Source organism: Dasypus novemcinctus, chromosome 2 (assembly GCF_030445035.2).
Source record: "Dasypus novemcinctus isolate mDasNov1 chromosome 2, mDasNov1.1.hap2, whole genome shotgun sequence".
NCBI lineage: Eukaryota > Metazoa > Chordata > Mammalia > Cingulata > Dasypodidae > Dasypus > Dasypus novemcinctus.
In genome coordinates this window covers 35,400,548-35,544,726 of record NC_080674.1, presented here as the reverse complement: position 1 = coordinate 35,544,726, position 144,179 = coordinate 35,400,548, and the positions used below count along the sequence as shown (strand labels likewise).

General features: G+C 39.8%; 1 protein-coding gene and 1 long non-coding RNA gene across 3 annotated transcripts; one reads left to right on the top strand and one right to left on the bottom strand.

Annotated features, from left to right (window-relative positions):
• Nucleotides 1-27,960: 27,960 nt before the first annotated feature.
• LOC111762209 (uncharacterized) lies at nucleotides 27,961-32,036 on the bottom strand. The gene is made up of 3 exons (XR_002795379.3): nucleotides 31,687-32,036; nucleotides 28,445-28,837; nucleotides 27,961-28,297 (listed from the first exon to the last, which is right to left on the bottom strand). It is a non-coding gene; the product is annotated as an uncharacterized lncRNA (long non-coding RNA).
• Nucleotides 32,037-63,228: 31,192 nt separating this feature from the next.
• ZFR (zinc finger RNA binding protein) lies at nucleotides 63,229-143,329 on the top strand. 2 transcript variants are annotated; one of them, XM_004484635.3, is made up of 20 exons: nucleotides 63,229-63,537; nucleotides 63,828-63,927; nucleotides 84,775-85,057; nucleotides 87,622-87,766; nucleotides 89,705-89,923; nucleotides 96,754-97,001; nucleotides 99,715-99,906; nucleotides 100,878-101,169; nucleotides 104,171-104,367; nucleotides 105,895-106,014; nucleotides 106,762-106,907; nucleotides 110,165-110,327; nucleotides 111,509-111,714; nucleotides 112,418-112,568; nucleotides 114,959-115,100; nucleotides 119,798-119,895; nucleotides 120,765-120,860; nucleotides 138,004-138,115; nucleotides 138,233-138,330; nucleotides 141,816-143,329. In XM_004484635.3, the coding sequence occupies exons 1-20, from the start codon at nucleotides 63,501-63,503 to the stop codon at nucleotides 141,993-141,995; spliced, it is 3,225 nt and encodes a 1,074-aa protein (XP_004484692.1). In that variant the 5' UTR covers nucleotides 63,229-63,500; the 3' UTR covers nucleotides 141,996-143,329. The 2 variants fall into 2 exon arrangements, 1 of the variants encoding a protein (XP_004484692.1); XR_011645538.1 differs by lacking the exon at nucleotides 119,798-119,895 and having other exon boundaries at nucleotides 63,377-63,537.
• The last annotated feature ends 850 nt before the right edge of the window (nucleotides 143,330-144,179 follow it).

Sequence of the window (144,179 nt, the reverse complement as noted above, 5' to 3'; positions counted from 1 at the left end):
TAAAATTCTGATACAACAGATTTATACATATCAATTTACATTGAAGGAGATAGGTACCCAGCAGGAAATACTGTAATACTCTTCTTCATTATTCAGTTCTTTGTCCACCTTACCTCTGGCCAACACCTCAGCTAGATGCTACTTTTTGCCTTTATGGGGTGACCCAAAGCTGAATTCCTAAATGATTTTGGTCTTTCAAGTTCCTGCCAGTGAAAGGTTGAAATACTCTACTAATCATTACTCTTGGGTATGGGAATATTGGAATTTCCTGGGTTTCTTGTGTACCCCTCTGCTCTCATTTTACGGCAGCAACTTCATTTCCATTAGAGCAGTGTCAATGGCCCCAGCCAACACCATAATTTTTCTTCTTTTTTTTGTCCTGCCCATGGCTAGGTGACTGAGACAGGAAGCCATTATTGTGTCCCCTGGGAAAAGCAGTCTTCCTTTGGAAAGTAAAATCACCAAGACAGCAAAGACTAGAGCTGTATAAATGGGAAGAAAAATTTTCATAATTGGGCAATCAGGCATAACTTTGAAAGGCCCTTAACCCCAACTCCTCTACCAGTATTTCCTTCTAGGTATCAGATGCTGTGAGTTTCTAAGTACATGATAAAACTGTTAACCTCAAACTCAATAAGTAGCTTGCTGCATTTCTACTTTCATTGAGAAGGAAGTTCCTTGACTGAAGACTAATCGACCTCAGACAATTGAATCCTCATTGTATCAGCTGAGTCACAAAGGTCATTTGGTACCTCTACTTCACTGCAGTCTGGATGAGCTGGAGAGACTTTTCTTCTTCTGGACCCCAGTCAAGGCTCATAGTTCTGGGTTTCCCAGGTAAAGGAGTTGGAGCAGAGCAACCAGATGTGTTTCTTGTTACCTCCAAACTCAAGAAGCCCTATAAATTGATCAGGATATCTAACATTATTTCAGTTCACTAAGCCATTCCCCCAAATTCATTGAGGACTGAGTCCCTATATTTTCACAGAACTTTTGCTCCTCCAGCCCTCCCAACACTTGCGTAACTAATCCCCTGCATTAAATACCTTTCTGTTTGGAATATCTAGAGTGGTATATGTCTTCCTAAATTTAAGACCCATGGCTGATAGAACAGTGACAGGAGATACAATCCAGCATTCCTGACTCCTAAAGTCTTTGAATTCCTCTCTTTACATTAGTTGCTCACAACTCAGGCTAACTACTGGAATCATCTAGAAGCTTCAAAAAATACTGATACCCAGGCCACACCTTCAGAAATTCTGGTTGAATTGCTCCGGGAAGGAGCCTAGGCATCAGTACTTAAAAAATAAAAATTCCCAGGTGATTTTAATGGGCAGCCAGCTTTGAGATCCACCAGTCCCCCTAAACCATTATGCCAAGGGGTCTCTGGTTTTTCCATCAGTACCTGCACACTGCACCAAACTGTCAGCACCCTGTTCATTGTGCCAAACCAATAGTCAGAAATCAAAATATCCATTACTTCCCTCTAGGGGAGGGCTTTTACTGCATGGAGGGTAACAAAGAGCAAAACAATGTCTGCCACAAGAGCCCTAGGGTCGCCGCCCACTCCATGGTTTTCAGGCTTAGGGTTGCCAGCAAATATGCCTCACACTGGCACTGGATGGAGCAATATTTACTCACATGGAGAAGAGACAGAGCAAGGTCAGCTTCAACAGAGGGCACCAGTCCCCCATGCCAGTGGGCCCCAATCCATGGCCAGTGCAAGGACCTGGTCTACACATACCTTGTGCTTGCATCATACTGGAAGGATACCTTTCCCTCTGCACCTGGAACAGATATGCCTGCAGGGGTAAGTCAGGTGCCATAAAACTTACAGACTGTCTCCAGTGAATGTTTACCTGTGCTCAGGGCAAAAGGGGAAGGAATGTGCCAGCAGTTCACGATCTGTGAGAGGATGTGTTTTACCTCAAGGCACTCTGGAGAGAGTTCATCATCCATCCTTCATGCCAGGCTAACACATCTAGTCCTGAGCCCAGGGTTTATTTGTGGGTCATAGGGAAAGGTAGCAGGCTGTGCTTGGACCACCCCTTACCACATTTTCCCCATCATTTCAGGTGGATCACATTTGGAGCCAGGGCTACCTCAGCTGACCCAGAAAACTACCTTTACTTAATGTGGAGATAAAGCCAACTAGTAAGATAGGGAAACAAGAGATGGATCTGGAACCTGGCAAGAAGTCCACATGGACATCAATAAGCCCCAAGATGGCTGCTGGAAAACCCTTCCCAAGATTCTGCCATTCAGAAGAAGACTTCCTCCAGAAGCCAGGAGAAGCCCCGGATATTCCCCAAGGACTTTATCATCGGGCCCTCATGAGGGATTGATGGGGAGGGGTAATCAAACAAAACGGCAAACAGCTGGAACTCCTCCCCTGCCATTAGCAAAGGGGTGAAATAATTAACAGTTCAAAAAGCAGGCACAAGGCCTGAACATGCTTTCTCCCCTTTGGACCCCTGTTCCTGCCCTCTGTGCCCTGCTCTCACTGTTTTTCCTCCACCATGATGGCCATGCAAGTAAAACCCGGGCATTTATAATCTATAATGGGGAATTGCAGTCTGTAAATCAGCCCGCTTTATCACTTTACAGCCCTTCCTCTCTACCTGGGACCCATGATCTGTTATTTTCTCCTATTTCTCATACCTACCTGAATAAATTACTGGCCTAACTAACCCAACATGCTCTTGAAATTCATTTCTGAAGCTTAGTCAAGAACCTAGACAAAATCCAGTAACAATGGGATTCTAGGTGATTTTCATGTTCTTTCTTGTACTTTTCCCAATTGTTTTAACAGCATGCATTGTTCATTGTTTTAATGAGCATGCATTGTTTGTATCATTTTGAAAGCTATTTCACTGTGAAAAAAGAAAAAAGCCAAACCCTAATGTCCATGCTAGTAAAGCAGACCAGTAAGATAGGGAATTATTGGACAAATCTGGAACCTGGCAGAGTCCACATGGACATCAGTTACCCCCACGATGGCTGCTGGAAGACCCCCCAACCCCCAAGATTCTACTATCCAGAACAAAGACTTTTTCTGGATGCAAAGAAAAGCCCTGAATGTTCCCTAGGGATTTTATCATTGGGTCCTCACTGGGGGATTGATGGGTGGGGTGATTAATCAAAACAGCAAACAACTGGAACCCCTCCCCTGCCATTAGCAAAGGGGTGGAATAATTAATAGTTTATAAAGCAGACCTCGAGGCCTGAGTGTGTTCTCGCCCTGCTCTCTTGCCTCTGGACCCCTTCCTGGGCTCTGTGGGCCGCTCTCGCCATTTTCCTCTGCCACGTGCCCTCACAAGTAAACCTGGGGATTTATAATCTATAATGGGGAATTGTAGCTTGTAAATCAGCCCTCTTTATCCCTTTTCACCCCCTTCCTCACTACCTGGGACCCCTGCTCTGTTATTTTCTCCCATTTCTCTTCCCTCCCTACCTGAATAAATTACTGGCCTAACTCACCGGTGTGCTCTTGAAATTCATTTCTGCAGCATAGCCAAGAGCCTAGATAAAATCCAGTAACACTAGCCCATTGAAACCAGCCGCTCTAGTGTCTGCACCCACATCACTAAACTTGGCCCTTTCTAAAATTATATGCCACCATCCTTGTTTAAATATCCTCAATATTCATTCTCAGAAACCTCACCAGGACTTTTTTTCCTTTTAATGTAAATAAGCAACGGATTACAGAGGGGTGGAGACACTATTGCTCTCACTGTTGTAATGGTCGTGTGGGGCCTGAGAGGTTTGAGCGCCTGGACTCGTAACCCACAGCTGTGAGCAACCCCATCTTTTTAACCCCAAATGCTGTACAAATGACCACTTTCTAGTATCATTTCCTTGTTCTGGCTTTCATTTCACATCCTGCTCTGACCCACCCTGCTCCACCCCAGGCTGTGTTGTATTTAGATTTTGTTTTCTGGCCTAGCAAAGAGAGAGATAAGACCCGAAGCAAATTCCTACTCCAAGGGAGGGACCCTCATTTCCCAGCTTTGAATTCAGTGAGATAAGGAGTCTCCTGGGGCAGCGAAGGCTCAGACGGTTGCAATTCAGCAGCTTTTGAGGGTTGAGATATTTCGTGTTTTTTGGTCCACCTAACTGATCTCCTTGATCTTGCTTTCCAATTTATTTAGTCCCTAATTCAATGCTACCCATTTTTTTTCATATCATGGCCCAGTTTAACCCATACTGCCTCTAGGTCACCAGACCAAACAAGACACTCTTAACCATGTGGGTAATTTTTATTTCATATTTATTTCATATAAAAGTAATATAAAACAGGGAGAATGGAGACGTAACCTGGCAGTCTGGTGCATGGGTCACTCATGCCTGTGTTAAAAGGAAACCAGCCTAAGGCAGTACGGCAGCCAGTAAAAAGAGCTCAAAAGGACTAAAGGACTAAATTCCATTCCTTATCCGGTAAAAGAATAAATAAAAGCCAAAGCTGCTGGAATGTGATAAGGAAAACTGTTAATCAAAGACCGAAGCACTCACGCGGGAAAAGTTAGGCCTCTGGGATAAACTGGAATCTCTGAAGTATCCAATCAACAGGGAAGGGCTTGCCTGCTAGGCTTAAGGGTATAAATTGGGTCATTTTCTTTTGTTGGGCGTGCCAGCCACATGTCCTGGTTGTGCACCCCTTCTTGCAAGATTGAAAATAAATTTGTTTCTTCTCCACAATCAGGTGAGCTTGATTTTTTTTAAAGATTTATTTATTCCCCCCTCCCCCCGCCCCAGTTGTCCATTCGCTGCGTGTTCTTCTTTGTCTGCTTCTGTTGTCAGCGGCACGAGAATCTGTGTTTCTTTTTGTTGCGTCATCTTGCTGTGTCAGCTGTCTGTGTGTGCAGCACCATTCTTGGGCAGCCTGCACTTTCTTTCGCACTGGGCGGCTCTCCTTACAGGGTGCGCTCCTTTGCGCATGGGGCTCCCCTATGCGGGGGCACCCCTGCGTGGCAGAGCACTCCTTGCGCGCATTAGCGCTGCGCATGGGCCAGCTCCACATGGGTCAGCTCCATACAGGTCAAGGAGGCCCGGGGTTTGAACCACGGACCTCCCATGTGGTAGACGGAGGCCCTACCCACTGGGCCAAGTCCGCTTCCCAGCTTGATTCTTTTCAGGTCCAGATTTCTTTCTAACAGTCACCAAACTCTGTCATGCCTTTTGGGCTGCTGTGCCTGCCATTTCCTCTGGATGATGTGATCTTAAGATCAGTTAAGCCCACAAACACACAGGTAAGTACTCGACACATGCCACTGCGGTAGCCTCTACAATCATGCCCCCTTCGTCAGCTCTTGGTGGCCCAGCCCAAATGTTACATCCTCTGCAAATTTTTCCCTGACTTCACCACGAGTGGAACTAATGGTTTGTTCATTCTTTATTCCGACAGTTACTTATAATGAAATAAACCCTTGGTGTTCATAAATTTAACATTCCCAGTTGTGCCAATTCAAAAGTGACTCTTAAATGTAGTCACTTGTCATTCTGCCAAAGCACAAATTTGAACCGTTCTCCCTAAAAAGCTGGGAAAGAGAGTGAGTCAGCTCCTCTTGGAAGCCTTTCCTGTTACTCCTTCTCACCCAGGGTCAGATCAGCCTTCTGAATCAGTGAGGATACTTCCGGAACTAACAGAAAATGGGAAGGAACACCAATGTTTAGTTATTTCACACAGCAAAGAGCCTGAAGGGGGGTGGCTCTAGGGTTTGCTTAACTCAGTGTCAGGGCTGACTCAGTACTATTGCAAGTCTTTTGGCCTTGCCACCACAGTCACAAGATGATCACAGCCCCACTCGAGGTGGGAAGAAACAGCAGACCTCTCATTTCTTAACAGGAAGCAAGAATCTTTCCCCAAAATCCTCCCACAGTTTTTCCTTTTCCTTTCTTTTTTAAAGATTTTTTAAATTTCTCTCCCCTCCCCTCATTGTCTGCTCTCTGTGTCTATTTGCTGTGTGTTGTTCTGTGTCCACTTGCATTCTTGTCAGCAGCACCAGGAATCTGTCTTTGTTGCGTCATCTTGCTGTGTTAGTTCTTCACGTGTGCATCTCCACTCCTGGGCAGTCTGCACTTTTTTTTGTGCAGGGCGGCTCTCCTTGCAGGGCGCATTCCTTGTGCATGTGGCTCCCCTATGCAGGGGACACCCCTGCGTGGCACGGCACTCCTTGCCAGCATCAGCACTGCATTTGGGCCAGCTCACCACATAGGTCAGGAGACCCTGGGTTTGAACCCTGGACCTTCCATCGGCGGGCGGATGCTCCAGAACTGAGTCACATGCAAAGCACTGACCCAATCATGAAAACCTGTGGACCAGGTGACCAGGCTTGATTTAGGTTAATGGTCCAGAAAATGTGGTTCTCAGGCCAGCAGCCGCAGCGTCTTCACTCGGGAACTTGTTAGAAATACAAATTCTCTGTCCCTACCCCAGACCTACTGAATCAGAAACTCAGGTGTAGTACCTGGCAATCTGGGTTTTAGCAAGCCCTCCAGGTGATTCTGATGCAAGGAAAAATTTGATAACCATGGGTCTAGATCAATCATGGTCCATCCTAAGCCTGGGAGAGGGGCCCACCTACCTGAGCATGTTTTCTCCTAAAATAAAATCAGGACTCTACGAACTAAGGAAAACACTGTTGGGTAGACTGCACCCTCCAGCTATTCCCATTTAAAATATCACTTATTACTTTACTTAGCCACAGATTGCCCTCCCTGACCCCCTGAGCAATCGCCAAGCTTTTCGGGCACATGGTTTGCGTGGTCATTTTGATCACTCTACTGGTCTATGCAGCTCTGCTGGTTGGGATTCTTAAATCCATTTAAAAATCACTCAAAAACACTGTTATGAAACCACAGTTAATAATCTAAAGTCTCCTATTCCAGCTAAAACTCCATGTGTATAAGCCCATCAAATCATGTAATTTCACTGTCAACCATTAATGCCATTGTTTAATGCTGAATGTATAATCTTATTATTCCTTCTCTTCAGACCCCTGGAAGTGATAACCTCACAGCCCACCCTAATTTCCTAATTAATTCCTATCCTTACCACAATTTTAACTCTCATTCTCCTCCTATCAGCAGGTCCACACATCTTCCATGCAATAACTCAGTTTATCCAGACAGTCATCCAAGAAGTCACCCATAATCATCTTCTTGTCCGATTCATACACCGAATCGTACAGTCAACAACCCAGGAATACATAAATGGCGTCTTTCTGCTGCATGAGCAGTATCAACCCCTGCCTGCGGAACCTGAAACCACAGCCCACTATACGGGATGGGAACTTCTTTTCTCCGCCCCTTGACAGCAGGAAGTAGCCAGAATGGAGCTGACACCTCAAATCCCCTCACCCTTCCATCCTACCCAGTACCGTATACCCCAATACCCAGGTCACCCAGTATATATATATATATATATATATATATATATATATATATATATATATATATATAAACAAAGAGGAATGTTAGACGTTTGCATTAATTACAAGCTGTAGTTTCCCCTGATATGCACTGGGAAAAGGCTAACCCCATCCCCCATAAGCCTATGTGTCCAAGGGCACGGCACTTCCCCACAGGTTAAACAAAGAAACCACATAGAGACAGGAGTAAAGGGAAATGGAAACCTTCCCTACCTGCATATCAGAGGGAGATAAAATCCCTACAGATCAAAGAAACATCTGCTCCTGCAGCATTCCAAGAAACCATAACTCCCTAACCCACTATCTTCTAGTCACTGTCAGGGGAAATTTTCACCTCTAAGGGCTTCCTATTGGCCTCTGCACCTCACTCGGGCCCTCAAACCCATTTCCCCACCTAGGAAAGTTCTGTATAAATTCAAATCCCCCCTTCCAGGAGTGGGTTGAAGTCTGTTCTTCAGATCCCCTCCGCTGGAAGAGCTTCTCAATAAATTATTTCTCTGCCTATCGTCATATCAGTCTCCGTGTCCCAGTAAGCGCTGTTTTTCTCCAACAGTTTGTATCTTATTAGTGCTTCTATCCCTAGCACAGCAGAAGGAGCTCGATAAATGTTTGCTGGACAAATGAACAAATATTAAAATGGTCTATCCTTTCTAATTGCCCATACACTTAACAGCTGCTTCCTGCTGCGTTCCACTCAAGGAACAGTTTCACATCAGCTCATGTCAGTGAGCCAAGAGCTCTCTTCCAGAATGTCTGAGAACAATTATTCCATTGCACAAGGGTGCAAGTGGAGACTCTGGCTTCCTGAACACATGCTGGATCTGTATGCACATTCATTTTTGTTCAGGGGTGTCCTCAGAGAGCTCTGCTGTACAATAGCACAGAAGTGAACATGTTGATTGTTTAGCTGAGTTCTGGCAACTGAGTTCTGGCTGCTGAGTTCTGGCTGCTGATTCCTGGCTGGCAGTATTTCCCAGAAGCAGCTGTGTGCTCAGAGTCAAACACGACCTGGAAATAAGCCCACAAGCAGAAGGCTTCCTTTACAGCAAGAGCAGTTTGGGGATTGAATCATGTATCCTAAAAAGACATGTTCAAGTCCTAACTCCCAGTTCTGTGGGTATGAACCCATTTGTAGATAGGTTTTAAAGATGTTGTTTTTAGCTAAGGTGTGGACTCATTTGTGAATAGGATCTTCGAAGATTCTATTTAGATGAGGCCAACTTGAATCAGGCTGGGTTTTAATCCATATGGCTGAAGTCTTTATAAGCAAAGGAAATTGGACACAGAAGTAGGAGCCAAAGTCAGTGGAAACTAGAGGAACAGACACAAGAGAGAGAGAATGCAGGTGATGGATGATTGCTGGAATGCTACAGACTTTGGGAGTAGTAAGCCTGGCCAACACCTCAATGTTGAGCTTCTAGCCTCCAAAACCATGGCAATAAATTCCTGTTGTTTAATCCAGCCCATCGCATGGTATTTATCATAGCAGCACTGGCTAACCAAGACAAGGAGCATTAGAGGAAATGGCAGATATCAGCAGCATTCTTTAAAAAAAAAAAAAAAAGGTTTATTTTATTTATTTACCCACCCCACCCCCATTGTTTGAGTTCACTATCTGCTATCTGTGTCTGTTTGTCTTCTTTTTAGGAGGCACCAGGAACTGAACCCAGGACTCTCATGTGGGTGGGAGGTTCCCAATGGCTTGAACCACATCTGCTCCCCGTTTGTTGTGTCTCCTCGTTTTGTCATCTCATGGCGTCAGCTCTCTGTATTGCTCATTTTCTTTAGGAGGCACAGGGAACTGAACCTAGGACATCCCGTGTGGTAGGCAGGTGCCCAACTGGTTGAGCCCCATCCACTTGCCAGCAGCATTCATTTTGTTCTGTCCAGCACAGTGACATGCATAAGCCCCTTGGCCTTTCTGAAGCCCCCGTGTACCAGATAGGGCCCTTCTGGATGCAAGCGACAGAAACCCAAATACAAAATGGTGGAAATACTGGGGGCAGGAGGGTGGATTTAGAGGCAAATATGTCTGAAAAGCTGGGGGTAGTATCCATTTCAGCTACAGCTGGATCCAAATGCTCAGACAATGTCCTCAGGAACCTTTTTCTTCACCACTTAACTGGCTCTCCTCTAGATTGGCTTCATTCTCAGGCAAGCGTTCAGAAAGCAAGCCACAAGCAATTCCAGACCTTTCTGCCCTCCGTTTAGCACGTGCAGTAAAAAGCAAGGACCTCTTTCACAAAAACGTCAGCAAAATATCCAAGGCTGCCTCTCCCTGTCCAAAGGGAGGTCCCGTGGGCTGTCTAGTACCAATGGCTGTGATCACTGGCGGAGGCTGCGACTCAAGTGACCAGCCTGGAGTAGGGACATTGAGTTGGGTGGGGTCCATCTCACCATAACTACGTGGATTGAGGGTGGTGTCCCCCCACCTAAAATCATGGTGCTGATACCCAAGTGGCTGCTGAGGCAGCAAAATCTACAGATGTCCAGCCTACCACTAGTCCTTATTTTGAATCTCCAAGTAACACTTTATTAAAACGGCATCCACATGCATCCAGAGCTGGATATCATTTTCCAAAACAAGATATTAAAGTGCCTCTCAAAGACAAAGTGCAGACTCCCTTCCCCACGGGCTTGAAATAGCTCTCCGCCCTACTGAGCAGGGCTGGGGGGGCACCAACGACCTCCCTCTCTGTGTAATTTAATCCTTCGGAGCATCTGCGCCAAACATTCAACCCCCAAACACCCCACCCCCTCTGCTTTAGTTCTCCCAGGCCCCACTGCTCCCCACCCATGGTTTCTTGGCCAGCTTTACTGTCTTTTGTAATCATCAGTTAACATCTGCGATATTTTACTTGTGGCAGGAAAGCTTTTTTGCCTCCTTTACCCTTCTTCCTCCTGAGGTTGAATAAAAAGTGGACCAGCACAACAAAATGAGACGATACGCTTTTTAACATAATAAGGTAACATAAAATTTGGTAAAATGGGAAGAGTCAAACGTCTGGGTACTCCCCCTCTGCCACAACCCAGCAGGCCTGGCAGAGGGCTCTCCCTTCCAGGTGTCTTCCCTCTTTCCAGCACTCTCCTGGCTTAAAGCAGGACAAAACTGCCGAAGCTGAAGGACTGACAAACAGTTCAACAAGAGATGGAAAACTGAGGGCAAAGGCACAGGATTAAAAGAAGGAAGAGCCACAGAGAGGTAGAGGAGGTAGGGAATCCAAGGGATGGTAGAAAGTGACAGCAAGATGGCTCTCGGCTGTTTCCTAAAGGGTGTTTTGCTTTGTTTCATTTGGTTTGGTTTTGTATTCCATGTGCAAGTATGGGATGTAAGACTGTAAACTGATGACAAAATCCAGGCCCTAACTCCTTCACCCATCCAACTTTTATCAAAAGTTCCAGAACTAATGAAATGACTAAATGGTGGATAGCCAAGGCACACCATTGAGGAAAACTGGGGGTGGGGGTGGGGGGAAGCTGGCCAAATAGAGCAGAGACCACCCCAAAGACCACTTTAAATCTCTAGCTCCCCGTGTGGGTCCTGTAAAGGACATTTTTCCAAGACGTGGTGTGTGTGCTTTGTCAACTATCCATTTGTTACATGGAGCAGACAGCTAGCTACTTCCTTGCCAACCCTGGAGTAAACTGATGGGATTATATATTTATTTTTAAAACGTTCAACTAGTAAACTGCAAAGCATAATGCCCCATAAAAAGGATATCGCTGACTCCAAATCTCTATATTATTTCTCAAATAAAACTATTTCTTCTCCTCTATTTTACTTCTAGCCCTTCCCTACATGTATATGTGTGAATCCTTTATGGGGAACCCACTCAAGGAAGCTGGCTTCTCTATTCCTGGGTTTCTTCCTGTAGAGCCCTTCCTACTTCCCTACAGACCCCAAAGATTCATCTGGTTTTCCTACCCCCCTCCTCACTGCTGCTACCATCGCTCTCTTTTGTGTCTGTATTTATCAGAGTTGTTAGTGGTAGATAAAACACTCTCCAGGTAGTTTAAGCAGAAAGAGGTTATAGAAAGGGTCTTAGGTGGCCAAAAGTGGTTCAGAGAGGATTCGGGATCCAGTCTGGGATGCTACACAGCCACCTTATTAGAATCTTCTAACAATAACCCACTACTGCCACCATGAGCCACTTAGCATCTCTGACCAGGACGCTCTTGATAATCCCAGGGGGTACTATTAACATTGTTAACATCTTGGATTTGTTTGCTTATGATTACAATTTCCAACAGATGATGTCTTATTCTGAATATCAGTATACTAATGATAATTTTTAAAAGCTAGAATTAAGATGCTTAAGGAAGGGTTAGATATCTTTTTCTAATTAATATAGAAATGCTGTATGGGCTAGCGGCAACAATACCTACGACATCAGACATTAAACGATAGAAATTCTACCACAGCTGTTCCCAAAGAAGCAAAACCCTCCATAGTGGTGCTTGTCAGAAGGTCCAGTCTCCTCCCTTCAGTCAGAGCCTCGTTCCAACTTGAGGTCTCACGAGGTGAGTATGCCTGGAGGAATAGCAGTCATATGAGGAACCCTAGCTGCAAAGGAGCCTAATAGGCATTTTCTGTCCAGCCCCTATAAACAAGAATGTGTGGAATGGTGTTCTGTAAACCATTCTACAGAGTACATCTCTGAGACCTGCAGTAGAGCACATTATGTCTCCCAGTTCCACTTCTTTGCTGTCTGTGGAAAACAAAACAAAACTAACTGGTAGTGACCTTATCTGTAGCTTCCAAGGATGTTTTCTAGCAAGGAATTTTGAAATGATTGTCCAGAGCAAATAAAATATAGGGCAAATAAAATATGTAGAAACACCATAGAGAATTGTCTCCCTCCATTTGATAGGTATGATGGAGGCAAGATGGAGAAATGAGGTGGAAAACAAGAGAATCAGCTAAAGGTCTATACAGGAAGGGCGATATCTAACACTGCTCCAATCCATGTGTGGGTAGGTGGGTAGTCTTAAGCTGGTATCTTTTCCTTTCCTCTATTTTTGGGACCAATATCTAGAACTCAACCCAATGAGTTTTAAGACTATAGCTTCTTTGTCGTTGGGTTTACTGAAATCCCAAGATGTTATGAAGTGTAGGTTATCTATATAAGATAAGTCAAATAGGGGCTGAGCAAAGTTTGGGGGATGGACAGGAGTCATTATGTTGTAGACGTCGAGAGAGGTTCAATTATTGTGTATGGAAAGGCTAGGACTCAGTAATAATTTTGGGAAGGAAAAAAATGAATTTATTTATGACCAGCTGGGCTTGGAATCTTCTTTATCCAAAACCCAAGTCCGGAATAGAATTTCTAGGTTCCTTTTATACAGAGGATAGAAGAGTAGGGGGTCAAACGGTGCTTATATGCAAAAGGTCTTTTTGTTAGTTTCTTGAAGTGTTTTATCTGAGTATTAAATAGGTTATTTCCTTCAGGTAAGCTTGAATTAACACATATCCCCCACATTCCAGGTAAGCTTTTAACATGAACCCCACACATTCCAGGTAAGCTTTTAACGCGTTTGGTTTGCATCCTCCTTGTATTTAAAGTTTATAGAGCCTACATGGCTTAATTGCTTTTTGGGGACTGGAGTCGAAGGGCAGGGCTGCAGCTTCCACTGTCAGATACACACAGCTTAGATTATCTATAAAGAGATGCACAGCCCCCACCCATAGCCTACATCAATTAGCTTTCACGACATTGGGTGAGGGATTCTCTACTGTTGAAGAGAAGTTCTCCACGATGTCAATGGGAAGTACAGCCTGCCTAGCTCCTGGACACACGTAATGAGCAGGGAGGACCTTGAAAAAAAGTCCTTTAATGAAAAGCTCTTATTCCTGTCTAGGTGGTCCCTTCGGGTCAGGCCCTCTCTCCTGCGAACCCCCAAACTTCTTTTCCTCATTTCCCTCTTCCCCCAGAGGTTTTCACCTCTTAGAATCAAACTATACAGAAGAAGCCTGGAGGAGTAAATTATAATTACAAAATGTAAGACAAATCTTACCAGCCTTGACAGTGTGAAAGTAAAATTACAGATGTCAGGTAAAGGAAGAAGAGAGATTAAGGGAAGGCAAGATTTTTTTCCTTTTACAGGGAAGTCAAGAAGATACTGTTTAAAATAATTGGAACAAGAAATAGAGATTTAAATCCATTGCTTAATGTTACAATAGCAACCAAACAGCAGAACCAAAAATAACAAGATGAGTATGAGCAAGCTAAATCCTTATCTTTCAAAACAGGAAATCAAGAGATAATATCGAAAGTTGATAAACCAAGAAATGCTAGTATAAGCATATTATTTAGACTCACAGAGGTAATTACCAGAAGACTTAAAAACTGAAACCAAGTGACTGCTTCTGGGTAGAACACTGGGCACAGAGATAGGTGTTGTGATGGTTTGAAGATGTATGGACCCAGAAACGTATGTTCTTAAAGTTACTCCATTCCGTGGGTGTAGATCCATTTTAAGTAGGATCTTTTGGTGAGTCGATCCTAAGATGTGACCCACCTCATTCAGGGTGGGTCTTAATCCTCTTACTGGAGTCCTTTATAAGAGAATGAAATTCCAGGGGAGCAAGAAGCTGAGAGCAATGAAACCAGGAAGAAAAGAGAGAGACCAGCAGATGCCACCACGTGCCTTGCCATTTGACAGAGGAGTCCAGGATCACCAGCAGCCAGTTTTCAGTCTTCAGGGAAAAAACATTGCCTGATGATGCCTTGATTTGGGCATTTTTCTCACCCTCAAAACTGTAAGCTTGTAAACTAATAAATCCCCATTGTTAAAAGCAACCCATTTTATGGTATCTGCTTGAACAGCTTTAGCAAAGTAGAACAAGTGTACACCTCTGTACAATAGGATTTTTTAAAAATCATGTGCATTCATTGCTTTAATATGTTAATCCTAAGAAATATAAGTGGAGTTATGCTTGTCTCCCCTTTCTTCCTGTATGGTTCCATGAACAAGATGTTTCTAGACCTTCTTTTCTTTTTTTCCCAGTGAAACTCATCAAACTAACCCTCTCCTTGCCAGTTCCATGAGCACTGATTTTAAGGCCGTTCATTGTATAAACACTTTTAAGGCTGAACCCAAATGCCTGAGACTGGAGTGAAGAATTTCCATCTAATTTACTTACTCATTCATTTACACATTCAATATACATTCTGTGCCTGCTTAACATGTGCTAGGCACTGGGGCTATAATGATGAGTTTGACAGTTTATGCAACTGCCTTCAAAGAGATATTAGTCCATTAGGAGAGATGGCTGACTAATTAATCATACACATCACTTTATGATAAGAGCTATGAAGTAAACATGAAAGTGTAGGGAGCAGGAACTGGATGTGGCTCAAGCAGCTGGATGTCCACCTACCACATGGGAGGTCTCAGTTCGATTCGCAGTGCCTCCTAAAGAAGATGAGCAAGACAGTAAGCTGATGCAGCAAGCTGACACAACGAGATGATGCAACAAGATGACACAATGAAGAGACACACACGGAAACACAATGAGAGACACAAAAAGCAGCCCGGAGAGGTGGGCCAAGCAATTGGGCACCTCCTTCCCAAAAAAGAGGACAAGCAGACACAGAGAGCACACAATGAACAGACACAGAGAGTAGGTAGTAAGCACAAACAACAAAGGGTGGAGAGGAAAAATAAATAAATAAAATAAATCTTAAAAAAAAAAGAAATGTAGGGAGCCAGCAGAGCCCAGGGCAGAGAGAGCTGTTAGGTGAGAGCAGAACTTACCTTAAGTTGCTGTTTCTATATCACTGGGCACTCACAGACCAATGTTATCTATCATAACTAATACAATCATATCAGGCTCCATCTGACTAGTCACACTTTGCTTTGCGTTCTTCACTCTAGGACTTGCCACATCCCTGGGGCTGTATCTGGGTAGAAGGGCACAGTTTCCTCTGCTCACAGGGGTTTTGCTTCTCTCTCCCTTCCCGCACTCCTACCAAGCTCAGGTTCCTCTTACCTGGTTCTCCACCACCTGCTTGCCACAGGGGCATCTGCTCCAACTCCACTTACCCCAGTGGGAGGAATCTTTATGGAGTCCTGAGGGTTGGAGCATTGCCTTTACATCAGATTATTTTCTAGTCCTTTTCATTCCCTTCAGTACTGGACTGTTAAAACTCAAAAAGTGAACTGAATTTGGAAGAGGGTGGCAAAAGTGTTACAGGAAATACAGGGCAAATAGATTACTATTCTCCTACCCTAGTTTTTTTTTTTTTAGGATGTAACAGGGATTGAACCCAGGACCTTGTACATGTGAAGCAGGCACTCAACCATTGAGCTATACCCACTCCCTCCTGCCTACATTTTTAAGGATGACACCTCACAACTGATACTAAATGCTTATAACATTAAATAGTTGTTTAACTGCTCCTGTCAGTTAATGTTTTCTACCAGGTAGATATTTATTTTCTACAATAAAAAAAATTTGCTCATGATAGAAAAGAAAACCCATTAACCCTTTAGTATAATGATGGTGACCCTATAAAGGAGCCGTATGCAATCTAAGAATGCTGGGCCCCTTTCCCCTACCATACTAGACCTGCCATGCCTGGGGTCAAGGAGGTAGCTCAGACCAAAATTACAAGTTGGAAAGAACTTCACTCCCTTTTTCTCCTCTTGGAGTCCAACTCCTACTCCAGGTGCCAATCCCATTAGTACCTGTTAACATTTTTTTCTTAATGCATTTTCTTTAGGGTAGAAGAATTGATATACTTGGATGTACATTATACTATATGTAATATGATTTGATATCCCATGGGACAAGCGTTAGCAACGGAGCACACATTTCTTAGTACTTAGACTTACAAGGATACCAACGAGTTAGCAGAACAACTTAGTGTCCCTCTAGAGCAGTGGTTCTTAACGGGGTGTGGGACAATATTGTCGCCCAGGGAGTATTTGACAATGTCTGGAGACATCCTTAGTCTGTCACAGTGGGATTGGTGGTAGACTCTACTGGCATCTAGTAGGAAGAGGCTAGCATTGCTGCTAAACACCCAGCAGTGCACACAGCAGCCCCCCACACAAAGACTGAGCCAGCCCAAAATGTCAATAGTGCCAACGTTGAGAGACTGTGCTTTAGAGTTGAATTTTCTTTAAAAATTGAGAAGTAATTTACATTTGGTAAAATTCACTCCTCCGAGCATACTGTTCTATGAGTTTCTGTCATTTAAATTTGTGTACTTATGTTTAGTATGTTTAGTAGGTAAGGAACGCAGCAGTTTTTAAGCTTCTGTTTTTTTCAGTTTGGTTTGATTTGATGTCGCCACTTTGAGTCAGGGAGAGCTGGACTTCATAAGCAGAAAATCAGATTTAGAACTGAGCTTATGAGGAATGATTTAATGTGATTTTGCCAAATAAGGAGGCAGAAGGACAGAAGTACCTGAACATGCCTAACATTGCCTGACATGTGGTAGGAATTCATTACATCTTTGTTCAATATATAAATGCATGATACAATGTTCAAGCTTGAGAACATAGTCAGAAATCTAGCTTGAGATGAGAGACACCCCTTGAGATGAAAAAGACACCCCTGTCTCTTTCATCTCCCTTATTCAATCAATCACCCAAACTTGGGGAATTTCCATTTTCACTCCATCTGAGCCAACCCTTTCTTCTCTATTTCCAACACTTTTCCCTGACTCCAGCTACTACTGCTTCTAATTTGGACCCGTGGTAGCCCATGGCTGGGATTGCTGTAGGCCTAATGAGAAAAGCTTTCTCAGTCACTAGACTTACCCTGGAATGAGACCCAGGAAAGAGGAAAAGGGCAGCCAGGGAGCTGCAGAGCAAGCTGGAACTCATGACAACTGAAGAAATGAAGAAATCTGTCCTCCATGCTAGCTGTGTTGTGTAACTTCATGCTATTATCTACAACATATTTTACTTTGAAGTTAATCCAAGAATGGGTCAGTTTCATGTCAAAAACAGAAAGACATTGAGGCACTTTTGAGAAAGCTTTAATTTTATTGGATCTACAGTGTTAGTTATCAGCGGTTGGAAACAATCCATAAAAGAAAGCAGAGTGGAACCAAAATGAAATCTGAAATGGAATTTTTGAGTTTATAGTACTCAGACCTGCCAAAAAATCCTACAGCTTACAAGGATTATAGATACTCCAAAGCAGGAACCAGGCCCAGCTGAGAGGCCTAAGACCCACGTATTGCAGAGGACCTGGCACTTAGAAGGGCCCCGCACTGGGTTAACACTCTGCTGCCGCCATCTTGAAATTCTTAAACATTTTTGAACAAGGGCCTCCATATTTTCATTTTGTATTGGGCCCTGCAAATTATGTATATGGTCTTGACAAGATCAACTTAACTGTATGTAACCAGAAAAACAGAAGTTCTCAGTAGTTATTCCATGGTTTTACTTTCAAAGAAGCTGATTCCTTTCTTAAAGAAGAGACTTTTTTCCCCCCTTTCTTAAATTATCCTGATTTCACTCTGGGGACTGGATTAAAGGAGAGTCAGAGGGGACATATATGTCTTTCCTATATTCCCTGGGTCCTCACCACTGCATCCTGAAGGCTGCTTACTACAAACTCCAGAGACTCTGCTGAAAGACTTCTATGGCCACGGGAGCTTGCTTAGCCTGGACAGGGAACAATCCTAAAGTGCTGGAAAGTTAATGTGCCCAGATGCAGCCTTTGGCCGAAGGGGAAACAGGAAGTCAGTGGACATGGGCCTCAGCTTCCCAACCCCTCAGCTGGGATAATTCTGAGGCATGGTCTACACAATTTCCAGCACCTCCTCTGGGAATGTGCTCCAATTGCCATGGAAACTTGCTGGCTGACACACTCTTTCTTGGATTCCTTCCCCTCCCTCTCTCACACCTCCACACCCCCCTAGGAGTTTCATGGAATTACCACCTGAATAAACTGTTTACAATCAAATCTTTATTGCAGGATATTTTGTGGAGAACCGAAACAAAGACAAGTCATTTCATTGAAGTCCAGGGCACGTTCAAAGAATGACGTGAATGATAACTTCCACATAATTCAAGGTGGCTTTCTCTTTAGTTTGCCTCTGAACCAGCAAACAAACAGTGTAAAGGGTGTACACCAGACCAGGATTCACGCAGGTGAGTGGATGCCTTCCTGGTTCCTCTCTGAAAATGGGCAGAATTGAGCACAGGTAACATCAGGGGAGTCTAGAGCTGCAGACTCACTGCCGTTTCTAACATTAAGTCGATGAAAAGGCCTCTTCAGTACTCAAGGATCCACCTCCTGCCACATCAGGAAATTCTTGCTATGCTTCTGTTATTTCATATCCTGCAAGAATATCCTGGAATATGGCTTAAACAAGCAGGAAGTTCATTTGTCTTTCACATAGCAGTGAGTAGTGGTCGAGAGTTTTCTTGGTCCCCCTTTTGAGCTTTTTTGCTATCTGTGACCTTTATTTCCCATATCTCCTCAGTGTCCAAAATGACTGCTCACAGTCCAGCCTTCTCATCAATTGCCGGACAGCAGCAAAGAGGAAAACAGGAAGAAGGGGACAAAATCTCCCTTTAAGGATCCTTAGCAGATGTTGTAAATATACTCTTCTGCCTATATCCCAATAGCCATAATCTAGTCTCATGACTCCACCAAACCTCAAAGACTGCTGAGAAATATAGTGATTACTCTGTGTAATATGTGCCTAGCTAAAAATTTGGGTGTCTTGTTTTAATAGAAGGGGAGAACAGATATTGTAGGGACAACTGGCAGTCTCCACCACCCCAGTGTCAGAGAGCTTATGTGCCCTAGTATGGCCCAGGAAGAGTAGAATAATTCTTCTTTGCCCTAGAGAGGCACAGGTGTACTGGTCAACAAAGCCACTGGCTGTAAGGGAGCGCTGCAAACTGGAACAAGGTGGGGAGACAACTGCAGATCAGATGGATGTCTCAGGAGAGTCACCTAGAGCAGATGATTACTGAGGTCCTGGTGCCCTCACTATCGTGATGCTGTGTGATCCCTCTTACTACCATCTCAGCTGGAACCCAGACAAAGAGAGGGACCCCAATTGATTTAGAATATGCTTCTACTACCTTAGTGAAATGAGGATTGTGGTGGTCATTAGGGCAGATCACAAATTTCCTGTTCTCCTCCTTCTTGGTAGATGGTAGGACTTGCATTTCTCAGCCCCCTGGAAAGTTGGGTATGGCCATGTGATATCCTTTGGCCAGCAAGATAGGAGAAGTGAGATGTGTCCCACCCAGGCTGAAGATTAAGAGCCTAAGTACAACTTGTCACATTTTCTTGTTACCCTGCCACAGTAACCTCAGAAGCATGTGTGGAGATAAGGCCTCCAGCCTGGATCCCAGAGTGACTTTAACAAGTATAGAGTTTCCCTGGTAACCCACAGTGGACACAAAGCATAAGTAAGAAATAAGTCTCTGTTGCAATAAGCCACTGACATTTGAGGGCTGCTTCTTGTTGTAGCATAACCTAGTCTATAGTGGGGTACAGGGACTTAACATGGAATTGGGGTGATCTGTAGAAACCTAAGGAAAGTTATACATCTTCCATTCTGGAGTTTGCAGCCTAAAATTCATTCCTGCTACAAGGACTCATTATTTCTTATATCCCAGGACTTGAGGCCCTCCAGGATGAAAAACAGCTCCTGAAGTTTGTCCTGCTTACAGCGTCTCAGGATCGATGTTGAGTTCTCACTTTCCCACCCTGCAAGCTTCCCTCGCTCTAAAATGACTTTTTCCTCTCAAGTCTCAATGTTTTATTTTTCTTAGTGTGAGAGATCACACCTTTGTAATAAGAGGTAATAAGCAAATTTCCTCTAAAGTGTGTAGCAGTTTGGTATTGTTTATGAATTCCAAACATAGATATCGGATTGTGTTTATAAATTGGTCTGTTCCTCTGGGCATATTAGATTGTATTAAACTCAGAGGTTTGGGAAGCGGATTTGGCTCAACGGATAGAGCGTCCGCCTACCATATGGGAGGTCCAGGGCTCAAATCCAGGGCCTCCTGACCCGTGTGGTGAGCTGGCCCACGTGCAGGGCTGATGCGTGCCAGGAGTGCCGTGCTACTCAGGAGTGTCCCTCGCATAGAGGAGCCCCACATGCAAGGAGAGCTGCCCTGTGCAAAAAAAGCACAGCCTGCCCAGGAGTGGCGCAGCACACATGGAGAGCTGATGCAGCAAGATGACGCAACAAAAAAGAGACACAGATTCCCAGTGCCGCTGACGAGAATGCAAGTGGACACAGAAGAACACACAGCAAATAGACACAGAGAGCAGACAATGGGGGGGGGGGGGGAGTAGGCAGGAAGGAGAGAAATAAATAAAAAATAAAAATAAATAAAAACCTAAAAAAAAATTCAGAGGTTTTCACTTTTACTAAATTAAATTATGATTAAGGCTTTGATTCTGCCACACCAGTAGGACATTGAGTACCTGCTCCCTTGGTGGATAGGGACTCCCAGAGAAAATGACGGCAGAGGAGGGAGTTGGCGTTTTGATGCAGGAGCCCTGGGAAGTAAATAAACAGGAGGAGCACACAGAGGAAAAGAGACAGCAGAGGCCCCAGGAAGAGAGAGAGCCTGATAGTAGTCTATAGCTGACCTTGCAGAGAGATCAGAGCAACTGAGCCAGGAAAGAAACAAGCCCTGGGAAGAGAGCCGAGCCTTATGTCCAGCTACAGCTGAGACTGGAAGAGGAAGGCTGAGCCCTCGCAGCTCCAACACATGGCAACAGACTTGGGTGAGGGAAGTAACTCAGGCTTTATGGCCTTGTGACTGTTAGCTCCTACCCCAAATAAATACCCTTTATAAAAACCAACCGATTTCCAGTATTTTGCATCAGCATCCCTTTAGCTGACTAAAACATGTGGGAATAGAAGCTAAATTTTTCCCAAAGGGATTTGCATTTTAAAAGATTTAAGCACAAAACAGAAATCCTGGGCAAATGAATTATATTTGGTGAAATTCTAGGAAGTGTGTTTCCCCTGGTATGGGAGCTTTTGGGGCAAGCAGAGTTTTTGAGAGGTGCTCTGCAGGTACTTCTAGTAGTGTTGGATATTATGCTTAGGGTTTCTGGATATTTGTGTGACAGAGAGCAGAAAATCCTCAGGGAAGCTTCAGAAAAACTTCCTGGCTGTCCAGTAATTCCCTTTTCCCTTCTAGCTGGTCCCAAATAATGACTCACTGGGCTCCTATGGCCCCATAGCCTTTCCTGTCCATCCTCAGAACCAGCTGCCCATGGGTCACTTTGCTGTCCACAGGTCAACTCTCTAGGACGTGTGACTTCTTTTTCAGGGTAAGGTCTTTGAAGCCTAAAAAGAAATATTTTCCCTTAGTGCCACATTTCCCCTCCTTCCTCACCCCAGGAGGCTTACCTCTAGTCTCAAATGTAATGTATATTCATAAGAAATCAACTAGGACACTTGATACCAATGTAGATTCAGAAGTCCAGATTTTGATTCATTAAGCTTGGATGCAGCTCAGAAATCTGCATTTTTATTTCTTTTTTTTTTTTAGTTTTTTTTTCTCCCCTTCCCTGGCCCCCACCCCCCACCCAGAGCAGTTGTCTGCTCTCTGTGTCCATTCACTGTGTGTTCTTCTGTGTCCGCTTGTATTCTTGTCAGTGGCACCAGGAATCTGTGTTTCTTTTTGTTGCATCATCTTGCTGCATCAGCTCTCCATGTGTGCAGCGCCATTTCTGGGCAGGCTGCACTTTTTTTCGTACTGGGCGACTCTCCTTTTGAGATGCACTCCTTGCACATGGGGCTCCCCTACACAGGGGACACCCCTGCATGGCACAGCACTCCTTGCGCACATCAGCACTGCGCGTGGGCCAGCTCATCACACCGGTCAGGAGGCCCGGAGTTTGAACCTTGGACCTCCCATGTGGTAGGGCAGATGTCCCATCCATTGTACCAAATCCGCTCCCCAAGAAATCTGCATTTTTAATAGACTCTCTCCCCTAAGCGGTCAGAAGCTGGTGGTAGGCAGATCATACCTGGAGAAATAGTCCACCTTCCTGCATCTCCCTCCAGCTATTACCTTTTTTTAAAAAAAAAGATGTATTTTATTTATTTCTCTCCCCTTACTCCCCACCCCCACCCCCACCCCCCCCCCCCCGCCCCAGTTGTCTGTTCTCTGTGTCCATTTGCTGCGTATTCTTCTTTGTCCTCTTCTGTTGTTGTCAGCGGCACCAGGAATCTGTGTCTCTTTTTGTTGAGTCATCTTGCTGTGTCAGCTCTCCATGTGTGCAGCGCCATTCTCGGGCAGGCTGCACTTTCTTTCACACTGGGCGGCTCTCCTTACGGGGCACAGTCCTTGCGTGTGGGGCTCCCCTACTCGGGGGACACCCCTGCATGGCAGGGCACTCCTTGTGCGCGGGCCAGCTCCACACTAGTCAAGGAGGCCCGGGGTTTGAACCGAGGACCTCCCATGTGGTAGGGGGACGCCCTATCCACTGGGCCAAGTCCGCTTCCCACCTCCAGCTATTTTCTTGCAAGCTCTAACTTCACTTGTTATTGGTGTAGCTGGGCCATCTGCTCACAACGTTAAAATAAAACAAACAAAGCAACCCCCCAAAAAAGATGGAATGTTGCTTCTAGGACTTTCTATGCCTTTTTCTTTTCTTTCTGCTTACAAGGGAGTAGTGGTTTTTTGTGTGTATGATATGGTCTTTAATGACAATATCGAGGACAAATGGTAGTTTCCTCTCCCACTTAGTTTTTGCCGTATTTGGCGAGGACAGACGAAATGACCTAAAATTAGATACATAAGGAAGAAGCAAACAGCCAAAAGAGTTCTCAAATGAAAGCATCAATTTGGAATAATCAAGAGTTAAATGTAATGTGGTAATGCAGTGTCTTTAAAAACAAGATGTAGAACTAACAGTCAAAAAGGCATAATACATTTGGCCAATTACGGGTTAATGAATACGCCTGCGGGATGAGAAGGCAGAGTCCTGCACACCTGGGAGTAATTTACCCAGCCTGGCTCCTGGCCCGGTTTAAGCGCGTTTTGGGACCGAAATCCATCTGCCCCCTGGTGGTTCGAAAGTAAACTACAGCTTACCATAGCGAGGAGAAGAAAATCAGAAAGCGTTCTTTTACTCATTTCACCCCTCTTTCACCCAGCATTTACACAGCTTCTTCACTGACGCATCTACAGGTACAGAGTCCTCCAAAAGCTGCATCAGGACTGTTCGACAGGTGAGAATGTCAGACTTTGGCGGCGGCGCCAAACTTGCGTACGTCAACCTTTAGTTGAGTCCTTTGTAATTCCCAAATACAGACATTTTAACAAAACTTAAAAGGAAAGTTCTTGTCTGGCCCAATTCTACACATTAAATCAGACCAATCCACCAGTGTGTCTCACAGAAAGTGCTCAATAAAGATGACGCCTCAAACGCTCCAGCCCCAAATTCAGCAATTACCTTTCCAGCGACACCCATACTGCGGTCCCAGGCCTGCCTGCCCAGCAGCTCCTCTCTGTTGCATTGTCTGCTTTTCAAACCCAACATTCACCTTGTCACTGTGAAACCCAGAATCCTCTTCCAGAGACAGAGCTTGCACTATCCAAAGGCATTTCATCTTTTTATTTTTTATTTTATTTTTTTAAAGCTTTATTTATTTATTTCTCCACCACCCCCCCCCCCCCCCCCGCCTCACCCCAGTTGTCTGTCCTCTGTGTCTATTTGCTGCGTCTTCTTTGTCTGCTTCTGTTGTTGTCAGCACAGGAATCTGTGTTTCTTTTTGTTGCGTCATCTTGTTGTGTCAGTCTCTGTGTGTGCAGCGCCATTCTTGGCAGGTTGCACTTTCTTTCGCGCTCTGCGACTCTCATTATGGGGTGCACTCCTTGCGAGTGGGGCTTCCCCACGTAGGGGACACCCCTGCCTGGCATGGCACTCCTTGTGTGCATCAGCACTGTGCATGGGCCAGCACCACACGGGTCAAGGAGGCCCGGGGTTTGAACCGGTGACCTCCCATGTGGTAAACAGAAGCCCCAACCACTGGGCCAAGTCCGCCGCCTATTTTATTTTCATTTCATCTTAAGATACTATGAATGACTCTAATTTTTTTGTCCATTTGAAATATGTAAGTTGTGCTATAACAGATCATACTGTCGAGTGTAACCACTGCCCACGTAGCTGAACTTCTGGGATCAAGAAAGTAGATTTAAATTGGTTCCCATCATAACCAGCGGGGCACATCTAACTCCACTGTGAAGAGACACCTCACTTGCTGATTACATGGCCTGCGGACTCTGCCCTCTCCTCTATCCCTTCCCCACCTTCTTCCTTTGCTCCCTCCCTGCTACAGCCCTCCAGATTGGGGTGGCTTGTTAGACTAGATGGGAAGGGTTCAGATTGCAGCCTGTGGGACTACTGCCGGGTGTGTGGGGGTGATTTGCACTCCCAGTTTCTTTTATAAGTCTTAAATGACCCCCCACTTCCTAGGCATCATCCTCCCCACACACACATATAACCCTTGGCCATGGAATAGTTTGTCATCCCCCTGCTCCCCTCTGAAATTGGCCTTTGGCGAGGCATTCTTTCAGGACTTTCTCTAACTCTTCCTCCTTCCCCCCACCTTTACTGAGGGGCGCTGCTTTTTCCTTCCTCCTCCTGCAGTCCCTTCCTGCACCGTTACCACCCAACCCTTTCCACGACACTCCCTTGCTCTGCCATCGGGTAAGGTTGGAAAGAGTCTCCCTTATTTCGTTTTTGTTTTCTTTTTTTAAGATTTTATTTATTTCTCCCCGCTCCCTCGTTGTTTGCACTTGCTGTGTCTGTTCATCTTCCTTATTTCTTTAGGAGGCACTGGGAACTGAACCTGGGACCTCTGATGTGGGAGGGAGGTGCCTAAGCACTTAAGCCACCTCCGTTCCCTGCTTTTTGTTGTGTCTCCCGTCATGTTTTTCCTCCTGTGTCTCTTGTTGCAGCATCCTGTTGTGTCAGCTTGCTGCACCTGCCCATCGCACCAGTTTGCTGTCTTGTTTAGGAGGCACAGGGAACCAAACCATGGACCTTCCGTGTGGTAGGCAGGAGCCCAATCACTTGAGCCACATCCGCTTCCCTCCATCGTTTAATTTTGGAACCATATTTCTTTACTCTGCACCAGCCTGGGAAATGAAAAATTGGGTCCTCAGCCCTACCACCCTCTGCTGTCATCATCGCTGATGCATAACTCTTAGCTTAGAGCGAACATGGTGAAAAGAACAGTCACCAGGGTTACTCAGACCTGGCAGCTCTCACCAAGTCCTTGGTGCTTCAACTTGGAGAAAGGCCACATGAAGACACTTGTAAGCACACACAATCCCTCTTAATGAATTGTGTCCTTTTCTTTTAATTGCTTTTGCTTTTAAAAATTGAAGAAGTTTAATACAAACAGGGCTCTCATTTGGTCATGTTTGCAATCCATCTGGGTCTAGTTTGGAATCTGACAACTGGAACAAAAAGAACCTTAATTTCAGAACATCCTTTGGCTTTGGGGCTGCTGCCTCTCTCCATCCTCAGCGGAGATTAAGAAACAAGTCAGTGTGCACAGCAAGGCCCTGAAGTTGGGGGGCTTAACTGCCATGTTTTTCCACTTTTCTGTTCAGGACCACTAATTGCTAAAATGTGCCTGCATACCGAAATAGCAATTCATTGTTTCCTGAAAACAAAGCAAAATGAAACAAAACAAAAAAAAACCCTGAACAATCCCGCAACTTAGTCCTCTTCTCCAGGGATGAGTGAGCTGAAGAGGAGCGGGAGAGAAGAGAGGAGTGTTGCTCTCCTAAATATTTTGTAGCTTTTTGTTCTTGGTACAAATTCCACAGGGGCCTGACTGACTGCCAATCCTAACCCCTTCCCCAGGAAAAGAGATCAGGCTTTTACCAGAACGTTCTTAGCTTCTACCTTCATGAGTCCATTCTCCCAATACTAACTATTGCTGTTTTGTAGACCTGTCTCGTGGACAGTTTATATTTTGTCCTTAGAAGCCTCTATTATGGGTTAAGACCGTCCATTCATTAAATTAACACCTAGACCTTGATGTTGCCAAATAAACCACAAATAAGCCAAAAATGTGCTCCATATTCTGTTTCCTATCCCAGACATGCCCAGTCACATTGTCCAATAAAATTCACTAGAGATTATACAATTAAATCAAATGACAACAAAAAGATACTCCTTTCAAAATGCATAATCTATGCCATAGACTTGAATACACTCTCCCTGGTATTATGACTATATCAGAAAAAAATATTTATATCTAAAAATTTTAATTCTCTTGACCTTGTATGTTAAAATTCATATAGATTAAAATTGCAAAATATTTACGTATAATCCACAAATCTTCCCCTCTAATTTCCTACTTAGTTCGTTTCTTCCTGAGGCTCTCACTCTGGTGCCTGGTAGAGTCAGGGTTACTTGAGCAGATGCTGTCTGGATGGATGGAACTACCCACTGGAATGAGTAGAATTCTTTTAAGACCTCAAACATCGAATTTCTTCAACAATCAGACTCTATTGGGCCTCACTTTTAAAGAGTCCAAAGAGTACATAGGAAAAAAAAAAACAAAACCAAAGAGTACATAGGATTCACAGACTCAGGCAGCAGTCCATACCTACCACATTTTGGAAATTTCAAGGAATTCCAAATCCACTCCCACCCCATTCCATAATGTTTCTAAGAGCACAGAGCTTAATCTGGAAATTTAAGATTACCAAAGACCAAAACCACAGGATCTGAGAGAATGAGGATGCATGGAGAAATCTTTTTGTTTCCAGCCCTGCCTACAAGCTAAGCATTCCACATCAGCTGTCCAGAGAATGTGACCTGCAAACACACACTGGGAAGAATTCTCCTCCAGAGGTGAATTAGAGTACCACTTGTCTTAGTTTGCCAGGGTTGCTATGACAAATATCCCCACCTGCTGGCTTAAGCCAAATATTTATATTTTCAAAACGTTTGGGAGAAGATTGTATACATTGTGATTCTTGAATACTTACTACTGCCATGCAACTTTTCCTAAGAACAAGGATTTTTTTAATGTAACCTTAAGTACATTATCAAGTTCAGGAAATTTAACAATGATATAAAGCTTATAATTTATATTCCAAGTGGTCTAATACTTTCATAGTGTTTAAAAATAATTCCAGAACTTGTGATGAAGGAAGTCATTTTGTATATATAATTTTCCATTTGTTCCTTACTGTTTTAAAAGGCCATCTTCATCAAATATTGACTTGCCTTGTGTGTGCGGGTCTCAACATATGAGTCTATGAAACTTGATAATTCGTTTCCTTGTCCATTATAGATTACAAGCAAGAAAATAAATTGAGATTAAAAAAAAAAAAAAGAAACAAGTCAAATGATAAAAGGAAGTGAAAGATGAATACAAAAAGAACAGAGATAAATAGAGAGGAGAAACTGCTATGTAGCATAATAATAGACAAGATAAATACTATGTATGTCATTTAAAAAGATTGAACTATGTTTAGGTCCCTTTGGTTTTTAAACCAGGTAATACATTATATATATATATAGAGAGAGAGAGACCAATTTCAGTTTTTTAAAAGCGGTTAAAATAAACAGTTTTGGCACTTAAAGCACAAGTTTCCAGTAAATGGAAATACCAGGTTTGTAGAACCCTCTTTCCTCTACCAAGTTGGATAAACTAAATGTTGCTATAATTTTTAGACATGAAAAAAAAGTTCTTGTAAGCTGGTAAATGCAAGGCAAGGAAGAGTTAACCTTACCTCTAATTTTAAACAAACCTGAAAAATTCCCAGGAGCTTTTTTTCTCCTGCCAGGCCTGGTAGCTGCCTTTCACGGTGTGTGGCCCTTCCCTTTAGGAGTTACAAGCTTCATGTGCTCTAGCTCTCAGCCTTGTTAGGTCCTGCCGGAGACAGAAGTTTATCATCCACTAATCTGAGCACCCACTGGCTGAGAAGAGACTCAACTTTAAGCCTGGAGGGTAAAAATCAAAGAATATGTATCAAAGCAACAGTGACAAAGGAACACTCTTTTGGCTCCATGCTCTTACCATTGAGATTTCTCTCTTCTCATTCAAGACGTCTCCATGGTAACTCACTTGTGCCTCCAAATAGCCCTGAGGGGCCTGTGGGGGACTGTATCACTGTTCCCAATTCTTCAGTTCCTCCTTTGCCATGTGACTTTGCAGTGTCTCCCACTAGAGTAAGCAGAGTACGTTTTCATGCCCCACTGATATTGGGCATTGCTGTGTGATTCATCAATGGAATATTAATGGATGTGAGTCGATCAGAGGTTTCAAATGGGCCTGCATGGTTTGGCTTGGCTTCTTGAACCTCTGCCATCTGCTGTGAGAAGCTGCTCGTCCCAGCATGAGAGATGTGCGGGGAAAATCTGAATCGGGTCCACAGGCTAAAAGCAGAGACACCCCAGGTGACCTGAAGACCTGTTAAGTGAGAAACATAAATATGCTATTGTTGTGTTAAGCCAGTGAAATTTGGTGGTTGTTGTTGTTTGTTTTGGTTTTGGTTTTTTAACAGCCCTTACAGACAAATGGAATCATTGCAGTAAAACCTGACTGACCCAACACCCTTCTTTGGCACCTCTCCAGCCTTTACCATGTAACTCCCATGTCATTCCAGTGGTTGCTTCTCTGACCACACATGTCTGGGTCTACTGCACAAGTATGATAGGGACATCTCCTGTAGCATATCCCGTGTCTCCAGGGCTGCATTCAAACCCTCTTATCACCAACCCAAATAATGCTCATGGGCCAAGCCTAATCTTGTTTAGGTGAGATGATTTCCTTCTAGAATACCATCAGGAAGGTTAAGGTAAAGTCATTGGAGAAGCAGATTTGGCTTGACTGATGGAGCGTCCGCCTACCACGTGGGAGGTCCAGGGTTCAAACCCAGGGCCTCCTGACCCGTGTGGTGAGCTGGTGCACGTGGGGAGTGCCCTCCCACGCAGGAGTGTCCCCCCCGTGTAGGGGAGCCCCACACACAGGGGGTATGCTCCGCAGGGAGAGCCACCCCTTGTGAAAAATGCAACCTGCCCAGGAGTGGTGCGGAATGCCCCGAGAGAGGGAGGGAAGGGGAGAGAAATTTTTAAAAAAACATCTAAAGTCCTTGTTCTCCAACTGAATGTGGGTTACAGAACTGGGGGCCAGTTCTCAGTCCCAGTGCAATAGACGACAGGCTCTTTTGCAATTATCTCTGGTGACCAGTGTGCAAATTCACATGAGCTCCATAGCCAAACCTGTGCTTTGGGATTCTAACTAGGATAAGTGGCTGGTAAAAGCTATCTTCACTTTCCCGTTTGCCAGAGAAGATAGGTCTGTAAAAGGCTAGTTCTAGAAGATTCACTCATTCATTCAACAAATATTTATTAAACTACATACTAGGCATTAGGGCCATAGAGGTGAAAGAAACAAAAGTCCCTGTCCTCATAAAACTTGCATTCCTGGGAGTAGGAAGGGAGGAAACAAAATAAAACGATAAACCAAACAGAGATAATTGCACAAATATATCATTTTAAGTAGCAGTAGGTGCTGACCAAGACAGATTATCTTCCTCGTGACCAAGCTGCCAGCCTCATTCCTCATGCATCCCCACTCTCTCCCTTTCCCACACTGACTACCTGGAAACTAATCTTGCAGCTGTGGGACTACAGAGGAAAACAACTCAGACTTTTTTCTTTGTGTCTCTGCAGATTTCTCCCATTTATCTAAGTTTCCAGCAAGATGACTAAGATCCACCCTGGGTCATGTCTCACTGAAGTAATTTACGCAAAGCCCCCCAAGTGAATCCAACCCAATCAAAGGGTCCTACATTCACAGGAATGGATTAGCCCTGAGGACATGATTTTTTGCCATCCACCAGCTTCAAACTGTCACACAAGGTAAATAGTGGGAAGAGGTGGGACTATTTTACACAAGGTAGAGGAAAGACACCTCTGAAAACCTTACATTTGGGAAGCGGATTTGGCCCAGTGGTTAGGGCGTCCGTCTACCACATGGGAGGTCCGTGGTTCAAACCCTGGGCCTCCTTGACCCGTGTGGAGCTGGCCCACACGCAGTGTTGATGCACACAAGGAGTGCCCTGCCATGCAGGGGTGTCCCTGCATAGGGGAGCCCCACACACAAGGAGTGCACCCCGTAAGGAGAACCGCCCAGTGTGAAAGAAAGTCCAGCCTGCCCAAGAATGGCGCCGCACACACGGAGAGCTGACACAAAATGACACAACAAAAAGAAACACAGATTCCCGGTGCTGCTGACAACAACAGAAGCAGACAAAGAGCACACAGCAGCTAGACACAGAGAACGGACAACTGGGGTGGGAGAAGGAAGAGGGAGGGGAGAGGGGGGAGGGGAGAGAAATAAAATTTTTTAAAAACCAACCTTACATTTAAGTAAAGACCTGCATCAAGGGAGAGAATGAGGTATAAGAAATTATAATAAAGAATGATCCTGGGGAAACGGACTTTGGCCCAGTGGTTAGGGCGTCCGTCTACCACATGGGAGGTCCGCGGTTCAAACCCCGGGCCTCCTTGACCCGTGTGGAGCTGGCCATGCGCAGTGCTGATGCGCGCAAGGAGTGCCGTGCCACGCAAGGGTGTCCCCCGCGTGCGGGAGCCCCACACGCAAGGAGTGCGCCCGTGAGGAAAGCCGCCCAGCGTGAAAAGAAAGTGCAGCCTGCCCAGGAATGGCGCCACCCACACTTCCCATGCCGCTGACGACAACAGAAGCGGACAAAGAAACAAGACGCAGCAAATAGACACCAAGAACGGACAACCAGGGGAGGGGGGGAAATTAAATAAATAAATAAATCTTTAAAAAAAAAAAAAAAGAATGATCCATAATAGAAAAAGTATAAAAATCTTGAGACTGGAGCAAGCATTCAAAGACCTTAAAGAAGATGGCGGGGCAGGGGGGAGGAGTGTTGCAGAATGAGCTTAGAGGAGTGGAGGCAGGTGAGTAGGGAATGGTAGACAAGCAGGGGCCAGGCTATGGAGGAGCCTGTCAGCCATTTAAGAAATTAGACGTGTTTTCTAAGTAAGAAAGGAAGCCACTGAAGGGAGTTGAGCAGGGGAGTGGCTTTTGATCTGATTAATGTGTTTACAATCTAATCATCACTGATATAAGGAGCAAGGGAGGAAGCAGCAAGACCAGATGAAAGATTACTGCACTAGCCCAGATGACAGATAGCAGTGAGTTGGACTAAGTGGTGGTGGAAGAGGTGATAAGAAATAGTCAGATTTGGGGTATAGTCTGAAGGTACAGTCAACGGAACTTACCAAGCAATTATTGGATGTGGAGAGTGAAGAAAAAAGAAGAATTGAGGTTTACTCCTTGCAATGGAGAGACTGAGGTGGGGGTGAGTCTTGGAGAACCATCATCAGTCCTGTTTTAGACATGGTGAATCTGAGATTCCTCTTCATCATTTAGGTGAGACTATTTTGATGACGGTTGAATATTTGAGTCAGCAGTTAGTGGAGAGGCCAGAGCTGGAGGACAAACCTGGGAGTCATCAACTTTTAGAAGAATGTGGACTGTGAGGCATGGTGAATTAATTCTCTAGGGAGGAAGAGAAGGGAGCTGAGGAGCAGGCTGGGGCACTCCAGTGTACCTTGGACAGTGCTCCATTTGAGTGTAATGGTGGATCCATGTTCTTGAGGGCGGGAACCCTGTTTTTATTACCTTGGTGGCCCCCCCCCCCCACCCAGTTTTTCCACAGACCCTGGTGTCTGGCTCCTGTCTCTGTAGCAGGAAAAGTCTGAACCGCGGCTGAGCTTGAAGGAACATAGCCAAAACAAGACTGTGTTGCAGCCAGAAACTAGGAGTAAGCTGACAATTTACTTCATGTCATGCATGGTTTCACACGAGTTCTGTGGCCAGAATGTCAATTATGTTGTGTGGGAGGAGAAAAATGGGGTTGAAAATTTCTTGGCATTTGAAATGTTCAACTCTTTTTGGAGAGCGCCTCGAAAGTTTTAAAACTAAGTCACAGATGCTAAGGGAGAAATAATCACCTAGAGTCAAGATGTGCAGGCCATATCATAATTTTTTTCATCTCTATTTGTGGAGAATTTCTAACTTACACAGAGGCCCTGCCTCTGGTTCCCATCCCTGGACCAAGAGCTTTCCTGTGACAAGTCTGCCTTGTGCTTGACACCCTCCCCTACCTTCTCTGACCAAAAGGTGTTCTCTATTTTCTTCTAAAAACTGTCTTGATTTTTCCTTTCACATTTAGAGCTGCAATCCCTCTGAAATTGATCATGCCCAGATTCTGAATGATCTGTAGAGTTGAACTGAAAATGGTTGGCATTCATTCCTCAGGCAGTAATATCTTTTTCCCAGACTGTTCCAGCAGCTCCTATTTCCTCACCCTTCAGAGCTGACTTTGCTCCTGCCGAATTCGAAGCCTGATTCTCCAGCCTGTCTTCTGAGTCTGCAAGCTTTATGTAGCTTCCTCTAAAATCCCCAGTTAATTACATCAGCCAGAGTTGGCTTATAGTTAAAATGACGAATTTTTATACCCTCAGAGAAGTAGATGGCTCAGGTCTAGCTGTCTAGGGTGGAGGTGGTGGAAAAGGTCTATCAAGATTTAAGTAAAGAAATACATTGAATGCAGGGCAAAGGAGGAAGCCCACCGATAACTATTATTGGTGAAATATTGATCTGTCATATTTGCTTGCTTTACACAGGAGACCAGAATGCTCATCCCCAAATCTTGCCTAGAAACAGCATTGATGGCCATGAAGTTGTTCATGGTGGGGACAGTGGGCATAGGCAGACAAAGGTTGCATGTATGGGGCATTTAGGAAACCACCAATGGGCTACCAATAGACTCTGGACTATTTGGAATAAACCAGGCCTTGTTATGGCAGTAGAAATACCCCCATGATGACTGAGGTCATCAAAGACATCCTCTTGCACTGGGCACATTACCCAGGAGTCTTAGCTTCCTGAGATCTTTGGGGAGAATGTATGAGGGAACTTCTGGTCCTCAGGATTGGGTAGCTAGAAACACAAGATTCCATCATCAATGGGGGTACCATAAAAACATTTTTTATGTTCCTTAAAACCATCATAATCCCTCATTATTACCCAATTTGGGACCATCCAGTCATCCCACAGGGAAGGAATGGAAGATATTGTCTATTGTCTACTTGGAAGCCATCCCCTTTCTTTCCTAGTAGTACTCTGATTTTGTGGAGGGTGGAAACTTTCTGGCAACAGAACCCAAGGGGATAAATAATGATTTGTCTGATCATTATTGGTAATATCATTCCCCTTTCCCAATAACAGGTCAATCAGTTATGACCAATAAGGTACAAAAGAGAATCTTTTAGGGATAAAAAGCCATACAAAATCCTTTTTCCTCCACCTGTTCCTTTTTCTTGTGCTGTTGGAGCTGTAGCAGCCATCTTGCAGCTAGGATATAACTCATGGGGGAGAAAAGCTAATACCCTAATGATGGTGAGACTCATTTAACCAAGGCTGAAAATACCACCCAGGGTGTTTTCTTTGACACTGAATGCAACCTCACTGATACAGGAGGCCACCGTTCGTCTCCCCAGGCAGGCTGAACTCCGAAAGGCATCTAGCCAATGGTAGGCTGGACCATTTCCCTATGCTCAAGGCACAGAGTCTCCACAGAAGTGTTTTCTCCCCCATTGGATGCAGAATGCTATACTGATTAAGAGCTCCAGCTTTGGAATCAGATACCTGGGTTAAAATCCATGTGACTCCGGGAATGTTACTTCAGTTCTCTATGCCTCAGTCACCTCATCAAAATCTAGGCATAGTAATAGTACCTACTACCTACCCTATAGTGTTGTCATGAGAATTAAGTGAGATACTACACGTAAAGCATGTAGCACAAAGTTGATATATAGCTTGGTATATAATAATCATTCCAATGTTAGCTATACTCCATGACAGAAAATGAAGTACAAGGTGTGTAGTATTTAGTGGTTCAAAATGTTCAGCATGCATTCTTCCAGCCCTTGACCTGACAGGCTGAAAAATTAGTAGTGTCCTCCTCACTGGAACGTCTGAAGCGTCTTACAGATAAAGGAAATGGGGCTTTCAGGGCAGGGGTAGGGATATCATTGAAATTATGGCATAATTGTCACCAATTGGTCCAGGAACATGATGCATCTCCTACATGACTTTTTACCTTAGGCATTAAATGCAGGATACACAAATCTTCTTTAAACTGGGACTCTAGGGGGCCTACTTGGGACAGATCTACCAAAGGACAACTGGAAAAGCCTTGGAGACTGGAGAGAGTTGGTTATGCCCCTCAAACTCCTGCAATGTCTATGAGCCTCCCAGGATTTCAAAATTGACGCCTCTAATGGCTTATAGCCTGGGAGTCTTATTCTACAGTGATGGTTCCCAACCAAGGTGATACTGCCCCCTGGGGAAATGTTGGAAATTTGTGGGGGCATTTTTGGTTTTCACAATAACACCACTGGCACTTAATGGTCAAGAACCACATATGCCAGACATCCTGCAATGCACAGGACAGTCCTGCATGAGAATGGATTGTCCCACATCATGCATGCTTTTCTATATACCCCTGGATATTCAAGGATGTGTAAAGCCTCTTTTTAAAGATCTGAGCTTAATGGGTTGCTCCCAATCGGGGAGGACAGACTAGTGTGTTAAGCCCTCAGCATTGTTGCAAGTATCTAGCAATCTTGTCCTTCAAGCAGTTGCCCATGGTCATCACTATGGGCCCTGAGGGGAAGTAAGAGGAGTAGAATAGTTGGGAGAGGGAGAAACGGGGGGCAATGTAGGTGTTCTACATGATACTGTAATGATGGATACAGGTGATGTTAAACTTCACCAAAAATCTATAAAAGTGTATAGTCTAAAATGTAAACCATAATGTAACCAAAAAAATTATAAAAGTGTACAGTCTAAAATATAAAACATAATATAAACCATAATGGGACCATGATTGATAGCTATGTTTCAATATCTGTACATTACTTGCAGCAAATGTAACATCCACATGTAAAATGATCATTGCCAGGGAAGGGGGAAAAAGGTTTGATGTTGGGTATATGGTAGTCCCCTATGTTCTATATGTGACTTTACTGTGACCTAAAACTTTTTTGAAGAATAAAAAAAAAAAGAATGTAGACACTGAGGAAGAAATGGAAGATATTGACTTGCCACTGTACATACAGGGCAACCCCTACTGCAGTGATGAAAGGCAAAACATCAAACAAAAATTTATCATGATATTTTTCATTTTTTTAAAATAACCCAATTTATTTATTTATTTTGCTGGACTTATATATCCCGCCATAACCCACTGAATGTACTGGGGAAGAGTGTAAACTGCAATGTAAACTATTATCCACGCAGTGCAGCAGTGCTCCAAAATGTATTCACCAAATGCAATGAATGTGCCACATGATGAAAGAGGTTGTTGATGTGGGTGGAGTGGGGTGGGGTTGGGTGTAGGGTATATGGGAACCTCATATTTTTGAATGTAACATTTTTTGTGATCTATGTATCTTCCAAAAAATACAATTTAAAAAATGCATTATGGAAAAAATTTATTTTTTACTTTATTTTAGTTTTTCTAAATTATTATGTATTCTATTTCTAATCTTTAAACCTATCATTACTGTTTCATTTTCCTACCAATTGGATTTGGCAATATTTTAGACTTCATTTTTGAAGAAGTTTTGGATCATAGAGGGGTTCAACTATGGCAGGGGAGGAGCACTGATGGGGGGGTCATTGGTGGGGGATGTATGGGTGGGAGGGAGTTATCCAGGGCATGCATGTAGGGTATATAGATATGTTAGGATGTTTGTTGGGTATTGACATAATGGGTAGAGTTTCACACAACAACTGAGGGAGTGCTGAGTTCCCATTTCTGGGGAACTCTGTTGCACTCCCATTGGGGCAGCAACAATCCCCCAAGTGCAAGGGCAAAGACCAGTAAAGAAGGATGGTCCAATGATGGGCTCTTGATACTCATGGCTATGCTTTGGAGCTTGTGTGTTGGAAATTTCGACTAGACCTAGAGCTGCAAGCTGCCTGAGAATTACCTCCTGAGAGCTTCTGTGTTGTTCAAATGTGGCCACTCTCTAAGCTGAACTCAGCATGTAAATGCATTACCTTTCCCCCAGCATGGGATATGACTCCCAGGGATGAGTCTCCCTGGTGCCGAGGGATTTCTACCAAGCAACAGCTGGTGATGCAACTAGAAAAAGACATTGAATAAAAGGGGGAAACAGTAGAGACAAATGAGTTCATATGACTAAGAGACTTCAAAGTGAGTTGGGAGGTCATTAGAGGGTTTGCGCTTACACACATCTCAGCAGGATCTCAGAGACAGCCAAAGTAGATACAACCCCAGGTTGTGGTACTTCTGAGGGCTACGGAGACACCCAGGTCCTGGTGGTCATGACAGATGGATCTGGAGTTCAGTGCCTTGCCAGAGGCCCTGCTTTGGAATTGGTGCTCCTGAGTGTGACGGAGTTGGACTCAGATGTAACCTCTCTACACATGACTCTTCTGTCACTTTTACTGAACCTGTGGTTGGTGCTGGGGTTGGTGTATGTGTGCCCAGGAGCCTTGAATCTCTGGACTGAGTGTGTGCCGGCTGGGCCCCGAGTCTCAGTGGAGTTGCAGCACCTACTCTCCAGTTCACTGGACTTGCCCATGTCAGCTAAAAGGGAGGTGGGGATGGTCAACCACCACACCAGGGAACCGAGAGAGTCTCCAACTGCAAGCAGAATTCCATCCACCAGCCATGTGGGATCTAAGGCCCTTCTCGAGTTAGAGGCTGAGTGGGCATCACCATCCCAATGGATCCTCAGGATGGAGAAATAATATATGGATTAGAGTGGACCGACTGGTATTGTGCTATAGAATTATTGTGACTGTAGCAATGGAAATAACTGTAACATGGATGTGGAGAGAGTGGCCACGGGAGTTGCTGAGGGCAGGGAGAGGGAAGAAGAGGTGTGTTATGGGGGCATTTTCAGGACTTGGAATTGTCCTGAATGATATTGCAGGGACAGATGAAAGACATCATATATCCTGCCGTAACCCACTGAATGGACTGGGAGAGTGTAAACTACAATGTAAACTATAATCTGTGCTGTGTAGCAGTACTTCAAAATGTATTCATCAAATGCAGTGAATGTGCCACACTGATGAAAGAATTTGGTGATGGGGGTGGAGTGGAGGTGGGGTGGGGAGTGGGGGTAATAGGATCCTCTTATATTTTTTATTGTAACATTTTGTATGATCTATGTATCTTTTTAAAAAATTTTTTTAATCTGTTGTAAAAAGAAGAAAAAAAAGATCTGCACTCAGAATCTGAGTCTGCTTTCACAAAGTATTTTGCAGTTTTAGTATGCACTGGATTTAAAAGGAATACCATTACTGTGAAACTGGAAGGCTGGTTGTACTGTGTTCTGTTTAGGATTTTAGCACATGGATTGTTTACCATTTCAGGAAATCACGTTACCAGTGTCCTTGTGATTAACTAGTGCACTGCCTGCTTTGGTCTGCATTTGCAACTGTTGTATTCATGGAGATTTTTACACTAGGTGAAGGTCTCTGATGTATTCAGTGTCTTCCAAGGTAGTCATGACAAAACATTTCTGTACTGAAATACACATTCTTTTATTATAAGGTTCTTCTCTGTCATTTCTTTATATTTCAACCAAGGTACTACATTGGGTTCCCCCTGCCCCTGCCCCCCACAGATTGCTCCTGGTCTGCTCTCTGTATCCATTTGCTGTGCATTCTTATGTGTCTGTATTTATTTTTATCTATTTCCTCCCCCTTCCCCTTGCAGTTTGCTTGCGGTCTGGTCTCTGTATCCATTCGCTGAACACTCCTCTGTGAATTTGGCTTGTCTCCCTTTTTGTTGTGTCACCTTGCTGAGTCAGCTCTGTGTGGCACTTGTGGGCCAGGCAGCAATCCGCAGTGCCCGGGCCAGTGGCTCCCCACAGCATGAGGGCAAGGAGCTGCCTTCACAAGGAGGCCCCAGGATGTGAACCCAGGGCCACCCATATGGTAGACGGGAGCCCAACTGATTGAGCCACAGCCACTTCCCCCTACATGGGTTTTAAAAATTATAAAATTAATGTTTTTATTTTAAAAGGAAAACATAACAATTATATACACAGTATGTATAATTATCTATGACCATCATTTCAGGGGGTACAGGAGTGTTATAAAATATTGTTATAAAAAGGGGATATTGGGTATGAAAAAGTGAAGAACCACGGTTCTGTGAGGACCTTTTTTTTTTTTAAGATTTATTTATTTCTCCCCACCTCCTCATTGTTTTGCACTTGCTGTGTCTGTTCATCTTCCTTGTTTCTTTAGGGGGCACTGGGAAATGAACCCGGGACCTCCAATACGGGAGAGAGGTGCCTAATCTCTGAGCGACTTCTGTTCCCTGCTTTGCTGTGTCTCTCATTGAGTTTTTTCTTCTTGTGTCTCTTGTGTCAACTTGCCGTGCCTGCCTGTTGCACCAGCTCGCTGTCTTGCTACTCCTCTTTAGTAGACACTGGGAACAAGCATTCCCTGCTTTGTTTTGTCTCTTATTGTGTTTTTCTTCTTGTGTCTCTTGTTGCATCAGCTTGCTGCACCTGCCTGTCATGCTGGCTCACCATCTTCTTTAGGAGGCACAAGGAACTGAACCAGGGACCTCCCATGTGGTAGGCAGGAGCTCAATTGCCACATCTACTTCCCCTATTTTTTTTTTAAGTAAACTTTATATTGAAATCAATATACATAAAGAAAAATAGGGAAACGGACTTGGCCCAGTGGTTGGGGCGTCAGTCTACCACATGGGAGGTCCGCGGTTCAAACCCCCGGCCTCCTTGACCCATGTGGAGCTGGCCCATGCATAGTGCTAATGCGCGCAAGGAGTGCTGTGCCACGCAGGGGTGTCCCCCGCGTAGGGGAGCCCCAGGCACAAGGAGTGCGCCCCGTAAGAAAAGCTGCCCAGCACGAAAGAAAGTGCAGCCTGCCCAGGAATGGCGCCGCCCACACTTCCCGTGCCGCTGACGACAACAGAAGCGGACAAAGAAACAAGACGCAGCAAACAGACAACAGAGAACAGACCAGACAACCAGAAAGGGAATTAAATAAATAAATCTTTAAAAAAAAAAAAGAAAAATACCCAGGGAAGTCGATTTGGCCCAGTGGATAGGGCGTCCACCTACCACATGGGAGGTCTGAGGTACAAACCCTGGGTCTCCCTGACCCGTGTGGAGCTGACCCATGCACAGTGCTGATGTGCGCAAAGAGTGCCCTGCCACACAGGGGTGTCCCCCGCGTAGGGGAGCCCCACACGCAAGGAGCGTGCCCTATAAGGAGAGCCACCCAGTGCGAAAGAAAGTGCAGCCTGCCCAAGAATGGCACCACACACATGGAGAGCTGACACAACAACATGACGCATCAAAAAAAGAAACAGATTCCCAGTGCCGCTGATAAGGATAGAAGCGGTCACAGAAGAACACACAGCAGATGGACACAGAGCGCAGACAACTGGGGGGGAGGGGAGAGAAATAAATAATTAATTAATTAATTTTTTTAAAAAAAGAAAAAAAGGGAAACAGACGTGGCCCAGTGGTTAGGGCGTCCGTCTACCACATGGGAGGTCTGCGGGTTCCCTGGGCCTCCTTGACCCGTGTGGAGCTGGCCATGTGCAGTGCTGATGCCCGCAGGGAGTGCCGCGCCACGCAGGGGTGTCCCCCGCGTAGGGGAGCCCCACGCGCAAGGAGTGCACCCGTAAGGAGAGCCACCCAGCGCCCAGCGCGAAAGAAAGAGCAGCCTGCCCAGGAATGGCGCTGCCCACACTTCCCGTGCTGCTGACGACAACAGAAGCGGACAAAGAAACAAGACACAGCAAATGGACACAGAGAACAGACAACCAGGGGGAGGGGGGGAATTAAATAAATAAATAAATCTTTTTAAAAAATAAATAAATAAAAATTTAAAAAAGAAAAAAAGAAAAAAGAAAAATACCCACATCATGAGTGGACTACTCAGGGACTTTTTTATAAGCACCCAGATCAAGAAATAGAACATTACCAGCTCCACAGAAGTTCCCTCTACACCCACTTCTAGTCACTACCCACCTACCATCCTAACTTATATCACCAGAGATTCATTTTTAAAGTTTTTAAAAACTTTACGTAAATGGTATCATACAGTCTGTACTTTTCCATGCCTAGCCTTTTTTTTCTCTTTTTTTCTTTTTAACATTATATTTGCAAGAATCATCCATCATCCATATTGTTACATGTAGCATTCTCACAGCTGATAATATTCTTTGTGTGAATATGAGAGAATTTATTAATCAGTTTGATTACATGGACATTTGAGTAATTTCCCATTTAGGACTGAGATGAATAGTTGCTCCTATGAATATTCTTGTACACATCTTTTAGGGAACACATAGACACATTTCTCAAGGTGTGCCAGTAGAATTGCTGGATCATAGATAAGCATTTGTTGAACTTTAATAGATACTGCCAAACAGTTTTCCAAATTGGTTGAAACAATTTGCACTCCCATCATAGTTAGGAGAGTTCCGCTTACTCTACACTGTCCTATATAGACATTTAAATATATTCTCCTAACCCTCCTTACGCAGAATCCTGCCTGCGTGGCTTTTGAGATGTCACTATGTGAAACTGGAAAAGTGGGAAATTGGCCTCTCCAGCATAGAGTTCCTGGTCCACATCCTCTCTGAATGTACTCAAGGTTGGGGTGCTGCATTGGGGCGTTGCTGGCAGGACCTTCAAGAAAAGCTCTGGGTGAGTCACAGCCAAGCCCAGCAGTCAGCTCTGTGGCTCCCACTGTGTCTTAGCTCAAACTAAGGGGGAGGATGACTCAACTCGAAGCCTCTCCAGGCAGAGAAGTGGTTGTTCAAGTGCTCCTGGCCTCCAGCCTAGATAGGGCTGCTGGAGTAAGGTGGAGGAGTCTGGAGTAGGCAGAGGAAAGGGAAATGAGGGGCTATCTGACAGCTCTAAAGCAGACTCGAGGTAGGTGGGAGTGGGGGAAGCCAGGATACAACTGACTGTAAATCAAGATGGATGCAAATATGATGTACTCAAAACTAGATTTTTACTGAAAAACTTTCTCCATTACATGGGGAACACTGTTCTTTCAACCACCACAAAGAGCATATATTTTAAAAAAATAGTTTGTCACCCCTCAGATTCCTAGTCCTCCAAGCCCCTTCCCCAAAGGAAACCACAGCCCTTCCAGAAGCAGCTGTGCATATGCAAGCAGAGACACAGAAGGATCTTCCATAAGTTATCTTACTTCTCTGGGCTTCAGCATCCTCATCTTTAGAAAGATGGAGCCGAGCACTGTGGTTCCTAAACTTCCCTGCTGATAAGAATCACTTGGAGGCATTTATTAAGCCTATGGTTTCCCAGTACATAGGCACTGGGACTTGATTTCATAGGACTTCAAGTGGGATCCAGAAATCTATATTATTGGAAAAATTCTTAGGTGGTTCTTATCATTAGGAATTTGAATACTGATGACTATGCTTATGAACCTGTGTGCCTGAAATATGAAGTAGGCCTCGAGCTGCAGGGTGTCTAAGAGTTACCTCCTGAGGGCCTCCATGTTGCTCAAATGTGGCCACTCTCTAAGCCAAACTCAGCATGTAAATGCATTACCTTCCCTCCAGCGTGGGACAAGACTCCTGGGATGAGCCTCTCTAGTGCCGAGGGATTACTACCTATCACTAACTGGAGAAGCAACTAGAAAGAGACCTCAAATAAAAGGGTCAACTCAGACCAGCAGAATATCTCAGCCTACATGTTGGATCAAGTGTTAAAATCTGCTTTTTTACCTTGAATAAAAAGGGGAAATGGCAAAAACAAATGTGTTTATATGGCTAAGAGTCTTCCAAAAAGAGTCGGGAGGTCATCAGAGGGGTCACGCTTATGCACACCTCAGCAGGACCCCAGAGACAGCCAAAGTAGATACAACTCTAGGTGCTGGTTCTCCTGAAGGCTACAGAGATCCACAGGGTATATGGTCATGATAGATGGATTTGTAGTTCTGTGCCATGTCAGAGGGCCCTACTTTGGAATTTGTGCCCCTGAGTGTGATGGAGCTGGACTCAGATGTGACCTTCCTACACATGCCTCTTCTGTCAATTTTACTGAACCTGTGGTTGGCACTAGGGGTGGTGCATACTCAGAGGACTTGAATCTCTGGACTGCCCATGTACCAGCTGGGCCCTGAGCCTCAGCAGAGCTGTGACTCCTACTCTCTGGTTCTTTGGACTCACCCAGGTCAGCTAATAGGGAGGTGAAGATGGTCGACCACCACACCAGGGAATCAAGAGTGCCTACAAATGCAAGTAGAGGAATTGCATCCATCATCTATGTGGAATCTAAGCCCCCTCTTGATCTAGAGGTGGAGAGGACATCACCATCCCAGGGTCCACAGAATGGAGGAACAAAATATGGACTAGAGAGGATTTACTGATATTCTACTATAAAACTATTGTGACTAGTAACAGAAGAAATCATAGCGTTGAGGTGGAGAAAGTAGCTACAGTAGTTACTGAGGGTAGGGAGAGGGAAGAAATGTGATGTGGAGGCATTTTTGGAACTTTGAATTGTCTTAAATGATATTGCAGGGTCAGATGCTGGATTTTATATATCCTGCCATAACCCACTGAATGTACTGGGGGAGAGTGTGAACTACAGGGTAAACTAATATCTATGTGGTGCAGCAGTGCTCCAAAATGTGTTCACTGAGTGCAATGAGTGTGCCACAATGATGGAGGAGGTTGTTGGTGTGGGAGGAGTGGGGTGGGGGATGGAGGGTCTACGGGAACCTCTTATATTTTTTAAATATAACTTTCTTTGTGTGATGTATGTATCTTCAAAAAAATACAATTTACAAAAATGATGGGATGGAGGGGTGGGGAGTGGGGAATATGGGAACCTCTTATGTTTTTTATGTTTTTTAATGTAACATTATTTGTGATCTATTAACTTTAATTTTAAGAGTATTAAAAAAGAGGAATTTGGGGAAACATTGGAAAATTTAAAATGTTCAATGCCTAGAATAGTCTGTCCTTTGGGACTCCTAACATGACATAACTTTTTAGAGAGAAGAGGAACCGCTAAATAATGAAGAAAGAAGAAAAGTGCTTTCATGCAGTACATTAAAAATTTTTCAGAAAAACATTCTCTTGTCAGTAACACTGGGGAGTGCCAGCCCCTCTCCTTGGTCTTGATGATTTTCCATGCATGGTATCCTGTGATGGTCATTGAGTTATGCTCTGATGACTTGGTCTTATCAAGAATCCTTTCTGGGCAGCTCAGCAAAGAGCGGAGAGAGGCGTTGGCTTAGTCAGGAGGGAAATGTATGGGACTTCTTTAAAAGCAGGGAACTGCCTGAGGACTGACAAAGCAGAGGAAGCCTTCCCCAAATGAGGAGTATGACTGGGTTTCAGCCAGAATCACAGCTTGAGCGGATAACATGACCTGAGCACAAACACAGAACTGAAGGCTGGAGGTGTAGCCCTCTCAAAAGGGACTTCTTCCAGCTGAAGAATCTCTCAAGTAATGCAAACAAGATAGTTACTTCCCTACTCTACTTCTGCAGAGCTCTGCCTGACATGGAAGTGTGCTAATTTCACAGTCGATTTCTGAACATGTGTGCATCTTTACTTTGTTTTGGCCAGGAAGGGGTGAGTGTGGGGGTGCAGTATCTAAAGAGTAACCCAGCCTCACTTTTTCCTGATGTTTCTGAAATGTAAGTTTATTTTACAAAGTTGGGTTGCCTATTTTTCATACTAATCATCAATAATGAATCTATATGAGGAAATGAAACTGGCTTTGAACTTAAGTCAGCAGATCTGTGTCAAGATGTGGCACTGTTACTAAGGAGCTGTGTGATCTTGGGCAAGTCACTTACCTCTCTAGACCTGTTTCCTCATGAATAAAATGCAAGGGTAACTTAGGTATTACCTTACTTCATTGATTCTAAAGGGTACTTTTTCTCCCCACGTACTAACATCTTTGTGCTTGGAATTCATTTTATAATTGCTGGTGTCTTACAATTATTATTGATAGAGTGTTGTAGCAGGTTGATATTGATGAATTCCAAAAAGAAATATTGGATTATGTTTGCAAACTGGTCTTTTCCTCTGGGCATATTAGATTATATTGGATTCAAAGGTTTGCTTGATTAAATAATCAAGTAAACTTCTTGTGCCAGTAGGGCGTTGCAAAGGACAGAGTTGGGGGCTTTCAATGTTGGAGTTTTGATGTTGGAGTTTGATGCTGAATCTGGAGCCCCAGGGAGAGAGACAGAGCCATGTGCCTAACGAGAGGAGCTGAATCCAGAGGAACCCAGGAAGCCTGAACCCTCACAGACATCGGCAGCCATCTTGCTCCAACACATGAAAATAGACTTTGGTGAGGGAAGTAACTTATGCTTTATGGCCTGGTATCTATAAGCTCCTACCCCAAATAAATACCCTTTATAAAAACCAACCAATTTTTGGTATTTTGCATCAGCACCCCTTTGGCTAATACAAGTGTTCTTAAAATCTCTGGAATATCACGTTCAATTAAACACAATACCTAGAAATTTCCTTCAGCTTTGTGAGTGGCTGCCTAATAATGACTTACATTTGTAAGTTTACATAATACTCTATATTTTTCAAATGATGTTCACATATACTCATTTGTTTATTCCTAGAGAGCCCCAGCTCAGTGGTTTTCAACTAAGTCTTCGAGAAAAGAGGTTACCTGAGCTGAATCTTAGGGAGGAAGTAGCACTCACTTGGCAGGCAGAAGGGAATGAACGTAACAGGCAAGGGGGGAAGGGGGGAAGGGATGTGAAAGATGGAAAAATAACATGACACATTCAGAAAACATCGAATATTTGGTATGACTGAAGGACAGAGTACATGTCAAGGAGTGGCAGATAAGGCTGAGGGAGATAGAAACCAGATTGCCAAGAATGTTGAATACCATCCTAAGAAGCTTGGATTTAATCCTCAGGACTAAAGTCGGCGATAGTTTATAAACAGTGATAGCTGGATTCACATTTTGTGGTTCTGGAAAATCACTCTGTTGGTATGGTAGATTGTGGCTTAAAAGGGTGAGAACAGGAAGGTGAATTAGGAGGTTGTTGGCATATTTGGGAGAGAAATGATGAGGGCTCAGACTGAGGACCTAGGAGGAGAATGGAAGAGAAAATATCAAGATGAAGGATATTTACAATTTGTAAATTCTGCCCTACTGAGAAACTTTGTAAGTTATCTGCCAGAACACTGCATTCCTTAGAGGTCCTGCTGCCCCTCACCCCACCTGCAGGAAAACATGCATTACATCATCTCTCCTTCCCTACTGAGGAGGAGGGCCCCTAGTAAATGCTCATTTACTCAGAAAGAGAGAGAGGGAGGGAAGCAGGGAGGAATTTACAGAGTACTGCCCAAAAAGATACAGGCTATAATGGAAAGGGAGGGATCAAAGATGGTTCCCAGATTTCTGGACTAGCTGCCTAAAGGAATGACTAGAGCAACTAAAGTTGGGGTCTTGAGAGGAGAAGCAGGTTTAGAAGGCAAGATGAGTTCTGTTTTGCTGATGCTGAGCTTGAGGTAACTTATTTCATTTGAAGATGTCCAAAGTAAGTAAAAATTTGGTCTAGTTCTCAAACAAGTTTGATCCTTATAGTAACTGGTTTAGGAAGTTTTATTTGTTTGCTCCTCCAGGTCCTCTTTCACACTTCTTTGCTCTGAGCCCTGGGAGGCCAAAATGTATGGATTACAGAAGCTTCTGATTAGGATTGGCTCATTTGGATCCTGGCAGGTCAGACAGAGAGTGAGACCGGGAGATTTATTCTTCCTCCTCCCACTGCCTTCCAAGTCAAAGAAGTTGGCTGCTTTGTTGAAACAAAGGCCCCAGTTCCTGTAAGGTGGCCTTCTCCACACCACTCTCTTTCTTGGGTTCTTGTAACTACTTCTTTCCTCAATCCTTCAGGCCAAAGTAAGAGCTTTCTCTCTTCTGCTGGGGTCCTGATCAGTACTGTCACATACTAGGAATGGCCCAGGAAACAGACTCTCAAAATGGAATTGGGTTGCTCACATATTTGAGGAGCATATGGATCATCACCTCACCCAGGGAAACAGGGATGTGAATAATCCATGCAGTGTGGTAGCATCACAGTTTCTCATGTTATAACTGGTGGGTGGCATGAGATGAAGAGAGGAGGGAGGACGAGGCACTGGAAATCAAGTGACTATCCAACGAAGAAAAGAAGTTGTTCCGAAATCCTCAAGGGCAGCTTTGAGTAAGTCCCTCATCACCTGCGGGGTCACAAGGAAGAAATAGCTGAGCACCAAGCCCAGGATCTAAGGGTAGACTCCAATTAAGGACTCAATGCGGGCAGATGTTTAACTAGGTGTATTAGTCAGCCAAAGGGTGCTGAGGCAAAGTACCAGAAATCTGTTGTCTTTTATAAACTGTATTTATTTGGGGTAAAGGCTTACAGTTACAAACCTCAAAAAGTCCAACTCAACGTACCATAAGAGGTACTTTCTCACCCAAATCATTTATCACGTGTTACGGTAAGACGGCAGACCTGGTCTCTCCTCTTAAGGCTCTGTGGGCCCAGCTCTTTCTGATCTCAGCTGTAGGCTGGCATAGGGGTTGTTTCTTTCCCAGCTTCTTCAGCACAGCTGCTCTGTTCTCTTCAGCTGCAAGCTATCAGGCAAATGACTCATCTCTCTTCCCGGGGCCACAGAATCAAAGTTCTCTCCTCTGCCTTGTATATGGAGCTCTCTTTCTTTTCTGTGTGTCTTCTTGAGTGTGTGTATGTATATAGCCTACGAGGGGGTGGGGACTCAAACCAAACCACGGCCTATTGATGTGGTCAAATCAAGCCCGAATCTTAACAGAATTTAATCAAAGACATCTCAGCTGAATCTAATACAATCAAAGGGGCTCACACCCAGAGGAACAGACCAGTTTACAAACATAATCTCTCTTTTTGGAATTCATAAATAATCTCAAACTGCCACACAAGGGTAAGGACACAGGTGGGGGAGGAGTAAAACCTTGAGAAATGAGATGGGATGGATACATTTAGGAAGGTATACTTATAAGAACTCTGAACCCCAAATCACCCACGCCACCTTGGCTGCAGAGGCAGCCCTCTCCAGTCTGCGGGAACCAGCCCCCCCTGCATGAAAACCTTTCAGTGCTGCACTTAGGGCAGCTGCCTCACAAGCTAATGCCTATTCTGAAGACTCACCTCTACAACCCTATTGCCTCCAGACACAGTACCCAGTGGGCATCTTTGAGTTTTGAGGCAACATGGATCACATTTGGGCATGCTGCTCCAACACATTTACTGGGTAACCCATAAAGCTACCAGTCAGGGTTTTTTTTTCCTTATTTTTATTATGGTAACATATATACAATACAAAGCTTCCCATTTTAACGACTTTCATGTGTACAATTCATTGATATTAATTACATTTACAATATTGTGCTTTTTCCTTTTTCATCACCCCAAACCAAACTCAGTACCCATTAAACAATAACTTTCCATCACCTTCCTGCCCCCCACCCCATCCCAGTAAACTGTAATCTACTTTCTGTCTCTATCAATTTGCATATTTCAGGTATTTCATATAAGTGGAATCATACGGTGGTTGTCCTTTTGTTATTTCACTCAATGTGAGTTCTTCAAGGTCCATCCATGTAGCAGCATGTATCAGAACGTCATGCTTTTTATGGCTAAACAATATTCCATTATATGTATAGACCACATTTTGTTTATTCATTCATCTATTGATGGACACTTGGGTTGCTTCTATCTTTAGGCTATTATGAATAATGCTGCTATAAACTTAGGTATACAATACCTTTTCAAGTGCCTGTTTTCAATTATTTTGAGTATGTACATAGAAATAAAATTGCGAGTTATATAGTCATTCTATACTTAACTTTCTGAGGAATCACCAAACTGTTTTCCACAGACTGCACTGTTTTACAATACCACCAGTGCAAGGGTTGTGCAAGGGTTCCAGTGGCTCTGCATCTTAGCCGACACTTGTTTTTTTCCATTTTTTCACTAATAGGCTCCTAGTGGGTAAGAAGTAGTAGCTCATGGTGGTTTTTATTTGCATTTCCTTTGTGGCTAATCAGGTTGAGTAATATGCTACCAGTGGCTCAGTCTAGACTATGATCCCAAGAATACAGCATCCCGGAACTTTCTGTGGCAGCCAAAAATGCTGTGTGCAGCCTCTGGCAATTTCTATCAGGAAAATTAAGCACAAACACCTAGAGTTTTAGAATAGGATCATGACCTCTTCTGCTAACAATTATTCTTCATTTGAAAAGCAGTTCTTGGGATGCCTCTGGGCCTGACTATGAGATACCAAGTGACTGCCTGTTAAGAACTGGGTATTATCTGACCCATCAAAACATAAAATTAAACAGGCTTAGCAACCTTCCAAAATAAAAGTGGCATATTTATGAGACCAGATTGGAGCAACCTAGAAGGTAGAAATAAACTACCACGAGCAGGTGGCTCAGAATCCCATGGTACTTGCTCCTATGACTTCATACTCTTTTTCTACACCCATTCTTACAGCCTCATAGGGGAGTTCCCAATAACCATTTAATAAAAGAGGCAAACAAGGAAGAATAAAGGGTCTGAATCATTGACGGAGCTGCATAGTTTGCTGGTCTCAGCTGAAGTTGGACCACTGTTGTCTTATTATACGACACAGTGTGGCTCTGAAAAGCAGTGGCAAAGGTAAATCCTCCTAAAGAGCAGGGATAGGGAAGTATACTTTATTACCTACTTCATGTGGAAATAAAGATAGACTAAGGTACTGGTATCTACTTATTAATGCACTGCGTGGGTGGGTTGGCCAACTGGTCAGGGAATGGAAAAAACAATGCTAGACATTTGCAGCAAGGAGGTCTATTAGATGGACCTTTCAGAATGGCCATGGAATGTTAATATATTCATATCCCATGTAAATACCCACCAGAGGGTGTCCCCAGTAGAGGAGGTGCTCCATTAATAGGTGGATATGATGACCCATTTTATGGCTGACAGTCATCCTCTTTTTCCAGTCACACTGGTGCTTGCTGAATGGATCCATGTACAAAATGCTTATTTAGCATCAGATTTATGAGGTTAGTACTTGTATTAGTCTGCCAAAGGGGTGCAGATGTTGGCTTTTATAAAGGGTATTTATTTGGGGTAAAAGCTTACAGTTACAAGGCCATAAAGAGTCCAACTCAAGGTTGCTTTTTCACCAAAGTCAGCTGCCACATGTTAAAGTAAGATGGTCGCTACTCTCTGCCTGGTCTCTTCTTTCCCTCTGGGCTTCCAGTCCCCCTCTCTCTCTCTCCTGGTTAGGGCTCATCTCTCAGGGCTTCAGCTCTCTTCCCAAGGTCAGCTGTAATCTACCAGGCAAATGGTCCATCTCTCCCCGGGGCTCTAGTTGTTTCAGCCTTCTCCTTTCTGTCACATGGCTGGATCAAAAATGACACAGTTCTCTCTTCTGTGTGTCTTCTTGAGTGAGTGTCCATTTATATCAGCCCACCAAGGGGATAGGGACTCAACCTGAGTCAGGCCTTACTCACATGACTGAATCAAGCACTAATCTTAACATGTAGTTTAATCAAGGACCTCTCAGCCGAATCCAATATAATCAAAGGTTATCACACCCAGAAGAATAGTTTGCAAACATAATATTTCTCTTTTTGGGATTCACAAAAATAATCTCAAACTGTCACAGTACTATTATTTTTATTCCTATTTTATAGATGAAGAGACAGAGGCACAAAGAAGTTAAGTAAATTGGCCGAAAATCATAAAATTAGTAAGTAGTGGAGGCATGATTTGAACCTAAGTCATCTGATTTTAGTACTCTAGTACCCAATCTGGTAGCCACTAGCCATCTGTTGTTACATAAATTTAAGTTAAATTAAATTAAAAATTTAGTTCCTGTCACACTAGCCACATTTCAAGTGCTCAAAGCCACATAAGGCTAGTGGCTTCCACATTGGACAGAACAGATACAGAATGTTTCAATCATTAAAGGAAGTTCTATTGGACAGAGTGTGGGCTCTAAGTCAATATGTCCTTCAGCATCTCTCACTAAAGATGATTTAAACCTCTCAAGTCAAAGTGTGACTAAGATTCTTCTCAAGCCACCAAATAGTTATTGCTAGTGACTGCCTTGAATTTTGCAGGTTCTTCAGAGTTCTAAGAATGTATTATTGACACAAAGAAATCCTTTTAACACTGGTGTTGGGTGTTGAGACTTGGCAGCAAATAACATGTACTATAGTTTCAAGGGAGATGGGAAAACTAACAAAACAGAAGGTTGGCAATTGTGTCTAGTACTGTTTCTGATAGTCATTTGGGGAGAGGGAAGGAAGATACCAAAGACATATAGCCTAAGACCATTGCCCTCAAGAAATGAAGAATACACAACTAATCTCATTCATCCCAGAAGTATTTATTAAGTGCCTGCTCTGTCCCTGGCATGGTCATAAGCAGTGGAAATTCAGTGGTAGATAAAACAACCATGGTTCCTAATTCTATGGAGTCGATCTTCCCCAGCAAGGAAGAGACACATTGAGCATGAAATGACAAATCTAATGTGTATTAGGAAACGTGAAGTATGGGATGCCATGGAATGAAATAGAGAACAAGGCTATAAATGCTCCAGGGGATTAGAGATTAGAAATAGCCATGTGCATTAAAATTGGAAATACAAAAATGAATAGATTCCTAAAAATAGGAATCTTTATAAGATTTTTAGCAGGGAGGTAACTTGGTTGTTCAGACGTTTTTCAGAGAACAGTATGTCACAGAGGTTAGGAGTTCTGGAGTCAAGGTGACCTAGATTTAAATCCTACCTCGGGAAGCAGATTTCGCTCAATGGATAGAGTGTCCGCCTACCACATGGGAGGTCCAGGGTTCAAACCCAGGGCCTCCTGACCCATGTGATGAGCTGGCCCACGCTCAGTGCTGATGCGTGAAAGGAGTGCTATGCCACACAGTGGTGTCCCCTGCATAGGGGAGCCCCATGTGCAAGGAGTGAGCCCATAAGGAGAACTGCCCAGTGCGAAAAAAAGGTGCAGCCTGCCCAGGAGTGGTGCTGCACACACAGAGAGCTGATGCAGCAAGATGACACAACTAAGTGACACTGATTCCTGGTGCCCCTGACAAGAATATAAGCGAACACAGAAGAATACACAGGGAATGGACACAGAGAGCAGACAACTGGAGGGGGGCGGGAGAGTGGGGAAGGGGAGAGAGATAAACAAAAAAACAAATAAATAAAATCCCACTTCTACCACTTTTTAGTTTTGGGGACTCAGTCTTATAATTTTTTTTTTTTTTAAGATTTATTTGTTTATTTAATTCCCCCCCCTCCCCTGGTTGTCTGTTCTTGGTGTCTATTTGCTGCGTCTTGTTTCTTTGTCCGCTTCCGTTGTCGTCAGCTGCACGGGAAGTGTGGGCGGCGCCATTCCTGGGCAGGCTTCTCTTTCTTTTCACGCTGGGCAGCTTTCCTCACGGGCACACTCCTTGCGCGTGGGGCTCCCCCACGCGGGGGACACCCTTGCGTGGCACAGCACTCCTTGCGCGCATCAGCGCTGCGCATGGCCAGCTCCACACGGGTCAAGGAGGCCCGGGGTTTGAACCGCCGACCTCCCATATGGTAGACGGACGCCCTAACCACTGGGCCAAAGTCCGTTTCCCTAATTTTTTTTTTTTAAGATTGATTGATTGATTTCTACCCCTCCCCCCCCATTGTCCATTCACTGTGTGTTCTTCTGTTCTTCTGTGTCCGCTTGTATTCTCATCAGGCAGCACTAGGAATCTGTGTCTCTTTTTGTTGCTTCATGTTCTCCGTGTGTGTGGCACCACTCCTGGGTGGGCTGTGATTTCACACAGGGCAGCTCTGCTTGCACAGGGGCCACTCCTTGTGCAGGGTGGCACCCTTACACAGGGGCATCCCTGTGTGGGCCGGCACTCCTTGCACGCAGCAGCACTGTGCATGGGCCAGCTCATCACACGAGCCAGGAGGCCCTGGGTATCAAACCCTTGGACCTCCTGTACGGTAGGTGGATGCTCTGTCTATTGAGCCACATCCACTTCCCAGGCTTATCATTTCTAAATGGGATTATAACATTACTACCTACCTCATAGCTGTGTAAAAAGAATAAATGAGAGGCTGCACTGTAATGTAAGTTGTTACAATACAATCAAAGCAAACTATGGACAGTAGTATATAGTAATTATTAATAATCTTCCATTAAGGTAAAAAAAAAGAAATATATTAAGTGAAAGAAACTAGATAAAAGGTACTACATATTTTTTACTCCAACTATAAATACAAATAAATTAGAGAGATGGAAATAGAATAGCAGGTATGTATGGCAGGGTAAGGATAGAGAGATTGAGGGGTGACTATTAAGGGGTAGAGTTTTTTGTTATTTTTTGTTTATTAGTATTATTATCATTGGAATAATGAAAATGGTCTAATATTGATTGAAGCGATGAATGTACCTCTGTGATTATACCAAATACGATTACTGGTACACTTTGAATGGGTTGTATGCTTCATGAATTCGTTTCAATACAATTGATAAAAAATGCAATGGTTTTATTTTAGATGCTTTGGTAGCTATGTAGATGATACATTTGAGAGGGAGAAATCCTGAGGTAGAAAAAACAATTAGTAGGCTTTTGAAGTAGCCTCAGGCAAGAGGTGAAAAAAGGCAGTGTTTGTGAGTAGGAAGAGTTTGAGATGTTTACAAAGTTAAAAAAAAAAAAAGAGGTATAAAATCAATTCCACTCAGACGTGTCAAAAGAACTGAAAACACATATCCACACAAAAAGTATTATATGAATGTTTATAGAAGCATTAGCATTATTCATAATAGTCGAAAAGTGGGAACACCCCAAATGTCCATCAATTGATGAATGGATAAACAAAATGTTGTGTACCCATACAATGGAATATTTTTCAACCATAACAAAGAATGAAGAACTTACACATACTACAATATGTATGAGACTTGAAAACATTCAGCTAAGTAGAAGAAACCAGACACAAAGTGCCTCATATTTTATGATTCCCTATACATGAAATGGGCAAGAGTAGGCAAATCCATAAAGAGAAAGTAGATCAGTGGTTGCCAGGGCCTGGAGGAGGGGGCGGAGGGAGTAATGAGGAGCAACTGCTAACTGGTATAGGATTTCTTATTAGAGTGATAAAAATGTTCTGGAATTAGATAGTGGCTATAGTTGCAAAACTTTATAAATATTCTAAACACCACTGAACTGAACTATTTTTAAATGGTGTGTGAATTATATCTCGATTTTAAAATGTAATTGAAAAAAATAGGGTAACAGATCAGTAGCTATCTATGTCAAGAGATGCTTTACGCTCCCAAACATTGCCAATATCCATTCTCTCTTGGTGGTAATTAAAAAAGATTATGTGTGAGTAATAAGTAGACAATTGCACTTAACAGTGAGGCTTACAGAAGCTGCTCCTGAATGTGCACAGTAGGGAGGGTGGGCTGCTTTACCAAATTAACCAGCTTTTATGTGCCAGGGTAAGTCTACACTGAGAACTCAGCTTCTGATACAAGCAGATTCCCAAAGTTTATTCAGAGTATTGGGCATGGCCCAAGGTCTTTCTGGAGGACCCTCTTTGAGGAGTATACCTTCCATACACAGTCATCCATAACATATGTCAAGACAATCCCAGAAAGAACCAAAAGGCTATACTGCCCAACTACTACCCTGGAATGCCTCAGGGAAATTATCACTCAGGATTTTACAATGAGTTTTTTTTTTCCTCTCCCCCCGCCCCCACCAGTTGTCTGCTCTCTGCGTCCATTTGCTGTGTGTTCTTCTGTGACCACTTCTATCCTTATCAGCGGCACTGGGAATCTCTGTTTCTTTTTGTTGCATCATCTTGTTGTGTCAGCTCTCCGTGTGTGCAGTGCCATTCTTGGGCAGGCTGAACTTTCTTTTGTGCTGGGCAGCTCTCCTTACGGGGTGCACTCCTTGCACGTGGGGCTCTACTACACGGGGGATACCCCTGCATGGCATGGCACTCCTTGCGTGCATCAGCACTGCACATGGGCCAGCTCCACATGGGTCAAGGAGGCCCGGAGTTTGAATGGTGGACCTCCCATGTGGTAGGCAGACACCCTATCCATTGGGCCAAGTCTGCTTCCCACAATGAGATCTTATAATGTGTCTGCCCCTTTAATGACCCTGATCTTGAGGAGAGTAGAATCACAACTACTAACAACAATAATAGTACCAATGATAACAATAATTAACACTGAGAACTTGCCATGTGCCAGGCAATGTTCCAGAAACTTTACATGTATTAATTCATCTAATTCCCTCAACAAACATATAAAGTTGGTGTCATTATTTCCCCAAAAAAACTGAGGCTCAGAGAGGCTATATAACTTTTCCAAGGTTGACACAGCTAATAAGTGGTGCAGATAAGATTTGGACCCACATAGACTAGCCCCAAAAACCAAGGCATCACATTATTGAGATTAAATACATCATCTTCTGTACTAACCCCCTATTGCAGCAGTAGGTTTCATTGTGTTTATCAAGAAAGCCTTCTGGGAGGCGGACTTGGCTCAATAGATGGGGCATCCGCCTACCACATGGGAGGTCTGCGGTTCAAACCCCGGGTCTCTTTGACCTGCGTGGGGCTGGCCCACGCGAGGCGCTGATGAGGCAGGGGGTGCCCTGCGATGCAGGGGTGCCCCCCATGTGGGGGAGCCCCATGTGCAGGGGGTGTACCCCGTAAGGAAAGCTGTCCAGCGGGAAAGAGGGTTCAGCCTGCTCAGATAAGGCGCAGCGCACACGGAGGGCTGACGCGGCAAGATGACACAAACGAAAGGAAACACAGATTCCATGCCGCTGACAACAACAGGAGCAGACAGGGAAGCACGAGCAGTGGGTGGACACATAGAACAGATGGGGGGCAGGGGGAAGAGGGAGAGAAATAAATAAAATAATAATAAAATAAAATCTTAAAAAAAAAAAGAAAGCCTTCTATCTCCATTGATTACTCCACCATTTGACCTTGGACCATGGTTCCCAGTTTGTTTCTTAATTCTTTCAAAGACCTTCATGTCTCCATCCATTGATCGACCATCTACCACACACTGACCAAAGACCAAGAAAGATCTTCAGCTGAATTCAGAAGAATATTCTTCCACTACTGCACATCTAGACCACACAATTCTTTCTCCAACATTGCACCACTCTAAATTTTTCCTACTGTGCATATCATCCTATGGTAACTGTGGCTTATCCCTTATTCTTTTCTACACTGCTGACAGGATAATTCCATAGCCCTATCATAGTATGTTAACTGTAAGGAATACAGTCCCCACCTACTGACAGTCCGAAGAGCAGAGTGTTTGCTTACAGAGTAGGTGTCCAAAGAAGATTGCAACTTTCCCCTCAATAGTCTCACTGTATGTCCTTGCTAAAAACTTGAAGACTGCTTTCTAGACCTGTTCAATGTCACAGATGCTATTAATCTCTTTGCAGTTCTCTTTCATTTACTCCATTTGTGCCAATTAACTTTACCCTCCATTCTTCTTTGCTTGGATTCTGCCCTTCATTCTCCATCCTTCACCAGCTCTGCCAATCAAGATGGGGAGCCAGAGTCCACAATAGGAGGAGTTATAGATATCTCCCAGCATTGTGGCCAGTGCTCATTTCTGATCAGTGCCAAGGGTGTGACCCAGACAGGTCTTGGGAACCAGGCTACAGTGTTCCAGAAAGCACTCTCCCCTGGCAAACCTCAGATAAGTGTTTGTTAAAGGGGAAAGTAGAGGGCCAAACCCTCAGATCATGGACCCACTTATCCATACTGGTGGATGTCACAGATAATCCAAGGAACAAGGACGTCCTTCTCCTTGTTCCATCCTGCTTGCTCCATTTCTCTTATATGATCTAGCTTCTGCCACACTGGACTTGATCTACATCCTTACCTATGAGTGTTCCCTCAAGGATACAAGTCAGACCTACCCTACTAGCTCATTCTGCTTGGACTGTTCCAAGGAGACAAGCTTTTCAGGTGGTTTTGTGTGGCCTAATCCCTGATTACAGACCTCTTCTCGGGTTACCTGTTGCTATGGGAAGGGAAGAATTTAAAAGGACCCAATTCCTGGCCTTTCACTGCCAAACTCCACCAGCTGGTCCTTTGGATAAGAAGGACTTCCTGAACAAAATCTGAGCTATCCCCTTGAACCTAGTTCATTCTGCTGTTAGGAGCCAGTCAGACAGCTTGGTCGACTTCCCTTGCCTGGTCTTGTTCTCCACATGACCATTCCCTCCCACCACCAACCATCGGTGTTGATGAGGTCCCAGAATGTCTGGGAGTCTGAGCCTATTCAAGTCACAGCCAGGGCTGGAACTCCATTTCCCTTCCTTTATTTTTTAACTCCAAAGGCTGTGATAACTGCAATTATCTGCCCTAGATGTGGAACACAGCTTCCACATGAGCTTACTGGTCCCCAGCCCCTTCCTCTGAGGTCCCAGGCAAATGATGTAGCAGCAGGCTTTTGCCCCTGACCTCTCCTAGTGTGCCTCCCCATTATCCTCCAGGCTTCGCCCATCTATCCAGGCACCTACCATTTTATGTACTGGTGGGCTTGATCTTCCCCTTCCCCTATACAAAACATGCCCATCCTTTGGCACATTTGCAGATCATGATAAGAATGACAGCAGTACCCACATAGTGCTTGTGATTAGCTTTACATCTATGAAGTCATTAAGCCCTACCAACAACCCTCTGATGCAGATACTACATTTGTTATCTTTATTTACAAAGGAGAAAATAGTGAGGCACAGAGAGATTTTGGCCAAGATCCCACAGCAGTGAGTGACAGCAGTGATTTGAAGCCAGGTTAGTCCACCTTCTGAGTCCATTCTTTTAGCCACCAGGCTATACTCTTCTTGGTCCAGCATGGTATATAGGTTATCCTTTCTGATATATTCCTATTTTAATAAAGCCTTTCAGACTCAAAGATGTGATTAAACATGACTAAATAGATCTATTTTCAATGAGTTTAGGGGCAGGCCTTCTTGGGCTAGCTCCACATTGTAGCTAACAAGCTAAAGGCTCTATCAGCCCATTTTTACTCTGTTAATTGACATTTACTCATTTGCCCTCAGAATGTGTATTGAGGTTTATAATGATGATGTTGAGGTGCAGCAGGTTCCTGAACTGCTTTCTGAGTTACCAAAGACTACAATGTGCATAGCCTGACTCATTTATGAAGTACTTATTGGATGCTTACTACTGGGCACCCAAAATAATTTTTTAACAAATCAATTTTATTGATACATATTAATAAAGCATAAATCCATTCAAAGTGTATAATCAGTGGTATTTGGTAGAATTGCATAGTTTTACATTCATCACTTCAATCATTATTAGCACATTTTCATTATTCCAATAATAATAAAACAAAAAAACTCATCACCTCTCAATCTATGCTTCCCCTGCTGTACATAGCTACTATTCTGTTTCTATCTCTCTAATTTGTATTTCATATTTTGTGAAAACTCCTATATAAGCAATATTACCCATATTTGTATTTCACATGGGGTTTCACTATGTTATACAGTCCCATGTTACATTTTTCACCTGTCCTTCTAGTAATATACATGTCCTGGACTTACCCTTTCAACCACTGTCATACCAATATAATAGCTCTGCTAGTTACAGACACTATGATGTGCTTTCACCATTTTTATTCATTTCCAAAGATTTACAAACAGTCTTTTTATCAATTCTGCAGAGATTATCCCTTCATGGTCTATTCTCTGCACTCACTATTTTTTCTGGTGACCTATATTCTAATTATTAACTCCACAAATGTATACAATATATTTAGTTCATAATAGTGCAATCATATAGTATTTGTCCTTTTGTGTTTGGCTTTCTTCACTCAACATAATGTCCTCCAGATTCATCCATGTTGTCATATGTTTCGTGACTTTATTTCTTCTTACAGCTCTGTAATATTCCACTGAGTGTATACATCACATCACAGTTTGTTGGTTGATGGGCACCCTGGGTTGTTTCCATCTTTTAGCAATTATGAATAACACAGCTCTGAACATCAGTGTGAAGATATCTGTTCATACCACTGTTCTCAGTTCTTCTGGGTATATACCTATCAGTGGTATTGCTGGGTGAAAGAAAGGTAAGCTATTCTCAGCAGGGACAACATACAAAGCTGTTTTAGTTTGCTAAGCTGCCAAAATGGTGGTGGCTTTTACAAAGGAGATTTATTAGCTTACAAGCTTACAGTCTGAGGCCATAAAAATGTCCAAATCAAGGCATCATCAGGCAATGCTTTCTCCCTGAAGACCAGCTACCTATGACCCAGGACTCCTGTTACAAGGCAAGTTACATGGCAGCGTCTGCTGGGTTCTCCCTTCTTTCTGAGTTTCATTGCTTCAGCTTCTTGCTTCAGATTTTCCCTCTTTCTCTGAATTTCATTCTCTTATAAAGGATTCCAGTAAGAGGATTAACCCCATCCTGGGCCATACCCAAAATAAAGTAACCCTGTCAAAAGGTCCTACCTACAATAGGTTTATATCCACAGAAATGAATTAGCTCTAAGAACTTGATTTTCTGGGGTACATTCAGCTTCAAACTGTCACCAAAGCCCTCTAGTGGGAGGGAGCATGGTAAACAAAAGACCAAGGTGTCTGGAATGGAGGCAATAAGGACACTGAAAAGGCAGGTAGGAGCCAGATTGCTTGGAAGAGTTTGAACAGATTTGTTTTGAAACCATCATTCTGGCTGAAGTGTGGAGAACAACTGTTTTTTGTTTTTGTTTTATTTCTCTCCCCTTTCCCACTACACCCCCCCCCCCCCTGCCGGTTGTCTGCTCTCTGTGTCCATTCGCTGTGTGTTCTTGTGTCCACCTGTATTCTTGTCAGTGGCACCTGGAATCTGTGTCTCATTTTGTTGTGTCATCTTGCTGCATCAGCTCTCCATGTGTGCAGCACCATTCCTGGGCAGGATGAACTTTTATCTCACCAGGCAGCTCTTTTACAGGGCGCACTCCTTGTGCATGGGGCTCCCCTATGCAGGGGACACTCCTGTGTGGCACGGCACTCCTTGCATGTGTCAGTACTGTGCATGGGACAGCTCATCACATGGATCAGGAGGCCCTCCCTGGGTTTGAACCTTGGACCTCCCATGTGGTAGGTGGCCGCCCTATCTGTTGGGCCAAATCCGCTTCCCAAGAACAACTGTTAAGTGCAATTTTTTTTTGTATTCTGTTACCAATCCCTTCTGAATGTGAAGGATGACAGAGAGCAAAGAGTCCAACTGACTGTTTCCAGTTATGTCTCCCATTTTCATTTGATGGTTCCAAACCCTGCATTCAGCCATGCTATATAGACTGGGTGCTCTGGGACATGGTCCCTGACTTTTCGACTTTAGGTGAGTGACTGCACAGTACATTCACTTACTAGAAGGTAGATTAAAAAAAGATTCAGGGGGAGTGGATGTGGCTCAAGCTACTGGACCCCCCATCTACCATATAGGAGGTCCAGGGTTCGATTCCTGGGGCCTCCTGGTGAAGGCAAGCTGGTCCATGTGGCAAGCTGGCCCACATGGAGTGCCGGCCCACATGGAAAGCTTGTGCAGCAACATGACGCAACTGAAAGAGACACAGAGGAGAGACAATAAAAGATACAGCAGAACAGGAAGCTGAGGTGGTACAAGAGATTTAGCACCTCTCTCCCACTCCAGAAGGTCCCAGGATCAGTTCCCAGTGCTTCCTTAAAAGAGAAGACAAGCAGGCATAGAAGAACACACAGCAAATGGACACAGAAAGCAGACAGTGAGGGAAACGAACTTGGCCCAGTGGTTAGGGCGTCCGTCTACCACATGGGAGGTCCGCGGTTCAAACCCCAGGCCTCCTTGACCCGTGTGGAGCTGGCCCATGCGCAATCCTGATGCGCGCAAGGAGTGCCACGCCACGCAGGGGTGTCCCAGCGTAGGGGAGCCCCACGCGCAAGGAGTACACCTATAAGGAGAGCCGCCCAGCGCGAAAGAAAGTGCAGGAATGCCCAGGAATGGCGCCACCCACACTTCCCGTGCTGCTGACAACAGAAGCGGACAAAGATACAAGACGCAGCAAATAGACACAGAGAACAGACAACTGGGGGAGGGGGGAAATTAAATAAATAAATAAATCTTAAATTAAAAAAAAAAGAAAGCAGACAGTGAGCACAAAAACAATGGGGTGGGGGTCTAAATAAATAAATCTTGGGGGAAAAAAAGGTTCCCCACCAACCAGTATATTACTTTTTACATAAATACCCTGTACTAGGTATTGTTTTACATAAATGCTATCTCATTTAACTCCCACCACAGTCCTGAGAGGAAGATAGCACTATTCCTGTCTCATCAGTTCAGAAAGGTTGAATAACCTTTCATTCAGATACTAAGTATCAAGAAAAGAACTCGAGTCTTCTTGATTCCAAGACACCTCCAAAATCTCTTCTTTAATTAAGCCCAAAGTAATGGGCAAGTTGAGACCCTTTCTACAGGCTGAGAGAGAGCTGTTGTAAAAAATTTTCACCGCGGCCACTTACTTTGACTTTTAAGAACAGTCACCAAAGAGAAGAGCATGCCTCTCTCTTTCTAGTTATCTGCTTGCTCATTGGGGTGTACCAATGGCTCTTTCCTATCCTCGAAAGGTCTGCTAAGCAACCAAGCAAAAAATTGGCCTAAATAGAATTTGTTTAGGCAGTTGACTAACAGTTAACTTCTTTTCTCCATCAGTTTTATTCAAATAGCTATTGCAAACAGCAGGTTCATCAAAGTAGTTACAGTCAGTGCCTTGAAGACTTTGATGTCAATGAAGTTCAAGGCAAATTACCTTTAAAATGTGTTCTAATACCCTCTACGTAGGAGATATTTTTTCCTAGACATACTCTTGGAGCACAAATGACCTTCGCCTGGGGGAAACATCAGTATTCTCAAAAACAAAACAAAACAAAAACCCAAGTGACATTGGTTTTCTCAAATGTTCTACCATTTTCTCTTTTTGAAATGAATAAAGGAAAAAATCGGACAGGTCTTCAGAACACACACCATTGTAGTAGGTGTAGGAGAGCAGGGTTTGCACAATTGAGGACTGAGGCACTGTTTCTGTTCTGTCATAAGAAGGTGGAATAAAGCCTTAAATTTCATGGGTGAGTTCTGAGTCACCTTCCGCATTTCTTTTAAAGATTTATTTATTTATTATTTATTTCTCTTCCCTCCCCCCCACCCCACCCCGGTTGTCTGTTCTCTGTGTCTATTTTGCTGCATCTTGTTTCTTTGTCCGCTTCTGTTGTTGTCAGCAGCACAGGAATCTGTGTCTCTTTTTGTTGCATCATCTTGTTGTGTCAGCTCTTCATGTGGGTGGTGCCATTTTTAAGCAGGCTGCACTTTCTTTCGCTGGGTGGCTCTTCTTACCCGGAGCTCTCTGCGCATGGGGCTCCCCTATGCAGGGACACCCCTGCGTGGCAGGGCACTCGTTGCGCGCATCAGCGCTGCGCATGGGCCAGCTTCAAATGGGTCAAAGAGGCCCGGGGTTTGAACGGCGGACGTCCCATGTGGTAGACAGACACCCTAACCACTGGGCCAAGTCCATTTCCCTCGCATTTCTTTTTAATGCTCATATGCAAGTCTGAGCAGAGCTAGGAAAGAGTGGGTCTGAGGGGTGGACATGGAGAAGGTGAGGAAGAGGTGATTTGACGGATGGCACAGAAGACATAGCATGGTAAGGTGGAAGAAAATAGTTGGAAGAGAGACTGCAAGAAGAAGGAACAGTTGAAAATGAGCTGGGAAAATAAAGGAAAAACAATGAGAAACCAGGGGCAAGGAAGACATGCTTGCATGGATGAGGGTGTTTGTTGTGACCTCATCACACAAGGTCGGGCACCCGAGGATCTTTCTGATCTCCCTCCCTCTCACTCAGCTCTTGGCTGATTCGCCTCCTTGCTATAGGACCCTTCCACTTACTGTCCTTTCCTGTGTACACAGGGCTTGTTCGCTCACTTCCTTCAGGTCAATACCCAAGTGATTGTCCTAACCACACCCAACATAAAACAGCACCTCCCTCCACTGTCTATACCCTTTACCCGCTTCTTTAAAGTTCCAATCACCATCCGGCATAGTTTGTTTTCAGGTTTTTGTTTGGCCTTCATCCCCCACTCCCCACCCCTTACGCCCTATTAAAATTTAAGCTGCGCGAGAAAAAGGGACTTTGTTTGGCTCACTGCTTGGTGTATCTCCAGTACCTAGAATAGCGCCTGACATCTTGTCAGGGGCTCAATAAAGTTGAATCTGGGAGTAGGGGAGGGGAATGGCAAAAGGTGTGTTTGGGAGTGTGTTTTCAGTCCAGCAGAAGAGCATAGACTTTCCATTCTTTTTAAGAATGTGAAACTTTTACCGTCTTCTCCTCCCTTTCTCTCCTCCCCCATTTCAGGAGCTGAGGACAAGAAGCAGGAATGCGGGAAATGAGGAAGAATCTGTTAGTCCAGAGCAAATTCTGATCACACCTGAAAGGGCGAAAAGGACTGAAAAGTACAGAACAAATGTACACGCAAACGTGAAAGAAAAAGAAAAGGCTAATACGTCACTTTCTCTGGTCACTTTCCCTGATTCTCCCACGACCGGGCCAGACGCTCCTGGCACGCACCTCCACAGCTGGGGATGCGGCAAGTGGTCACTAACACTTTAGGGAAGGCGAGGCCGGCGGTCCGCTTCCCATCCCATCCCCAAGGCGTGCCTCACCCCCGCTCCCCGCCGCGGAGGCCCCAACACGCGCTCGCCAAGGCGGCGGGGACTACTGCTCCCAGGATGCCGAGCGCGCAGGGCGCCTGCGCAGTGCGGCCGGAGCCGGCGGTCTGTTCTCCGCTGAGGAGGAGCGGGGCAGAGGAGGGAGGCAGCGGGTGAGAGTTCAGAGTTCAGCAGCAGCAGCCCGAGCCCATGATTCCCATATGCCCTGTAGTTTCTTTCACCTATGGTGAGTATAATGTGCCCCGCCGTGGCCTCTGCCCGGCCCCTTCCCCCGTCCGGGGCAGCGGGAGGTGCGGGGGTTGGGGTGGCTCCGGGGAGGAGGCGGCGGCCGCCACTCGGGCGTGCGAGTGAGTGAGGGAGTGCGAGGCGGGAGGGGGGAGGCGGCGCGGCCGCGGCCCCGGCGAGGGCAGCTTCTCACGGCGCCTCTCTCTCTCTCCCCCCTTCCCTTCCTTGGCGTCTCGGCCCCTCCGTGTCTCTCCTCCCGCCATGGGACCCGAATCTCCGTGCCCGCTGCAGTGCCCAGCCGGCTGGGGGAAGATGCCAAAATGGCGACCGGCAACTACTTTGGATTCACCCACAGCGGGGCGGCGGCGGCGGCGGCTGCGGCCCAGTATAGGTAACGGCTCCCCGCTCTCTCCCTTCTCTCCCCCTGCCTGCCCCTCCGCCCGATCCCGCCGGCACGATGCCCCGGCGCCAGTCCCCGCCCGGTGGTCCAGGGTCCCGGCCCGCGGCAGGCCCCTGCGGCCTCTCCCGCCCCGCCCGCGGCGGGGAGCGGCCCCCGTGGGGGCGGGGAGGGAGAGAGCCGAGGTTTAGGGACCTGGAGGGCCGCGGGGGCCTTTGGCGGCCCCGCGGTTAAAATGGCCTCCCGCGGCCTCGGAGCCGAGCTGCATCCGCCGCCCGGGAGGCAGAGAGGAGACCGGAGGCCGAGGCCCCTTTTCTTCCAGTCCCCGCCTCCGTCTGTGCAAGCCCCCACCTCTTACCTTCCTCCCCACTTGAGCTAGAGAGGGGGCGCGTAGAGACCTCGCGAGGAGGGCCGAGTCGCACAGCCCACCGGCCCCTTCCGCGACGCCTGTCGTTCACCAGTTTTCACCCGGTGCTCCAGCCCCCAGAGCCCAGATAACGTGTCGTTTTCTCGGGGGCCTTGTACACTGTCCTGTGGCTTCTGGCCCTTCACTGCAAGTCCTGCAAATAAACTACGGGTGTCACTGCGTTCATTGAGTTCCTCCAAGTTGAGATGTAAACATATCAACCACCTGTGAATTGTGTAGTTGTTAGACTGGAAAAGATGTGCGAAGTTTCTAGTACCGCTAGTTGAGTGCACAGCCTTGTTTTAGCAATTGAATTTAGACTCCAGTTGGGGCAGTAATTCCCCTTGGTGGTCTTTTCCCTCCGGGGAAAAGAAAGTCCTAGTGAGATTGTACTCAGTCCTTGATTGCAAAACACCATATATGAAATCTCTACCTTAAGGGAAGCTTTCATTTCTGAAGTGTCTATGGTTCATTATACATCTTATCTTAGGCAAAGGAAAAAAAAAGACGTGGATTTTAGTTGCTCCTGTTATTACTTTTGAATCGGCATCAGACAGTCTCTTTACATTCAGGCCATAAACAAACTGGACTCCTAAGTGTGTAGCTTTTATTGTAGATAGTGCTTAGAGCGGATACCTATATGTATTTGGTATATTAGCTGTTGGTTAAATCCAGATAGTTTTCTTAACTCATTTGCTTCAGAAGGCAGTTTATGTCATGGAAAGGGCATCGTTGGGAGCCAAAAGATTTGGGTTCCAGTCTTGCTATTTTATGATGTCGGGGCCATCACTTAACTTTTTGGGCTTTCGTTTTTCCTCATTTGTAAAATGAGATATTGAGCTAAATTTCTTATAGCACTAAAGCTTTCAATTCTGAGAAACAAAGTTGCTGAATTTCATGAAATGCTAAGATGTCAGTGATCTTAAGAAGTACCATTGTTTTATGTTCCACTAAAAGTGAAATAATTGCTGCCAATTAAAATATAACACTACTTTAGACCCTACTATTTCAAAATGTGTAAAAATGAGCGTTTTATTAAATTTATGTTTTACTAAAGGTCTAATGCCTTAAACCCATGTGCATTGTACAGGTCTCTTATCTGGAAGTTTATATTCCAGAAAAGCACTGAGATAACAAATTATTACAGCAAATCTTGGGGCTTTTCAAACATTGAAAAATCCTTTGCTTTCAAGTTGTGATAATTAGAACAACAAAAGTTTCGTTTACTTTGATAAAAGACCCTTTAGGACTAATAATTTTCATGGAGAGAGAAAAAATTCTAGCTAGTTTGTTTATCTGGGAAATGAGATAACTAAATCAGCTTTTTTTTGCCATAAATCTGCTACCAAGTACTATGTGTTCTACAAAAGGCTGTATTTAACCATTAAAATTTTTGCATGTTTTTACAAAAGTGTTTTGCTTAAGTGGTCAGTTTGGATGTTTTAACTGAAAAAGTCGCAGTTTTTTTTGTGGCAGTTTTAATTTTTTTTTCTAATGTTTCTGTGGATAGAAATAAGGGGAGGAAATGCCAATTAAAAGATAATTGTTTTTTATTAATATTTGCATATGTCTTTTATCTCTATCATCCAGGAAATTATTACAGAACTTTTCTTGCATTGCATTTCTAAGTTTCAGTTAACTGTAACAGCAGTCCAAATTATCAGGTTGATTGAGATGAGTGTATCTAAGGAGAAAAGGCTAGATTTTTTGACATATGTATGTATCACCACAATTAATTGTTAAGAAACTCTGTCCTGTGTGTATAAGTATAGTTAAAATTATTTACATTTAGTGGCAAGAAGTCAGACTCAATAATGCTTATGTTTTGGTTCAGGGAACAAATAGCATTAATAGTAAAAGCATATGAAAAAATGCAGTTATGCTGTTAATTTTTCTTCCTGGCTGGAAGTATTTATAATGTAACTTACAGGTAGACAACCAAGACTTCCTTTGCTTTTTTTTTTTTTTTTCAGGTTCTCAAACTCAGGGACATCTTAGGCATTTAAATGTGGATGATGTGCATGCTTTGCTTCACCTATCTTTGAATACAGATACTGTAAATTAAAATAAACATCTTTAAGATCTAAATTTAATTCAGATTCTTAGTTTTCTTGGTTATAGCTGTGTAAGGTGTTTGATTAAATTTATTTTAGATTTGGACTTAAATTTGTTAATTTTTAGGGATTCATGTTGATACAGTAAAGATCAAAATTCTCTCCAACAAAGTTCTGCTACTAATAACTTTTTTAGAGTAAAGAACTTTTTCACATCATGTGTTTCAAACACTTGTGGGAAGCATTTACTCTAAATCACTGTGCTAAAAATTGTTTCAGCCTACTGAGTGTTTTCTTCTTCCCTTGTGTAATTTTTAAGATAAATAAGCCTTTTATGCCATTTGCCGCTCTTGCAAATGTAATCTTTTAATTTTCTGACCTTTATTCCCCTCAGAAATGAAGAAATCAAAATTATGGCAGTTAAAAAAATTCATTTTTATGTGTTTGTATGTATATGTTTCTGATAGAATGTTAATTTGTGGGGTTGCATGGTATGAAGCACATCTAAGGCATGGTGAAAATATAGGAATGACTTCATGGCTGAAAGGGAACTTCATTGAGTAGTCACCCTACAGCAGCATAGTGCCTTTTTTTTTTTTTTTTTTTTAGAAGATATATTTTTAGATGGATAAGTCTAATTTTACTCTAAAAAGTTTTGGAAGAAGAACTGTTAACAGTTATAAGGACTTCAGATTAGCAAAAATAATTCTCAGTGGAAAAATTAAACCTTTTTTTATGGTTAAATTATGGCTTAATTTAAAGACCTGTGCCTGCATTTACATATCCTTAGATATTATTATTAATACAGATACCTTATCTGACCCATAAATCAAGTATAAGGAACTTTCTAATTAATAGATTCCTAGGATTACCATCCCCCCCACCCCCCACACACACACTTCATGACAGTGACAGAAGTTCTCTTAGGAGTTCTTCAGTGTTTGAATATTTGGATACAGAAATATAGTATTCCCATTATATTCCACATAGAATAGGTTATAACACTTTAGGGAGGAGTTTGCAACCAGTTTCTCTTTACTCATTCTTTAGAAAAACCTTGGATACATGAAATCTTTGTTATCTCTCTGTAGTCAAGATACTTGTTCATTACCTGGATGTCAAAAAATTTAGCTTGTTCTTAATTAAATTAGATTTATTTGGCCTATATGCAACTCTTAAAATGTGTCATTTCTGTATGAATATTATTCAACCTTCAATAAAGCTGGCTATTTAAAACAATTGTTTTGCAAAGTTTTTTACCATTTCTTATCTAATACATTGAATTCAAAGACTTTAGACTAAAGATTACGTGTGAAAAATAATCACGTTACCCCCCATTTTCTTAAAGCCTTAAGAAATTTTGTTAAATGAAAAATGTGTAAGTGGATTTTTTTTTTTTTAAAGATTTATTTATTTATTTAATTTCCCCCCCTCCCCTGGTTGTCTGTTCTTGGTGTCTATTTGCTGCGTCTTGTTTCTTTGTCCGCTTCTGTTGTCGTCAGTGGCACGGGAAGTATGGGCGGTGCCATTCCTGGGCAGGCTGCTCTTTCTTTTCACGCTGGGCGGCTCTCCTTACGGGGCGCACTCCTTGCGCCCCACGCGGGGGACACCCTTGCGTGGCACGGCACTCCTTGCGCGCATCAGCACTGCGCATGGCCAGCTCCACACGGGTCAAGGAGGCCCGGGGTTTGAACCGCGGACCTCCCATATGGTAGACGGACGCCCTAACCACTGGGCCAAAGTCCGTTTCCCTGTAAGTGGATTTTGACCATAGTCTGGATATAAGTTTAAGCACCTGATAGTGAAAGCAAGGAATCTCATGTAATGATTCTTGAGTTCTCTTCAAAATAACCTATCAAAGTTATCTTAGTGATATGAAGAAGTAACTTGTGTGGGCTAATTAGCCAGTGAATTGCCTTTCTTTTTTTCCTTTCTCATTCATTTTTACTTTTTATTTGAATGTAGTGTTAAGAATATTGTGTTTTGAATGAAAGAATGAAAGTAACACTAGTAAGGTAGAAAAGGTCTAGTCAGTAAATGTGAAGGGAAAAAACCAGGTGAACAGGTTTTTGAAACCATGGTGATGGAAATTTACTGACTGTACAAAAAAAAAATTACTGCAACTGCTAATTATATCAGCTCTTGCATTGTTGAATCAGAGACCTTAGGATGCATATTGCATGAATGAGTTTGAAATAATGAAAATTTTCTTTCCAACAGGATTTTTACTGTTACATTGATACTTTCTCTGTATGTTAGCAATAAAAGTATATGTATATGTAGCTTTAAGAATAGGGTAAGTGAAAATATTCTGGTATGGCATGCATAAGGTATATCCCTGACTGTGCTTTCATAAACTGTCTTTCAGGATACTATGATATAGTATACTATATATACTCTAATGAAAAGAGCATGAATTTGGAGCTAGATAGGCTTGGCTTTAGAATCCCAGCTCCATCCCTTAAGTCACTTGACCAAGTCACTTAACCTTTGTTAGACTATCTGGTGAAGATTAAATATAAAACTTCCTAGCCTAGTGCTTGATATTCAGTAGACATTCTATCAATACTAGTTTAGTGTAAAGTTTGAATAATACTAAAAGAATTTTAAAAGAATTCTTGGTTAATGTTTGTCGTACCCTTAATATATAACCCCTCACAATCGCCAGGTAAAATTATGTTTTTGGTTTTAAAAGTAGGTGCTTGAGTATCAATTGATAGGCCTCATTTTCTGTTTCAGTTTGATAAGGGAAAGAAAGAAAATTTTGGTTGTTTGAGGCAACATTATTACAACCTTTAAACAAAATATGAGAGCTAATAAGACTTCAACAAATTTTCTGGATCTAAGATGAGGCAAAAATAAGCAGCATCTTTATTTCAGCAATATCGAATTAGATTATTTCAAGTAAATCCTGTTTTATAAAGCCATAGGACTTACTAAGGAATAAAACTAACAAGCAAAAACTTTATGGAGAAAATATAATAGGGTTTAAAGGTCACAAAAGAAGAAAAATAAAGATAGGCTGTGTTCATGGAGTGAAAAAATAAATACCGTTAAGTTACCAATTCTCTCCTAGGTAATCTATATATTAATGTCATTCCAATAAAAAAATCACAACAGGATTTTCACAGTAACTTGATAAAGGGATTCTAATGTTTATAGTGAAGAGAGTATTTGTCCAAACATACGTCATGACTATCTTGTAAAAAATAATAAGAAAGGATTTACATGATCAGATACCAAATTTATCAGTAGAAAAATGAGCTGCTCGTGCAGGAATAGACAAAAGATCACTGAATTAGAATAGAACGCCCAAAGATAGACCAGTGCTTATATGGAAAGTTGGATTCAAATGTTCAGTTGTTCAAATAAAGGTTTTTGTCCCCCCCCCCCCAAAAAAAAGACAAATTAGCTAAAATTGTTAGAGAACTAGGCCATCATGTTAGAAAGAAGTTTGTAAGTCTTTGAACTTATAAATGTAGTAATTGACAAAGTATGTTAGAATTAAGTATATCTTTAATATACTGATTAAAGGTGAGAAGTGCTCCTACTGTGCTTCTCCATCAATTGTTATTGGCACCACTCTATCAATACAGGATTAGGGTCATTGTTCTTAATGATATTTCATAGTGTTTCATAACACTTGTATCCACTGCATCTCTTAATGGATACTTAAAGAAACCAGATGAAATAAATATGATTGTCTTGTAATCTGTATATTAAACTACAATTTAGGGATTAATTCACTTGTTTAATATTTAATGAGATCCACAGTAGCATAGTCCCTACTCTGAAGGGTAGAATACCTCGGGGGATAAGAGTAAGCATATATACATCTCTACAAATAACTGCAATGATAATGGTCAAAACTGAGTTTTAATGAGAACTAAAACGGAGAATTGGAGGATTCTGACTGTGGAGCTCAAGATAGATTTTGTGTGCTCTTCCTGTAAGTCGCCCAAGGTGATCTCTGAAAATGGTTTGCTATTCCCTTGACCCAGAAAACCCCACAAAATCATGTAAGTCAAGAGGTTCAATCTTCGTGTTCCCTTTAAGAACACCTGAGAAACTGCCCAGGCCATCAAGGGTATTCATATTTGAAAAGTCAAAAAGTATCTGAAAGATGTCACTTTACAGAAGCAATATGTGCCATTCTGTCATTACAGTGGTGGTGTTGGTAGGTGTGCCCAGGCCAAAAAGTAGGGCTGGACACAGGGTTGGTGACCCATAAAGAGTCCTGAATTTTTGTTGCACATACTTAAAAATGCAGAAAGTAGTGCTGAACTTAAGGGTTTAGATTTAGATTCTCTGGTCATTGAGCACATTCTGGTGAACAAAGCCCCCAAGTTGCACCGTTATACTTAGTTTATGGTCGGATTAACCCATACATGAGCTCCCCCTTCCACATTGAGATGATGATTACTGAGAAAGAATAAATCATTCCTAAACCAGAAGAGGAGGTTGCACAAAAGAAAAAGATGTTCCACAGGAAACTGAGGAAACAAAAACTTAAAGCTCAGGAATAACCTCAACGTGCAAAAAATGCAAATGAAAGTAAAAAAATATATATAGTTTTTCATTCTGAAAATGAAAGATTTAGATAGAGTAAATGTGTCCAACCAAGCTAATAATAATGTGTGAAGTGCATGATGTAATAGTGACTATGTGGGCTTTTACTTAAGCTGATTCCCTTGCATCTCCTACGTGCCATGTGACCTTGGGCAAAGTCTTATGATTTGTCAGTTTCTTTATAAATTGGAGACATAGATCCCTACCTCATAGGATTGAGGTTTTTAAAAATTCTCTGTTCAAGTATAGTATACATACATTTATAGGAAAACTACACATATAATAAGGGTGTAACTTGATGAAATGTCACAAACTGAGCACACCTGTGTAACTAGCACCCACATCAAAATACCAGAACATTATCATCAATGTGTTGTTTTGAGGCTCCAATGAGAGAATATTTGTAAAGTGCTCAGAACAGTACTTGGCATACAGTATATTATTAAGGTTAGCTATTTTATTGAATAGATATTTGGAAATGTAACTCTTAAAAGGGGTAAGTGTTGGGAGTGTAAATCTGGATATCATCCATATGGTGGTGATTTACATTGTAGTTGTGCCTATGGATGAAACCAGAGAAAGTACAATACCTAGGGTACATCAAGCACTTAGTAAACATTTTTTTGTTGGAGAAGTTGTGGATTAATGTTTTTTAAATGAATGAAAAAAATAGGAAAAAATATAGCTGTGGTTATAAATTTGAGAACATCTATGTTTGAGGTGGGGTCAGAGGAAGAAACTAATACTGAGTGGGGGAAGAGTCAGAATATTAGTGTCATAAAAAACAAAAGAAGGGAAGTGGACTTGGCCCAATGGGTAGGGCGTCTTTCTACCACACGGGAGGTCCGCAGTTCAAACCTCAGGCCTCCTTGACCTGTGTGGAGCTGGCCCACATGCAGTGCTGATATGCACAAGGAGTGCGGTGCCATGTAGGGGTGCCCCCACACAGGGGTGTCCCCTGTGTAGGGGAGCCCCATGCTTAAGGAGAGCCGCCCAGCGCGAAAGAAAGTGCAGCCTGCCCAAGAATGGCACCGTGCACACAGAGAGCTGACACAAGATGACACAAAAAAAGAAACAGGTTCCCGATGCCACTGATAAGGGTAGAAGTGATCACAGAAGAACACACAGTGAATGGACACAAATAGCAGACAACGGTGGGGGGGGGGGGATGTTGAGGGGGAAGTGGAGAGAAATAAAAAATAAATCTTTAAAAAAAAACAAAAGAAGATAGAGATGTAGTCAGCAGTTTTAGGGCTTTAGACTGGATTAAGGATTTGATATAGTTAACAAATTATTGGTATTTTAATGGGTAGCCATTATTTAAAAAACTGAAATTTGATAATTTGGAGGTACAAAAAGACTAGCATAAAATTTTGCTTAATATAAGTTTTGGTAGTTCTTTTAGTGTTCACATAAACATTTGAGCATCCTAGGTCACATGGGATTGGGAAGCACTATGGTTGAAGATGGATCAAATGAAAATAAAATTTTGAATTCATTTTTTATTTTGGGGAAAAGATATATAAAAATACGTTAGTATGGAAGTCAGCATTAGATGAGCAAAGAATGTCCTTGAAAATAGATTTGAAGACATACGAACATTCTTGATAGAAAAAGTTGTAGTGAAAGTCCTTTAAGCACCAGTCATATTGAGGATAGCAGAGATTAAAGAATGCTGTAATTTATGAGATTGGCTTTATAGCTTCTATTGCTACCCTAGTGCTCCTCATCCCCAGTCTTTTTTTTTTTTTACTCTAAGCAGAATGGTCTTTCTAAAATGCTGATTTAATCATAACATTCTCCTGCTTGGAATCCTTAACTGGATCTCCATTGTCTTAAGAATATCCAATTATCCTAGCTTTAGCTTCAAGGGACTTTATGATCTTCTTATACAGGATATAATTCCTTATTTACATTTACAGAATCCAAAAACTTCTGAAAATACAGTAAGTTTGTCTTTTAAAAAACTCAGAAAACAGAAAACCAACTTGATAGTAAAAATTGACCTGAAGTGACAGGAGGCTATTTTAGTTCTTTTTTTCAAACTCATTTAATGTAAATATTCATATGTTTTCCTGAAGGAAAGTTAGTATGTTTAGGAAATAATAAAAAATTGCTTTTCTTGAGTGTAGAAAGTTATAGAACGCCTTCATTAACTTAGGATATTTAGGGTATTTGAGCAATTCAATTTACAACTGGTTACAAGGATTATTATTTCAGGACTTTTTTTTTTTGGAGGCACCAGGGCTGAGAATTGATCCTGGAACCTGGTATGTGGGAAGCTGGCACTCAACCACTGAGCCACATCAGCTACCCTGAGTTGATTTTTTCACTTGTTCTCTTGTTTTTTTTGTTTTTAGGAGGCACCGGTACCTCCCATGTGGGAGGCTGACTCTCAAGCACTGAGCCACATCAGCTCCCCTGAATTGTTTTTTTCATTAGTTTTCTTGTTGTTTGATTTTTTGTTTTTAGGAGGCACTGGCAATGGAACCGGGACCTCCTGTGTGGGTAGCAGGTGCTCAACCGCTTGAACCACATCCGCTTCCTAGGACTTTTCTTCTTAGAGGTTTTACAGTAAAGGGGAATAAACCTTGTCCTGTCTTGTAATTACTATATGAATCCATTGGATCTGGGATATTAGATACATTATGGGATATTAATCTTATTTTTTTCTATATCTTGAAATAGTTTGCAATTTCCTCTTATCAATTATTCCCAACTATGCTAAAAAAAAAAAAAAAAGATAAACAGGAAAAGTAAATTACCTAGAAGGGTGATGGAATAATAAAATAACTGGAAATAATGCAGTAGTGGCTATTTTACTTACTACATTGTCCAAAGCAGTGTATCTTCTTTTAAACACATAGAAAAGAATGCTAGACAAACTAACTTTGTAGTCTACCATTCGTTCCTTGAACACTGTAGAGAATTGAGAATTATTCATTCTCTGCCCAAACTGGTAAAGAGACGAATGACATAGGAAGATAATTATTATGACGAATCAGAAGATGAATTTAGAAAGATGGCACTCTCTAGATTAATGATGTTGGTGAAATTGGTAGTTTATCTTAGACTGAGTTTTCCGATGACAGTGTCCTAAATGACTCTTCTCAAATTCAAGAATTAATGAGTATACAGTAGTTCTACGGATGGAGAGGAGACATGGTATTCTCATCCAGATAGTCATTCTGTAGAAAGTCCTTTCTCATGCAGTACTCTTTGATGAGAACCAGAACATCCTATTTTGCTAAAAGGAAAGGTGACAATTCTTTGATCTTTTATGATGTTTGTGCACCAAAATTTACTTGATAAGGTTCATGGGTGAATGCTGAAAGGCAGATGTGTATATGAAGATGATTGAAAGGAAATAGTATAGAAATGAAAAGATTAATTACATTGATCATATCAGACCTAGAATTGAAAATATTTTGCATTTACGATGCAAAGAAGGTGGCCATCCTCTCTTCAACAAAATATGAGCTGTCAAACACTTCATAATTCTTTAAGTATTGTATTTTGATGATGCAAGTGCAGAAAATAGGACCAGAAGACCTACATAGAACCTATTATAGATATATTTGAAGTCTGGAATCTGCATTTACGAGATGGACATGACCCAGGCTTATACATTAAAGTTGATGAGACTTTAGTTGTGTTCACAGAACATGGACCATTTTGCATGAACCTAGTCAAAACTAGGACAATATAGGAACAAAAATTTGGGTTTGCAGTGTTTAAATTCTTTTTAAAATGTCTAATAGTTCTTTATTGTCTGTTATTCTTATGTGAACTATTAAATGACTTAAAAATATAAAGGATCCAGTAGGTTCAAATGTAAGTGATAATGACTGTTTTTCCTGGTATGGTGAGGGTTTAAGAGCACAAGAAAACTGTTAATAGCTTTCATATGACACACTGCCCTACCCCTGTGGTCCACCAGTCTGCTAGAAATTATAGGATTGGTTATTTTATGCTTTTCTCATCTTCATAGCGTTGTAAAAAGGTAATGGGAACATGACATTACAATGTCAAGTATAAGGAATAAAGGTAGTTTGTCTTTGGGGTGATTCTTTGAAGAAGTTTAATTTTACAACATTATAAAATAGTAACCCTAATTTAAAGAAGTTAAATCTTTCAGTATATTTTTAGATATATAAAGTGCCACAATTTTTCCTAGAAAAGTCCAACAGTGTTGACCATTAAGTTAGATTAATGGAAATGTCAGGTTGTGTTTTGTGTGTCAAGAAAAGAAAAGAAAAAAATATTTTTCAATCAGTTACTTTGCCATTTTATCTAAAGTGGAAACATGCATATACACAGTATGTTTTTCAGGGAAGAAAAAGTAAATCTAAGAATTTGAGTGACAGCATGTCTATTTTTCTTGATTGGGATTTTTTTCCCCTTCACTCTCTTTACAAGGTCAGAATTAGAGTATTAGCTTTTTCTAGGGAAACGAACCAAGGAGATAAATATACATATACATGTAAATTATTATGAGATTTTAAAAATAGGAATTGACTCTACACAACTGTGTGGATGGACAAGTCCAAATTCTGCAGAGCAGGCCTTAAGCTAGGAACTCCAGTGAATGAATTCCCCAGGAAAAGCTGGCTGGCTGAAGGTAGAGATAGAAATTCTCCCTTCTGACTTCTGAAATCATCACTTCTCTCTTTAAGGCCTTCAGCTGAATGGATGAGAGTTAACTCATTGTTGAAGGCAATCTCTTTAGTTGAGGATAGATTTAATCAAGGATAGATGCAATCAATTTACCAGTAATTTAAATCCATGAAATATCCTCACAGTAGCAATCAGGCCAGTGCTTGCTTCAACAACTGGACACCATAACCTGGCCAAGTGGACACATGAACTTAACCATCACAGTCTACCCTTTGTTAACTTGGCACCCATACACACCTCCTTAAACCATACTAAATCTTTAAATAAAAATAATAACTAGTATTTTCACCTGAATATTCAACTGTCCTGCATACAACCAGAAACACACTAACTTTTGCCAGAAGAGGATGCAAGTCACTCTTAAACTTGATATCCAATAACTTAAATACTGCAGTGTAGGAAGCGGATTTGGCCCAATGGACCTACCACTGGGAGGTCCAAGATTCAAACCCAGGGCCTCCTGACCCGTGTGATGAGCTGGTCCACGCGCAGTGCTGATGCGTGCAAGGAGTGCCGTGCCACACAGGGTGTCACCCGTGTAGGGGAGCCCCATGCTCAAGGAGTGTGCCCCGTAAAGTAAGCCGCCCAGCGTGAAAAAAGTGCTGCCTGCCCAGGAATGCCACCGCACACACACGGAGAGCTGATGCAGCAAGATGACGCAACAAAAAGAGACAACGATTCCCACAGAAGAACACATTGTAAATGGATACAGAGAGCAGGCAACTGGGGGGAGGTGTGGGAGAGGGAGATAAATTTTAAAAATCTTTTTTAAAAACCTGCAATGTAACTGTTTTGTCCCTGTTTTTTAGAGGGTTTTTGGGTTCTCTAGTATATATTATTCCTCAAATCAAAAATCTCCACGGTTCATTAAGACATAATAGTACTATGCTAGGTTTAAGGAACATGAAGGAATATAATTGATTACTGAATTTTATGTAGGTTTACTTAGCTGAATATTAAATTTTCATTCATTTTTCCTACTTAGAAAAATTCTGTAGCAATGTAGCATTATTTATGAATTCCTGAAATAAATATTGGATTATGTTTGTGTATTGGTCTTTTCCTCTGGGCATGTTAAATTATAATGGATTCATAGGTTTCACTTTTACTTGATTAAATAATGATTAAGGCTTTGATTGGGCCATATCAGTAAGATGTTGAGCAGGAGCTCACAGAGAAACCGTACCGTGGAGAAGTTAGGTTGGAGTTTTTGGGCTGGAGCCCTAGGAAGTAAAGACACAGGAGAAGAACACAGAGAAGCCGATATGTGAGGAAACAGAGAAGGCTCCAAGAAACACGGCAAAGGTCCCAGGAAGAGAGAAAAGCTATTCGTCTGATGGTTTGCAGCTTCAGTAGACCACAGGCCTTGAGCAGCTGAGCCCAGAAGAAATGAACCCCAGGAGAGGGATAGACTTACTACCAGCCTACAGCTGTTATTGGAAGAAGCTGGGACCACAGAACCTTCAGAGGAAGAGGGAACCTGAACCCTTACAGATATCGGCAGCAATCTTGCTCTAACATGTGGCAACGAACATTGGTGAGGGAAATAACTTATGCTTTCTGACCTGGTAATTTTAAGCTTCTACCCCAAATAAATACCCTTTATAAAAGCTAACAAATTTCTGGTATTTTGCATTAGCACCCCTTTGGCTGACTAATACAGATGTCTAAGTATCATAATTAAGTTGGAATGGAGTGGCGCTCTATTCAGATTTGACACCATGTTTTAAACTATTTAAGAACATGACTGTTTGAGAGAGTAGATGAGATGGTTGAGTCTGGACACTTGGCCACATTGTCCACGTTTAAACTTCGGCTCTGCCATTACTGGTATCTTGAGTTTGCTTAAAGGGGAATAACTAGAGAGCAGAAAAATGAATAGTGCATACCATTACAGACTTGACAAATTCATGCTATGTCATAAAATGGTGCTTTTCAATTGGTTTCTGGACCCTTCCAACACATAATTATTGAGGACCCCAAAGAGAGTTTATGTGGATTATATCTATTTACATAAACATATATAATACATATCATAATGTGTACTATAGTATAGCTATAAATGTGTAATACAAAAATAGTTGTACTGTATATATCTACTGTATTAGAAATTAAAATTGAAGTTTTAAAAGTATTAATTCATTTTATGAGCATAATGAAGCCATTACATGTTAATCAAAAATAGTTGTATTTAAAAATAAATTTTCCAAAGCAAAAAAAAAATGAGATAAATGACATTGTTTTAGTTTTGAAAATCTTAGTATCTAAGGAGAGATGGATTCTCAGATCTGCTTCTTCATTCACTCTGTTGTGATACGTTATTTGTATTGAAATATATATTGACAATTGGGCCTCACACAGATGTATAATTAAAAGGGGAGGGCCTTGTGAGTCCTCTGAGAGGTCTTGGGGGATCCCTGGGGTCCTTGGACCACATTGTGAGAACCACTGTTGTACAGAGACTAAAGAAGGATTAGTAAAATGTGTTCCTTGCTGTCAGATGCCACTTATGGACCAACCAGTTATTTATATACTTAAGTTAATTTCTGTGGTGAATGTAAATAGAATGTAATGTAAGACCAGGGCATATTAATGGATTTGGAATTACTAAAAATGGGGCCAGAGTTGGGAGATAGGCTAAGACTGAAGTCAGAAGTGTAGATATTAGATGAAATTGGAAAAAGTAGAAAAAAGTATTGAAATTTGTGGTGGTTTTGCTACTGATTGAGATTATCAGTTTGAGAATTTTATTCCAATAGCTTTATGCATTTTTTTTCCAGTCAAGAATAATGCCTGATATAATTAAAATCAAATCATATAGAATGGCTTATTATGAAAATGACATTCACATTTCCTCCTCTTCCCTGCTGCCCAATTCCACTTCCCAGAGGCCCCCATCTTTAATACATTCCGATTTTATTTCTTCTGGTGTTGACTTCTTTATTAGTCAGCCAAAAGGGGTGCTGACACAAAATACCAGAAGCCTGTTGGCTTTCATAAAGGGTGTTTATTTGGGGTAGGAGCATACAGTTAGCAGGCCATAGCATAAGTTACTTCCCTCACCAAAGTCTATTTCCATGTGTTGGAACAAGATGGCTGCTGATGTCTGTGAGGTTCAGGCTTCCTGGGTTCCTCTGGGCTTAGCTCCTCTCTTTTCTCCATAAGGTCAGCTGTGGGCTATCAGGTGAACGGCTCTTTTTCTCTTCCTGGGGTTTCTGCAGTGTCTAAGGAGCTGTCTCTATTCCTCTGTTCTTTTCCTGGCTCAAGTTCTCTCTTCCTGGGGCTTGCTTCTGTTTTTCTCTGTGTGCTGACTTCCTGGGGCTCCAGCTTAAGACTTCAGCATCAGACTCCAACATCATAACTCCAACATTAGAAACCCTCAACTCTGTCCTTTGCCATGCCTTTTAGTTGTGAATCCCTACCCACCAAGGGGTGGGCACTAAACGCCCTAATGATGTAGCCCAGTTAAAGCCCTAATCATAACTTTAACATGCCCAGGTACAGACTAGATTCCAAACATAATCTAATATCTATTTTTGGAATTCATAACCATATCAAATTGCTAAAACTTCCATATCACTAAATAATATGTTTGGGTTTTTTTGCTATTTATTAATTTATCTACTTAAAATTTTTATATTTTGATTCCCATCTCTTGCTTCTGATTTCTCCTCTTCCCAAACAAGGTATATTTCTGTTGCTTCAAATAGTACATTTCATTTCTGGTTCCATCAAAGATAGATAGTATCTTCCTATTCTATTTAGAGAAAAGGATCTTGGAACTCATGCCCTTTTTCCCACTTCAGCTCCACCCCCAACATAAGCTATGCTTTTCTTTATTTTTTTATGAGGTATGGGCAATTGAACTCAGGACCTGTAAGATGGGAAGCAGGTGCTCAACCACTGAGCTATACCCACTTTCCAATGAGATTTGATTTCTCGTTTGTTTTTGTGTTTGGGTGGTACTGGGGATTGAACCCAGGACCCTGTCTTTGGGAAGCAGGCCCTCAACCCCTTGAGCTACATCTGCTCCCCTATACTTGTGATAACTTTTATGTTCTTTGGTTGTAGTTGGTTTTCAGTAATTTTGGTTGATTCTGAAACTTTAAAGCAGGAAATTTTCATTACTATGATTATAAATAATATTTACTATGGGACCAGTTACTCTTCTATGATTGGAATTCCTAATGTTTTGCAGTTATACAGCTTTGTGCCACTTAGAAACTTCTTAGGCTCAAGAACAAATGGATTTTATTCCTTTTTTACTTCCTATTAATTGCTCAACTATGACTTTTTTTTACTAAGAATTATGCCTTTCTTGAGTAGTTTAACATTTCCTGAAGTCTTTTATTACCTGTTTTTCTCTTTCCATTTTAAGTCTTTTCAGTGCCTTGATCATTTCTTAAGGTTTTCCCAGGCTCCTTGTCACCTTGTCATATGGTCCCGCCTTAATTTTCCTGGACATTTTTCTCACAGAGGCTTCTGTTCTTCCCCTGATTCCAATCTAGACTCATTGTTTTCTGGGCCTATTACATGGCTGCTGACCTGGACTTTTCTCTTCTTCTGTCTCCTAAGTTTGTATCCACTGCAGAATCCTATGCATTGTTTCCTGTGTTACTTTTTTGTTTTGCTTAAAGTACCTCTTTGTTTCCCTTCCTAAGAAAAGGAATATAAGAGGTAAACTCTGAAGTCCTGGAAGATCTAAAAAAAATCTTATTTTGCTTTCATAATTTCTTTGGAGTTAACACATTCATAATCCTTTTCCCTTGCCTTTTTAGGACATTTCCCTATTGTCTTTTAGCCTAGTGTAATATTAAGAAATTGAATTTTCATTTAGTTGTTGTAGGTGACCTGTTTTGTTTTGTTTTGTTTTTTTCCTCTCCAGAGACTTGAAGGATATTTTTATCCTGAGGTGTTGTGAAATGCTATTTGTCTCTAGCTACGGTTCTTTTCATTCTGTTTTGTGCTCTTAGACCCTTTGAATTTGAAAATGTGTGCCTCCCTTCCACACTGAGGAATTTTATTTCTTTAATTTCTTCCATCTATGTTTTTTCTCTCTAGAATTCCTTCTCGTTGGATATTGGACCTCCTGGATTTATCCTGTTATCTTTTCTTTTATAGTTTTCATATCTTTATCTTGTCTGTTTTGCTCAACTATGTGTTGTGACTTTGAGTTAGTTTTTCAAAACTCTTAACCACTGTCTTGAGATACCCATTTCCCACAAGGTCATTTTTGTTTCCTTTGTTGTTAGTAGACTTTCTTCAAATATCTGGTGATTCTTGGTTGTCTCTTCATTTTTTTAAGAAAAACGGCAGTAAGGCTCCCTGAAAGCTGTCTCAGTAAAACTTTGGCTGGACAGACCATTAACCTCCAGGGGAAGTGTAAATTTTTACTCTTTAGTATTAAAATTCCCTAGATATGGGAAGCAGACTTGGCCCAGTGGATAGGGCGTCCATCTACCACATGGGAGGTCTGCAGTTCAAACCCCGGGCCTCCTTGACCCGTGTGGAGCTGGCCCATGCGCAGTGCTGATGTGCGCAAGGAGTGCCCTGCCACGCAGGGGTGTCCCCCGCGTAGGGGAGCCCCATGCGCAAGGAGTGCTCCTATAAGGAGAGCCACCCAGCTTGAAAGAAAAGTGCAGCCTGCCCAGGAATGGCCTTATTGTTCTGACTCTCCCATTTCCCTGGTTAATAATAATTAGAGTTAAGATAGTTTTGTTAGTTTCCAAGTCTTTTAAAAATATAAGAAGCTTATATGATTATCAAGAGCTTTAGGATTGGAGCATTTACGTTCTGTGATAGAGGTCCTTTTTCCAAATCCACTCTGAAAATTATATAGGGGAAAGGTATTTTTCATGTCAATTTTCAATGTATAATTTGAGGAAGTCTTGTAACCACCATTGTTATGAAGACACGCATATTTTCCTTAAATAAAATGCATACTTTTTGAAAGAATTCTAATTTGAGCAATGAAAAATGCGATAACTGCTCTTTTCCAACATCAGAAATTGTTACTATGTATTTTCTTATATAGGGAGATAATTTAAAGCCTTTAGTCCTAACACTACAAAAAACTAGGCAGAAACCTTGATTTGAACTATTTTGACTTAAGACTAATTTTTTTTCTCTCTCTCCCCTTCCACCCCCCACCCTGGTTGTCTGTTCTCTGTGTCTGTTTGCTGCGTCGTCTTTGTCCGCGTCTGTTGTTGTCAGTGGCACAGGACTCTGTGTTTCTTTTTGTTGCGTCATCATGTTGTGTCAGTTCTCCGTGTGTGTGGCACCATTCCTGGGCAGGCTGCACTTTCTTTCACGCTGGGCGGCTCTCCTTACGGGGTGCACTCCTTGTGTGTGGGGCTCCCCTCTGCGGGGGACACCCCTGCGTGGCATAGCACTCCTTGCGGGCATCAGCACTGCGCATGGGCCAGCTCTACATGGGTCAAGGAGGCCCAGGGTTTGAACCGGGGACCTCCCATGTGGTAGACCGACGCCCTAACCACTGGGCCAAGTCCGCCACCCATGACTAATTTTATTTAAACTATTTTGAATTGGATTTGACATGAGGGGTAAAAAGAAGAATTCATTTATTTAGACTTAGCCACTGGATGTTTACCTGAATTGGTGTATTCCCATCTGGTCATCTACATCTTATAAAAGATAGTTTTCCTAACAATATTTGAAATTGGAAGAGAATTTCCCAGGTGGATCTAGAATAATAAATAGAGAATCTTTATTCTAATAACATAAAGTTGTTCTAGGCCTGTGGCCCACTGATAATTGGAGATAGGTTATCATTCTTCTTGTTGCATTTAGTGCAGGATTCCAGTACAGATGATGGCTGGGAACCTGACTGTACAAGGGAGTGTTAGGCTAGGCAGCTCTTGGGGTGTGTACATGGTAATTACTAACCATGCTGGGATCTTTTTTATATGGTTCCTGGGAATAGTGACTATATAATTTATTGTTCAAACTTAGACACTTAGGAGAGTGAGATTGCTTTCAATAATTACATTGGGACAGTAGGCCTTAGTTGGAGCATATGGTCATTCCTTCCTGGCTTGCATGGACTTTGAAGATTAGGACCAGAAATAGTTTAAGTGCCTGCCTAGTTTGCTTGACTTTCTCACTCTGTTCTCATCCTGTTTTTTATCTCATAGGTCAAGTTTTGTGACCAGAAGTGTGTACAGATAATGGATAAGGAGTGGCAGGAATGTAAACAGTGTAGGAATCTAAAATTTAGATTGTTTGGATTTTCACATAACTAAAATCCTTCCTATCCATTTTAGTCAGGATGTTTGAAATCTTATCCTAATAATGTTAAAGCTTCACAGAATTGGTATATTTATACTTTAAATATAATTCTTTTCTCTTAGTTCTAGGAATTTTGAAGATGTATAACCTGTTGGCATTTTTTCTTAAGGATGTTGAATTACACACAGAAATGTCAATCTCAAATCACTTTCCCACTATTGCAATTTAAACTTCCATTTCCTGTCCTGTAATTTGCATATTTATAGAAATGTTTGCTAATTTTAATATCAAAATATGAAAAGCCTCCTCTAAATAGAAATGATAACAATTTCTTTGGACTCTGTTCTAAGTATTAAGGTTTTTTTGTTTTCTTTTCTTTTCTTTTTCATATTGGGCTGAAATCTGCCTCCCTGTAACTTCCATCCATTGGTTTTAGTTCTGTTGTCTGGAGCAGCATGGAGTAAGTCTCTTCTATTAGAAGGCAGCTATCATATTTCCCCCAGTCACTATTTTTAGATTGAATATCAGCCAGTCTTCCTATTCTAATATGAATTAACACTCAGATTATAAGTTTCATATTGATTTCCTTTGAACACATCCTAGTTTATCTGTTTTTCCATAATACAGTTAAAATATCATGGTCCCAAATTTTAATTCTGTATCATATTTCTATGGTATTGTGCAAAATCGCCTGTGCTATAACCCATGAATCACATACTGTAGTTTATTAGTGCAGCTTTAGCTTATGCCATATTTTGTGTATTTCTTTTGTTATACCAGAAACCTGTGGTCAGCTTGGGCCTCTTCTTTTTATAGAAGGCGTTCCTGCCTTAACAATTGCATTAGCAAGTGGAATTGTAAATATATTACTTAGATAACCCAGAAAAAGGAATATATTTTCATATGCTGACATCTTTAGGACATTGGTTAAAAGTTAAAGTTACACATATTTCTCTTAGAATTTTAGCTGGGAATTATTTGGTGTACAGTTTTGGAAAATGTTTTTTGCCTCTTTGAGATTTAAATGGTTATGATTGCAAAACATCTGACTTAGGTCTCCTTTTACAACTTACGCTGTTTTTAAGGGAAAATAAATGTGTATAATGATTTTATTTATTAAAATTATTTTCCAGCTTAATGCCTATAAGCTAGAAATTTATCTAAAATAATATTTCATTTTAAGTTTTGTTCTCTAGAAAAGATTTCTGAACCTTAGTACTATTGATACTCTTTGGATAATTCTTCGTTTGTGGGGGACTTTCCTATGCATTGTGGGATGTGTAAAAGCATCCTTGGCCTGTGCCTATTAGATAACCACCCCCAGTAGTGGCAATCAAAAATATCTCCAGACGTGTCCAAATTCTCTGGGAGGCAAAATCTCCCCGAGTTGAGAGCTGCTTCTCTAGAGAAAGAGGTATTTCTTAAGTTAACTGGGTAGTAGTTTCTACCTTAAATTTTCTCTGTAATTAGAGTTAGAATATAGTTTTGTTTGTTTGCTTGCTTGTTTTTGGTCATGATTTCTTTCTATAGATTTTTAAAACTCTAAAACAAAAAGAACTTTACAGTAAATAACTTTTAAAATTACTAGTTTGAACAATCAAGGTTTTGTTTTCCTCCTAATACTGCTTCTTATTCAAAATTGTTATCCCTGCTTCATGATATAATTTATGATCTGAAACATAATATATGTAAATATACGTTATTTAGATTAAGGAGTGAAAGTTATTGAATAGTAATACAATATTAAGAGGTTTATTAAGTTGAAATACTTGGTCTTTAGTTCATGATTAAATTACTTGAAAATATGCTTTTTTAAAAAAAGTTGATTAAGTTCCTAGATTTTAAAAGTAATTTGTATTGTGTTTATTTTTCTGTCCTATGCTATAGCCAGCAACCAGCTTCGGGTGTAGCCTATTCTCATCCAACTACAGTTGCTAGCTACACTGTCCATCAGGCTCCAGTAGCTGCTCACACAGTTACTGCTGCCTATGCACCAGCAGCCGCCACAGTTGCAGTTGCCAGACCTGCACCAGTAGCTGTTGCAGCTGCTGCAACAGCTGCTGCTTATGGAGGCTACCCCACTGCACACACAGCAACTGATTATGGTTACACCCAGAGGCAACAAGAAGCACCACCACCACCACCTCCAGCTACTACACAAAACTACCAGGTAAGAAAACAACTAGTCTCAGTACTATGAACATACAGGTTTCAGTGGCTTCAGTATTTGTCCTGTTTGCCCCAGCCAGTGCTTCTCAAAGTCTGTTCTTACAAATATTACCTCTATTAATAGTGGGAAATGACTGTGTATTTCTAGGTGTTTAGGCATGTAGTCCAACCATTAACTTTCCTTGCAGTGTGCTTTATATCAGTACAACCTCGTGCAGTAGTCCATTCTACTCCATTATATAACTGTTTGATTTATTTTTTTTAAGTTTTATACTAATTATTGGTTAAATATTTTAATTTTTATCACACTTTTTTTTTTTTTTTTTCAGAAAAGTTAAGATTTAGGGAAAATTCCCCTTGTTTGTACTGTGGCATTACATAATCTGCTTTGAACACTGCCATGTCTCCTAACTAGTGAACCATGGGCCTAAGCTGTAGGACGAACATTAATATTTATTGTTTGTTTGAGAATTACCAAGGGTGGAAATTCTCTTGCCTGTACATTCCAGAGTATACTTTCTTAGTATATAACAAATTGATCATGCTCTTAATTATACACTTGCTTCTTGTGTAGTCTTTGGCAGACATAAAGCTATAATTGTCTGGGAAGGGGATATGGCTCAAATGATTGAGCTCCTGCCTACCACATAGGGGAGGTCCTGGGTTTGGTTCCTAGTGCCTCCTGGAGAAGACAAACAAGACAGCAAGCTAGCAGAACCGGCAGGTGCAGCAGCTGACACAGTAAGATGATGCATCAAGGAGACACAAAGAGGAAAGACAATGAGAGACAAAACCAAGCAGGGAGCTGAGGTGGCTCAAGTGATTGAATGCCTCTATCCCATATGCAAGGCCCCAGATTCTGTTCTTGGTGCCTCCTAAAGAGAAGACAAGAAGACACAGAGAGCACACAATGAATGGGCACAGAGAGCACACAGAGAGCACACAACGAGCACAAATGGGGGTGGGGATGAATAAATGAATCTTTTTTTTTAAAGATCTAGTTGTCCTTGCAGTATTATTTTTGAAAGCAATACTCGGTTACTACTTGGTTATTTAATTAAATTTGGTTCCAGTTCCTTTATCCTTTTTTTTTGGGGGGGGGGACGTTAATTTATTTTATTATTTATTATTTTTTTTAATTAAATTTCATTTATTTTATTTTTTATTTATTTCTCTCCTCTTCACCCCACCCCCCCGTTATCTGCTCTGTGTGTTCATTTGCTGTGTGTTCTTCTGTGTCCGCTTGCATTATCTGGCGGAACTGGGAAAATGCATCTCTTTTTTGTTGTGTGTCTTGCTGCGTCACCTCTCCATGTGTGCCATGCCATTCTTGGGTGGACTGCGCTTATTTCACTTGGGGCAGCTCTCCTTGCAGGGCACACTCCTCGCACGTGGGGCACCCCTATGCAATGCACCTGTGTGGCTTGGCACTCCTTGCATGTGGCAGCTGTGCGTGTGGGCCAGCTTACCACATGGGTCAGGAGGCCCTGGGGATCGAACCCTGGCCCCTCCATATGGTAGGTAGATGGCTCTGTCACTTGAGCCATGTCCATTTATTTTATTTCTCCCTACAACCCCTCATTATTTGCTCTCACTGTCTGCTTTCTGTGTCTGCTCATCCTCTTTATTTATTTTTCAGTGGCACTGGGAACCAAACCTGGGAGGGAGGCTCCACCTCTACTCCCTGCTTGTTGTGTCATCTCATGGTGTCATCTTGTTGCATTAGCTCCCTGCACCAGCCCGTTGCAGCACCTTGCTATCTCGCTCATCTTCTTTAGGAGGCACTGGGAACCAAACTGGCAGCACCCAGCTGCTTAAGACAAAACTTTTTATTCCTTCTGATCTTCCCCCAGTTTGTCTATATTCTTTGTAAAGCCTAGTAATTCACTTTGGGAAGTAAGAAACTGACATTTGAATCAACAATATTCATATTTTCATATTTTCTATTAATATTTGAGATGTTACTGAACTTTTGATGTGTTTGATTGTGTTTCATTATGCTAGAGAGAGAATAGAATATATTGAATTCTATTGTCTTTAAGAAGGTCTAGAAGTTCATCATGTTCTGGGCCCTGCCTTATTGCTTACATAACTCCACCCCTCTTCACTTTATGTAGCATCAAAATTCACACAGCTCACCTTGATCTTTCTGTTACCCTGGGGCTTTTTATATATTGTTCTTTCTCTCTGGCACTACCTTTCCTTTTTCTCCCTTCTACTTGGAAACTCCCTACCATTATGTTAATGAAAGTAGTGAAAAAGAAGGAAAAGAAGGAAGATAAAATAATAACAAATCTAATTAGTTTGATTTTAAATAAGTATTATTTTAAAATATTTCTGTGACTTGTGATTATAAATGTTTAATATGGTACATGAAATTATTTTGATCTTATTGGATGAAGTCTTAAAATGAATCCCCTTTGTATTGAATTTTACTCATATCTAGTCTGGGTACATATTTCGGTTTTGTTATTTTTTTCCTCTTATTAGACTTTTATATTGTAAAGATGTTTGTTTTCCTTCACTTCACTCAAGACAACATTTTCTTTCATTCCTTTTCTTTAGGACTCGTACTCATATGTAAGATCCACAGCACCCGCTGTAGCTTACGATAGTAAGCAGTACTACCAACAGCCAACAGCAACTGCTGCCGCTGTAGCTGCTGCTGCCCAGCCTCAGCCTTCTGTTGCTGAAACCTACTATCAGACAGGTGGGTTTTGTCAACATATATGGTTTCATCCTAAACTACTGAAATAGTTTAATTTCATTAAACTTTACCTGAAATTTTTGAATGAAGATAGGCTTTTGTGTTCACCTAGTTATATCACCTTGAGAGGCAGGGTTTAGCGATATCTTCTCTTCCTCAGCTAAAGGGCTTATTAGTCACAAAGAGAGACAAGGCAATAGAGGCAGTTCATAAGCATGTCCCTCTCTTCCGGAAGTATATTCCATTTTTTGTCTTCAACTTACAATTCCCTTCCTGCTGAAATAAGCTGTACAGAAGAAGCTGCGATGAGAACTTCATGCGACATTATTATCTTTGCCAGAAATGCCCAGAACATATTGCTGATTGGCTGATTGCCCGGAACCACTGTAGACTCTTTATGGGCCCATACTTTTAAACCATCTTTCACTGATTTGTAATGACAGTTCTCTTACCAGTTACCAATAACATTAAATACAGTATATAGAATGGTTCAAATGTAAAAGGTGTTTTGTTTGTAAGAAACCTCCCTGTTTGTAGATGAAAAGATGGATTTTTCCCCGAGATTTAAATGAGAACTTTTAAAGCAAAGTTCTGTGTTTTGAAAATGGAGGCAGCTCCTTTGTTTTAATCATTATTGAAGTACAGTGAGGGTGTGGGTAGAACCTTGGATTATGAGAGAATGGAATTGGGATCCAGAACTGACTTTGGCACTAACACGGGCAAGTAGGTTTTAGAAATTCTCTTCATTTCTGTTTTCCTGTTTATAAATGAGGTACCTAGATATATCTAGGGTCCCTAAAAGGTCTAAGATTTGATGAATCCCTTCAAAGTGATGTAAAAATATTTGAATTATAATGATTTTGACTTTTTAAAGGTATTTTCTCTATTGATTTGCTGGGTGTAGAGTAATCTGTAGTGAATTTCTTGGTTAATTACCAAACTTAGATTGTGCTTAAGAGCACTGAATTATTTTAAGTGTCAGACGATGATGATTTAGTCTAAGTTCTGACATTGACTATGTAATTTTTGTCAGTCATTTATTCCTCTTGAACAGTTTCTTTTCTGTAAAAATGTTATCTCCATCTGTACTGTGTGGATCACATTTCATTAGTGGTATAGATAAAAAAGTTTATAAACTCTTTAAGTGCAGTTTATTTAAGGTGCCTTAATTAATTGACAATAAAATGGGTTTTGCCTCCAGATACTTGAGCTTTTCTAAGAAATTCCATTTGTGTGCTTTAGTTGTTAATAAGTGATTATTAATTTAGTGATCAGTGATAAGACGCCTAAGATTCTTAAAGTTTATGCTTGTTTTGAATATGAACAAAGGCAGCAGAACGTTTAATAGGCATTAATAGTAGCCATTTAAGAACAGCTGCACTCAAGTGTTGGCATTTGAAGAATTAAGATAGTAGTACCTTATGAGTTAGAATTATATTGAGATTCATTACCAGTGAATTTGTAAAATGTAGTGAGTGGTGTGTGGTCAAATTTCATATAATTAAACATTGAAATTTCACTGTGAATTCACATACGTACTTTTGAGTTTCTCTTTCTCTTCCCAACATTAAGCATAACTGTTAAGTAGACTGATTGGTCTAAACACACATACACATCCCTTCTCTGAAAACCTTTTATTTCTACCAGTTGTAAGTGGTACTCATATTTCACCCAGTTTTAAATTTTGCTAAAGTGCCATTTTGAAAATATGTAGGAAGCATTTTGTGGGAAAGGCTAGTAAATTAATTTACATAAGTATTATATTTTAGTCATTTTGATGAAATTTTATCCCTTTTGCCAAGAAGAAATTGCTGGCATAAAGCTTACAGTTAATGCTGTTTACACCTGTTTTTTCTAGATTTTAAGGATATTGATGCAGTAACTATGGTACAGTAACTATTGTGGCTCTTCTCATTTTCTGATGTCTCTTTTCCCATTTAGCCCCCAAAGCAGGTTATAGCCAAGGTGCAACTCAATATACTCAAGCCCAGCAAACTCGACAAGTGACAGCCATAAAACCAGCCACACCAAGTCCAGCTACTACAACTTTTTCCATTTATCCTGTATCCTCCACCGTACAGCCAGTAGCAGCTGCGGCCACTGTGGTGCCATCCTATACTCAGAGTGCTACTTATAGTACCACAGCAGTTACTTATTCTGGTAAGACTGATAAACTGTGTTAAACCATGTTATAGTAAATGAGTAAATAAGAAAATTTAATGGAAATAATCTTGTTTTTCTGTGGAAAGGTCTTACTCCCAATAGCAAGAATTAATTGATGTTAATATAAATGTGTGCATAATATGATAAACCATACTTTAAGTTGTATATCTTTTTTTCTTTTTTAACTGGGAACTCTTAGCAGAGTATAAAATGCTCTTTGGGGGTTTGAAAGCTAGTTATGAGTCTTGGGCTTAGCATTGTAATTAGAGGAAGTAATACCCAGTCTTGTCTGGGTATTTCCAAATGAATTTGAAGACTTAAGGTTTAACACTTGGGGAATACAACTGACATTATTTATATGGTTTATTTTGACCCTGAAAGAGTTGTTTCTTCATATTTATTATCAGGAAAAGTAATCTTGAAAATATTGGGTAGCCTTATCTAAAGATCCCTGAGATGATGATTATATAACACACATCTCTTGAAAGGACAGAGTAGCTGTATTTTCCTTAAATAATCATATGTTTTCCCTGAAACATTATGATCACTTAAACCTTCCACTCTGTCTCCTGCTCTTGCTAATCTGACATAGTTTGTAGTATTGTAGTGCTTAAAGTAACATTTTTATAGGCACTCAGCCTTGTACTGCTGTATGATTTGTTATTGTTTTGCATTTTATTTATTCCTTAACACCCTACCTTGTTGCATGGAAAATTTAAGGTGACTTGTACAATATCACTTCTTCCCTCTTGATAACTTTCTTTTACATGGGAGTCAAAAGTCTAGCAAAAGCCTTTTTTATTTCTCAGAGATTTCCTAACTTTTATTCTATGCCAGATGCTACTCTGGGTGCTGGGGATAAAATGGTAAAGTATACAGGCATCAGGTGTATGGAAAGAAAGAGTTTGTTGTGGCTGGAGTATAGGATAAATTAATTAAATATCAGGAAACAAGGCTGGAAATATCAGAGAATGAAAAGCCTTGTATAAAGCTCTGCCGTGGTGTCTGTCTTTATGTTGTGGGCAGAAAAGATGCAAAAAAGGAGATCTTAAGAAAAGGAGCAATGCAAACACATGTGCAAGTTAACTGACAACCATCTGGAAATGGAGAGTGGTGACATTATTAGCTGTGAGAACTCTGACTGAGCTGGAGAATGAGAAGGACCTGATCAAATGGAGTTAGAATGGAGAAGCATTTGATTATTGCAGTGAAATCTAGTTGGACACGTTTTCCTCAATATCCACATTAGCTTCAACAAAATAGGGACTACCATGGTATCATTCCTTATTCCATATTTCTCTCTTATGTGTGTCCTTCTCCCTCTCTTTTCTGTCTCTAGCTATTTCTTAACTCAGCTTGTTGAATAATACCTTGCACAGAATGGAGGTAATTTTTGTTTTTTAGTTTATTAGATGACTAATATATCAGTATTTAAAAATTAGAAACTATAGATTTAGAAAAAGAAAAAAATAAACTATTGAAAGTCTTCCACTTGACACTAACTTCCATTTACATTTAGTGCATGTCTTTCTATACTTTTCCCCATGGGAATATACATGCATAAATTGATTTCTTCATAAAAATGGATGTTTTATAAATGTCTTCTGTAAATTACTTTCTTCACATTGACCGTATTCTTCCATGTCCTTAAGGAAATATGTCATTTCTTTAATGAACATTTTCCTCCAACTTCGTCTTTCAGAAAATTTTAATTCTGTAGAAAAGTTGAAAGAATTATAAAATGAACACCCATTAGCCTTTCACCTAGATTCATCAATCATTAATATTTTGTTATGTTTACTTTATCTCACTTCTAAGAATATTTTTTCAAATCATTCTCTCTATACATTTTTTTAAAAATTTTCTTTATTGTTATAACTAGGGTTTATATGTGTTTGTGTATGTGTGTGTGTTTCGTTTTAAATTCAGGATTCCAGGGAGCGTGGATTGTACTTGGTTGTCATATTTTGTTAGTTTGCTCTAATCATTAACAATCTCGCCCCCAGCCTCCCCCTCACCCCCCCCCACACACACACTTTTATCTTGTCTCTTATGACTGATATTTTTGAAGCGTTCAGACTGGTTGTCTTCTAGACTATCCCACAATTTGGATTTATCTAATTTCTTCGTGATTAGACTCGGGCAGCTTTTTAGTCAAGAGTACTACTTGTGTACTTTTACTTTCCATTTCATCATATCAGGAACTTGTAATAATGCCAGTTTTTCCTTACTGATGTTGCCAAGTATAATCACTATTAAGGTGGTGACCACCCGAGCTTTCTTTTGTAGATACCTTTTTCTCTTTGTAATTAACAATCTATTGTCCTGTTCTTCAACTACCTTTCCCCTATGGTGTTAGATACTTTGAAAATCCTTAACTGAATCAGTTACTACAGTGTGGTTGCAAAACCCTTTTGTATTCATTTACAGTCATTCTGCTCTAAAGAAGATCCCCTTACTCCTTTTTAAGTATTGTAGACTCTTTTTTAATCAGTATGTTATAATCTGCTACTCTCATTTTTCTTTTTGAGGCTCAAATTGTCCCAAATTTGGCAAATGGGATCTTCTGTAAACCAGTTTTCCCAGTCTTTTTGACAAAGCCCCGTTAGCCTTTTGAGTATCTTTCCTTTCTGACACAAAGAGATGTTAGAGACATGCTTAGTGGTTTCTGTGCCCAAGAATCAGTCAGCCATTTCACAAAGGAGCCATGGTTTCTCATAGTAGGCAGTGGTATTTAGAAACTGAGATCCATGCTTGGAAATATGTAATTGTTTATGGCTGCATAGTATTTTATTATATGGATATACTATATTTTAAGATGTCTGTTTTAATATATTTAGTTTATATTGTGAAAAACTGGAATCAAGGGGTAAAATATCCTTGTCCACACAAAGATTCATGCTATTTCCGAGTTGTTCTTCTAAATTCCTAGATATGAAACTGCTAGGTCAAAGAGCACACACTCTTTTAAGAATATATGATGCACAGTGTGGAATTGTCCAGAGATCATTATTGGGGTTTCTGAGTTCTAAATCTGCAATTTTTGGCAACTACACTAAGGGTCAGTTATTCTTTTTCACTCATTAAAATGAGAAGTTCTAAAATATTTGGTACTTAGTAAATGGTAACTTGTAGTGTAATAGATTTACTACTCAGATGCTAGGTTTTTGTTTCTGATACTGTTTTGGTTTGCTAAAAGCTGATGGGAACGATATATCAGAAATGGGTTGGCTTTTACAATGGGACTTTATTAGGTTAAAAGCTTACGGTTCTGAGGTTGTGAAAATGTCCAAATCAAGTCATCTTCAGAGATGCTGTCTCACAGAAGGTTGACTGCCATGTGGACTCCTGCCATATGGCAAGGCACAATGGCAGCTCTGCCAATCTCTGCCTCTCCTCCAGGCTCGCTTTCTCCCTAAGCTCAGATGTGGGTTTGCTAGTCTCTCCCCTCTCCTCTTTCCTTCAGGCCTCTTTGCCTTAGCGTCTCTCTATCACTGAGGCTTTTTTTTCTGTATCTGAGGCTTTTATTCATTTATAGAGTATGCCAGTAAGAGAATTAAGACCCACCCTGAGGCATGCCCTACTGGAGCAATCTAATCAAATGGCCCTTAACTGATCTAATCTGTTCAAAGGTTTACAAGAGGTTCAGTTTAAGAACATACTTTTCTGGGGTCCTTATAAAAGATTCAAACCAACACAGATACTATACACTTACAAATTATATTGGAACTATTCTAATAATGTTTTTTCATAAAAGTATTTAAGTGAAACTATTTTAGTCTTCAGAAATTGACTTTTTACTTAATTTATAGACACGGCCTTATTTTTGTTTTCCTACTTGCTTTTACAAGACTTGTATGCTTGTTTCTTAGTAGTCATAAGAATTTTTTTTTTCAGTTTTTTTTTTTTAATCATAAGCAATTTAAAGGAGTTCTTTAACAGCATTCTAGTATCTTTGGTCCTCTATTTTTTAAATTTGTAAAAAGTTATAATATTGCCTTTTATTAGTTTTAGACTATCTGTGCAAATGAAGGAAATTATTTTATAAACAAGCTTAACCTGCTGATATTTGTGGTTAAAGTAACTCAGTGTTTTAAAGGTCCTTATAATCTCTCAGCCTCAGGTTTCTAATCTGAAAAATATAGTAATGCCTGCCTTATAGATGTGTTCTGAGACTACACTTTCTTTGGCACACTGCCTCCCATGTTGTGGACTCTCAATTTAATAAAAGAAAAAAGCTAGAAGGCTTAGTTGTCCAGTATAGTTGACCTCTGTTATTTCTTTTCTACTTTTTATTTTCTTGATAAGTAATTTATAAAGTTATTTTTAAATAGCATTTTTACAATTTTATACCGAAAAACTCAAGTCATTTGTCATTTGGAAACTTATCTCTTGTAAAGATTTTACATAAAACTCATGGTCCTAATGAGTAATAATCTAGAAATAGCTTTGTTAACACTAGTTGGACAATTTTGTGTTGATGTTTAAAGTGAAATTTAAACTGTACGTGTTTTTGCCTATAAACTTGAAAGAACTTGACTGGTTTTATTTATGGGTTATTTAATCACATTCTTAAGTAATAGAGGACATTCATATGACCGACCAAAAAGAACTTTTATTGCGCTATAGGGTTTTTCTTTTCACCAAATTTATTGTTTTTTAATTGTTTTCATCTTCTCTAATCATTTGTTTGTTACTGATGTTTTCCTGTTTCTTCCCACTTCATTTTCAGATTTTTCCATATTATCTTAAAAATTCATAAATATTAATATAACATAATAACCTGGCACAAAAGTCTAAGAAGGCTTTTCACAAACGTCCCCTCTCCTGGATATGTCCATTTTCAGATTTCTACGATTCTGATTTCCTATCCAGTTTAACTCATATCCTTCCAATTCATGTTCTCTTCCCTGTGTGTATAGATATATTAGAGCAGGGGTTCTTAACCTTTTATTCCACGGACCCGTTTGCCAGTCAGGTGAAAACCGTGGACCCCTTATCGGAATGTAGCAGCAGGTAGTTTTATGACACTCAACATCAGCATGTCTTTAAATTAAATTTCAGGATTATTCAAAATCACCTTTTATAACTTTACCATAATTTCAGTACCTGATAATCTAACAAGATTCAGCATCTGTTTAGTAATTTTCAGCAAACATTTAGAAATTCAGGTTTTCCCATGGTGTCATAAAACCATCTTCTCCATCCTTACCAACCTTTTTGCAGGCAGTTATCCACTGTATTCAGAACACACTACATCAAAATAAAAATCATACTTAGTCCACACTATACTTTGTATTATTTAATAAATATATCACACCTTCTCCAACATGTCCTCACAAGAATAATATTTTTAAATGCATAGAATAAAATTACAAAGGAAATAGTTACATATATTGAAATAGATACTAAAATAAAAAACGTGATACGATATTATACATATGTGCTTCTTAACATATTAGATAATCAGTACATCAAAAAATATAGGAAAATTAAAGTTAAATTTCATTTTTTAAAGACATGACAATGTGCAGACTATTGTTTATCTTGAATAAGAACATTAAACTGTGGTCTAATATTTGACAAGGTAACACACATATAATTTTTTTTTTCTTTTTTTTTTCCTATTCAAGATCCCCCCTTATATCTTTACCCCTGGTTAAGAACCCCTGTATGAGTCAGTGGGTCAGAAGTCTTTACTTTTCACTATAGCAGTCCACATTTGAGAAACCAGAGAGTTAAGTTCTCCTTAAGTAGTTCTTCTGTACCATCCCAGTAACTAGGACTCTCTCTTCTGAGCCTTATTACATCATTCTTTGCCCACCTGTTACCACTTGAGGGAAAAAAAGAAGTCTAATTGTAATATGGTAAATAGGAAGTCTCCCAAATAGCCAGGCATCTTAGTTTAGAAGGGATAGTATTCTAGTTTTGAGGTAGGCTTATAAATAAAACCAGCTACTTTGTCAGATTTGAAACTTCTACAGATTGTAAAATCTGTAAATCACTGAACATAAACGTGTATGTGTCAGTAGCTAACATAATGTGCTTATTCATTAGAGACATTGGGTTATCAAAATGGATATTCATACAGTTTTAACCAGAATACTACAGTACTTTTTCAGTTTTTTTTTTTTTTGGTGGTGGGGGGGATAAAAACCAATTTATTTGATCTTTAATTTTAAAATCTGTTTTTATTGTTCTGTATTCTCATCTGAACTCCAACTGCAGATCACAAGCTTCTAAACTTAATCCACCTTGCCTCCCTAAACAAATTTCTGTCAGCTTCTTGGTTTTCTCAGTTGTATCAGTCAACCACTGGGCCTCAAAATCTTGGTGTCTCTTTGTATGTTTTCCTCTTCTCTCATCTTTTATCCCCTTAGCCATGAAGCCTGTCAACTCTTACTTTGATCAGTTACTTCTTTCCTGTGTAGTACCAGAGTCCAGACTTCCTCAAAGCTAATACTTCCAAATTATATCCACAGGAAGTCTACTTTGGGGATGTATTAACAGGTTCTATACCCAAATATGTTTGTCAAATATTGAATCATATCCCTCCACCTAAACTAGAAGCTTCTTGAAGTAAAGGGACCAAATCTTAGGCTTTCTTTATACCTCCATGACACCTGTCATGTAATACTTGCTAACCAACATATAGAAAGAAGATAAATAACATATTCTTCAGGGTCCATGAGGAAACATATTTATAACTATGCACATGTAAACCAGCCTTTATTCATGGGATTTATTGAAATTAAATTTATAACTAACATTTAACTTGGCCTTTTATAATTATGTAACATAATCTTTGTTTAATTTTTATTTGTCAGGTACGTCTTATTCAGGTTATGAAGCAGCAGTATATTCAGCTGCATCTTCCTACTACCAACAGCAACAGCAGCAACAGAAGCAGGCGGCAGCAGCAGCTGCTGCTGCCGCCGCAACAGCTGCCTGGACAGGGACCACCTTTACTAAAAAAGCACCATTCCAAAATAAACAACTGAAACCAAAACAGCCTCCCAAACCACCCCAGATTCACTATTGTGATGTTTGTAAGATCAGCTGTGCTGGACCACAGGTACTTATGTTGTATGTTTTATCAAGAGTGTTCAATGGTTATTTTTGGTAGTTAAGTATGGTTAATTTTCTAAATTTTGTGCTTACAAAGGAAGTATCCATTTTCTCTCCTGTTAATTTACAGCTAACTTCTTATACTTATTTAGCCAAACTGTCCTTTTCAAAAAGCTATTTTTATTGAAACATGGGAATTCTTTTCAGAAAAGAACTGTAAAAATGACTATGAATAAATGAAATTGGGCTAATTGAGCTTTTTCAGGAAGAACACTTTGCTCCTTAAAACTTTATTATAAGCTTTGTATTAAAATTAATTGGGATGTTGGCATAAGATTGAACATTTTCTTTCTTTTTTTTTTTTACCATCCATAGCTTGTTTTGTAATGCTTCATACAAAACTCTTCTACTTAAGACAATTGCTTATTGGTTTTCTTAGCTCTTTTTAAGGTCTGTTTTGAGTGTTTGAGAGTATTTGTATAAAATTTTACTGCTGAATACAGCCCATAGAGGTAATTCAGTTTTATATACTTCTGTTAAAAATGAGAGGACTTTGTCAAAGGCATTCCTTTTGGAGCATATAAATTGAAGAAGAAAAGTGTCTTTCAGGAATATTGAAAAACCTTCAAATGAGTTCCTTTGATAATCTTTACTTTTTTGGTATTATATTTCTAATGAGATTTTTATATAAACTTTATTAGAATATTATTTTTTTCTGTACCCTGCTGGGAGGGAATAATTTTGGGAACAAGAAAAGTGTAGGGAAGGGTCTTTTAAAAAATGTCAACCAGGGAAGTATGTAAGAATTTTATTCCTTTTTTGGCTTTGTTTATTTCCTAGTTGCTAAACCTATGATGTGTGATTTAGGCATAGGTCTTTTTCTAAAAACTAATGGGTTCAACTCCCCAGCCATGTTCATTGTTAATTTTTTGTGTATGTCTAGTTTTTATTTAAAAATTTAATAAGTTTGGCAGATTAAAGGCATGTTATTTGAAAAGACCAGGTCTTGACTCTCTAGAGTTTCTCCTAGTAATTTCTGTCTACTTTTTAATACTGAATTTTTGGGGTTTTTCCAATTTCTGGTATTCGCTATGTTACTGACACCAAATCAGGAAATATTTAATATGCTACGTAAAATACTCCTCCCCCCTATTTTAGGTATGAAAGAAAATACCTTCATTGTGATTACATGGAAAAGCAGGGGTAGGTTTGGGAATGATGGCAGAGATCTGAGTAAACACGAAAAGAAACAAGAATGTTGGTCTCATTTTTTGACGAGTGTGTCAGATTCTGCAATGACTGTCTAGAGGGGATGATGTCATGAGTGGTGAAGGCAGATTTCAGATTTACTGAATATACGTGTGCCCGTATGAAAGTTTGGAACATGGTGCTAGGGTGTTCAAGTTCACAGCAGGATTTAGAGTGAGTATATGAGACTGATTATTGAAATCAGGGAGTTGAATGGTCACACAAGAACAGCCTAAGGATACTCTACAAATCAGAGGCAGAGCCTTAAGGGGTTAATGAGCCTTAGAGAAAATGTCTTTGAGATTGTGAGTTCTCCTCTAAGTATGGGCATATGGAGGAGAGATTAAGTAGGTTCAGATTTAGGGGGCCAAGATTCCAGTCCTCAATAACCATGTGATCTCCGGCAAGCAGAGATACCTTAAGTGAGGCTCAGACTGCTTCAGGGAGCCACTTAGACCACTGTAGATAATGAGAGGAGAATAAAATAGTTGGGCTTTTGGTCTCCCTCATGTTTCTAAACCAGCAACTCTCCTTTCTGGTGCATAAGTTTCATTTGAAGAAAAGGTTCTGTTAAAATATAAAATCATTGTTTTAGGTAGTCTCTAAGGTCCCATCCAGCTCTGAAATTCAATGATGAAAATATAATTTTATGCTGATCATGTTTGTCTAAACTACAATTTAAAAAATGAAATACAAAAATAAAACTATTTGGCCCACTCCAGAAAAACTGCCCATCAATCCTTTCAGGACAGTTTTTAATATATTTCCTTCTTTTGTTGGCTAATATTACAATGATACTATTTTTCCTTGTGAATATTTATAATTTTTTTAAAGGAGGTACCAGGGATTGAACCCAGGACCTCATACGTGTGAAGCATGCACTCAACTACTGAGCTATACCTCCTCCAATATATACAGTTTCGGACTTTCATATATTAAATAGGCTTTTGTTCAGAGTAGCATGGGTCTCTAATATGAATTCTATGTAAAAATGTATTCCGAATTAGAAAAATACATTCCGAATTACAGTGCAACATGTTTGTAATGAGTCTTATTACCATACTGTGACTTTTTATTTTTGACTCATGGGATAGGTATGTTTTATTGCCCCCTCATCATAACCCTATAAATAATTTCTTACTAGAATGATTGCTTTGTATTCACATTTTCTATTCATTATTATACATAAGCAGTAAAATATACAGATTCTTGAAAATGAAAACAGTTACCTTAGTATAAACTCTGCACGAAGATGGCTTTGTGAATCAAAGTGTTAGATGATTCTTGGTAAACAAGGTAGGTACAGGTAACCACAGATACATCACATGTGTAGGAAAACCCACAAGCTGTTCAACTGCTTTTAAAATTGTTCAGTGTTTTTGTTTAAGTAAGTTAGAGATTAGAGAATTGAGTAGTTTTAAATGACATCAAAAGATTAGCAAAGCATAATTTGTCTTTTTTGTTTGAAACAGACTTATAAAGAACATTTAGAAGGACAGAAACATAAAAAAAAAGAAGCTGCATTAAAAGCTTCACAAAATACCAGCAGCAGCAACAACTCTACTCGTGGGACGCAAAATCAGCTACGTTGTGAGCTCTGCGATGTGTCTTGTACAGGAGCAGATGCATATGCTGCCCACATTCGTGGTGCTAAGCATCAGAAAGTAGGTGTTTTTTTCCCACACAGCCTTATGTCTTACTCTGTTTCCTTTTCCTTTTTGATGATGGTTTAAGAAAGGTGGCTTCAAATTTTGAAAACTTTGAGTGCGTTATAAGCCTTATCATACATGCATATATACTTAAAGACAAATAAAATAGTCATTGCTTAAAGTGGGAAATATTGTACACCTTTCTTCAAATTAAACTAGATCACTTATCTACTAATTAGAAATTGTCTTCACATCATCATTTTCCTTCTTTTGTCATGCTTAAGTCTAGATGGGTATACATGTGGCCAAGTCATTTCATCTTTCTCTGCTTTACTTTCCTCCCTTGGTATATCCCTATCTGCTTTGCAAAGAGATTATGAAATAATGAGTTTGTATATAAAAACACAAAAAATACAACAAAGAAAAATATAGTTTGTTTTGTTTTTGTTTTTTCATTTTAAAATAAGTTTTTTAAAAAAACGTTTTAAAAATCTATGCTGGAGAGCAGATGTGGCTCAAGCAGTTGAGCGCCTGCTTCCCACATGGGAGGTCCCAGGTTCGGTTCCCAGTGCCTCCTAAAAATAGGAAAAAAAACAACAAGCAAACAAACAACTCAGGGGGCCAGTGTGGCTCATTAAGTTGAGTGCTGGCTTCCCACAAAATAAGTCCCAATTTCATTCCCCGTTCCTGGTACCTCAAAAAAAAATCTATTCATCTATGTACAGCAGGGAAACCATAGAGAGATTGAGAGGTGATGAGTTTTGTTTGTTTGTTTTTTGTTTATTATTAATTGGAATAATGAAAATGCTTTAAAAATGATTGCAGTGATTAATACACAAAGAACTATGTGATTATACCAAATACCATTGATTGTACACTTTGAATGGATTTATGCTTTATTAATGTGAATCAATACAGTTAAATTGTTTTTTTTTTTTAAAAAAAAACTGCTGTGAGTTTCCTGATAATACGCTTTTGTTTTGTAGGTGGTTAAATTACACACAAAACTTGGTAAACCCATTCCTTCAACAGAACCAAACGTTGTTAGCCAAGCTACTTCTTCAACAGCTGTATCTGCTTCTAAACCAACTGCCTCTACTTCAAGCATTGCAGCAAACAGTTGTACCGTGAACACTTCTTCAATTTCAACTTCTTCCGTGAAAGGTCTTACAGCTACAGGAAACTCATCTCTTAATAATCCATCCAACACTAAAGTATCGACAGTGCCTACAAATATGGCTGCCAAGAAAACATCTACACCCAAAATAAACTTTGTTGGCAAGTACTGAAGATTCTCTGTGTTCCTCCTAACTCCATCAAAGTTTGATGTCCCTCTATTTTGGGACTAATTCCTTTATTTATGCTCTTGGGTCTGTCCTGTCAACTTCCTCCTTCTCCGGACCTTGTTCCATCACATATCTCTTCTGTCTTTTTTTTTTATCTGTCTTCTCCTGGTTTTTTCCCTTCAGCCAGACATAACCTTTATCATCCCTGGTATTTAAAAAAATAAAGTAACCCACAGATCTTTTTCCTATCCTATAATACTTTCAAGCTGCTCACCTAATTGTATTTTCTCTAGTTCTGTACTTCCCATCCAGTTCTTATTCTGCTATAGTGTTTTCACACCAACCTTTCCTGACTGCTTTCAGGAATACCCAAAGAACTAACTTCCAAATCCAGTGTCTATCTTTCAGTGTTTGATCCTTTTGGCTCTCTAACATTTGACACAGTTAACTATTATATCCTTAAAACTTCTGCCTCTGTATTATATGTCCATTCACTCCTTTCGTGGATATCTTTATTGGTTCTCCTGCCTGCATAATCATGAAATATTGGCATTCCTGAAAATTCTGGCTTTGTCTCTTATCTCACTCTACTCACCCAGTGTTTATTTGTGGACTGACTTTAAATCTTTGGGACAAACTGAAACCTCCACCTGCATTACAGTCATATTTCTAAAGTATTTCCTTGTCATCTGTGTGACTCTGCAGATGCCTTCCTGCATCCCAGACTGACCCTTTATCTTATCACCAAACTACTGTAAACTAATCTCATAAAATTGCTGCATTTTCAAATGGAGAACCTTACTGATATTATTTCATCTTATTTCTCTCACTGTAATATTTCTCCAAAAATTATTTTTTCTTCCACTATCTTATTTTCAGCCTTCACAGTCTTTTTCTTAGAACTTTGGTTCTTATTGCATCTGTTCTCTTTCCTCATACATATTCTTCACATTCTTGTTCAAATCTTTTTATTAAAACACATACAAAATTTTGTTAGTCTTCTGCTTAAAAATCTTCAGTGTCCTTACCCTCCTTATATAGCATAAAAATTCTTTATTCTTTAATTATATCATACAGAGCCCTTCACAACCTGACCCCTGACTACCTTTCCAGTCTCATGTCTCATTGTCTCTACCTAGCTAGTAATTCATGCCAAATTACTGATTTTTCCTTACATTTATCATAGTCTTTTTAACTCATCTTGTGGGTGTTTTGTTGTTGTTGTTGTTTTTTATTTTAAGATTTATTTATATCATCCGCCTTCCCTGTCCCCCCCCTCACCCCCCCCCCATTGTTTGCACTTGCATTCTGCTCTCTGTGTGCTTGTCTTCTTTTTAGGAAGTAATGGAAACCGAACCCAGAATCTCCCAATGACTTGAACCACCTCTGCTCCCGCTTGTTATGTCTCATTGTATTTCCTAATTGTGTCTCTTTCTTGCGTCACCTTGATGCATCAGCCCATCCCATCAGCTCACTTTTTTTGTTCATCGTTAGGGGGCATCGGAAACTGAACCCATGACCTTGCACGTGGTAGGTGGGCACCCAGTTGTTTGAGCCACATCTGCTTCCCTGTGGGTGTTTTTGTCTGTGCTATTCTTTCTGTTAAAATATCAATCTCTTCTGCCTGACCAGTTCATACTCATTCTTCTTCTTTCAAAGCCCAGCTCAAGTGTCTTACCCTTTTTGAAGCATTTCCTAAATAGATCAGGTTAAAGAGTAGAAACTGCTTTCCTCTACATTCTACAATACTCACTTCATACTTTTTACAGTATTTCTCATATTGTAATTTGTAGTCCCTTAAATTGTGGACTCCTCAAAAGCAGCTACATCGTCTTATTCTTATATTACCAAAAGTTAGGACAGTGCCCAGAATGTAGTAGGTAATAAACATAATTTTGAAAGAAAGAGTTAAAGCAAAAGGTTAATTATTAATATGGTATTCTCTCGGATAGCTATTTAAAGTATTAAGTGTAACTGAGGATTAAAATAAAAGCTATAGGGAAGTGAATGTGGCTCAAGTGATTGGGCTCCTGCCTACCACATGGGAGGTCTGCTTTTTGGTTCCTGGTGCCTCCTAAAGAAGACAGTGAACTAGTGTGACAGGCAGGCACAGCAAGCTGACACAACAAAAGACACAGGAAGAAAAAAAAATGTAATGAGAAACACAGCAAAGCAGGGAGCAGAGGTTCCCAGTGCCTCCTAAAGAGGACAAGCAGGGCGGTGGGCTGGCACAGCGAGCTGACATGGCAAGATGACGCAATGGGAGACTCAGGAGGAAGAACACAATGAGAGACACAGCAAAACAAGAGACACGACAAAGCAGGGAACAGAGGTGGCTCAAGCAATTAGGTGCCTTCCTCCCACATTAGAGGTTCTGGGTTCATTTGCCAGTGCATTCTGAAGAGAAGCAAGGAAAATGAAACAACACAGCAAGTGCAAACAGTGAATGGGTGGGGAGAGTTAAGTAAATAGAATAAATCTTTTAAAAATAAATAAAAAGCTATAATTTATAAGTAACTTTTATTTCTATACTTTTCCATTTTTGAGGTTATACTTGGTACTTTACGACAATAAAAATAAAACTTTTTAAGATAACTTTTTGCCTAAGTTTTGTTTATGATTTCAGTGTGTGGTAATCAGGTGAAAGAAATAAGCAATGATAAAACATGAATTTTTTCTATTCCTTCCTTAATGGAAAACTTCATTTGAACTTTTTATTAAATCAAATTTTAAATGAAAACTAGTTATTACACCGTTTTTTTTCTGTTATTTTTGTTCTTTGCACTTTTTTTTTTAAAAGGAAATATGCTCTTCATTTGTTTAATTGCTAGGCAAGGGACTAGGGATACACACATGAATTAGGCTAATAGGTTCAGAAAACCAAGTGGCTTATGTGATTCTTCAGAAATTCTGTCTGAAGTTTTTACTCTGTCAAGTTTATACATTTATACGAAAAAAATTTTAATTGCTGCAATTCTCTCATGTTCTTCTAGGTGGTAATAAACTGCAGTCAACTGGAAATAAGGCAGAAGACTTAAAAGGAACCGAATGTGTTAAAAGTACTCCTGTCACTTCTGCTGTGCAGATTCCAGAAGTAAAACCAGACACAGTATCAGAACCAGTCACAACTGCATCTCTTGCTGCTTTGCAGAGTGATGTGCAGCCAGTAGGCCATGACTATGTAGAAGAGGTATTGATTTGAGAACATGTTGCTGTGAGATTCATTAAAAGAAAGAAGTGTGTTTCTTTGTATTTTGGCAGATACACTTTGCATGTAAAATGAAATTATACTCAATTATATTTTAGATTTAATTTGCTAAAGAATGACTATCAAAGGGTCTTCGTTAAAGATTTTTTTTAAATGTGCCTTCAAAACTTACCTAAATAACACCACAGTTTTTTTGGGTTGACTTTTTTATTCCTTTCTCTGCTAATTCCATCACAGTAGTGTAAAATAACTTTATTCATTTGTCAGGCATTTGTGTAGTGTGTCCTTCAAGTATCTCGAAAATAAAAGTAAATGTTCTGAGCAGCAAAATTGGTGATGGAGAGAGCCATTTATCCTTTCTGATCACTCATGTAGTTTCATGTATTAAATTAAGGATTGCTGACTTAACAGATCCAATGAATTTGGTTTCTCAAGTTGGCTGGGGAGCTATTCCAGGTTTACAGGAATAACTATTGCTATATATAAACTCAGTAAAATGGAGGAGTAATAGTGCATAGTGAGGGAAGATCTAAGGGACTTGATAATTTTTGTTGTTAGGAGAAAAGCTAACATACAGTGTTGTAGGACTGCTGTTTACCTTCACTTTATCACTGTTATTGTAAGAACATATATAAGTTTGCTGAGCTTCAAAGTACACATTGATAAAATTGAGATATGACCCCAAAGTTGTGAGATTAAATAAAATCCCTAGCACAGTACCTAGCATATAGTAGGTTTTTTATAAATATTTATTCATCCTTATACCCATCAAGAAAGATTACACATTATGTTGTGTTTTTTGTTTACTGAAGAGGCAACTGGGTTATGTAGTTTGCAAATATGTCACAAACAGTTCTAATATAAAGTTACAGCTTGAGCACCTTAATCCACAATGGTACTGTATAAATAAAGTAATTCTAAACTTCAGAGAATTTGTTTCAAATCGTCTTAGGGGAAGCAGAAGAAATCTGAACTTGGTATCCACTATAAACTTTATAATAACATCCTAGTCTATTTGTCTTCTCAACTGATTTTGCAGTTAGAATAATTTGATCTTGATTTTCTGGAAAGTTACCTGTATAAAATCTTGAGCTTTGTAGAAATTGGTATAAGATAATGTCTTTAAACACCTTTATCACCATCTTCCAAGAACAGTGCCTGGCCAATAGCAGAAACTAAATATTTATAAAAAGAATTTAAAGTATCTAGTTGCATTTAAATCTAAATGTTTGCATATAGAAAGAAATATTAGAATTAAAGATAATTAGAAAAGTGAATATATTTTGTTATCATGTCTTGCATTTAGAGTTAAAAGATCTAACTTTTACTTCTAGTTTCTACAGATAATGCTTTTCAAAAATTGTACATATTGCCATTCATTTTTTTCTTACTTCATTTTAATTATTCACAACTTTTCTCAGTCAGGGAATCTGAGGGTTTATGAATGAAATCTTAAACTGTAACATTCCTGTTATGATTCTTAAAATTTGTTTTTTTTTCCATATCAAGGTACGAAATGATGAAGGAAAAGTAATTCGGTTCCATTGTAAATTATGCGAGTGCAGCTTTAATGATCCAAATGCTAAGGAGATGCATTTAAAAGGGCGAAGACACAGGCTTCAATATAAAGTTAGTAAAATTTCAAATCTTACATTGTATTTTTTCACAACTCAGAACATTCTGGATGCATGAAGTCTTTACTCACCCAGTCCATGAACGTCCATTCTAAGATTAACATGTCATCTTGATTAGTTATTTATTGTTTCACCTAAACAGGCTCAGGTATTTGGTTTTTATTTATTTGTTCTATTTAAGAACAACATAACCATATTTCCATTTCTAGTGACTAGCAAAATAATGTAACATTGCTTAGATCAAGTAAGGATGTCAAGACATCATTATGCTTACGCTTTACATAAGGCATTTGAAAGAAGTGTTAGGTCTCCACTCCATTTATCTTGGTAGAATTCCCACTAAAATGAATTTTTACATGAATTGATAAGCTGGAATGTCCCCTCACTTAACTTATCCTAGGAATTCTTTGAAAACACTTCATATGTTAGATTAAATCTAAATATAGTATTTTAAATTTTTAATTATCCTGGGCTCATGCATTAGTTTGATTCAAGTTTTCTTTTCTATAGACAGAAGTGGTGAAAATGAAAATATAATCAAGCCTTTTCAAGGGCAATATGTTTATATGAAAAGAAACATTTTAACCCCAATTCATTTAGAAACTTATTACTATATAATAGGGAATTTGCAACAAATTATCTACGGGGAAAAAATATATGGAATTGTATAATTAAATAGAAGTGTAGATTACTGGGGAGTATGGGTCTGCTATTTTCCTAAATGTCTTCTCTATATTACCAGAAAAAAGTAAATCCAGATTTGCAAGTAGAAGTAAAGCCCAGCATTCGAGCGAGAAAGATTCAAGAAGAGAAAATGAGGAAGCAAATGCAAAAGGAGGAATATTGGCGAAGACGAGAAGAGGAAGAACGCTGGAGAATGGAAATGAGGTACTATCTTTAACATTTAATAATATATTAATAAGTGGTTCAGCCTTCCTAAAAAGTTTAGCTATTCTGGCTATGTGAGTCCCATTCAAAGCAATCCAGATTCATTTAATGGACTTTCAGTTTTCACTTTCCAAAAATCCTAGGTTTAGGAAAGAAATGCGATAAAACTAAGTTATTGACTATTCTGGGTTTTTTTTGTTTTTTGTTTTTTGTTTTTAGATTTTATTTTATTTTTTATTTATTTAATCCCCCCTCCCCTCCCCCAGTTGTCTGTTTTCTGTGTCTTTTTGCAGTGTCTTGTTTCTTTGTCCGCTTCTGTTGTCGTCAGCGGCATGGGAAGTGTGACGGCGCCATTCCTCGGCAGGCTGCTCCCTCCTTCACGCTGGGCGGCTCTCCTTATGGGTGCACTCCTTGCGCGTGGGGCTCCCCTACGCGGGGGACACCCCTGTGTAGCACAGCACTCCTTGCGCGCATCAGCACTGTGCATGGGCCAGCTCCACACGGGTCATGGAGGCCCGGGGCTTGAACCGCGGACCTCCCATGTGGTAGACGGACGCCCTAACCACTGGGCCAAAGTCCGTTTCCCGGGTTTTTTTTTTTTTTTTTTTTTTAAGATTTATTTATTTATTTCTCTCTCCTACTCCCCCCCCCCCCCCCCGGCCCCCCAGTTGTCTGTTCTCTGTGTCCATTTGCTGCATGTTCTTTGTCCGCTTCTGTTGTTGTCAGCGGCACCAGGAATCTGTTTCTTTTTGTTGCATCCTTTTGTTGTGTCAGCTCTCCTTGTGGGCGGCACCATTCCTGGGCAGGCTGAACTTTCTTTTGTGCCAGGCGGCTCTCCTTACGGGACGCACTCCTTGCATGTGGGGCTCCCCTGCCCGGGGACACCCCTGCGTGGCAGGGCATTCCCTGTGCACATCAGCACTGCATGTGGGCCAGCTACACATTGGTCAAGGAGGCCCAGGGTTTGAACCGTGGACCTTCCATGTGGTAGACGGACACCCTAACCACTGGGCCAAGTCTGCTTCTCTATTCTGGTATTTTGCTGTGACCTTGATATTAGGAATTATGTGGTAAGTGGTATCTTATAAATTTATTTTTATCTTATAATCTTATAATTTTAAATATATGAAGAGATAGTTTGATATTATAAGTAAATGTTTCAGTTTAAAATAAGCAAAATATATGGTAATCCAATAAAAATAGTCTTAATGTAATATTTGATAGATTATTCAATATTAATGTGTTTCCTTAAAATAAACTTATATTTTAAAAAGTTTGAAAAGCTACAGAGTAGGAGAAATGAGAAAACGTAAGTCACTTTCCAGAGGTTTTTTAAAGATATATTGAGTTTTATTGAGATATGACTCATATACCTTAAATTGTAAAACATCGGTGGTTTTTACTGTATTCACAGTTGTGCAGCAAACACCACAGTCAATTTTAGAACATTTTCATTATTCCCAAACCACCCTCTGCCAAGGAAAAAGAAAACCCGAGCCCACTGGCAGTCACTTTCCATTTCCCCATCTTCTCCCATCTCTCCCTCCAGTTCTAGGCAACCACTAATAATACTCTATCTCTATAGATTTACCTATTCTGGACATTTCATAAAATGGAATCATGCAGTATGTGGTCTTTTGGGTCTCTAGTTTCTTTTCACTTAGTTCATAAATTTTATTTCCATTTGAGTTGTTCTTATTACTGGCAAATTGAAATTTTGTTTGGCCATTTACATTTTTTTCTGTGGTAAATTGTCTATTTGTCTATCTTTTACTTACCTCTTAATGATTTGTATAGACACTTCTTTTAGCTTAGCTATTTATCCTTTATTATGTGCTACTTTTAGTTTTTGGTATTATTTGTCAGTATTTATTTCTGTGTTTTATTATTCTTGTCCTTTATCAAGATTCTGCCTTTGTAATCCATTAGGAAGCTCAGTTCTATACCTACAGTGTATAGTTACTTCCTCTTTCATTGATATACCAAATATTTATTGAGTACCTACTGTGTGCCAGACACTTAGGAACTGAGCATATATTGATAAACATAAATAAAGATCTCTGTCATCATTTAACTTAAACATCTTTAGCAATAACAGTAAACCATTGAAAGTAGAAGAATCATGATTTTACAGTCTTCAAGCTTTTTTTTTCCACAAGGCCTAAAGAATATAGAGGGGGAGGTATGGTTCTCGGTCCTCACTTGGATGACCTAAAAAGGACTGCTTTTTCCTAACCTGAGGAGAGCAGTAATTTTTTACAGTGCTCTTCTTTTTTATATTTTGTGTTAAACTGCTTTGTCTAGTAAAACCTATTGCTACCAAAATTTGCTTTAGATGTGTTTTCCTTAGGAGTTATTGCCTTCCATAGTTTGAAGCTGACAGTGGAGATAAAGTGGGATGATGGGGGGAAAAAACAGAAGAAAATCTGAAAATGTTGACCATAAAGCAGAGATTGCATACTTGGTGCCAGTAGTCCAGATTCAGCCTGTGGATGTGTTTTATTTGATACATGGTATTTTAAAACAATGCACAAAAGTCTTGATGACCTTGACAATATAGCCTGTATTCCTTTTTGGTACAATTATCAGGTGCCAAATAGCAGCTATCATTTCTAGCTAGGGTATGTGCTTTCTACTTAACCATAGTCCCCACCATCTTCAATAAGTTCTTAAGAATGAGACTGTCAGTTATTGTTTATCACTGTGCCTCACTGTTGTTTTTCCTCATAGAGAAATGTCTTTGACTTTCAAATTGGGAAATGATAGGTCGTCCAACAGTCTCTCTTTAAGGAAAAAGCTAGAGGTGTCATTTCTTTGGGGACATGAAGAAAATTCTTAAATGTCTTTTATGAACTTTGGGTCTTTCACTTTCATAATTACTGTTTTGGCCCCTCTAGATTGGGCATTGGATTTTAAAGTCAATACCTTAAAGGTAGAGATGTCTGAAAGAAATCTGAGGTTTCTTGTGCCTGTTCTTTTTATTTTGTCCTCAGGTTGTGAAATTTTCTTCTGCTTTCTCACCTTCTCTTTTCATTTCCCTTAACATCCATTTGCTTTTAAATGAAAGCAAGTAAGTGAAATCCAGTACAATTGGGAGGAAGAAAGATATTAGCTAGGCTGATTGAGAGTTTTTATTTATTTGTTTTTGGTGGGTTGTTTTTTAATTTGCTTTTTGTTTTTATTACATTTATTATTGATGCAAGTTCTTTGGTTGTATTTTTCCTCGTGTGCTTATATTACCATTCCTTATTTTTCAGACGCTATGAAGAGGACATGTATTGGAGAAGAATGGAGGAGGAACAGCATCATTGGGATGATCGTCGCCGAATGCCCGATGGAGGCTATCCTCATGGTCCTCCAGGCCCACTAGGCCTTCTTGGAGTCCGACCAGGCATGCCTCCTCAGCCACAGGGGCCTGCAGTGAGTGTCCAGTTTGCTTTTAAGGGGAAAAGTTTAAGGATCATTCATCATTAGAAGACAAAAATTTGGGGATGGTCCAGTTTTAGACTTAATAATCTCATAACCATTTTTCACCTGACTTAGAATTTTCTCTTCCTTTATTATAGATTGTCATTGCCAGTGTCTTTATTATATAAGGACTTGTAGGGTTTTCATGAATCTTTCTTATTTTCAGTATAAACTAGATGGGAGCAGTTTCTTTTGCCACCTCTTCTTTCACATAAGAAACATTTTTGCCTTTGTTGTTTATCAGATTAGTAGGGAAATAAAAGGTGTTAAACTTTTTGCTCTGCCTTCAAAATTATTCTTACCTTCTCATTACCAGTGGTCTAGAATCTTATTTTTCATCTCCAAATCCTTAACCTCTGAAATCTACTTCTCTAATTTTGAGTGAAAGATAATAATTAGATAAATGATTCTAGATGAGCACCATGGTTGATGTTCTGGGAAGAATATAGGAAAGATCTGTATCTTGACAATTTGTGTTATTGTAGAAGCTGATAAAATGAGAAAAATGTCATTTAAGTTCAGAGTATGAAAAACGAATTTTTTTGTTCTCTTTTCTAGAAAGCAGTTTTAAGAACAAGGCACACTTTCTTGATAATGTATTCTCTTTCCCATTTGTCTTTTTTTTTTTTTTTAGTTTAGTAATATATTTGAACCAATGTTACAAGTTGCTCAATTAACAATTGCAATAACTATATCTGCTTTGGTTAATAGTTACAGCCTACCCCATCACCCCACCTCACCACCTTTTTTGTTCATTCTTCAATCTTGAGGAGTTTGAGATGATGCCATTGTCTTTACACAGAGCCGTAACAATTACAAAACTTGAATTATTGAAAGCAAAGAAAATTTTACATTTCACTAGTTTTTAAATTTGAGCAAAAAGCATTTTGTAACCTTAGGTTATTTGTATTATCATTGTACTTGTTCTGAAGCCACCTATATATGCATGCAAATATATATGGGCTTGATAGTATAACTTTACATAGTTTGTATTTTCATTTTTACTAAAATGGAGAAAGGGGGGAGATTAGACATTTTACTTAATTGACTTTACCGATGAAAAGATATAACAAACATGTACTTTTGCTTAGGAAACAAATTTTTAAGTGAAGTAACAACTTTTTCCTCTGTAGCCCTTACGTCGCCCTGACTCATCTGATGACCGTTACGTAATGACAAAGCATGCAACCATTTATCCAACTGAAGAGGAGTTACAGGCAGTTCAGAAAATTGTTTCTATTACTGAGCGTGCCTTAAAACTTGTTTCAGACAGTTTGTCTGAACATGAGAAGAGCAAGAGCAAAGAGGGAGATGATAAGAAAGAGGGAGGTAAAGACAGGTGGGTTTTAAATTATTTACTCTGAACATTTTTGTTTTTCCTTATGTTGATTTTTTATACTTGTAAATAAAGTTGAAGATAGCTCTTTGGTAGAAGACTTAAATGTCTTAGTGTGGTTGTGTTAGATTTTCTGTGTATCGGGCTGCATTTTGATAAAATGAGAAATAAACTCATTTAAATTTATATAAAACTATTTTGAATCCATTTTCATACCAGCCCTTTTAATTTTCCAATTGCATTCAGTTGCTGTTTTTATTTATTGTTTTTTTGTTGTTTGTGTCCCACATTCAGTCTTTAACAGCTTCTTTTTACTTAAAGCCCTTAAAGCTTTAATGTCATCCTTCATATCATGTTTGCATTATGATCCTTAATTAACCCTTCATTTTCCCTCTACCATTTGGAAATATTTTTGTATCGTATTAAAGATGACTCTTACAATCTTAATTTGTAAAGCAAGAAGCAGGATCATTAGTACCCTTTGCTTTGTGGTTGTGCCTGTGAGAACTTAGCTCTAGATTTATTTACCTATCTATGTTTCTTACTTAGATGAAATATAGTTCTAAAAATACTGAATGTTTTTCTCCTGCAGTTGGTGAAAATTTTAATAGTATAGAAGTTATTTCATATATCATTGTCTGCTTAGAAGGTATCGTGGTTCTGGTTGAGAAGTGTCATACTATAACATAATTTGATTTCACTGCAGAGCTTTGAAAGGAGTTTTGCGAGTAGGAGTATTGGCAAAAGGATTGCTTCTCCGAGGAGATAGAAATGTCAACCTTGTTTTGCTATGCTCCGAGAAACCTTCAAAGACATTATTAAGCCGTATTGCAGAAAACCTACCCAAACAGCTTTCTGTAAGTATTGTGACAATGCTAATTTTTACCCCTAGGCTCATTCACATCTTTTTGGCAGGACTACTGCTTCATTTTAAATCTAAGCCAAACTTTAAAAATTTTAGCTTGACTTTCCATGTCGAGAATTGTGCTTGATTGTGAAAGCTGGTAGAACTGTTTTCTACTGCATCTTTTTAGGTTTTGTAGTGCTTGCATTTGGCATGAAGCCATCTTGCTAATTTGTTTTAAAATGTAACATTGCAGCATATGTCCTCATTGTCCTATTCTTTTTCTAAGATTTGAATCATAACAAAGAAGGCATTTGTTCCAGGACGAAAGTAATTTTTTTTTTAACAAAGCTTATATATTTATAGTAAGCTTAACTTTTATTTTTCCATTCATGAACCTCCTCTTGCTTATTTAGTTAACCCATGCTTTTAATAAAATACAGTAATTAAAATGAATTGAGTTTTTTCTTGTGAATTTCCCCAGCTTTATTGTGAATCTTCATTTTCCTACAGGTTTATAATAGTAAGAATTATTTCTCCTGTCTCCATTTGGCAAATCATGATAATGTACAGTTAATAGGATAGTAAATGACCACAGCAGAGCAACTGATAAGATACATAGTATTGTATTTAAGCTCTGACAATTCTCGCACTGACTTTTGTTTGTTTTCTATTATCGCTAGCACACATATAAATTTCTTATGGTGAATGAGCCTTTTAAGTATCCAGAGTCAGCAGGGCTGGCATTGTGGGTCTGCATGTTACCCTCGCTTGAGGCTGCTAAGAGTAGTGGTGAGGGCAAGGGGGAAGGTTACCAGGCCTTGGAAGAGTTCTGGAATTTGCAAGAAACATCTTGATTCTAATTGTGATGCATAGAAGAACTGCAAAGGAGGAGTATTAATCTTAACTATATAATTAAAAGTTGGGAAATGGACTTGGCCCAATAGATAGGGCATCCCCCTATCACATGGGAGGTCTGTGGTTCAAGCCCCGGGCCTCCTTGACCCGTGTGGAGCTGGCCCATGAGCAGCACTGATGCGCGCAAGGAGTGCCGTGCCACGCAGGGGTGTCTCCCGCATAAGGGAGCCCATTATGCGCAAGGAGTGCGCCCCGTAAGAAGAGCTGCCCAGCGCAAAAGGAAGTGCAGCCTGCCCAAGAATGGTACCACACACACGGAGATCTGACACAATAAGATGACGCAGCAAAAAGACACACAAATTCCCGGTGCCACTGATAAGGATAAAAGTGGTCACAGAAGAACAGAGCAAATGGACACAGAACAGACAACTCGGGGGGAGGGGAGAGAAATAAATAAATCTTTTAAAAAAAAGAAGTTAACCAGTTAAGCTAGAAGCAGAACAGAATATTCTGTCCAAGTCAGTCTGTTCTTAATATACAAGTGAGGGAGGTCCGCGGTTCAAGCCCCGGGCCTCCTTGACCCGTGTGGAGCTGGCCCATGCGCAGTGCTGATGCGCGCAAGGAGTGCCGTGCTACACAGGGGTGTCCCCCGCGTAGGGAAGCCCCACGCGCAAGTACACCCATAAGAAGAGCCACCCAGCGCAAAAGAGGGAGCAGCCTGCCGAGGAAGCGCCGCCCACACTTCCCGTGCTGCTGACGACAACAGAAGCGGACAAAAGAAAACAAGACGCTGCAAAAAGACACAGAAAACAGACAACCAGGGGAGGGGAGGGGAATTAAATAAATAAAAAATAAATCTTAAAAAAAAAAAATGCAAGTGAATAAGCAAGAGAAATAATAGTAATAGTAAAGTTAACATTTATATAGTCCTTAGTGTATACCAGGCACTGTTTTAAGTGCTTTATTTAGTTGTCTTTTAATCTTCCAGTAACTATATAGGTTAAATACGTATTTTACGAAATAGCATAGAGGCGTTAAAACATTTACCCATCTCACATTCCTTGTAAAGTACCAGAGCTAGAATTCAAACATGGATGTGATACTGCAAATGATGCATGTATAGTATATTTGTTCATATAAACTGGGACTTCTCTCATATGTCTACTGAATCCAAGTGGATTCTGTTTTTTCTTGTATTGATAAGGACATTCTTCCCCTTGATAAACTGTAGATATGTTGGTTTCACAAAGACTGCAAATAGAGTCAAAGGTCAAATTATGGCACCTGATAGATGCAGGTACCTATTTCATTTTTGCTCAAACTCTGCAAATATATGAGGACTTAACTACCCAGCTGCTATGGGAAGGTACAGTTACCACTACCACACATATGGCAACATTTCTTACATCCAAGAATTAATTTATAGTCCTTATAGAATGGTTAAGGTAACAGTTGATATGCTGAGAAAGTGAATGCGCCATAATAAAACTGCTTTGTCTGATAATGCAAAAGTTCAACTAATTTCTTACGATCTTTGTTACATAGGTGATAAGTCCTGAGAAGTATGACATAAAATGTGCTGTATCTGAAGCGGCAATAATTTTGAATTCATGTGTGGAACCTAAAATGCAAGTCACTATCACCCTGACATCTCCAATTATTCGAGAAGAGAACATGAGGGAAGGAGGTTGGAAAGCCATTAAACAATCTACTTTTTATTAACCTTTTTATTCATTTACCTACTCTTTTAGATGGCATTAAGCCCTAGAAGGCAACATGCTGGCATTACATATGAATTTGATAGATTTGACTTAACTTAGCATCCAGTTTTGCTTAAGATCATTTCCTTGGAAGTAAATGCTCTTTTCAGTAATGTATTTTTATATTTAAAAACTCATGGTATGATTAGTTTTCTTGATTTTTCTTTTCTTGCTAACCTCAGATTTCTGGAAAAAAAAAAAAGTTCAAAATTATTTTTACCAGTGTAGTGGACACACTAAAAATTTTAAGAAATGCTGCTTGTAAGGTACCACAACTTTAATTTCTGTTAAGTTCTTGCTCTTGCCTTGTCTTAAAAAAAAATTGAAGAGCTTCAGAAACAAAATTGGTTAAATACTCGTAACACTTATATTTTAAAAGTCATTGTTATGCATGTAATCATTGATTTGGCTTGTCTTAAGGTAAATATTTCTAGTTCTCTGAGGTTGCTCTTTGGTTTGGAGTGCTTTCATAAATGCAGAGCATCCTAACACGTGCATATTTGGGCATTTGACTACCAATATTATGCTAGAGATATTGGAATAATAAATGGAATAGTTAGTGAGTTATAGTACAATTCAGGGTTATTTAACTTAGTTTACAATTGTAGACTATAAAATCCTGCTGGTGCCAGCAATGTTGCTTTAGGGACTGTTCTATAACATTTTCAAAGCTTCAAAGCTTTTAAGCCAAAAAGCATGATCAGTGTCTGCGGTATGTTGGTTCTGTTGTTTTATGGGTCAGATAAAATTTACTTTGTTTCCTTTCGTGTTGTTTTTATACATCTTGACTTGTTGAGTATGGAGTTATAGTCTATACTAATATTTTTTTGTGATACAGGTTGAAGAGAAAAGGATACTATGTAATGAATATCAAAATTCATTGTATAAAATAGCATCAGTAGGCTCTTGATTCAGTCCCTTTAAATTTATTTTCTTACAGCAAAGCAAATTTTTTTAAAGAGACTGGGCTTTCCACAACCCAGAAAAAGAAAGTTTTACTAAAAATGTGGTCATTGGTAATCTCGCATACTTTGTATATACAGTGTATCAGACTTGTATGTTTTATTATTTCATTAAGCTTTGCATTATCAAAGATAACGGGTTTTGTGTGAAGAATCTTTTATGTGAACATGCGTTTCCACTCAAGGTCTGGTGGTGGATGTTGCTGGAAAAAGTTACTTAGTCAATCTGGTCAAGTCATATGTAGCAAATAATGCAATTTAGGATTTGGAAATTTTCTACTAATAGGATTTATTAAAAATAAAAGTTGATATATTTAGTAAGCAGTTATCTTCATATAACATTTAACTTTATTTTAGAGCACATTTTGTGCCATTATATTTAGGCTTAATTAAACTTGTGCTGTTTTACACCATTTTACTATGTTGCAAAAGTCTAAAGTTAATAATATATTTGTAGTAGATTTTTTTGATAACCTAGCTCTTCTGAAGGAAACAAAATTATACTTTTGTCTGACCCAGACTTGAGTTAGAATTATTGTTCTAAATCTCATAAATATTATGATGAGGGCAATGGTCAGTCCAAAATTGAAACATTTTACTTCAAGACACTGAGCTGAAAAGTTGGATATTGAAAAAGTGCAGAAACATTGATAGAGTGTCCTTGCTGCAGATGCTTCTTTCTTGCTGCAGAGTAATGGTATGTATTTTCTCTCACTGCGGCTACCAATGCTCTGTGTCTTAAAATCATTTAAAGCCGGTAGCTTGCTTTGGGGAGTTAGTACAGAGGTTAAGGAAGGCTTTGCCGGAAGAACAGTTGTAAATTATGAGACTTATGACTTGCGCATAGTGTGATAGCCTGTTTAATGCATAATGGTCCTGTTTAATACCAAAAACTATTTTTTTTAAATGACTAAATTGCCAAAATAACTGTTAAACGCATGACAGATCTATTGTATGGCTGTGTTTGACAGTTATATGACATTAAATTGACTTTAAGCTTGAAATGTTCAAAATGCTCTAACCCTTGCTACAAGAATCTTTTCTGCAGCAAGTCAAATATTGTGTGTGTTCTTTTCCACCTGTAGCTTATCAGGCCCCGGTCCAAAGCCTTCTAGCAGAGGGGATTGATTCCTGTCAGGGGTTGCTGCCAAGACATCGGAAGGATTTTTGACCAAGGTTTTCAAAAGCTCAGTGTCACACCTGCCATTTGATTAAGGAGGGATTTTGGATGCAGAGTCTGGCATTTTTTGACCTTTTGTGTGGCTGTTTTGTTTGTTTTGTCTTTGTCTCTTTCTAGAATTAAGCAGTGTTCACACTAGTTTTTATATGGTTGGGTGGATTATATATTTTACATAACCATGTTAATTTAAATTAATATAGACCCATTAACTTTTAATCATAAAATAGTGTGGACACAGCATGTCTTCTAACAGGAGATTAACCCCTTAAAATTTATGAAATACATTCATATACAGTAAGAATTTGCAGTTTGTTTTTATGGATTAACCAATTTTTGTTTTGTTTTATTAACTGGGCATTAGGCAACAAATATGATTTTAGCACAATATATCTAAGGGGTTAATCCACTCGAAATATAAAATGGGTGCAAAAATCCACACTCCAGATTTAACAGAAATTTCCTATTTATAGCTCTCATTTGTTTTTAAATTGCAATAGGTGTCTTAGCATCTTCAAACGTGTATCATTAATTAAAATTTCCAAACTTATGAATGCTTGTGTGCAAAAAGGGAAATTTTTCTTATATATTGGAGGAAATTATAAAATTGTGAATTAACGAGAAATTTAGAAACCTTTTTAGAAAGAGATTGCACGTTGTCACCTATTTGCATTCCACCTTTAACTGATAATGTAAAGATGTAAGGGACAAGGAAAGAAGCCTTTCGGCATGCATGGTCCATAAACCCTGCTTTGGGGAAGGGGTTCTTTTGTTTGTTGTTGTTACTTTTTCTTTTTCTTTTTCTTTTTTTTTAAACTTCCTTAGTTTGCTGTGCTTTCCCATGTTCCTTTTGCTTATCTCCAAATAGCCCAGTTATTTCTGGATTTAGTCATTGGTGTTGGAAGTTTTGAGATTGTTACTAATACTTTTGTCTTGATAGTTTCTTTTTAGCACCCATTCCTTTTTCAGTGTTCATTCTCAAAGTGCCACATAGTTTTCCATGATCATTTGTAAATCTTCCTTCTAATATGTCTTCTGAGAATTCTGTACCCATTTCATTGTTTGAGAAGTAAAACTAGGGATGAGAAAGCCTAGATAGTGAATGGAGTTTTCATCAATGGAAGTCTACATCAGTTTTAACATAGACTTTTTTATATAATGTGTAGTCAAAATAAGTACAAGTATCTACTAAGATTTCTAAATGTTCATATAAAACATACAATTAAGTAATTTTCCCAGAGTTGCTACCAGTGCTCTAAAAATAAAATAATCTTTAACTTTTTATTTTTATCATGTGTTTTTCTTTTGTCCTTTATGTTCATTTGGTGCCTCAGTGATTTATTAAATTATATCCCAAATGCCCCATGATTTTGGTGCCCTTTAGCCAACAGACTGTTTTATTCAATAGATTACTTGCCTGGTATTTAATTTTCTATATTTAGAAATTACTTAACACTATTAAAATCACCAAGAGCTGTGAATTAGATTGAATTGATTGCTATTTACTTGTTAATAGCTTGATTAGTAAATTTGCTATCATTTTTATACATATTTTATGGATATGTTTAGATAAATATAAAGATGGCCCTTCAGCTACTTTTATGAATGACTTTTATTAATGTAAAGCTAGTTGTCTTGGGTTAGGATTAAATTTTCTTCTCAAGTTTTATTTAGCTTATTTATACTTTTATACAACTATCTGGTTCAAATTAGTTGTTAAAATTGGTTTTTTAATAACCTAAAAGACCCTACATATTATTTATCATCCAAGCCTTTTGATATTGCACCTCTTCTATACTTACTCTATGTAACCATGCTAGTTGCCCTTTTCTGCTTTGCCTGCCATTTCTCTCCAGTTTTTTGGAATTAGAATTCCAATTCTTTGGAATACTTTATGGGAACTTTGAATTTTAAAGGACACTTTTTATTCCCTTATGACTAAAATTCCCTTGTGGAAGAAAAAATACAGAAATGCCCTTTTTTTTGGTTTGTCATTTTTTTCTATTACTAATGTATTGATAATTCCATGTTTATCATCAGTTCTTTGTTGTATTAGCCTCAGAATAGCCTATGACCATTTAGAATACTGAACAAATTCAGAAGTTTATTGTACATGCTCATTTATTAAGGTGGATTTTTGTGTTCCCTCTTGTCTTGTCATCTTTGTGCTGGTGCGCTGTGTCCAGTAATCCTTCCTTTAGATTTTATTTTGGTGGGTAGGCCTTTCTCCCGAAACTGTTTATTATATTATTAAATGTAGTATTGCATCCCTGAAGTACAGTTAAAAATCGAATTTAACTTAATTCTGCTTTTGATATTCATATCAGATTATATAAATTTGTTGAAAATAAGCCCCTGAGTACATTAAAGTGCTGATAAACTCTCAAATGGCTCGTGTGACATTGATGCTACTTTAAGGAAGTGTCTTGCTCACCTGGTCAAACACCCATTCCTCACTGCATTTTGCCAATTCAATCCATTTTAGATGTAACCTCGGGTATGGTGAAAGACCCACCGGACGTCTTGGACAGGCAAAAATGCCTTGACGCTCTGGCTGCTCTACGCCACGCTAAGTGGTTCCAGGTTCGGAACATCATTTTACTTTTTTCTTGTAGCCTTATGAGAGAGTAGTTCAGTACAATATGTTTAACTGTGTTTAAACATTCCAAACAATAAACAATTGCCCAAGCAATACTACTTTAAATTAAACCTCAGAAAATATGTTAATGTAGAAAACTGGGTATGAAGATCTGCGTATTGCAGTTATTGATTTGACAATAAACTTAACGTTTTTGGGGGTGTTTTGTAGTTTTGGGTTTTTTTTTTATTATTATTTTTAGTGCCTATATTTAAAGTTGACTTGTTGAGGAACATCACATGTTTGTGTATATATATTATATTCCATAAGGCTGCAGATTAACTTTGCTTTAAATAATGGAATATGTGTTTAAAGCTTTGTGTATAGTTTTAAGATTTTTCCCCCTCCTTCTCTAAGTTAATACGTGTAGGGAGTGAAAGGTGAGGAAGCAGCTGTTTGGTTTAGTGACTTTGCAGTCATGCAAAGGCACAGAAGGGAAACCAAACAGATTTCCTTAACCTTTCAGTCCCTAGACAAACGTTTTAGCTCTTTACTTTTTCTTTTATTTCTAATGTAGGCAGATTTTTAAAGTTTACTGTTATAGATGAACATGGGTCAAAGTTCACAGGAGATCAAGAAATATTATTCTTGTATAATCTGTTTACTTTGACCTAGAATACCAGCTTTTACATACTAACCCTGGCATAAAATACTGCTGTAAATGGCAGCTCATTGAATCCATTTTAAGTGTGATTATTTTTGTTTCATTTTTATCTGAGCTTCCATTGAACAGTGGTATTTTAACTTTTTTTCATCAAGGGATATTTTCAATATTTCTAAGATTAATTGACCTGATTTTTGTGTTGCTCTCAAGGCTAGAGCTAATGGTCTGCAGTCCTGTGTGATTATCATACGTATCCTCCGGGACCTCTGTCAGCGAGTTCCAACTTGGTCTGATTTTCCAAGCTGGGTGAGTAATATTTAACTGTATGATGTGAAAAGAAAACATTTAGCAAATACTGTCTTTAGTTACTTTTTATCCTGTAAGCTTTGCATTTAATTACCAGCTTTATTTTCATTTCCCAAATATAGTTTAATTTTTTCCTAGCAAGAAATGTTAGAGATTTTAGCGTGTTTAAGTTTCTCTTCTAAGATAAGATTTTCTTTTTCTTTTTTTCTTTTTTAAACTTTTTTTTAAAAGATTAATTTATTTCTCTCCCTTCCTCCCCCTGCCCCCGGTTGTCTGCTCTCTGTGTCTATTTGCTGCGTCTTCTTTGTCCTCTTCTATGGTAGTCAGAGTCCCTAACCACTGGGCCAAGTCCGTCACCTCCAAGATTTTCTTTTTAAACAAATATATTTGACTTTTTTTTTTTTTAAGATTTATTCTTTATTTCTTTCTCTCTCCCCCCACCCCCTTTCTGTTCTCTGTGTCCATTCTCTGTGTGTTCTTCTGTGACCACTTCTATCCTTATCAGTGGCACCAGGAATCTGTGTTTCTTTTTGTTGGGTCATCTTGTGTCAGCTCTCCGTGTGTGCGGCGCCATCCCTGGGCAGGCTGCACTTTCTTTCGCACTGGGCAGCTCTCCTTATGGGGCGCACTCCTTGTGCATGGAGCTCCCCTATGCGGGGAACACCCCTGCATGGCACAGCACTCCTTGCGCGCATCAGCACTGCACGTGGGCCAGCTCCACACGGGTCAAGGAGGCCCGGGGTTTGAACCGCAGACCTCCCATGTGGTAGGCGGATGCCCTGTCCATTGGGCCAAGTCCACTTTCCTGACATTTCTTCTTGTGTTCTTCTCACAGTGTCTCTTTTTATTTTTAGTTGGTAAAGTAATTAGAATTTGTCATTCACCTATATAAAGGTGTAAGAAGACTAAAAATGAGCTCTTAATCGCCCCATTTAGAGTTCTGTTGATATTTTAAAAAAAGAAATTTATAAGGTTAGAAAATTCAAGCTATGTAAAAGGGGATGAAATGAGAAGTGGAAAAACTTGTCATTCTTAAAGGTAAATTGTCTTAACAGTTTATCGTGATTTCTTCTAGAAAAAAATATGTTCCTTATTTATTTATGTACAGATATCTCTTGCCCCTCTTGAGGAGCAAGAATTTGGATAGAGTGAGAGTCATTCAGAAATATTGAGGGAGCGGATGTAGCTTAAGTGGTTGAGCTCCTCCTTCTCATGTATGAGGTCCAGGGTTTGATCCCTGGTACCTCCTAAAAACAAACGAACAAAAAAACCAACTCTCATTAGGGAGGTAGTTCAGTGGTTGAGCACCTGCTTCCCATGTGCAAGGGCCTGCGTTTAATCCCTGGTACCTCCTTTAAAAAAAAAAAAAACATTGAGCCTATTGATTCCATAGCTGCGTTAGTGAGGGTTGTATATCCATAGTTATTATATTTTTTTGTTTTTGTTTTTTTAACACTAGAGTGCTCATGCTAACCCTGTTCATATCCTACTTTTTTCATAGCAAAATGCATCTTGGCGCTTCTTGGAACAAGGACAGATATACCTCATTCTCTTTTTTGACTCCTAATTAAATGGTATTCCATTGTGTGGACATACCATATTTTATTTAACTGACATCTGTTGATGGACATTTAGATTGTTTGCAGCTGTTGGCTATTAAATCTTCATTTAGCTATGTTATCAAACTTTCGTGAGTAATATATACATGGAATAAATTGCTTTTGCTGGACTTCCAAAGTCAAAGAACATATGCAAACTATTCACCAGAAATTGGATCATTTAAAACTTCCAAAAATTGTTTGTTAGATTGATCATTTCCTTCACATATTAGACCTTGGATATCATTACACTTACTAATGTTTAACACTGTGGTATATTAAAAAAGTGTCTTATTTTTTATTTGCACTTATTTACTTGAATGATTATTGGCATTGTAATTACTTTTAACTGCCAGTTCCTTCGTTACTCATAATTTTCTTAATAATTTATAATTAACTCTTCCTAAAAATAAAGGAATCAGCCCTTATTTATGCTGAAATGTTCTTTCCAGTTTCTCATCTCCTTTTCAATTGTATGGCCATTTTGCTATATAAAATTTAGTAAATTTCTTCAAATTCTAATTCATTATTTTTTATTAGTTCTGAGCTTTATATTCTGCTTAGAAAGTCCTCCCCTATTTCAGATTCTATAAATTAGTTCACACATGATTTGTCTTTTTAAAATCAGTTTTATTGATACATATTCATAAAGGATACAGTCCATCCAAAGTGTACAATCAGTGGTGTTTGGTATAATCACAGAGTTGTGTGATTTCTTTTTTTTTTTTTTAAAGAAGTTGTGAGCTTACAAAATAATTATGCATAAAAGTGCAGAATTTCCTACATCACCCCTCCACCAACACCTTACATTTTTGCAGAACATTTGTTACAGATTATGAAAGAATGTCATCAGACTGTTAACCACTGTGGTCCCTAGTTTTTTCCATATATCCTCTATTATTAACACTGTTTTAGTATTGTACATTTGTTATAGTTGATGAGACAACACTCATATTTGTACTGTTAACTACAGTCCATCTTCCAACACATGGTTCACTGTGTTATACAGTCTCATGCCTTGTACAATCTATCCATAGTGTACACTCAGTAGTTCTTTTACCGCAGAGTTGTGTAGCCATTGACTAAGTTTTGAATGTTTGCCTTAGTCGAAAAGAAAAAATAGCTTATAACGAGCTTTTTTCCTGTCAAATTATGTTTTCTACATGTACAAATATGTATATTCAGATACATTGGGAAACCTTTTACAAGGATATAATCCAGTGTACAGTAGAGATTATCTCTGATGAGTGGGAGGGGAGATTGAGATAGATACTTGTAATGTTTACTTTTTTGCCAGAAGAAAATATTCATGTATTACTTGTATAATTAAAAGTTAATTTAAAAATTGGGGAGTGGATGTGGCTTAAGCAGCTGAGCACCTGCTTTCCCCATGGAAGGTCCCAGGTTTGGTTTCTGGTGCCTCCTAAGAACAAAAAACAAATAACAAGCAAATGAATGAAAAAACCAACTCGGGAGCTGATGTGGCTCAGTGGTTGAATACCAGCTTCCCACATACAAGGTCCAGGGTTCAATCTCTGGCCCAGTACCTCAAAAAAAAAATTAATTTAAAAATTATAATGAATGAAAGTTTAATTTTGGTGTTAGGAATAAGATTTTGAATCCAGTTATATTTTTTTCCAAACATATAGCCAATTATTCCAGTACCATTTAACAGGCTCAGTTCCTTACCCTCCAAATTTGAAATATTAACATTATAAACTAGTGGTTTTCAGCCAGGGACAGTTTTGCCCTCTAGGGTAAAAAAAATGTCTGGAGACATTTTTGATTGTCAAAACTGGGCATCTATATGTAGAAGCCAGGGATGCTGCTAAACATCCTGCAATGCACAAGACAGCCCTTTACCACAAAGAATTATCAGGTCCAAAATGTCAGTAGTGCTGAGATTGAAAAACCCTGTCATAAACCAGAGTCCTTTTTTTTTGTGGGTCTATTTTTAGACTCTCCTTTCTTTGTTCAGTCTATTTTCTTCTCTAGTGCCAAAGTCTTTTAATTATTGAAGTATCTTAATGTCCTCTTCATCACAGCCCCCATCTCCTCCCCATTCTCTCTTCCTCCTATAAAAGTCGTGCATGGAAGAATTTTTTTGCATTTTATTATGTATTTATTTTTTGAGCTGAACTTGATTATCATTTTGTTGTATTTCTCAAAAGCCCTGTTGATGGTTTTTAAGTAGTATACTGCATTGGATTACTAGATTTATTTTGGGAATGTCATCACTTTTATAGTATTGACAGATCTTAGCAAGCAGTATGGGGTAGGAGTATGGGACTTCCTATTATTTGAAATCTCATTTTAGATACCTATTTAGAGTTGACTAAGTTCGTCATGTTAATTTTTGTTTATTGTTGTTTGTACCTAGGTATTTTATCTTTTATGAAAGTTATTTTCTTGTATTGATTTTTGGTTATTTCTTTCTAAAGAAAAGCTAGTGACTGGGTATTAATTTTATAACCTACCATCTTTTTTTTTTTTTAGATTTTTTTTTATTTATTTAATTCCCCTCCCCTTCCCCGGTTGTCTGTTTTCTGTGTCTTTTTGCTGCGTCTTGTTTCTCTGTCCACTTCTGTTGTCGTCAGCGGCATGGGAAGTGTGGGCGGCGCCATTCCTGGGCAGGCTGCTCCCTCCTTCGCGCTGGGCGGCTCTCCTTATGGGTGCACTCCTTGCGCGTGGGGCTCCCCTACGCGGGGGACACCCCTGTGTAGCACGACACTCCTTGCGCGCATAAGCACTGCGCATGGGCCAGCTCCACATGGGTCAAGGAGGCCCGGGGCTTGAACCACGGACCTCCCATGTGGTAGGCGGACGCCCTAACCACTGGGCCAAAGTCCGTTTCCCATAACCTACCATCTTACTGAATTCTTTTAATTATTTGTAATAAATTTTTCATTTGATTCTCTTAGGTTATCTAATCTTAGATATTTTTGCTTCCTTTCCAATGATTTTATTTCTTTTTGAATTTTTATTTCGTAATTTTAGAATAAATACTGAATAAAAGAAATAATCCTTAGTACCCATGTTATGTTCCTGAACATACTGAAAATGCTTCTAATGTGTAAAGTGTAAATTCAAGCTTGATGGTAGTCTTTTATTTGAGATGTTTACTTCTTTGTCATGTTAGAAGTATTATACTTTTTCTAGTGTACTAAGAAACTTTTGAAAAGGAATAGAAGTTGAACCTTATCAGATAACTCCATTGAGACAAATGTATGATTTTTCTCCTTTGACTAAAATTTTATAGTTTAAGAAAAGTTTTAATGAACTGTTAAGTTCTTTTTGCTCATATTTTATTTAAGATTTTTGCAGTGCTTTTGTTCTTTCTCTAAACTCTGAAACAATTTTAGTAGCATTAAAACTGTCCCTTGACAGTTCATAAAAATTGCTGTGACAGCATCAGGTTCAAATTACCTTTGTAAGAGGGAGCATTTTCTCTTTTAATCTGTTTTGTTTTTCTCTCTCCTGGGTTGATTTTTTTTTTTTTTAAGATTTATTTATTATTTATTTCTCTCCCCTTCCCCCTCCCCACCCCAGTGTCTGTTTGCTGTGTCCATTTGCTGCATCTTCTTTGTCCGCTTCTGTTGTTGTCAGCGGCACAGAAATCTTTGTTTCTTTTTGTTGCGTCATCTTGTGTCAGCTCTCTGTGTATGCGGCACCATTCCTGGGCAGGCTGCACTTTCTTTCACGCTGGGCGGCTCTCCTTATGGGGCGCACCCCTTGCGCGTGGGGCTCCCCTCCGCAGAGGACACCCCTGCGTGGCAGGGCACTCCTTGCGCACATCAGCACTGCGCATGGGCCAGCTCCACACAGGTCAAGGAGGCGCCCAGGGTTTGAACCGCGGACCTCCCATGTGGTAGGCAGACACCCTAACCACTGGGCCAAGTCTGCCGCCCTGGGGTTGATTTTAAGTAAATTATATTTTCCCAGAAAAATCAACCAATTCATCCAAATACTCAAATTTTTATGTAATAGTAGTTTTGCACTCTTGGAACTTTTAAAATGTTTGCAGTATTTTTGTTATTCCTTTTGTTTGTTTTTAATTCTTTGTTTTTTCATTGATTAAGCTATCCAGTAATAGCCATTATCAAATAGGAGAAAAATGGCAATATAAGTATTTCATTATTTCTTAAATTTTTTAATACTATATTTTCTTGAAGTGTTCAGAATTCACTAAATCCTTAATAGATTTTAAGTTCAAAATTTATAAACACTATATAACAAAAAATAAAAAGCAAGTTTATAAAAATATAAGCATTATGCATCATCATTCTACTTCCCATATACCCACAGTGCCCTCGGTGCTGTCTTTCTCTGTTGTAGCAAATCTAGGCTACTTGTAAGAGTTGACTTATAGGAACCACCCCTTTTGAGATATTTTTGCACTTTGTGGTCCAGCACTCGAATGGTGGTCCTTGCCTGAGGCCTTGTTTTCCTCTTGTTTAGCAGAGAGACCGATCTATTGCAGAGGACCCTCTCTCTTTTGAGGGCAGAGAGCTCTAAGAACTGAGTAGAAAAGAGAGTGCATAGCTGTAAGGAATTGGGGGAACTTAATAAGTGGCAGGGAAATGATTGCAGAGAGAGTCAGAAGAGTGAACTGGCTGATCTTTGAAATTATATACTTATTACAACTATACTAGTATTTTCATACTTAAAATGTTGATATTTTGAAATTTAAAAATAGCTCCTAGTGTTGTGTTCTTCTGCAGTGGTTTATTTTATTGTGTTTCTTCTCTTCCCCAAAGAACCAGCTCCTTGGGTTTATCAGTCAAATATACTATTTTTGTCTTTAATAACTCATTAGTTTCCAATTCTATCTTTTTTTCTATTTTCTTGGGTTTATATTGTTCTTTCACAAAATTCTTGAGTTGGATGCTTGATTCATTCCTTCACTGTTTAGTTATGTATGGGGTTTTTTAAAAGGCTTTAACTTTTCCTCTCAATGCAGATTTTTGGTTATACATATGTATTCTCTTTATTTTTTTATATATTCTCCAATTTGTTTTAATATAATTTTTATGCCAGGGTAGTTTTGAGGCAAGTTGTAAATTTCTGCATCCCTGCTTTTGTTTTTGTTAGCAATGTATAGTTTTTTTGGGTTTTTTTAGCATTCCTTTTTTTTTTTTTTTAAGATACATAGATCACACAAAATGTTACATTAAAAAGTAATATATAGTGGTTTTTTTGTGTGTGTGTCATCTTTCTGCATCAGCTCTCCGTGTGTGCAGCACCACTGCTGGGCAGGCTGCAGTTTTTTTGTGCGGGGCGGCTCTCCTTGTGGGGGCGTACTCCTTGCACGGGGGACTCTGCTACGTGGGGAACACCCATTACTCTCTGCGCGCATCAGCACTGTGCGTGGGCCAGCTCACCACACGGGTTAGGTGGCCCTGGGTTTGAACCCTGGGCCTCCTGTATGGTAGGCGGACACCCTGTTAGTTGAGCTAAATCCACTTCCCAGTATGTAGTTTTTATAGCATTGTAATCCAAGTTTTTTAGTCTGCTATTTGCAATTATCTATAGGCACTTAATGGGGAGTGAGTATAGCTAAGTGGTTGAGCACTTACTTTCCATATACAAGGTCCCAGGTTGAATCCCTGATGTACCTCCTTGAAAAAAAAACTGTATTCTCAACCGCTTATTTCAGCTTTATCAATTATTCTGTTCAAATCCTCATATCCTTTCTTTATGTATTTTTGTCTACCTAATCTGTCCACGGACTGACTCAGTTAAAGTCTAGTACTTCTATTGCATTTCTTTTAAATTCTGTTTGTAATTACCTACAATATGTGCTTTTTCTATTTTGTTGCAATGACATTTTGTACATAAACATGATTTTATTGTGAATTGCACCTTGGCCATTATAAAGATCCCCTCATTTAACACTTACTGCCGTGAGATAAGCCATGTTCATTTATTAATATTGAAACCCCAGCTTTATTTTTGTTAGAGTTTGTCTGGGATGAGTCTGTAAATTCTCTTTATGTTTCTTTATGTTTATCTGAGTGACTTCGTTTCAGATTTGGTAACCTTAATCAGGTTTGGGTTTTGTTTTTTTGTAGTGTTCTTTTACCAAATCTTTGAGTAGATGAGTTCATCTCATTTATTACTTTTACAAATATTCCCAGTATTTGATCTTCACTCTACAATACTGTCTCATGTTTTCTGTAAAATGTTTTCCTTTGTTTTCTGTTCTTTGCCTTAATCCTTATCTTTCTTTTTCTTGTTCTCTTTTATATATGAAGGATTTTCCTGTCTGGTAATTTAGACAGTTTTATGGTATATTATCAGTTCTTCTAGTTCTTGTGCTTACAATTTTACATAGTATTCTTAATCATTTAACAATATAAATAATGTCCATTGACTTCTCATGGAATTTTCTCACAAAAACATTAGCACTTACAGTTTCTCCTACCTCCCATTCTCTTCTGTCCTCCTTTGGACTTTTTATTATATTTTTTCTTTTTTCATTTCCTTTATTTCTTTAATATATTTAAACCTGTTTTTTTATTTCTCATCTTATTATTTGTTGACTCTTCACTTAGAAAATGAAGGAATTTATATACTTACACATCTTTAACCCTTAACAGGATAAAAATTACTACATTTACCTTTTGTCGCCATATTTTCTAGAGTTGTTTTGTGTTCTATATTTAAACAATTCTTTGCTAACCACTAGGTCTCTTACTTGGGCTTCTCTATTTCAGTTCTTGGTTGACTGCACTTTATCATCAAATAGTTTTTTATCAAAAAGTGTTAAAGCTGTAGAGTGGGTGTAGCTTAGTGGTTGGATGTGTGCTTCACATGAACGAGGTCACAGGTTCATTCCCCACTACTGCCTAAAAAAAAGTGTTTAGTTTCTTTCATGTTTGAGACTCTGCCAATTGCCTTTACTTTAATGAAAAACACGTTTTTAGATCACAGATTTTCCCTCTTTGTTTGTTAAAATTGCCTCATTATCTTTTGGCATTAAGTCTAAATCCAGCCTAATTATTTTGTCCATACTTTTTCTACCAAACTGATTAAGGAATTTTTTCTTTACCCTTGAATCTCAGTAACAATCAAATTAAGTCTTGAAATTTATTGTTCAGTGTCAGTATTTCTTTGAAATCTTTGTGCCCTTTTGTTCTGTACATTGTTTCTCTTTCAGTTAAGGGGGGATGAAAACACTTTTCTATAAAGTCTGATTAGTATGATTCTGTTTTAGGGCTACTGGTTATCCTTATGTTGGATTGTCTTTGTCCCGCATATGTGTTATCTCCTCTGTAAATATTTTAGTCTTTATCCTCTTTCCTCTTGTGTCCCCTGTGATTGTCTCTTTGGTAGTAACTTGATTTTAAGCTATTCATGTTCTTCTCTGCCATTTATTACTGTTTATCAGTTCTGTAATGTTATTTCACATTTCAGTTTGTTTCCTTAACTCTGTAATCGTCATCTCAGTTTTATTTACTTTATGTACTCAAGTTCTTTTATAACTCAAAACATTAATAGATAATACCTTTATATTCTCAAGAATAGATTTTTTCATCTCTATTTTTCATGTTATATTCCACATACAAAGATGTCATGCTAGTTTGTTTTGGTTTTTCTTCTTGTTAGTATTTAGAGTAGGCAATTATAATCTTTTTTTTGTCTGCAGGGTCATAAAAAAGAATGTTCCCTTTGATTTTGCTCCCACCTTCTTGACGCCTTCTCCTTTTTCTTTGCTTGTGAGCTATGTTTCGGTTATTGTCTATGGAGAAGAGTAGGAGTTATCTACATGCACCTTGTTAACAGATATGGGCTATATTCTCCCCTTTGTCTTTCATCAAGTGTACTTAAACACCTTCAGGCTCAGGCAGTGCTTGAACCCAGGATGGCGTCCTAGAGCCTTTGCCTTTACAAAGTCTACTCCATTTGTTTTCTGAGCCTATTTTACCATCTCCATTCAGCTGCTCCTCTGAAGCAAAAAAGGTTTCTGATATGTTGAGAGCCCCTTGTGTTCAGAGTACAGTCATCTATTTTTTTTTTTCCCTCTTCTCTTTCCCCCCTCTCCCCACCAGCTATCTGCTCTCTGTGTCCATACTCTGTGTGTTCTTCTATGTCTGCTTATATTCTTATCAGTGGCACCAGGCATCTGTGTCTCTTTTTGTTGTGTCGTCTTGTTCCATCAGCTCTCCGTGTGTGCGGCACCACTCCTAGGCAGGCTGCACTCTTTTCGCGCTGGGTGGCTTTCCTTATGGGGCACAGTCCTTGCGCGTGGAGCTCCCCTATGTGGGGGACACCCCTGCATGGCACAGCACTCCTTGCACACATCAGCACTGTGCGTGGGCCAGCTTATCACACAGGTCAGGAGGCCCTGGGTTTGAACCCTGGACCTCCCATATGGTAGGCGAACCCTCTATCCGTTGAGCCAGATCCACTTCCCACAGTCATCTTTATTAATACTTTTTTCCTACCTCTCTCATCTTCAAAGATCTTTTTTGTCTTTGATCTATTTTTTCCCTAAGTGTATGTTTATTATCAGAGATAGACATTAATAATAATGAATCTTCTGCTCTTCCTTTCTTGCTTTCCACAAAATGTTTCCAGGATTGCAAAGTCGAGTGTTTTTGCTTTCTCTGGTGAGAGAAAGATGGCCAAAGGGGGTTTTACTTTTAGGAAAATTTCTTCTCCTGTACTGCCTGCAAGATGACTCATTCTGCCTCTTTCCTGGTTGAAGGTTGATGTAGAATGTTTTGAATTTTGTTCACTCACCTGTTAAGTCTACACACCTCTTCTCTCTGGTAACCCAAGTTAAGAAGTGCATAGAGTAATGCCCAAGCCAAACTACTTTGTTTCTTTGAAATGTTATGTCTTTCTAGCAATCACAATACTTATTTTGAGCAAATTTTATTTGAGCAAATAACTGCTTTTAGGCCTTTCCTTTACCGTTGCAATGAGTACTAAAAATGGTACTTTGCCTTCAAATTAGTTTCTGTTTTGCCCTGAATCCATAGTGGTGAAATAGAGAAAATACAGGTAGAGTTTGATATAGGATTGGTCTGACATTGCAGTTGCTGTCTCATAGCTGAACCTCTTTAAGAATGATGTACCTGCTGCAGTTTACAGAAGGCATATAGTTAACTTTTAAAATATGCTTATTGTATTATTTTATCTTATTTCTAAACAGTATACTCAGGTAAGGAGTATACAAAAAAGCATGATCTGTCAAATGTGAAGGGACACTTTCCTAAGTTGGCTGCAGAGGTGCTATAATTATAATTATGCTTTCTATTATGGCAGTTGAAGTATGTGATTAACAACATTTCTTTACACATATTTTCTTGGTTTTTCAAAGATATTTATTAGTAGTTTAGATTTTAGTGTTAACTTAGAATAAGAAAGTTCTTAGATGTTACCAATAGAATAAAAGAAGAGCATTAAAATGATGGGACATTGACCTCTCAGGGCAAAGAACTAGCACCCTCTTAGCTTGCAAAAGCACCTGCATACAGGTCATTATATATCATGCAATAACCTACAGAATGGAGTGGTAGAGAGTGTAAACTGCAATGTAAACTATAATCCATGCTGTGTGGCAGTGCTCCAAAATGTGTTGATTAATTGAAATGAATGTACCACACTAATGAAAGAAGTTGTTAATGTGGGGGAAAATGGGAGGTGTGGGGAGTGGGGCATATGGGAATCATTCATATATTTTTATGTAACACTTTATGTAATCTGAGTATCTTTTGAAAATAAATTAAAAATATATATTAAAAAAGGGGGAATGTGGCTGTGGCTCAATCAGTTGGGCCCCCGTCGACCATATGGGAGGCCTTGGGTTTGTGTCCTGGGGCCTCCTTGTGAAGGCAGGCTTGCCCATGTGCTGCGGAGAACCACTGGCCCAAAAATGCTGTGGAGTGCCGCCCGACCAGCGAAAGCTCTGCGAAGAGCCAACTTAGCAAGGTGACACAACAAAAAAGGAGACAAGCAGAAGTGCAGAAGAATGTGCAGTGAATGGACATAGGGAGCAGATAGCAAGCAATACACAAGGAAGGGGGGAACTAAATAAAAAATATACAAACACAGAAGAACGTGCAGCAAATGGACACAGAAAGCAGACAGCAAGCAAAAAGCCACAAGGAGGGGTTTAAAAAAAATTTTTTTTTTTAAAGGTACCTGCTAAATATACTTGGGCTGTCTCTTCTCATTGACTTTATTTATTTTTAAGATTTATTTTTTATTTATTTCTCTCCCCTTCCCCGCTGCTCCCAGTTTTCTGCTTTCTTTGTCCATTCGCTTGTTTGTTCTTCTGTGTCTGCTTGTATTCTTGTCAGTGGCATTGGGAAACTGGGTCTCTTTTTTTGTTGCATTATCTTGCTGCATCAGCTCACCGTGTGTGCAGCACCACTCCTGGGCAGGCTGCACTTTTTTCACACAGAGCAGCTCTTACAGGGTGCATTCCTTGAGCATGGGCTTCCCTATGCAGGGGACACCCCTGCATGGCATGGCATGGCACTCCTTGCACACATCAGCACTGCGCATGGGCTAGCTCACTACATGGGTCAGGAGGCCCTGGGTTTGAACCCTGGACTTCCCATGTAGTAAGCGGATGCTCTATCAGTTGAACCAAATTCACTTCCCTCATTCACTTTAACCAAAAAATAAAACTCAGTACTTAAGTATATCCTAACAAAAACCATCTGTCAACTGTATATACATAACCCAAATTAACAAAAGCTATGAGCAAACTTTTTTCCACCACAAGACAACAGTTTTTATTAAGAATTGTTGAGTATTAAATAAGGTGCTCTGCATAGATACATTACAAAAATATAGCATCCTCATTAAAAGCTGCTTCATGTGTCAATATTCTGATGTTGACTGGAATATACAAATGGGTTTTGTATATAAAATTGCTTGTAGTAATGGTATTCATAAAATTCTATTTTAATAGTGTAACTATCTTCATCCTTAAAGTGGGAAAGTTATATCTACCTCCAGATGGTGGTTGTGATGTCTAAATTGGTTAATATATATAAAAGCTTAGAACAGTTCTATTAGTGAATGATAAGCCTCACTAAGTGTTGGCTCTAAAAGTGAAGAGGATGACAACGATGGTGACTACTAATATTTTACTATATGCCTCTTGGAGGTAGACATTTAGATTGTTTCCTGTCCATTGCAGATAAACAGGGACACTGATTTTCTTTTCCTTTTGCCAGCTATCATAACCTAATTTTAAATTCTTAGTATTGACATTGCTGTATTGATTGGTATGTGCCTTTAAATTTTTTGATAGAACTTATCAGTTGTGCTTTTTAAAAAGGTTTTACCAGACTCTCTGCCTAGAGTAGCCTGCATCAAATCTCGGTACATATGTCCATCCTTCTCTCCCATTTCTCAGTAAACACTGTTCTTTTCCCCATTTCTCAATAAATTCTTCTTTCTGGCCTAACAAAAAAAAAAGAAAAGGTTTTACCAGATTACACTCCCACCAACAACAGTGCCTGTGTTATCACAATTTCATCAGGTGTTTTTAAACAAGGCTCTCATATCTTTCTGAGCTAGAAACTGATATCAAGGAAATAGTCAGTATTGTCATTCTGGATCACCCATTGATGAAGGATATTTACTTAGTGAGAAATAGTGGTCGTTAAAAAAAATGCAAAATAACAAAACAGACCTCAAATCATAGTTTTTTCATCTTCAAAATTGAGGTATACTAGCATCTATTTCAAAAGGTAGTAAGAGGGAAGTAGACTTAGCCCAATGGATAGGACATCCACCTACCACATGGAAGGTCCGCGGTTCAAACCCTGGGCTTCCTTGACCCATGTGGAGCTGGCCCATGCACAGTGCTGATGCGCGCAAAGAGTGCCGTGCCACTCAGGAGTGTCCCCCGTGTAGGGGAGCCCCACGTGCAAGGAGTGCGCCCCGTGGGGAGAGCAGCCCAATGTGAAAGAAAGTGCAGCCTGCCTGAGAATGTGCCGCACACACGGAGAGCTGACACAACAAGATGATGCAACAAAAAGAAACACAGATTCCCGGTACCGCTGAGAAGGATAGAAGCGGTCACAGAAGAAAACACAGCGAATGGACAGAGAGAGCAGACAACTGGAGAGAGGGAGAAATTTTTAAAAAAAGTAATAAGAATTACTTGGGTTCTGCCTACCATTTGGCTATTGTGTATGATGCTACAATGAACATTGGTATACCAGAAAAAAAAGTGGTAAGAATTAAATGAAGTCATGCATTTCAAGTGCTAAGGACCATGCCTTACATGTCATACGCATTTAATAATGCTAACTTTAAAAAATTCTTATTTATTAGTGATGGGAAGGTAAAAAAACTTCGTGTTTTTTAAGCTAATATGCCAATCCTAGGTTTCAAATCACTTTATATGGAGAGGTGTTTTGTTGGTTTTTTTTACCTAATTCTGTCCTCAAAGATCCTTTACATTCAGCCTCTAAAATATCATTTCTATAATTTGCTTCTGTTCATCTTTGATGTTACCCTTCTACTTTTGAATACATACATATCATGTATGTACTATGAGTATTCTTCTACTTGCTGCTTTCATAATTGTAGACATCTGCTTGGAGAAAAACCATGTTCTTTAGAAAATTAATTATTCTAAAATTGCTTCCTTCATAGCAATTGATTTCAGAAGACAATAGTTAACTTGGTTTCATTGTGTGTGCTTAAATATATGTTGACTTTTATGTTCTGTAAATAATTCATTTCTTTCTTTGTTTATCATTATAAATAGTTGGTTTATAGTTCTTTTTCTACTTTTAAATGCCAGTAGAAATCACAAATTCCCATTTCTTAAGGTCAATCAAAAAGCAGTTTGAAAAAGCTTTGAGTTATTTGAAACACATTTTATATTAAGACATAGCTAAATTATAGCTATTTTAACACATTTTTCCTTGGTAACTATTTAGTAAAGGTTTGAGGTATTTTTGGTACAGTTTTATATTTTGTGACTTTAGATTTATTTTTCAAGGACATCAGTAATTTGCTAAAAAAAAATTATAACCCAGGATTATTTGTTTATTTATTTATTTGGAGGTACCAAGGGATTGAACCCAAGAGCTCATACATGCAAAGTAGGTGTTCAGCCACTGAGCTACACCTGCTCTGCACTCTTGATTTATTTTATCACTGAATTTAGGATTCAAATTTTTCAGTTTTGTGAACATATAATGCATGGTGGTCACTTCTTCTAGGGTAGAGGGTTCAAAATAAGTGACACCTGCCTTTTCCTCGAGGGTCTCACAGTCATTTTGGGTATTTTAAAATACTACTAGATTTGTCAGAAAATGAGAAATGTTCCATATACATGCATAGAGTTCTCTCAGTGACTACTTTTGTTCCTAAAATACTAAAAGCTTTCAAAATATCTTTAACATTTTCCTGCATTCTTAAACCGAATAAATTGAACCATTTTAATTTTTTCATTGTGATTTACATTTATCATTACAAACATTATTTAGGGTTTGTTTGCTTTTTAATCTTTCATGCTGCCAGCTATCATTTCACATGGCTGTTAATACAGTCTCTTTAAATTCCATTTCTTTTTAATAATTTATTCCTAATTCGTTTGGGACTGCAGTCTCCATGCTTGCAAACTTTTTAGAATCACTCTTACTTGAGATCTGAATAATGAATGGCCTTGGAATGAATAGGTAGGCATGACTTTTACTTCTGATTAAGACTTATGAACTTTTTTAGTATGTAACTGAAAGTGGATTTCCCTTAAGGTATTTTTAACTTCAGTATTATTTTACAGATTTCGTTTTACTTCCAAGCTATTTCTCCAATTGTTATTGGTAGTCTTATTTAAAAATCTAAATAAAAGTTACAACCTAGATGAACCTTGGAAACATTATGCTACTTCAAAGAATCTAGACACAAAAAAACCCATATTACAAGGTTCTATTTATATGGAATATCCAGAATAGACAAATCTATAGAGACAGAAAGTGGTTTAGTGGTTGCCAAGGACTGGGGAATGGAGAGACTAGGAAGTGCCTGCTAATGGCCATGGGCTTCCTTTTCGAAGTGCTAGTGCTAAAAATGTTCTGGAACTAGTAGTGATGGTTGTGCAACTTTGTGATTGTACTAAAATCCACTGACTTATACGCTTAAAAAGATGACTCTAGGTGAGCAGGTGTGGCTCAGGCAATTGGGCACCTACCTCCCGGATGTGCTTCGAATGAAAATTTAGATAATAGCCATTGTATTTGAAAAGAAAAGCCAAAACTCTTCTTTACTTAGTGGAATATTGTCCTGTTTTAATTGTCTAATGTTGTCAGCTCATAGATATTAAAGAACACATGTGTGGGATCCCTAAATATAATTAATTTTTTAAGGACTGTCATTTAAAAATTTTTCTCAGAGTTGGAGGTATGCAGAAAATCATACAGACAGTACAAAGTTCTTAAATTACACACACGCGCGTGCGCGGCAAAGTTTTCTCTGTTACTAACAGTTTACAGTGTTGTGCTTCGTTTGTTAAAATTGGTAAACCAGTATGTTTATAGTTATGTTATTATCTAAGGTCTGTAGTTTACATTAGGATTCATTCTTTGTTGCACAGTTCTATGGGTCTTTATTTTTATTTTAGCAACATATATACAATACAGAATTCCCCGTCTTAACCTTTCAAGCATATAATTCAATGGTGTTAATCACTTTCATAGTGTTGTACTAACAACACCATTTTGCCAAAAATTCTCCGTTGTCCTAAACTGCAACTCTGTATGTACCAACTAAGCATTAAGTCCCCATTTCCCACGCCTGCCCCTGGTAACCTGTATTCTAGTTTTTTCTTACCAATTTGCTTATTCTGTTTATTTCATATCAGTGAGATATACTGTATTTGTCCTTTTGTGTCTCACTTATTTCACTCAACATGTCTTCAGGTTTCATCCATGTTGTCGCATGTATCAGAATTTCAGTCCTTTTTATAACTGAATGTGTATATTGAGTGCATATATTTTGTTTATTCTTTAATCCGTTGATGGGCACTTGGGTTACTTCCATCTTTTGGATATTATAAATTATGCTGCTAATGAACAGTGGTGTTGAAGTCCCTACTTTGAATTCTTTGGAGTTTGTACCTAAAATGATATTGTCAGGCCAGACGGTAATTCTATACTAACTTTCTGAGAAACCACCAAATTGTTTTCCAGGTTTACACCATTTTACATTCCCATAACAGTGCTTGAGGGTTCCTGTTTTTCTCCATCTTCTTCAACACTAATTTCATTTTATTAATAATAAGGACTATCATATTTTAATAGTAAATGATAAAAATCTTTTATCTCTTTATATTTTTTCATTAAGCACAATTTACAGAATCTTCAAAATGCAAATTTAATATTGTCTTAGCTTTGTTTTCATTACTTGATTTAACATTTATTTTCTATTTAACTCATTCTGTAACTTTTTTAATGTTTACATTTGTAATGACACTTCATAAGTAGTTTGTCATGTTAGTGTCTGAAGGTGAATAATTCCTTTGGTCTGTGAGCTGTTAAACACATTTATGTTTTTATTTTTAGGCTATGGAGTTATTAGTAGAGAAAGCAATCAGTAGTGCTTCTAGCCCTCAGAGCCCTGGGGATGCACTGAGAAGAGTTTTTGAGTGCATTTCTTCAGGAATTATTCTTAAAGGCAAGTTTTACTTACTATGTAATGTTTTAATTTTTTAATTTGATAGTTGTATAGATACTCTTCTTTTAAAAATAGGTAATTTTAAGGTTTTTTTTTTTTCCCTTGTCATTACTATAGGTAGTCCTGGACTTCTGGATCCTTGTGAAAAGGACCCCTTTGACACCTTGGCAACAATGACTGACCAGCAGCGTGAAGACATCACATCCAGTGCACAGGTACTGTGTATTCCTTTTTTTTTTCCATAAAGATTTATTTTTATTTATTTCTCTCTCCCCCTCCACCCCCATTTTCTGCTTTCTTATAAGAGGTCCATTCGCTGTGTGTTCTCCTGTGTCCACTTGCATTCTCAGCAGCACTGGAATCTGTGTCTCTTTTTTGTTGTGTCATCTTGCTGCATCAGCTCTCTGTGTGTGCATCGCCACCCATGGGTGGACAGCACTTTTTTTGCGTGGGGCAGCTCTCCTTGCAGGGTGCACTCCTTGCACATGGGGCTCCTCTATGCAGGGGACACCCCTGTGTGGCATGACACTCCTTGCACAAGGCAGCACTGTGCATGGGCCAGCTCACTACACAGGCCAGGACACCCTGGGTTTGAACTCTGTACCTCTTATATGGTAGGCGGACACCCTATCCGTTGAGCCACATCTGCTTCCCGGTGCTGTGTATTTCTAATTCCAAAGCTTTGTTGGGTGGCTGCCCTGAAGGTGGTTTTGTTTTGTTTTGTGTTTTAATTGTCCTTTAGAAGAAGTCACTATATAATATTCACTCTTCTGCTCCCAAAAAGGTAAGTAAGCCCTTAGAGGGGATATAAAAAAGCTACCTTCTCTAGATTTCTTTTATATTAAAATTACTATGTATCTAATGAGGTGTACTATGTAATGTACAAATATAGTAGTATTTTCATTGTCTCTAAATCTGAATGTTAAGTTAAATATTAAATTCAAGATCAGTGAAGAAACTGTGTCTTCTGGTTGTACAGAAGTGATATGCTATGTGCTTTATAGTTATTGTTATAATTTAGCCTCTCTTCTACTGGAAAGGCCATCTAGTATAGTAATTAAAAATGTGGGCTTTGAAATCAGAGTCTCTGCCATTTTGTTGTGTATGACTTTGAGAAATTCTCTGAACTTTGCCGGAATCTCATCTATAATATGGGCACAAAAATAATATCTGCCTGTGAAGATTAAATTAATACATGTAACTACAATAGTTAACTATTGTATTCATTATCATCATCAGTTATAATTTCTATTCGAAAGAGAATTATGGAAAGAAAAAAACATGTAAATCTAATTAATAGCCAAGAGATTTGAAAACACAGTTTCACAAAAACTTGTAAATGAAAAGCAGCATTCATAATAATTGCTTTTAGATTGTAGATTTTTACATTTTGTAGTTTTCATTTAATTTCTTCAGTCTGCTCATGAAAAGAGCATATTGGGAAGCAGATGTAGCTCAAGCAATTGAGCTTCCGCCTACCACATGGGAGGTCCCTGCTTTGATACCTGGTGCCTCCTAAAGAAGACAATGAGCTGGCATGACAGGCAGGTGCAGCAAGCTGACACAAGAGACACAAGAAAAAAACATAATGAGAAACTCAACAAAGCAGGGAGCGGAGGTTCCCAATGCCTCCTAGAGAGGACAAGCAAGACAGTGGCAGGTGCAGCAAGCTGGCACAAGATGATGCAGCGAGACACAAGAAGATAAAACTTGATTAGAGACACAATAATAAAGTAGGGAACAGAGGTGGTTCATGCCATTAGGTGCCTCCCTCCCACATCGGAGGTCCCAGGTTTGGTTCCTGGTGTCTCCTAAAGACATAAGGAAGATGAACAGACACAACAAGTGTAAACACTGGGGGATGGGAGGGAGTAAATAAAATAAATCTTTAAAAAAAAAAAAAAAAGTACATTAAATGAGAAGTATCTGTCATTTCTAAGTGTTTCCTGTCCAGAGCAGCAAATAAAGACTTCTTCAGATTAAAACAACAAAAACAATTATGCTAAGCAGCAGAAGCCAGGCACCAAAAGACACGTATTGTGTGATTCCATTTATATGAAATGTCCGGAAGAGACAAATCTGTGGAGATAGAAGTTATAGATTAGTGGTTATCGTGGGGGGGAGGGGTTGTACTTTATCATGGGTGGTGCCTCCCCTTTCCCTATGGGGTACAGGTAAGTTCAACATGTTCTTAGGACATCCTTGAATTGTTGAAGAATTGTTTTAGCATTTTCTGCCTAACTTAAAATGTTGACAGAGCTATTTGGTGGATCTTGGCCAGGCAGTGTGCATTTGCTCGTATTGCTGTTGGGTCTTGGTTAACTGATGGGCCCTGAGCACTCCCCTGATGTTCTTAAAGTAGCTCAGTTCCAACTTCTGGCTCCAAGATACTCAGCTCAGAGGTAGGTCTGCTCCTTGCTGTTGAGAGTCATATCTTATCTTGGGAGAGTTATTTTCAGTTTTAAAATAAATCCAGCTAAGCAGCCTATCTCAGAAACCAGAGGGGAATATTCTTGAATGAGTCTGGGACAACATGTGGTGTCCCACATTTGAACATACTTCAGTGAGAATTGTGAATTCATCTTTTACATCCTTACATTTTGTCAAGATGGGAGTGGGGAGTAGGGACTTAGAGCCCCTCTCATAGGTTGAAAAGATTAAAAAGGCTTTGCTACTTGAGGGGATGAGACCCGCAGCTCTGCAAGAAGCAAAGAGCTCCAGGGCTTTAGGGTCAGCACTGGTTTAGTTGAATGAAGCCAGCCTTGTGCAGGTCCCTTTACAGAGTGGTTTCCAGAAGAGCAGGTTGTGAGTCACATATACTATCAATGGTTTCTTTTTTCTTTTTTTGTCGAAATTGTGGTTAGAAATTTCCTTGTGATGAATAGCCGTAGGCACTAACTTGAGTGTTATTCTACCATCCAGAATCTCCAGTGCTTCTTCAGCACTGCCTCTGCCCAGGGACTTAGTCAGCTGGGACCTTTAATGCTGTGTACCTGACACTGGGATGCACCAAGGCTGGGCAGGTGCATCAGTACATTTTTAAAGATTGCTTATGGTAAATACCATATAACTTTTGGCTAAAGGTAAACAAGCAACCACATTAGAAAAGACATAAGCATCATGTTTAAACCTTGGAAATATAGTGGAAGATAGAAAACATGAGGTAACAGCATTGGATGAGATGTGGTTTACTACCAGTTTGCCTTCTTGACTTAGAAAACATCAAGTTGTCGTTTTGGATCTGAGTTGTGCTGATAACTTGACGGGTCCTTGACCAAGAGGATTGAAAAACATTTGGTGTGCAACCCACACCTGAATCTGTGCACATAGACATTCATTTAAAAAGTGGGAGAATATGAACCAAAGGGGAGTTTACTCTCAGTGAGGGAGACACATTTTGCTTTTCTGTATATTGTTTCAAGATGACAGTTTTGGAATATTTTTTGTATTTAACAAACATTAATTTTTTTAAAGACTTATTTTGTAACTTAATTAAAACAACAAATGAGCAACATGTACACACAAAAGCTTGGAAGTAAAAACCCCAGAACATAAAGAGTATTTGCATTGTGAAACTAATGTTGTTTGAGGCATGTCTTTCAAACTGCTTTCTTTGTATGGTTATTTGGAGGGTGGGGATAAGCTTAATAAGTAATATTCTGGATTTTTAAATTAACTCTAAATTCTGATTTTGTTTTAGTTTGCATTGAGACTTCTTGCATTCCGTCAGATACACAAAGTTCTGGGCATGGATCCATTACCCCAAATGAGCCAACGTTTTAACATCCACAACAACAGAAAACGAAGAAGGGATAGTGATGGAGTTGATGGATTTGAAGCTGAGGGGAAGAAAGACAAAAAAGATTATGATAACTTTTAAAAAGTTTGTGTGAATCTTCAGTGTTAAAAATACAGGTGCCCATTGGTTGGCTGTTTTTCATTCATAATAATGTCTACTTTGGAAAATTTATCAAGAATTTAAAGAATTTCATGGAAGAACCAAGTTTTTCTATGACATTAAAAACTTAATGTACAGTGTTAGGTATTATATGAATGGAAAGACACCAAAAAAAAAAAATTGTGCTCCGACTACGGGAAAAACAATGGTTCAGGTTTTTTCCCATTATTTTGGTTTTATTTACTGGTTACCCTAGCTCACCCTATTTTTGTGTCTTTAATTAACTAGTGCATTGTCTTATTAAATCTTTACTGTATTTAATGCAGTATTTGTGCTTCAGTTGCTATGTGTATTTTGATACTTTTATTTAGAAGTTTTGTTTGCTCTTTGACACTAGTTGTAAGTTACTTTTGAGTTATAGATAATATCCTTTACCCCTTAATATTTTACAGCAGTGCGTTTTTTTGTAACGTGAGACTGCGGAATTTTTCCCTTTTATTTTGTTATTCTGTATGTGAAGGATTACAACACAAAAAGTTACCCTGCCATTTGAATGCTCAGAACTGAATATTTCTGCAGATCTTGTGGCATTTGTCTAGTGTGATATATAAAGGTGTAATTAAGACAGATTTCTGTTAATCTAATCAAGTTTGCTGTTAGTTGTGCATTAGCAGTATAAAAGCTAATATATACTATATGGTCTTGCAACAATTTTAAAGCCTCTGCATAACTGATTTAAAAAATGCATGACATTTTTGTTTTTAATAGACTTTTAAAATTATAATTTTAGGTTTAACACATAGATCTTTGTACAGGTGACTTTTTGACATAGCAAGGCCAAAAGTAACTTTCTGAATTTTTTTTCTTCTGCATAAGTTGGAAAGGGCAGTTTTTGCATATAAGTGGGCTAACCAATATTTTCAAAAGAACTTTATCATTGTGCAACTAATAACAGTAACTAGCCCTTAATTATGGTGACAGTTCCTTATTGGTGTGTGTGAGGTTACTCTAGCAACTATTGCAGTATCATACAGTTGAATGACCTGCCCCCATTACCCAGATAATTTACAGTTCCATTAATGGTGAGGTTAATAAAGTATTACTGACAAAAAAATTAAGATTAAGAGAAAAAAAAACAGAAAATTATTTAGTGTGGCCATCTTACATGCTTATATCTCCTACAAAAAGCTAAATATTCTAGCAGTGGTGTAATGAAAAGTTACATCTTACTGTTGATGTGTGTATGCTCTGGTATACAGATGTCATTTTGTTGTCACAGCACTACAATGAAATATACAAATAAAAATTTAAATTCATATAATGAGTTAAATGTATTATATGTAAGAATTGACATCATAAACTACTTTGCTTTGAATGACATGCTTCAGTAAAACCATTTTTAATTTATTGGGTACTTATATTTCTGACTACTGTTAGTTGCCTGAGCACATAATTTCCAGAATTTTATAATTCAATACCATATTAGTTTGATTTCTTTCTAGGGTCAGCATCTTCCCACAGACTTAGAGGTACAGGAGACTTCAAGCTCTTCTCCCAAGTTTGACACACACTACTGTTTTTAATTTTTCAGCTGCTAAAACACATACCATACAGTCGGTTGGCTTAACTATAGGAATTTGACTCTGAATTTCAGAGGTTAGAAGCTTCTTGCTTCTTCCCAGGGTCAGTATCTTCTGGCAGACTGGCAATCTTTTGGGCATCCTTGGCTTTTCAACCAATGGCAGTGCAGTTCACAGCAACATCTTTGTTTTTTTTATCTCCCCTTCCCCTCCCCACCCCGATGTCTACTCTCTCTCTCATTTTGTTGCGTCATCTTGCTGTGTCAGCTCTTCATGTGTGCAGCGCTATTCCTGGGCAGGCTGAACTTTCTTTTGTGCTGGGCGGCTCTCCTTATGGGGTGCACTCCTTGCACGTGGGGTCCGCTACGCACAGGGCACCCCTGCGTGACAGGGCACTCCTTGCATGCATCAGCACTGCGCGTGGGCCAGCTCATCACATGTCAGGAGGCCCTGGGTTTGAACCTTGGACCTCCCATGTTATGTAGACAGACACCCTATCCGTTGGGCCAAATCCACTTTGATCCACCGCAGCATCATCTTTGTCTTCCAGGTTCCGTTGACTTCCAGCTCTGGGTGTTCCCTGTTG

Coding starts and splice junctions, on each gene's coding strand:
- ZFR (XM_004484635.3), top strand. CDS start 63,501: ATGATTCCCATATGCCCTGTAGTTTCTTTCACCTATG. Junction 99,907..100,877: donor GTGGTGCTAAGCATCAGAAA/GTAGGTGTTTTT, acceptor TTTGTTTTGTAG/GTGGTTAAATTACACACAAA. Junction 110,328..111,508: donor CTCAGCCACAGGGGCCTGCA/GTGAGTGTCCAG, acceptor TTTCCTCTGTAG/CCCTTACGTCGCCCTGACTC.